At 38.2% G+C, this 144,179-nt stretch overlaps 2 protein-coding genes across 2 annotated transcripts; both read right to left on the bottom strand.

The window, feature by feature from the left end:
* Positions 1–10,562: 10,562 nt before the first annotated feature.
* On the bottom strand, positions 10,563–21,257 carry LOC134616610 (noelin-3-like). Its single transcript, XM_063461512.1, has 6 exons — positions 20,650–21,257; positions 17,808–17,951; positions 16,340–16,495; positions 15,243–15,462; positions 14,197–14,303; positions 10,563–12,707 (listed from the first exon to the last, which is right to left on the bottom strand). Exons 1-6 carry the CDS (start codon positions 20,716–20,718, stop codon positions 12,030–12,032), a joined length of 1,374 nt encoding a protein of 457 aa, XP_063317582.1. The 5' UTR covers positions 20,719–21,257; the 3' UTR covers positions 10,563–12,029.
* Positions 21,258–28,542: 7,285 nt separating this feature from the next.
* LOC134616671 (collagen alpha-1(XI) chain-like) lies at positions 28,543–109,333 on the bottom strand. The gene is made up of 67 exons (XM_063461610.1): positions 108,962–109,333; positions 102,648–102,812; positions 99,117–99,330; positions 97,017–97,179; positions 87,886–88,014; positions 84,677–84,766; positions 84,184–84,282; positions 82,069–82,371; positions 80,890–80,955; positions 80,011–80,052; positions 79,591–79,653; positions 77,195–77,269; positions 76,736–76,819; positions 74,733–74,789; positions 74,250–74,303; positions 74,113–74,166; positions 73,686–73,739; positions 73,519–73,572; positions 72,751–72,804; positions 72,600–72,644; positions 71,808–71,861; positions 71,673–71,717; positions 70,642–70,695; positions 69,525–69,569; positions 69,281–69,334; positions 69,141–69,185; positions 68,441–68,494; positions 68,303–68,347; positions 67,336–67,389; positions 67,130–67,237; positions 66,059–66,112; positions 63,727–63,780; positions 62,538–62,582; positions 62,224–62,277; positions 61,761–61,805; positions 61,331–61,384; positions 61,141–61,194; positions 60,272–60,325; positions 59,886–59,993; positions 59,248–59,337; positions 55,191–55,244; positions 51,682–51,789; positions 51,485–51,592; positions 50,334–50,387; positions 49,775–49,828; positions 45,930–46,037; positions 41,990–42,043; positions 41,098–41,151; positions 40,909–40,962; positions 40,592–40,645; positions 39,337–39,444; positions 39,102–39,155; positions 38,775–38,828; positions 38,351–38,404; positions 36,169–36,222; positions 34,408–34,515; positions 34,210–34,263; positions 33,881–33,934; positions 33,200–33,307; positions 32,896–32,949; positions 32,773–32,808; positions 32,633–32,686; positions 31,615–31,870; positions 31,360–31,472; positions 31,051–31,119; positions 30,437–30,670; positions 28,543–29,180 (listed from the first exon to the last, which is right to left on the bottom strand). The coding sequence occupies exons 1-67, from the start codon at positions 109,074–109,076 to the stop codon at positions 29,034–29,036; spliced, it is 5,463 nt and encodes a 1,820-aa protein (XP_063317680.1). The 5' UTR covers positions 109,077–109,333; the 3' UTR covers positions 28,543–29,033.
* Positions 109,334–144,179: the final 34,846 nt, after the last annotated feature.

Raw genomic sequence — 144,179 nt, 5'->3', positions numbered from 1 at the left:
TAGCGACACATCTATGTTAGCATAACATAAACACAGTGAAGCTGGAGGATGAATGCTAATTTTTTTCCACTTGATAAAAGTTAACGGGAGAGTTCCTGATGGTTAGGGAAAAATGCAATCGCATGGCAGGATGCTGTAAACGGACCAAACTTCAGTCAGGAGAACAACGAGATAATCCATCCACACTACGAGGTTAGTCATTAATATACTGCAACAACATGGGAATAGAGCAGCTGCGAGAGAATTCAACATTAATGAATCAATGGTACGGAAGTGGAGGATGCAAGAAGAAGCGGCCAGACCATGGCTTATAGTTTTCGACTATGTTTTTTTAAACATTTATGTTTTTATAAAAAGATATCTTAACTCTCTTTTGAGAAAGTTTCCTGAGACTGACCTAAAAGTTTTCTTAGATAACTTGGAGCTCCCAGAGAGATGGGATAATATGCAAAATGTACACAGAATGGCCCTTTCCAGGTTCAGGATCATGCAGCACCAACCACGGAGCCGCCATGCTGTTAAAAATTAAAAAATGAAATGAAAGGAGTAAAAGGACTTTTATTAAGAAGAAATCAGCAATTTTTTTCACCAAGTTATAGGCAAAATCATTTGTGATGGACATATTGATTATGGAAACCTATGCTTTACACAATGTATGAAAGACACATTCCTTGTTTTCATGTGTAGGAGTACGGTGCACATATTCTGCATATTGTACACACAAATGCCTTAAAATAACTTCACAGGCCTCAGGCATCACTGACTATGCCATACATCATAAGAATCACTTCTATATTAAAAGTGATATGCATTTATAGAGTATATAGTTATGTTTATCTTAAACACAGTGAAAGCAACAAAACCAAGGGAACATCAGCTTGTATCAAGCGACTTTGTGTTTTAATACCATTGTCATGTGTGGGCAGAACATCATAGTGCAAATCTGTAGCCAAACGGAGGCTAATCAAAAGGATGGATTCCTTTAACCTGGTAGGTACAGAGTCAACAAGTCTGGGTTGTGACAGTTTTATTGAGCTTATTCATTCAGAAAGACAAACTCTTAGCTGCTGTGCACACAGATAAGGAGTGATTGCAAAGGGGTGCAGCAGAACACACAAATGCAAACCTAAAAACAAGTGACAACTAAAATGAGCATTCTTATGAAGCAACAGTGTGAAGGACAAAAAAATTTAACTTTGTCTCCATCTCTCTCTCTTTATCTGCATCTCTTTCCATCTATCGCTACAAAGCAACAACTCATTAAAGTTGCTATACAAAAACGTGACAAAGTAGCTTCCTCCCATTTCCTCTACCTTATCTCCAGCCGTGAAATGTCTTAAACTCTCATATGACAATTGCTGCCTCTGGGTTCAGTAACTTGGTTTGGTGGATAGACAAACCAGACTTCATAGTAGCTTTGATCATTCATAACAGCTTGAGGGGATGTGACATTTATGCTGCTCACGCGTACATCTTTTTTGTCAATAATTGCCATTGGGGGAATCAGAGAGCTATGTTTTGAAGAAATAAGGGGAGGTGCTGGCAGATTACACAGCAATGTTGCTGATGGTGTTTCGCTTTTCATATTTGTTCCTTATATCTCCAAAAAGTGTTTTTTTTCCTTGTACTATTTATATTTGAAGACCAAGGGCTAGCAAACTGATTCCCATTGTGGTGAATCATGCATAATACATTATAAACAATTTTGTCTCAGAGGATATACCTGTCTCTAACTATTACAAGCCCATTAAAATGAGGTCAATTAAGAATTTAGTGCTGACATTTTTAATCTACATTAATCATTGTTTATACAAAGAGGACTGGCCTGAGGTCCAGATACATACAAAGCATTTCTATTTTAAAGCAGTATTTTTTGAAGGTTGTTGACAAGCATGCTCAAAACTGACTGCCTGAATTTGGATTAGGACTGTACCAGTGATGAACAGTACTCGTGCTGTGTGTAGAAAATTTAGGACATAAAACTAAAATAAAAATATTAAAAGGCAGATGGGTAATAACATTAAAACCAAACTGTGCATCTTTTGGAAGATGAGAAATTATGTAGTCCTCTGCTTACTAATAAAAATGTATTATTTGATCTGCAGTGACTGAAAACTTTATGATGACTAATGTTAAGTGGAAATACAGCTGTGCACCTACACACTCAGTAAGTAAACTGAATTAATGATATGACTCTTCTTGTTATGCAGAATTTTTGCATTTGCGTTGCACAGGCAAGACTTGCGTAAGTGCTCATATTCTTATTGCTCCCAGTCAGCTCAGGGAGTCTAATTCACATCTTTATGTGAATCTGGGGAAATGAAGAGAGCTGGGGCTCTTTGCAAAGAAAATGCAGTCCAGATGCAGCTTTGCAGACCCCACAGTTGGTGTGTCATGTTGCAAAATCTGTGTGTCACCAGCACACTTTTCCTTCTTCCTCTGCCCTCCCACAGTCAGATGTCGAGGGCGTTTTTAATTATCCGTCAGGGTATAAATACACCTACCCCCTTTTCTCCCCAAAAATAATATTAGAAAAGGTTCTAAGGGGCGGTTTCTGCAGTGGAAACATCCACGGTGTAAAAATACCTTATTTGGGAAACTGTGCATCTGTTTCAAGAACTTTTATCATCTTTTAATTTTTTGTGTAAAAGTACATTCACTTTTTATTAAAAAAAAAAAAATTATGTGAAAAGACACCGGAAATTCAAGCTCTTTAGGTTTCCTTCATCTCAGATGTAGAGTTAGAAGATACCACACACTGTATTTTATAACCCATTCCCACTTCATGCTAATTGCTTCTGAATGGCACATTATGTAGGGGGGCCTCCATGCATGAATGTGTCTCTCCTAGTATCCACACATGCACTCATGAGCGCTTCCATGCAACAGGTTGTAGGCGAGAAAAAATTCCTCCACAGTGCACTTGATAAACTCTTTTCTTGATTGTGCTTTGAAGCAGTACAGTATTCAGAGCTGAATCCATCTCATATTCAATACAGTCTACTGCACCCCACTTGTCTCATCTCTCGGGTTAGCCAGAAGGAGGTTTAACTTCATGACATGTTGAATCTAACCAAAATATATCACCTATTACAAAGTTATGGTAGACTCAGCCAAGATAGATCGTATAAAAATCTTTTTTTTCCCCTTGGATTGACCTATAAAAATAAGTATAACCCATCCATTTATGCAACTTATCCTAGGAGTAAAAGGGGACTGGAGACTATCTCAGCTGGATGAAACTCCTACAAGCATGGGGAGAACATGCAAACTAGACATAGAAAGGTCCCAGTGAACCAGCAGGTTCAAACCCAGAGTCTTCAATCTGTGAGGTAATAGTGCTAAACATTCTAGGTAATGCTTCAAATAAGACCAATTTTAAATATAATATTAATAATGTTGATGTATATCTTGCATCCTGAAAACTCTTTGCAAAAGGAACAATTTACAATATCCTTTATATGGAGTAGACAAAAAATGCCTCTGGCTGTTGTCAAGACCTGTTGTGAAGTCTCTTTGTCTCTAGTGTATTCTGGTTCATTTTATTCTCTTGTCTTGTTTCCCTTATTTAGTTTAGGTATATTTAGTTCCCTAGGTGTGTCTCGTTTTCCATTAGACCTCAGTGTGTTTGTTTGTATTTAAAGCCTCAGTTTGGCGCATTTCTTTGCTGTGTACTGTTTTTGTTTACTGTTGCCTTCTGTTGTCCTATCTTTGGATGTGGTGTGGCAGGCAGAGAGAGGTCCCAAAATGCAGGACTTGGCAGACTGGCTTAACTGAAAAGTGCTTTACTGTAGGTAGAAGACTGACGGAAAAAATATCCAGCAGAACTAAGCTGGAGCAAACTGCTGAAATGCAAATACTGACTAACAGACAGGCGCACACGCAAAACATAAGGAGATAATGACATGACAAAGAACAGAGGGAAACTGAGAACTTAAATAGACATGAGGTAATCAGGGAAAGAGACACAGCTGGGGAAAACAAGGCGCAGGTGAACAGAATCAATTAACAAGCAAGAGAGAAGCAAAACACACACACACACACGGGACGATCAAAATAAAACAGGGAACTAACAGTAAGATTAAGACTAAAATCCATAAACTTGAAAGACCAAAGTAAACACAAAGACAAAACTGACTAAACACGAAAGATATAACAGAAACATAGACTAGGCATGGGGAACATAAGAGTGCTTGAGAATAACAAAGAAAATAATGAATACAAAATCAGAATGAAAACCTAACCAAGGGAAAAGTAATATTAAAACTGAAAACTACAACAAAGTCAAATGAAAAAAAAAATCAAACACAAAAGTGAATCTCAAAAAGAAAACGCTGGGTACAAAACCCAGAATTATGACGATCTTTGCTGTTTTCTGATCGGATTCTGTTTATTTTTGGAATTTCACTGGCTTTTTGGACCGGCCTATTCCACCATTAAAAGTCAGCTTTTAATTAATCCTCCTCGTGAGTAAGCATTTGGGGCCTCATTCCCCTTCACATGAAAACTATTTTCTACAAATGGAAGAGCGGTGCAAAGATGGGTTGCAAAATGGCTTGCCGAGGCAGCAGCAGCTGTGTACAGGCTAAAGCACCAGATACAGGGCTATTCTCAATTTATATCACGCACGAAACCATTACTAACAAAGTTTTTACCAGTTGTAAGATTATTAACATCTTGTAGTGTTAACAGGCGCATGAGCACTGTGGTGATGTTCTGCTCGTATGTCTGTGTTCCTGCCTGTTACGCTTATTTTGAGGAAGATCAATCAACTGCTCCTGACCAATTAGTGGTGCATGAACAAGCCTTGATCTTTTTCCCAGCTACTCCTTCTCTCCCAGGAATCAGGCTTTCCAGGATTAGTACACAACTGTATAAAAAACAATTACTGGAGACATGGCACATGTATACTTAACATATTTTTCACCAACAGTGCAAAAAAAGCTTGTAAATCCTTATTACTGAGGGATAGAGAAGTTTGCATCTTGAAGACTGTAAAGAGTCAAGAAAAAATATCAACTTGGCTGTAATGTGCTCTGTTTACACCTTTTGAGGTATTCTATAGTATTCTATATCTACACCATATGTCCCTACAAAAGTAGGGACTTATGGTGCAAACTACACAGTAGCATGTGTGGTTTGCATCTTGCAGTTTATTAACTTGCATCTGAAAGTGTATTCAGCTCACAGGTTCTTTTGATAGTGTCTTAAGGTGACAGCTAAAGTACTCTATAACTGGAGACAACTGAGCTGTGAATATGTGGAATGGTATTCAACTGCTGTTTCATTCTGAGGTTTCCATATGGCACAGCAATATGTGTATATAGAAAAGAAGTCAACAAATGTAGGAATTACTTCCATCACGTATTCATATATATATGTATATATATATATATATATATATGACTTTATTTATGTTTTAAAAATATTTTTGTTAATCATTAATAATAAAAATGCATCACACTAAAGTAGAGAGTTGTATCTTTTGCAACCAGAAAACAGCAATGTAATTTGTAAAGCATCACAGCAACAAAGCACAATTTCCAAAGTTACCCATCTGGAAACAAATGTAATTATAAGGTGTTATATACAAAAAGAGGCCTTTAACGGAGGCAAAATCTTGTCTTGTTATAGCTCTACTTTAAATGTGAAATCTAAGTGTTCTCTGCCACCAATAGCTGTTAACTTTAATGGCTTCAATCATCACAGCTGACTTGTTTTAGACACATTAATCTGCAGCTCTATCTTGAACTCAAACGGTTTTCCGTTGCCCTCAAACACACCTTGAATGTAAGTGAGAACACCCGATGCAATGAAAACTGATGTTTTATAGAAGCAGCTTCTTCACTCATTTAGGTGGGGAACGAGGATGGGAACTGAAAAAAAAAAAAACTATCTGAAACACAGATTCTTTGTTTTGTGTAGTCTTTTTTTTGTTTTTCTAAAATATGCCATATCCATCTTAAAATGGAAAAATCTCTTTCCATGCTTTTTATTATTGTCTCTCCTGATTCCACGCCTATAACTACAGCACTGAACAGTTGCATTTTCAGACACAGTGATAAGGTGACGCAGCAATGATTTCCTCTCTAACTATTTGCCCACAGCTGTCAGAATGATTTGCTACACCATATGCTATCATTTTCTCAATCACACAAACAGTTTTTATTTCTGCTTAAAGGATATTTCACACTTCCTATAGAGATAAACATGTGATTTGTCTCAGATCCTTTGTGTTGGCAAAGCTGAGCTGACAGCTAAAGTAATTCACACTGTTGATCAGCAGATGCTAATGTCTACACTGTCATAATTGTAAACACAGGCTCCCACTGGAATCTCATCAAATAGGATTGGTTGGACCACAGAAGTTACATTTCTCATTCGGCTGATGGTAATGGCTTTCAGTATATAAAAAAAAAGTTGGACTGTTTGTTAATTCATATCTACAGACTACTTCACATTATGTCTCATAAATTGGTCTGGTTGGGGTTCATTTCCTGTTAACTGTGTGTTGAAATCAATCACTGACAGGAAGCTGTTACCTAGCAACACATTCACAATAAAGGAAGAGGATAATCCTCAGTGTTCACACTGTATTCGTGCCTTTTTTAGTGTTTTTGTGTTGTTTGCTTTGAACTGGAGGTATTAAGTCACTAACGTCCCACATAAATGTTCAATTTAATTTCATTTGAGGTGACAAGTAAAAACAAAAGCGTGGAAAAAATACATGAGAAATGAAAGAAGATCAATACCACTCTCACTTCGCCAAATACGAAGGTACAACAAGCAGCTGCTAGCTTAGCTTAGCAAAACAACCGGAATCAGGAGGAAACAGCTTGCCTGCCTCTGACTTATGGTAATATAATCAGCCTACATGGTCTTCCAGAGTTATATTTCATGTTCTTAATTCATGAAAAGCTAAAATGTTGGTTTAAAAGCTGGGTTACATGGAAGAATAAATAAAGTTACTTCAGGAACAGAACAACTGCAGACTGTAGCTCTTTAAACGTCATTCAAAAATCAAAATATGAAAGCGAAAAGGGACATTTCTCATAAATTCAAGCTATCACTTTAAATCACAGAAAAACATATTTTGCTTGGTATGAAAGTGTAGTATAAATATAATATATATAGTAACTATTGTAATATTCAGCTTTTAGAGCTGTAGTCTAGTTCAAGGTCGTTGATTGTTAGTTGGTGAAGTTGTAAGGTGGAGCACGGGACACGTTGCACTAAACTTAAAAAAAAAGAAGAACTAATAAAAAATCAAAACCTGAGTAAGTGAGTATGCTTCACTAAACTGAGCACACTAATAATAGAAAGAAAAGAACTTTAGCCAGTGGCAAAGTTGGCAGAGTTTATAGTTTATTGAGCACTTGCCAGAAGGAGTCCCTTCACAGACGGTACATAGCTGTACCAGACCCTGACTTAAGGTTAGTTATAATAATTCAGAATTCAGTGCTTCGAGATACCGACAGAACCATAAGCTGACACACAGGAACTTGCTTGACATTGCACTCAAGGGATCGATAACTCAAGAGAACATGAACTCAATGTGGATGCTTCCTTCTTTGTGGCTGACCTGCATTAATCTGACCTGGGGGAGAGTTTTGGCACTCAGAATCTCAGCTGTGGGTGGTCAGTATTCTCACAGTGTATGCTACTGTGTGTCCTGTAATTGTGTGTGTTATGTGTATGTAGTGTAGGGATGTTACCCTGGCAGCAGAAGACAAACAGGGCATGCAATCATATCTCCTGACTGCATAAAGGATCCCTAATGAGCCCATGTTTGTGCTGTATGAGTGAAAAGAGCAGTACACGAGAAGTGAATGTTCTCACTTGTGTTACATTATTTGTATGATATGACGCACATCAAAACAAGATTGTGATGTGAAAACAATTATTTACTTTGAAACTTCTTTAAACTTGTGGAAATGCACTTTCCCCCGTCATTAACCTTACAAGATTTGATGAAGATTGTGTTTGCTTCATAATTATCTTCTATTCTTGATTTATTGTTTTATTTCCTCTACAAAATGCCATTTGAGATTGTTTACCACCCAATATTTATCCGGTCCCCATCTTACTAATCTCTTCATCTTACATTCATTATCTTTATTTTGGAACAAATTAATTCTGATAAGAAATCACTTGTCTCAGTAGTACACCAGCTTGATTGGTTTGGCTGGTCAACTTGAATTTCTGGAATCCTGAAAAACTGTGTCCTCGAGTTACGAACTTTTCAGTCTTTATCCATGTCAGCTGAGAGATTGCTCCATTCTTGAAAGGTTGGCCATTAAAAATGTAGCCCGGGTTCCTGTGTTTAATGGTCTTATGAGCAGTGGGTGGGTTTTTCCTGTCTTATGAGTTTGCACCAGCAACGTTCCATCAGGGCAAGCAAGGCAACCAGTGCTTGCCCAGTGAAATCTAAAAACAGTCAACAGTTAAAATAACCATGAAAGTAAGTAAAGTCTCTCTTTATTTTAATCTCATACAACAGTGTCATGAAGCTTCTCATCTGTTTGCATCCATCATTTAAATTACTACCATCGTGCGGTCACAGGTGTCCCTGGAAGCAGGCTCGACCCTGGTTGACTTTGCTCACATTGCAATCGTTAATACCTTTCATGTCTGGTTTAATAAAACAGGCAAATTGAACAGCTGAAGGCTCCAATACTTTTAGTTTAACATTACTGAGAAATCTCTTGGTTGACTGAATGCACTTTTTAACATCAATTTTTAATGATTTTTTATTTTTATTTCATTGTTTATATTTACTGTTAATGTCACATTACACTCAGGCATTTTAATTCAGCTGTGATTTTTTTTTTTTTTTTTTTGGTGGTTGGTTTTTTTATATATATATATATATATATATCTTTATTTTTAAATCGATGTGTGGCCCTGTTTTTCTGATATGATTAACAGCCTTTTAGAGCTACATGGTCCACACAGGACAGCTGCACTACAAACATGATTTTATAGAAGACAATGCGTCACTGGAGATTGAACATTGAGTATAAAGTTATAAGTACAAGCACGAGTGGTCGATCTGCAGTAGTAATATCAATCCATATAGTACTGATGGGAAGTATTTTTCTGCAGATTAAGTACTTTTACTTTTAATACTTTGTTTAATTTACCAGTAATGCAGTTTTGTGTAATAAGGTGTTTTTCATTGTGTTTTATTGCTAATTTTACTTAATTCAAGGACATTGACGTCATTGTCAGCAAATGGTCAGCATTTTGATAACTATGGAATAGATTTCAGAATTTAGCCAGGAATGACTGCAAGTGAAGATGTCCAGGAAGAATGTAGCAAGAGGCACGAGACTCATATAAAAGAATACAAGATAAGCCGTACAAAGGGGGGGGGGGGGGGGGGGGGGGGTACAGCATCTCTGCTTGGCTTTCTGTAAAAGTCACTGCATATAACTTGTTTGCGCTAATTATGCTCCCTTTTGTCTTTTTCATATATACATCATGAACTGCATGAGGCATTAATACCAAAGCAATCTCACAATGTCCATCCATCCATTATCTTCCACTTAGCCAGTTCAAGGTCACAGGGGGGCTGGAGCCTATCCCAACTACCATAGAGTGAGAGGCATTAACACAGAGACACAGACAACCATTTGTGCGCATGTACACATCTTATGGGTACTTTAAAAACACCAATTAACCTAACCTGATTAACTGCATGTCTTTTGGGTTGTTGGAGACACAGGGAGAACATGCAAACTCAAGTCTTGCTTTGAGGCAACAGTGTTAACCACTATGCTGCCCCATTATTTGGCAAGGTATGTCAGTAAAAAGAATATCCTGCATTTTAGGGAGAAAACAACAGCTTCTATCATAATCAGTACTCTTATCAATTTAAGACTAGTCCAGCCTAAAAAAACAACACAAGAAGCATTCACACTCAAAGTTTGATTGCCGATCTGTATATTTAACACAAACACGTAGTGAGGTGTGAAAGTGTTGGCTAGCAGTAATGCATGTTATATAAGATGGTAAGCATTCTTCTGCTTTTTCTTCTTTTTCTCCCCCTGGGAGGCCTCACAGCAGATCATTTTCCTACATCTCATCCTATCCCTACCATCCTCTTCTTACATCCACAAACCTTTACTGTGTTTTTTCTCTTTTTCTCCTATCACACAGCTGAATCTTCAACAGGCTGCAAGAACAAAACAAAAAACAAACCACAAGGAAGGGGAAGCTGCCTACTGACAGAGGAGCTGAAAGAGCAGGCTTTATACCCTTAGCCTCTCACACCTCTCAGGTGCAGCCAGTTCTCTGATGACCCGCACGACTGTTGCTAAAAGCAAATGGGGAGGAGCAAAAATCATGGGCCAATTCAAGTGTTATGCATACTCTCTGCTTTTTAGATGTCTGTACTTTCCTTGTTTGAATCTTCTTAGTTAATAGAACACAGCAAATGCTCATTAAATAAATCTCAATATCTTTTTGAAGATGAAAATAGCTCTGAAAAGCCACAGATATTTGTATTTATTTAGTTTTATTTCTTCTTTATTACCTCCCAAGAAAGTCCACTGTCACTATATTCTTTATAGACACAGACATACCATACTAGGATTTTGTTGACAGCTAAAGTGATCAGACATATAGTATTGCACACAGGTCTAACAAACATAGTATACAACACATGGATGTCACTCATGAAAAATGGGAGTTTAAATCAATTTATAGAACCACTAAAGTCCGGATACAATTCAGACCGTGAAGCTTTTGCAAGCTGTTGCCACCAAGTACAAAGTGATATTTACAGCTCAAACATGTTGCCCTGTTGCTTATGAAGTAACAGTAAAGTAACAAAGCTCTTATCAAGAATTACAGTGATTTTAAATGAGTACAGTGGTGTAGGGAATAAAGAAGAAACAATCAAACCCTTACAGCAGAAAAGGAAATGCACAGAACTATGACTTAATGAAAACAATACTTTATTTGGGTTATGTATAACTTCCTATTTACACACATGAATCCTTGTTAAAGTTTTCTACTTCTGTATAAATGGTTCTTTACCATTAACATAGTGAGAGAGGAGAATGGAGCGTTTTGCAAATGCAAAATACACAAACAGTTACAGTAAGAATGCTTTTACGACAACCAGCATTCATGCATGAGAGCTGTTACCATCGGGCTCACAGAATATACTGCACTGAATAAGGCATACAAACTGTTGCTGAAGTTACAAAAAAGCTGCTGTCTCAGAGTACTAAGTTAAAGGCAACTAGACTTTGGGTTGCGTTAAGTACTTTGACTTAGTACTTCAAGATGTCATAAGACCTGAATGTCTAAGGATTTTCATAGACACAAAAAAGCCAGTATTAGCTAAAAAAAAAAAAAGCCAACATTAACTGTACAGGTGCATTATGGTTCACCACATTTCTCATTGTCTTGAATGAGGTCAAGTGCAAAAGTTTTAAAGTAAAAGTACAAAGACCAACTGAAAGCGAAATGCAGGCAGTGAAAAGCAGGAATAAATTAGCAGATCATGATGAATAAATGGCAAAGAAAGAATGGAAACAAAACGAACAATTAACGAACATAGTCAAAAATGAATAAATTAGAGGGCCTGAATAAATGTAATACTGAACGGAGAAAACCATTATAAATATGAAGACTTCATTTTGGAAAAGCTTTCATTTCGGAGTGAAAAGGGCATGAGAAATTACTTTAAGTTCATTGTTAAGTGTTTCAGAGTTTCAAGTGCCATTATTAAATCCACAATGTTTTCAGGATGCTTCATAATGCACTGAATTTGTTCATTTTGTGCTGTCATTTATTTTATAGGCAGTGTGACATTTTCAATTAGACAATATCTTACTCAATTAACTCTGAAAAAACAGGTAAACAGCTTCATGTCAGTAAATAAATGCAAGAAAAAGGCAAAGCTTATTAGGAGAATTTAATAAATTAATAAATAAATAACATTTATTTTGACATTCAGGCACAACCTTTAAATTTCCATATTTTAATCTTTTATGAGTACAGTACACTCCACGCCTCTAAGAGTCGTCCTCAGTTTTAATGATGTGGAAAAGCGTAACGTTAAACAGGACCTGGTGGCCATTGTTCCAGCCGTAGAGAGCACGGTCCCTGGCATTGTAGTCCAACATAGACATGTGGAAATACTGGTTATGAAAGGGTATGTCTGTATACTCATAAGTGGAGGTTTTAGTGGAGTAGGCATAGTACACCTTTGCTCCGGTCAGGTGGGAATTAGTGATGTATAGAGTCCCACAGATCATAAAAGACTCTCCCGCATTCCTCTTTGAATATTCTGTGTTCCACGTGTTGATGATCTGGAGCGTGTCCGGATTCAGCTGGCTGATGACAATGTTGCCAGCATTTTGGTTGGTTGCATACACGGCCCACAGTCCCAGCTCGTCTGCCATCAGGTCGATGTCTGAGAAGCCTCCCCAGGTGTATGGGTACACATTGTGGAAGCCTGCCGACTCCAAAGCCCTCTGCGTGACCACGCGACCTGTCTCAAAGCTGTACCTCACGATGATGTTACTCTGCATCTTGTTGTAGTACAAAGAGCCGTTGTATACTACGTGGTTTGTTCCAGCCCATTTGAAAGGCAGATTGTAGGTTCTGGATTCAACTCCTGCGACAAAATCAGTGATGGACTTAAACTCTTTTACTATCTTGTTGTTGGTGTAGCTGTCCATGTACCACACCTGGGGGACAAAAACATAGAGATGATAATGAATTGTAATTGGTCAGTGGTTTGTATTTAAAATTGTGATGGAAATAAATTTTTAGCAAAATAAAGAAATCACAGAACACAGGAACTCTATGAAAGGAAAGATAGAAAGCAGACATGGCCAATAATTTTTTATTAGCCAGATGGTCGATGATACACCTACTAATAAGGTCAAACCAGAACCAAGGAAGAGTGACTGCAAGCACCCTCTGAAAATTTTGTAAGACTAGTCACATGAGCAGTGCTTTGTTGAATAGGCCAGTCTGTATCTGTAGCTGTTCAAACGTGCTTCATGCTGTTGTCTTAGTAGATATGCTAAATAGGAAAATGTATGACAAGTGTCAGAAAAAGGCAAAGAAGAAGGCAGCTAGCTAGAAAAATGATGAAGACTCTTTAGTCGATGTATATAGTATTTTATTTTATTCTATTCTGTACAGTTGTATACTGTATTTGTTCTTATTTTATTTTATTCTAATTTTTGCTTCATAACTTTTGCACTGTCCACTTCCTGCTGTGACAAAACAAATTTCCCACGTGTGGGACTAATAAAGGTTATCTTATCTTATCTTATCTTATCTAGCTTGTCCTTGCTGACTTCTTAAAAATATTTTTATTAACTTACAAATTTTCTTTATTTTTTGAGCCATATCGCCCTACACCTGTTTAGGATATTTGTAAGAGCCTTGCAGCACTTCCACTTTTTAATCTTTTTTCAGTATGAAAAGTGTATTTCTAAACGACTTTTTTTTTTTGCTTCACTTTTTTAGTGATACTAAAAAGCTGGTTTGTGATGTTATGGATGAATGAAATGACGTTTTATTTTATTTTGCATGCATTTACACTATGGGAAACTGTCCACCTCTGCAGTTTTTTTGTATGTTCAAAACTGACTTTGCTAAGTTTTTACACTTCAACACATTTGACAAGGATGCACAAAATGCATTTTGGGACAAACACTGATTGTTAAGTATGGGAATTCCAAAAGTCTGTCCTCCCCTTTTCTCAGTAACTCTAATCTGTGTCTTTTAGTGTCAGTGTTAAAACACTGACATGCAGTGTTTTGTGTACTTTTGTTTTGAATATTTCTGTCTTTTAATGTGTAAGATTAGCAATTAATGTGTCTAGTCATGACAGTCTCTGCAGTCTTGAACAGCAGTAGTGAACAAAGTGCAACATTTTCCACTTCTGCTGGAATAAAGCAACCATCTAAACAGCTTCAGGTACTGTATATCTCCTGTTTGATATACAGTACGTGAATCTGTTTAGATGGTTGGCGCAAGCAACATTAAGTTTAATGTCTGAACTCAGCAGTCAAGTGTGCAGAAAGCTTTTAGTAGGTGCGATGCTGTATTTCAACATCTCTCCCCTTTGAACAAAAGGAGGGAAGCCACCACATATAAATTATTAAACTGCTCAGTGTTGCTTCAAAGACTTAGAACCCAAAGAGATGCACATAAACTCACCCTGTTGTTTTTGGGAGACGCCTGTGGGTCGGTCATCCAGGCTCCGAATCTGGTGCCCGAAGTTTTCACTGTCAGTGGTCCAGTGATCTTCATAAGCTTGCCACATGCTGAAAACACATCATACAGCTGTGGTCACATATGTTATATGACTGGAATTTATCTCCAAGTGCTGGACTGCTAAGTGGGTTCTGGACAGCTTGTGTGCAGCATCTGGACACAGCTGTACTTTTGTCAGCTATTAAAGATATAAAGTAGACTGAATAAGAAGAAATGTGCCACAGAACAACAACTTCCCATGTGTCTAAGCTGGGAGAACACTTACCCATATGTTTTAATGCTCGGAGTACTTGGATTACACTTAAATGATCTTGCCAGGCTTTAATGGTGCCAAATGACAGTAGGCTATCACTTGCACACAAGCTTTGAAGTTCCCTGTTAAGTATTGAAGTGCTATTTTACCCAATCAATCAAAGCTCACGCACAATGAATGCTTAAGCAATCATCTCCGGCTCCGACAGATTTCCAGCCACGTCCTATTAGCATTCCCATGTTAGCTATTTATGTTGACACTTTGACAGGAGCCATCACTGTTGATAACCTGGCAGTTGGCAAATTGGAGCTTTAGTTATTCAAACCTTTATCAAAGACAAAGCTGCTCCGGGTGCAGAATTGATCTTATTAGATGAATCAAACCTTAATGGGTGGAGCAGTGTAACCACAAATTTTGTATAAGTGCGAATGGCAAACAAGACACAAGAAGGAATTTCTAAGTTAAAATGATCGATCATCACTTTAAGTGAGCCTGAGTTGAATTTTTTCACTTAAAATCAGAGTACAAAGCTTCACATTCATCTTTAGCTTGGGAGAATGTTCTTTCACTTTGGGGTTTGTTAGCCTCCAGTAGCAGTTCTTGTCTGTCCACTGCTTTGGATCTAAAATGCCAGCCTCCTAGTAGCTGCAAGAAATGTGCCAATGATCCCTTTGCCACTGTATAATCCAGTCTCACCGCGCACGATTGCCTTTTTTTCCCCCATCACTGGACTTACTGAGTTTACTCATACAGTTCCGAAGCCTATTTTCCAGGTTTAGGACCCTTTGTTGCAACTCCTCATAGTCATAGGCCCCCATCTCCTCCTGAATGCCCATCAACACACCAGACAGGTTTCTGATCTCCTCTTTGAACTGTGAGATGAGCTTGGCATCTGTCTTGTACTGCTCCAGGACTGGAATCAGCGGCTGCAAGGATTCCATCTTTCCCTTTAGCTCCTGCAACAGATAAGTAACAGAACAGGTATTTGGACTTTAGAAATACAAGTCTCAACAAATCTCTCAGTTTGGCAGCACATAAGTACAGCAATACCTGCATCTTCTTATTGTTTTGTATCAATACTTGCCGTTTTGTTTTACACAAAATGCAGATTCACTTCTTATTGTTGAGTCCAGGAAAAACAGCATAATAATAATTTAAAAAACACAACAATGAGGAATACAAATCTAATATTTGCAAGAATGTTTGCCCATATCAAACTTTCTGTTGTGAGGGAACTTAAACAAATATAGAAGGAGGGACACGCTCTAGCCGGAACCAAACAAATTCCACTAATGGATATCGCTACTACTAATAATTTAATGGAAATCCTGTCACTGTGAAAACTTTTGTACTCTTCACAATCAGTTTTTTAATCAATATCTGAGAGTTAGAATCTTTATCTTTATGGAAACAAAATCCTGGTATGGTATGTATCCTGGTATGTATTAACAACAGGTGGGTGCAAACTTTTGAATTATAGTGGTGGCAAGGAAGACATTAACTCACCACAGTTCTGCTCATTCCAACTGTTTTTCTCAGTCAAGGCTCCAAAAAGAGCTGTTTTACGTGCCAAACAAATGGATAAATGTTTATTTATAATGCTGCCGTTAAGATATTTGTTATCTTTCTGTATCCATCCTGGGAGCCGCCTTCAGATTCTGTCTTGCTTTTATGACAGCGTTGCCCTTGGCTGGTCAGTGGTGGACCTGTATTGATCTTATCAGGAATGAAAGTTGATTAATTCAGATGCAACTCAGGTATCCTTGGAAGAGGTCCCTTCCCAGGCTTTCCTGTGATGTTTCTCACAAAGTTAAACATCAAACAAAAATATACCTGAAAGTTTTTGTTGACGAGCGTCTTCCTATCCGCTTCGATCTGCCGGAACTTTGACCGCAGTCCTTTGATCTGGCTCTCCATTCTCATGATATACTGAAAGTCCCTCTGCGTCCGTAGGTTCAGCACCTCGATTGACTGTGACATGTTCTGCACCTTTTGAAAAGAATGAAACAGCGCTGCATTGATTTTTCCGTCCACCACAAGATTAAAATGTCCCCCATGTTCAGCCTTTCGGTAGGATGCCATGCTCTAACTTCCCAAAGAACAAATCAACATTTTGACCTCCAAAGTGATCGTCTTTTAACAATTCAGCTGAGTAGAGCTTCATGTGATTTTTTTCAGAGGCATAGTACTATCACATAGCAGTTTTTCCTCAGTTTTTAAATTTAGATTCCATTTTGACAGATTTAATTCAAGTGTTTTTCAAATGTCATAGACAAACTACTGAATCTGATGGATTTTAATGACATATTAGGAGCAAACACTTAATGTAGAAACCTTACAGTTTGTCTTTGTGGTTGAACAAAAGCTACATTTATGGGGAATGTGAAGGAGGAAGAGATAGCTTCCCTTCTTTCTTCTCTTTAACTCAACTTATAATGAACCAACAGTACTGGTGCACAACCCCAGTAAAGCGGCACGGGGCTCATACATTGTGTTCTGCATACTTGTCTGGCTCTGGCAGAGGAATCCTGAAATGGCCTCACTGATGGCCTGAGGCAGCTTAGTACATTAGTGTCAGAGGGCCCAGTGAATGACAGAGAACACCCTTTGGCATACAACATTAAAATGTAGGCTACAGCCATGTTTCCTCATATGACATACTCATTGAGGAAAGTGATTCTAGGGCTGTGCTATTTTTTTGCTTGTAGATAATGCATTTAAATTGTGACAGGCATGGGGCAAAAAGAACATTTGGAATTACATTCGAGATTTCCACTTCAATTCACAACGATGGCTGTCGTGTTCCAAAATCATTTCAGGTAATCAAGACGAAATCCACACTTTTACAAAAAACGTCTATGGTGGCAGATGTAAAGGAAAAAATAAGTGATAACAATTTAATTTTACTTTTTTTTTTTACAGATAACAATCCCGGTCAAATACTTAAAGCCTTCTGAAATCTGAAACCTTAAAAATGTCCTTGATTGATTTGATGCACAATAAAGGGGTGCTTGAGTTCTATTAAGGTGGGATGGAATGTGTTCTCATCTTCCCAAGTAGTCATTCAACTGATGTCATCCATGTTATATATGCAGAAGTGGAAAACAGGGTTATGGACCTGGCTGGTGCAATCTCTCAAAGGATTAGGGCAGCAAAGAAGCATGAATAATGATTGAAGTTGATGCCATATGTCTTTGAATTCAAGTGTGCTCTTTTGTTATAGTAAACACATACGGTGGAGAATGAGCATGTGCGTGCATTGTCACTTATACAGAAGCGTGTGTGTCTGTGTGGAATGCACCTTCTCCAGGAGCTGGCGGAGCTGCCTGCCTTTGGCATCTCTGGAGCAGAGATTCTGTTCAGGAGCCACCACTGTGCAGATGCAACGCCCATCTGCATCCTGAGCCGAGCTGTACACCTGCCACCCTTCCTTTGGCCTGATGGTCTGCACAGAGAGACACACGCAGCCATAAATACACAGCACACATTTCTGCAGACGTGCAGATGATGTCACGACTCTGACATTGCAGCACACAGCTGTTATGTTTTGTTATTTTGTTTATTATAGGTCATCCATTCTTCTGCCTTCTGCCCCCAAAGCTTCGACACCAACCAATTCCACTGACTTAGAAAAAGTCGCTGCTTTGAAAGAACAAAGTGCTTTTGCTGTAAGATATTCCTCTACCCACTGTGTATGGTCTCCGGTGAATTTCCTCTTCAACAATAAATAGTGTTTCCTGGCCTTGATGAATAACCCGAGAGCTGAAATTCCTCCATTTCTCCTTACTAGGCCTTCCAGTGCTCTAACTGAAAGTCCTGCTGTACGACACAGATAAACCTGATTTGTGGGAGCTCGTCCTGCTCTTTATTACAGTCAATATGTTCCACAGCGCTGGCATATAAGGCTCAAAGAACATAATGTTATGCATCATAAGCCAAAGCAGAAATTTAAAACCGTCAACTAAAGTTGGAGTGTGCACAGTAAAAAAAAGTAGCTTTTACTCCAAACTTTGATCAAACTCTTCTGAAGTGCTGGAAAAGTTGATAGTTATCAGACACAAAAAAGGGATCGGTATTTGCTGTTTATTCTCTGCATGGGAAATTAACACAGGACTGGCAGCCAAATACTGGCAACCCTCGATTGTGTAAGGGAAATTTGTCTGCCTCTTTGGCAGACGGCCAATTGTTATTTGGATTTTGTTTTTACATTCAAAAACTACAGCTGGATGGAGAACAACATGTGAAACATGTGAACTCCACCAGACTCTGAAGTGTATGGCTAAAAGGTGAAGTGCCCTGTTTTTAAAGTGCAGGCATCCATTCCTTTTCCCATTTATCCCTGCCTGTCATCCTAAGCAGTTTAAAGAGCATTTTGAATCATCCATGAAAGATCATGTCCCCTCTGAGCAGGCGAAAACGTCACACTAAGGAGAAAGCTCAGACTTTGACTCATCATTTTCACCTACAGAGAGGCCGCTTTTTGTCAGTTTGTAATCTGTTACTACCATGCAAAGTCATGCTGTTTAAGAAATAATCGATAAGGCCGTCTATTATCTGCCTTTGCAGTTTACATTCCATCACAATTTCTGTTTGTAAAATTTGCATCCTCACTCCTCAGCAAAATCTTTCCCTTTAACATTTTTTTTAATAATGTTTCCCTTTAACATTTGCTACTGGTTATTTGTAAAGTTTGTGATTTAGGAATTAAACCCTGTGAATTGTGCCTGTGTTCTGATGCTACGTTGGCCCTGATATGATCTCATAACCCACAATATTTTCTTCTTCCTGTTATGGTCAGTGTGCATTTCATGAAAAAACAAAACCACGGTGAAAAGCATCAGTAGGAACATGAAACAAGCGCAATGGAATATCTTGAGTTCATGTGAGATACATTGCCACAGCCTGCAAATTATTAGAGATTCCAAATAGCATAGTAAACCATGACTGTCTCTCTCTCTGTATATCATAGCTGAATGGGATAAAAGAGTCAGAAAAAAAACACCCTCAACTCTTCTTCTCCTTATTTTGCTTTGAAAGGCCCCTGAAAAGAAGCTAGTTTGACTAATCTGTTAAAATGGTCTTCCTCCTATCTCTTGAGTGACGCACATCCTTTCCACTCTTCTCACTCTCACATTTCCTCATATTAAAATGATTCTGTTGCTCAGCCAAGCCAGATGCACTCTCCAATTAGGCTTTTTTTTATGAGGAACTCTGCACAAAGAATTTTTTCTTTCATTAAATAATTCAGACAGCTGCTTCCGCTTTTGTTTGGGGCATTTAGACTTTTCTTTTTCATTATTACTGATAAGAAGGTAATTTTGAGTATTTCCTGTGCAACAAAATTTCCTGTTTTTTTTTTTAAGCATCATTATTTCTGTACACCACTCTCAATCGTGGCAAGGTGTTATGTGAGGGCACTGCTTTGCAATCAAGACTTTGGCAAGGGGACTGTACTCTGCATGGGTGGGATGAACCTAATCGACCATTGTTCTTGTCCAACTGGCTTGCTGGTCTGCAAGCTGCTCCTCCTAATTTGTTACAATACTCCCAAACCCGGCCCTATTTAAAAAGCTTAAACGACTATGTCCTTAAATGACTGCATGACCATTTGATGAATACATTTAGATTAATTGTGATTGTTACAGAAAAAAGCTAGCAGCAAAATAGGGGTTTAGACACAATTCGCAGCATCATTTTTTTTCAACAAAGACGAAACTCTCCCTTAAAAGTGAGTTATAAGCCTGGCAATATTCCAGGATCGATATCAGTACTCTATGGTTGATGTAAGCAATAAATAAAGTGCTATGAGGGTGGTTCTACTTCTGCCACCACTTAAAATATGGTTTTTTTTTAATAAAATAGTATTTTGTCCACACATTAGGTGTGTATGTAAATGTTAATCCCCTGCCAGTGCTGGAGCGTGTATGGTATGCATGTGTATGCTAACAATAGCAAAGAACCAGCCAAACACGCAATAATGGCAGAAAACTGACAATTTGTTTATGTTATTGTGTTTTCAACACACACGTTAAATACACCTCTAATCACTTGAACTCAGCATTACATGACAGTACAAGCTCATGCCCAAGTTTATTGTGCTGTTCCTGGCAGAAATACGAGAGGCAGTTGTGTTGGAAACTCACCACCGTAGGGCAGTATCCGAACAGCAGCAGAAACAGCAGCGGATTCAGGACCACGGACAGCGACCACATTCTGTCGGCTGCTACAACGTTTCCCTCCTCCACCTCCTCCGCGCCCACAAGAAGAAGAAGAAAAAATATCACGCAAGTTTTTGTTTGAGTGCTCAGGCCACCACGTCCACTACGCTCTGGTAACAACCGCGGCTTCCCGTAGAAGAGGGGGGCACATCCATCCACTGCTCCCCGTTACGCATGCCATATGGACAGCGGGGAGAAACCTCGTCACTGCAAGGACGAAAAAAGTTTGTGGGCACGCAAGCTGCGAAAAGCCGAGCTGCGGTTTGGTCAAAGAGATCCTTGTTCACGGATATGACATCATCCAAACGTCTCTCTTGACTTTTAATGAGCTTGTGTGTGAGAAGGAACCACCGGCAGCTGTGAGGTGACAAAAGTTGCAGCTGGCAGTATTTAACAGAAAATAAGAAGGCAGAGATCAGAGCTGCTACTGCTGCTGCGTTTTTGTCACTGCAGAGAGAAGGCGCGCCAGACGGTACTATGAGAGCAGCAGAGAAACATACTGAAGGCTAGACCCTGTTTACTAAAAAAAATCACGGAGCAAACAAGATCTGAAAAAGCAATGATAGCTGCTTTAAGCGTCAGATCGATATAGAATAAAGCGATTTTTTTACTACCCAATTTGATCATCAATTTGAGGCCGTTTGTATGGAAGCCCATTTACGCCCATTTACTAGCACTATATATATATATATATATATATATATATATATATATATTATAATTCAATTCAATTCAATTTTATTTATATAGCGCCAAATCACAACAACAGTCGTCTCAAGGCGCTTTATATTGTACAGTAGATCCTACAATAATAGATACAGAGAAAAACCCAACAATCATATGACCCCCTATGAGCAAGCACTTTGGCATCAGTGGGAAGGAAAATCTCCCTTTTAACAGGAAGAAGCCTCCGGCAGAACCAGGCTCAGGGAGGGGCGGCCATCTGCTGGGGTGAGAGAAGGAAAACAGGATAAAGACATGCTGTGGAAGAGAGACAAAGATTAATAACAGGTACGATTCAATGCAGAGAGGTCTATTGACACATAGTGAAAGAGAAAGGTGACTGGAAAGGAAAAACTCAATGCATCATGGGAATCCCCCGGCAGCCTATGCCTATTGCAGCATAGCTAAGGGAGGATTCAGGGTCACCTGATCCAGCCCTAACTATATGCTTTAGCGAAAAGGAGAGTTTTAAGTTTTAATCTTAAAAGTAGAGATAGTGTCTGTCTCCCGAATCCAAACTGGAAGCTGGTTCCACAGAAGAGGGGGCTGAAAACTGAAGGCTCTCCCTCCCATTCTACTTTTAAATACTCTAGGAACAACAAGTAAGCCTGCAGTGCGAGAGCGAAGTGCTCTAATAGGGTGATATGGTACTATCTATCTATCTATCTATCTATCTATCTATCTATCTATATATATATGTGTGTGTGTGTGTGTGTGTGTGTGTGTGTGTGTGTGTGTGTGTGTGTGTGTGTGTGTGTGTGTATAATATTAACTATTATGTAATATTACTATTTTATTTTGACACAGTGCTATTATGACATCTCTCTCTCTTTGTCTCTCACATGCCTTCACATGACACATTGTTTTTCAATTAATCCATTAAATAATGCTTTGGGCATCCTTTATGCACACAAATAGAGTTCACAGGCATGACTAGTTCACACAGTTGGGGTGTTTTTTCCTTTGGCTTCTGTGCTCAAGCTGATTCCCCTAAATTGAGAAGTGGAAGAGCGCATTGGTGTAAATAAACCTTCAGACATTTGCTGTTTTGAAGTTAGACTTAAATAGGCTATGTTTATATTTTCTTTTATAGGCCTTCAGGCTGCTTTCATTTATCATTTATCATCTTGCCTGTTCTTTCTCCATATTTGCTGCAGCATTTAAAGAAATTAGTTTGTGACTGCTACACAACTATATGGGTTCATCAATTTCATGACAATCAGACAACTAATGAGAGTTTGCTAGATATTGCTTAGCAGTAGAAGAGTTCTCCTAACACTATTTGTAGAGTTTCCATCATGCTTTGGTGAAACTGAGCCCTACACTTCCAGTCTATATCTGACCGCATTAATCTTAATGGCACTGTACAGAAAAAGTATGCTAAGTTTGTGATTACCGCTTCCTGTTTGCAAAGCAACAATTCAGAAAGATGATTCTTCTTCTTCTTGTTTTTTTCCCTGTGACCTTTAGGTGGATATATGGGTCCATGAACACTGAACACTGAATAAAATGTACGTTTCAGTGACTTTGCTTGTGTAAATAAAAGCTACATTCAAAAGCTCTGCATGTTTGATTTGGCAGGATGTACTTCCTGATGCAACCCCAAACAGGATTAGCATCTCTAGCTGGAATCAAACAAGCAACCTTTTCCTTGTTGTACATGTGTTAACCAGTTCCCCATTTCTTGGGTATATGTTTAAACTAATTAAATGACTTTATATATTCAAAGTGCTATATGTTACAGTTGTGTTGCAACTGTAACAGCCTGACTATGTACGTTAGAGTGACAAATTCATGATCAACATACGATAAGAACACAGTAGCTTTAACTCACGAGCTTCTCCCTCATACAGTATCTTTGCCTCATGCATTTCTTTCAACACTCCCACCACCATCAGGAGGCCCACCTTTAATTTGAAAACATCTAGACATATAATAGCAATTATTTTGCATCTAGTATACTGAAAACATTTCCCTCAGATAATATTTGACTTGTGCCATATCTTCTGTTCTTTGAATGCCGCTCAAGACTTCCCTCAGAAGCCGTTCACAGTCTGCAACAAGCGCATGTCCTTGACAGCAGGAGTCACCTTCAACCTTCTGAGAAGACTTCAACTTTTGCATGCCAACTGGTGTTTTCTCCTTTTTAAGGAATATAGACAGTTTGAAAGAGACACGAGATCTCAAATGGAAATTTATGCCAGTACCAAGTTATCTTATGCTAGACGTGTTGAGACACACTTTTGGTTTCACAAAAGGGTGCGGTGGCTGGCTTTACAGTTTTTTTTCCTGGGTGCTCTAGGAAATACTGATGTAAGAGCGGCCACTATAAACTGCAGACGTGAGGAGTAGGGGAGTCTCCAGGCCCTTTTCAGATCACCAGTCAGCAGGAGGTTGGAATGAGTTGATGGGTTGGGCAATGAAGCACAGTATTGTTGGAGTGTTTCCTAGTCAAACTGTTTGAACAGGGAATACTCAAGTGTCTCTGACAGGAGAAAGAGACAGAAGTTTCTTGGCACACTTGAACAAAGGGGTTTTGTAAGTCCTGACCTGCATTTCTGATGAGTTTCTCTCCAGCATTAACAGTGGCTGCTGCTTACTTTGTGGCTCAATTCAGTTCAAATTGCTTTTGACATTTGATGAGCCCAGGGTATCTTTTTCACTTCAAATAGACTTTCAGAATTGTCTCAGAGTATATACAGAAGTAGGAGGGGGAAATCCATAGACTACTGAAAATGCTAATGCTATTACCACAGCAGATTTATTTTCTTTAGGAATTCTGCCTTTCAAGAAAATATCAACAGAGAAAACAAGCAATTATCTTGCTATAAAAGAGACACCAGTCGATACAGGCTTTTCTAGTGTTCCTGCTCCAAAAAGCTGAAAATTACACAGAGTGAGCTACTTTAAACAAGTCAGCTTTATCTCCCTTTATTCAGTGAAGTCCACACTTGTTATTTTTTTCTGTTTTTCCCTTTTCCTTCTAAACTTTTACACAGAGTATCTTTTTAGTACAACTTAGTTTTTCTGCTAAAGCAGTTGGATCTTAAATGCTTTGGTGAGGAGTTGCAGCAGCATGATATGTAGCTACTTTTGTCTGTCACTGATAGCTGTCTTGAGTGTTTATTTGTGATATTTATCATTCAAATACAGTACTTATACTAGTAGCACTGTTGCTGCCTCACAGTCTGAAGGAAGTTTTAACCTTAGTTAAACTATGATTTAGTTGGAGAGAAATCAACTCCTCCTGTAACTAACCTAATACTTAGACAGCTGTCTTCTAGCTAGAGTAGTTTCAGATGTATCCTATCTTAGATGATTTCTTGAAATAGTATCAAACTCATTAATTAAAGTAAGTGATTTTAAGTGATTTTGGATATAAACATTCAGTATTTTAGGAAATGAAAGTGTTGGGGGAAAACTAAATCTATACACTAGAATAAACTACTTAAACTACTGAATTACTGAAGAACACTAAGGTTACCATCACTGCTGTATACTGTGTTAGTAAATATACCAGCAACAATAATAAGTGTGTTGATGTGGCTCAGAGTGTACTCTTTTGTTTTTTGGGTCTGTGTCTGTTGGAGCTGTTCTCTCTCTTTTTAAACCAGGCAATTAAGGTGAATCCGAGATTCTGACTTGTCAATTGCCTCAAATGTGACTGCGTGTCTCACTGTGTTAGTCCTCAGACAGAGCAGAATTTTTCTTGTCCTCAGGCTTAATTCATGCTGTGATAAGGTCCAGCTGTTCATGACCCTGGAAAGGATTAAATGGGCTGAGAGGATGTGCAAGAATAGTGGGTGGAAAATTTAACACTTCCTCAGAATAGACAACACATCCCTTCCCTTATTCACTTCCATCATTCTCCCTCCTCAAATATGACCGTAGGGCCACAGCAGCTCTGGAGTTTGGACAGAATGTTTTCAGCATGTTGACCATTACACTGTAGGTATCCTAACATATTGGCTGTGACTAGCTGGCTTTGGCAGGGGGATTAAGTAGCCCACATACCCCAGCAACAGCCTACAGTTTTCTGATTGGACATTTGAAGTTCACAGGAAAATATGTTTAAAAATGAAAAATAGGTGACCCTATATTGTTTTAAAAAAAAAAGTGATATCATCAGCCTAAGTGAAATTGTCAGGAAAACAAACTTGGTGATTACTCATCACCATATGTCCTCCACTGGCCATTCAGATTTGAGAAGTGCACAGAAAGCTCTGTAAACAGATTTGATGATTCACCCAGCAGAACGAAAACAGGCCTCTAAAAAGTGTTGTAGCTTTTCTGTATGGTTAAAAACAATACTTTGAAATGTGGGATGACAACGTTGTGGGGCAGCAAAGATAAGTGGATTTTAGATTCTTTATTCTCCACATGACTGATTAAAGAGTAAAATCTCAACCAGCTGATCAACTAAGTATTTTTTCCCTAACCCTAACCCCTTTCCCTTTTCTTGTTTTCATACTTTTGTCTCTGTGAATTAACTTGGAATGAAGCAGTCAAGACGTGACTGAAGTGCAGAAATTACTGCCACTTTTTACAAGGTCCCTTCATTTTCACATGCTCAAAGGTAATTGGAAAACTGACTGATAAGCAGCTTCAGTTCCAGGTGTAGCTGGTTCCCTCATTATTTCATGACAAATTACAGAGGCGAATGGTTCCGAGTTGATTTCAATTGTTGCATTTGGTAGCTGTTCATTAGAACTCTCAATATGAGGTTCAAAAAGGTGACAATGAGAGGGAAGGAGGTTGTGATTAGGCTGAACCCCCCCAATGATTCTACAGAGAGAAATAGCTACGTCAACAATACATGGTGGAGTTCATAGTATATTTTCTGTTCAATCAAATGCTGCAGAACAGGACAGATGGGCACTGGCAGAAAACAGTGAAAGCAATCAAAGAGGAAAAGAAAGACAAGGAAAAGAAATGAAATGGCAAACCCCACTGACTTTAACCCAGTTGAGTATATTTTTTTTCCTTACTGAAGATAAAGTTGAAGGCAGAAATGTCTACAAACAAGCAGTAATTGAAGGCAGCTGCTGTAAAGGCCTGGCAAAGCTTCTTAAAAGAAGAAACTCAGCATTTGGCAATATTCATCAGTCCCAGACTTCAGGCTGTCACTGACTACAAAGGAATTTTAATCACACTTAAAAATAAAAATGTCTTTTGTTAGTGTGTCCAATTACTTTAGAGGGAAAATGGCTGATATGGCTTGCATATACTTTAGCAGAAGCAACATTTAGACGCCGTTTAAATAAATAGGGACATGTGTTGTGCCAGAGTTGTTGTCAGTCTGTCATAAAGTGAATAATAAAAAAAAAAAACCCAAAACAGCCCAATGCAAACAATTGAAATCACAAATGAGATCATTCTGTTTTTGCCTCTTTACAGTGCTGTAACTTCACAACCTTAACCTGTACCGCTTTTAGTAATGAACCCTTCCACTTGGGAAGCTGCACAACATACCACATTTGTTTTGTTGTTCCTGTTTTCTGTGAGATAGGAAGTCATATTTGGTCTGTCACATTGGTTTTGTGAAACGTATTCAGTGGTTTAGGTGCTTCATTATCATAAATGTAATCTGTTCTTTCATACTCACCACTGCTAAAATGACAAACTCCCTGGGAAGAAAAGATAATTATCGCCAATTTGCATTTGTTGTAGGCACTTTAGCAGCACGCAGTCCTGAGCTATTATTATGTCGACATTATGCGGGTTGTGCTGTAAATTGCAGTCTTGTGATCTCTGTGAGCATTTATTTTACAGTAAAAATAAGAAATGAAAATATAAAACTCTCAAAACATATCTGCTGCCCGTTTTAAGAGGTTAAAGGTATGACTCAGCATGTTGTTGGACAAAACATGTAGCTTTGGTCGTAGATGTGCTTTCTCTTTTTCCCGTTTTTGGATAATGCATGTTGTTTTTTAGGTAGGTATTGTAACGTTTTGGTGTTTAATATTTCCTCAGTGTTTACTATAGATGCCAGTGGTACAATTAGGAAACTACTGTCATTCAATGTTGACAAGATCTCCGATTTTATGCACTGCAAAATCGTGGATTTTAGCAACACACACTGGTTGGATTAATTAATAAATTCATTTTTCTATAAATGACGTTTTATCTGTAAGTGGATCCAAATGATTGCAACATGAATTTGGCAAAGCACCAGACATTTATTTCAGTTGTACATAGGTTGTAAACATACTGCTATTACACAGGTTTCAAAGCGGTTCTGAAGTCTTTGCTATCATAGCTTTAAGCTAACGACGTGGAGAGGCAAACAGATCTTGATCAAAGTCAAATCTGAGTCAGAGAGAAAAGCTGGAAGAGATCACAGCGCCTGGGCTCGGCAGAATCAATCACATGAACCCAAACACTTGGAACCACTAATCTTCACTAATCTTAAATTATAATGGCCAAGTTAAGGTAGTATGTAGAAGGCAGCGCAGAATCACAACAAGATCGCTACTTATTTCTTCACCCAAATAGCAACACAGACATTTTTGAGAATCCAGTTTTAATATTTTTAAATGAACAATTCAAGGCACATGAAAACATTTTGTCAATTGTTACAAAGAAAACATGAACAAGGCTTTTCTTGGAATTATTCCTTTGTAAAAGTTAGAAACCACAATCAATGTTCAAACTTGATTATAAACAAGGCTGAAGAGCCAAATGTGTCCACATTTGTAACAGAGGCATCTAACTGAATAAATTCTGTCTTAAAGAATAAGCCATTTTTTGTAATATTTATATCCCCGTTTAATTTTTTTTAATGGCTTGGTTTCCAAACTGAGTTTTAATAAACAAAAAAATAAAAAATGGTGTTTGTGTTGGGTGTTCCAGTTTCTTTTTAATCTCATAAAAGTCCCGAAAGTTGTGTTATTTACAAAAAGATTACGTCATACTTACAAATTGGAGTTCTTGTCAAATATAAAATAAAAATAATTCTCATCAAATTTGTTCTTAACAGACATTAAATATGTTTTATTCTAACGCTGTTTATCAAATATTTATTGAAAATTTCAGAGGTGGGGCACATGCAGGTTTTTAGAGTGGATTCATAAAGGAACAGTATTGTACAAATAATAATAATAATAATTACAGTTTAATCAAAAAAAAATTTTGTAGCACCTTGAGTGTTTTGTGATTCTGCACAAAAGCACATCTGTGGTTGTATTCAGAGCAGCACCGGGAGCATCGAGAGAGGGAGGCGTGGTTGTAGGGGAAGGACGAGGGAGGATTGGGCTTAGGGGGAGTGGATCCTCTCTCTGCTGCTGTAAGTGTGCCACCGTCCACCATGGCATCAAATGTCCTTTTCCTGATGTCATTCCCATTAGTAAGTTAAAGTCATGTGATTCTGGCCCTACAAGGGCGAGGAGCAGTTTCCCCTGGTCAGCGCTTTCATGACAGGGCCTGGGGGACTCTTCTTCTCCTTGCTGGAGTGGATCTTCTTGGCAACAAAAGAAAAGACAGGCTTTCGCTTCGCGGGGAGAGAAGATGAAGGTTGTCAGATCTCAGCATGTGGGTGTTAATATATACCCTCTGACCCTGTCCTTCAGCGGGGAGCAGGGGTGTGTCTAGCCAAGGAAACACACAGGTCCGACCTCAAAGCCAAACCTCTGGTTGGATTTCCCAAAGTCATTCAGCATGACGTCAATGATGGGCAACTGGTCGATGCGGGGAGTGTTGATCTCCAACACCGTCTTTGAATAGCCCTGCTTCGCCTACAAGCACAAAAGGGCACACAGGGAGGCAGATATTTTGTTAAGGTGGTTCAAGTAAAGTTCTAACCATGTTAACCCAATTTCCTTCGGGGTCAACCTTCAGGATCAATAAAGTTTTATTGAATTGAATTGAATGTTAGCACAAGGTACTAAATAATATAACATTATTTAAAATATAGATATGTTTTAATTTTTTGGAAATGGAAAAACAAGGCAAGAGAGAGTAGAGATGGATAGATGGACAGGGATAATACTATACAATATCTTGGCTGTCTGAAAAGAGCACTCTTTGTTTTTGGCACACAATACTCCTGAAACAACTGACTGATTAAATAACAAACAATGAATAATAATTTCATAGCTAATTAGTCTATTAGTCAAACATTGCGAAAAAACAAACAACAACAAAAAACAACATCAACAAACTAGTATTCAAACTACCTGATAAAAACCTTATTAAATTAATGCAACTCCAAATTAGTGGAAAAAATATAGTTTAAATTGTAATAGCTAACACATTACATGTAATATTACAAAAATTCGTACCCACGTACTGAAATCTATAATTATAGTATCGATTACATCCAGTGAAACCTAAATTTACATTTGCCTTTTAGTGTAATACATATTTATACAGTGCTTACCAAATTTAACCCAATGTAAGGTTTATGTCCTAAATTAACAATATCAGTAATTACAGAAATCAATTTTTACGCTTACGTTTTGATCAAGATGCCGAGTTAAAGTTTATTGATCTGTTTTGGTGGTTGAATGTTATGCTATAAAAACGGTACGCTGTGAACTCTCTGATCTTTAGTTTTTGACAGATTTGTAAAATAGTTGTGTTTTCCTGTTTCTGTGACAGTGGTCTAATAAATTTGTTAAGCAATGTATGCTGTAGCCTCTGACACTCCATAGACCTCCTATACACACAGCAAAATGTGTTTCACTAAGAAAAAAAAGGGCCAGGTCTTAATTCATTGGATCCAGTTAAGCTGATCACCATTTTTAAACAGGCTCTCGTTTTAGTTAAAGATCAGTGCTAACTGATCCAGTTATAGCATGTATCTACTTTTAAATGCCCTCATTGAGTCTATTAACCTTGCACTTGATCTCACTCTTGCTATTCTCTCCGGGATAAACATTACTTACGATTTCTCTACAACAGTCTACATATTTGTGAGGATTAATAGGATTTCATGGGATTTAGAAAAAAAGTTTAATTACAAACTGAAAGTTAGAAAATTAGTGTTTACCGAGCAGCCGTCCATCAGCGGCCTGATGAAGGGATTATTGTCATAAGACATTTCCTCGTCGTTGGAGCCCAGGAAGCGCAGTGCCTTGTCATAGTCGTCAGCATCTATATCGTGCCAGGCCACAGACTGATGGCAAATGTAGGTGAAGTTCTGCCGAGCTGAGGAGCTTAGCAGCTTCAGGAAGGTCATCTGCACTGGGTTGATGGCGTTGTCTGCTGCATCAACATAGCTTAACTGGGGAAACATGGAGAGAATGAAAAAAACTGAGAGAGGGAGAAAGGACGTGGTAAAAGTGGGAAAGAAGAAACATAATTATGGTAATGAGAGATGGAGTGAGGTGAGTGAAGCTGAAAAATAGTATGAGACAGGGATGAAAAAATGAAGTAACAGGAAACAAGTGGAGGAACAAAAGGAAATTGAGGAAAGGTAAAATGCAAAGCATATGAGAGGGAGATGTATAACAGGGGAAGAAAGGAGAGATATTGGTGGGAAAGAGTAACTGTAAGCAGGACAAAATGATAAAGGAGCAAAATTGAAAAACTTATCTGAAAAGGATGTGAATGTCTACTGGGAGGTAATAGAAAAGAAAATAAGAGCTGTGCGGGTTGACTCACGATTTTGCCACGCTTAAATTCACTGAACCATGAACCTGGAGACTCCTTAGGCCAGTTAGATATCCTAGCCTGCAATAAATATCACACATTAATTAAATGAATTACCAAACTAATAAAGTGCTAGCATTGCCACTGCTGTAAACAGACTTTTAACAAATAAATACCCTATTGAACAGGGCTATGTAATTATAATGTGTTATTATTATGACTATTACTATTATAATAAAGCAGATCAATTGTTGATTGACTGCGACAAAAGGACAATATGTTGGCTTCAACTGTATATAATCAGGTGTCAATGTCACTTGCCCCCGTGGACTTCTTGTCTGGGTAGATGCAGGTTTCTCCACCTGCTGTGAAGTTACAGAACACTTTGATGGTGTCTCCTATACAGCCCTGGTTTGGATCAATCCAGTATTCACCTAAGAGAGAAACAGAGACATACATAAGGAGGTGGTACGATGAACAGCTTGATAGAGACTGCTTAACTATGTAGAAATACAATTTTTTTTCTACTATAAGTCACTTCTAACATATAACTAAATGTTAAAATCTCAATTTTACCATCTGGGAAATCAGGTTGGCTAAGATGCAGGTCATTGCAGGTCCTGGCTGGGTTATCTTGGGTGCCCATTGGGAACTTCATGTGCTCAATGTCCTGTTTGAGGTTGTTGAGCGATCCAAAAACATCCTCCATTCCCTCCACGCCATCAACGCCATAGTCTGCCAGTGCCTCATCTTCCTGCATCTCAGCTTGCCTTCTGGTCTTTCGGGCAGACTGCTGGATAGGCAGGGGCTGGATGATATCAGCGGGTGGACCCTGCAGCACAGAGGTTAAAGGTCAAGTGGAATTTTTGTAAACTACACTTTTCTGTCTAACAGTTGTTGTGGAAGTTTTTCCACTTAAATAAAGCCTGCAGACGAGCGGTGAGCGGTAGCTAACATTCTTTAATCCGGACACACAAAGACAACGGACAACCAAGCTTGTGGAGAGCCTGCATGTCCGCGGGACAGACGGTCAGCAGAGTTCTCACTGAGCCTAGCATGGCTCTCAGTTTAAATACCTTCTTCAGGAACAAAAGGCAGTACACAGCTGTTTCACACCTTAAGGTTCACACTCCCTTGCTACCTCCCAGAGTCCTTGAAGAGACAAAAGACTCTTCCTGTGGAGTGGTCTGCTCCCCCCCAACTTCCCTCTTACAGTATGGGTGTCAGACATGGCATTATACAATAAAATAATGTGATTAGTACATAAGTGAAAGAAATTCCATTACAATCTACAAAAGTCTAAAAAGTTCACAAATCACAAGGTGAAGAAATGACCTATGGGCAACTGTTCAAAACCAAAGTACTTCATTCACAATAATAATTACAATTAAGGAGCTGGAACCATCCCATCATGTTTTATTTAGAAATTACCAGTAATTAATAGATTGGAAAATATTTGCTGATTAATCCCCAGCAACTCACTAATTTTAGTTTGTGAAAAACTGTTTAGTAACAGTCGTATTGTTAATGTAATGCAATGCTAATGAGCATTATGTATAATGTATAATTTAATGACAATAAAATGGTAACTCACAGGTGGTCCGGGTGGCCCAATCAATCCAGGGTCTCCCTTCTGACCAGTTGAACCCTGAAAACAAAAGTTATCATTGATTTATTTTATTTAAAGGAAGCCTCTTCTTTTAAAAACAATGCAGAAGAAAGATTATAACTTACAGTTGATCCTTTTGCGCCCTTTTGTCCTTGAGGACCCTGAAGGGAATTAAGGCAATATTAAGAGGTGAACAACACTGAATCGAACATGGAAAACATGTTTGTTCAACAAGATTTGCAACTTACAGAAATTCCAGGAGGACCAGGAGGGCCAAGAGGACCTGATTGACCATTAATGCCCTTATAATTCAAAATAAATTATGTTAATCAACATGCAGTAAATAGATGTGTAAAATAAGATATGAAATCGTGTCTATTCAACTCAAAATGTCTTGCAGTAAAGTCTGGGAGTGACAGATTATTGATTATTTGTCACAAAGTGGCAGTGCAAGAATAATTATTAGAACACAAACAAACTGATGTTCAGTGTAACTTAACAGGATTCACATTTACTGTATAAGCTAATTTAATGACTCTATGGGATACTTACAGGCTCTCCCTTGCCACCTGCAGTTCCCTGGGGTCCAGGAAGACCTCTGTCTCCCTTCTCTCCAGGTTCACCAGGAGGTCCAATTAGACCAATTAGACCTGGGTGACCCTACAGCCAGCAGAAGAAGCCAAATCAAAATATATTAAAGGGGCACGAAATCAATTCAAAAAGAAATTATTTTTACTAATTATGTTACATCATTTTCATATCGGCAATATTTTAATGTCTGTACATTTACGACCAACAAGAAAAGTAAATATGCGAATTCATATGTGAGTTTATTCACAATGACTGGCAAGATGACCTTAGCGCTGTCTTATTTCTGCATATAAATAATTAGTGTGTTTATTGCAGTCATCATATTTAACAATGGTGGTCTGTCTCAGCACCTGCTGGTGAGCAAAGTTATGACCATCTGCTTCTGACTACTGCATGCTGGCATTAAACCAATGACCATTACGAAGATGATATTATTGGGCTTATACATATTCATTCACTACATTAAATCACTGTGTGAAAGACTCCTCACAAAACAGAGCCTTTCTTCTTCTCACTGGGAGTGTGAACAAAGAGACAGGCCGAGATATTTGCTTACTTCGGAAGCTTCAGATAAGGTGCATAAGCAGACACGAGAAATACAAAATAAAGCAATTTGAGATTAGCATCGTAATAATGTCTTGCCTTCTCTCCCTTGTATCCAGAGTCACCTTTCATACCAGGAAGTCCAGGGGGTCCCTGTGGAGAGAGAATCAGGTTGTGAAGTCTAACTGTCAGTGTGAAATGAATTCACACTGTCTTACAATGACAGCCGGCACTGATATCTGCATTTGTGTTTACTATTCAGTATCTTCTTTGCAGAGCTACAAAACCAACAATCACACCAAAAACTTTATTGTGTCATAACAATCCTGTTGAAAATGGCTGATTTATAAATACGCTTATGACTAGAAAGCAGTTCATATTCCAGATTTTAAAGTATTATATGGGGGCGGTGCAAGGAAATGTCTTACAATAGGACCAGGAGGGCCATCTTGACCGGAAGCACCAGCGAGTCCTTGCTCACCCTGAAAATAAGAAAAAATAGTAAAAATAGTATTTTTTGCCTGATAATATAATTAAATAAAACAATTATTAGGAGATTTGCCAGTAATACTTGCTTATAAAATGTATAATGGTGCAGAAAATGTGATTATCAAAGATCCACTCACAACAGGGCCAGGGATTCCACGAAGACCCTCAGCACCAGACTTTCCAGGGGGACCTTGGGGTCCCACAGGTCCAGTTTTCCCAACAGGTCCTTCTGCTCCAGCTTCTCCCTGTAAAACAAAGTAGCATTAGTCCTTATCATCATCTTCATAAGTCATTCACAAGTAGTGTTCTGTTTGAAAAACAAACTTCTGCAGGCAAAAAAAAAAAAAAGAAAACAAACAAATCCATGTTAACTGTATTTAACTTTCTCATCAAATGTATAAAACAGATGGTCTTTGGATATTATGCACACTTATATACAGCCATGGGTAGCAGATCCAAACAAAACAAGAACCCACATATTTATTCTGGCAATTGTCAAAACTTTGCAGGGACCTTTGCTTTGCAATACAGGCAAAATCCTGTGGTACCAACACTATATGACCTCTATCCAACTTGATAATTAAACTAATCCTGTATCTCAAAGTCATACATTTCGATATTCTGAATGTTTTCTGCTGCAAAAGCTTAGAGTGGAGGGATTTGAGGATTTGCGACGTCGAAACAGATCAAATGTTACCAGGTCACATCTGCTGTCTCTGAGCAGGAACGACAGGTTTTTATGTATTGAAGTTCCAGAGATGTCATATTGACTAGGATGATAGGAGGAGCGGATTAGATTGTCCTGACAACTAATTAGGCCTGGATTTGACACTCAAGGATCACCACGCAGGCTTTGTCTTGTCTCCGTCAAATCAAATGTAATCCTTTACCTCAGTGTGGATAGAATGTGCACTTTGTCTATATGTCTGTCTGTAAGTGTGTGCGTGCGTGTGCTGAAAATAAGTCAGAGCTGGAGACTGACAAAAATACAAAAGAAATGATATTTGTCATGTTTTCTGTTTGTGCAATTCTTTAAACCGTGTGATTTGTGTACAAAAAACCCAACACAATTTAAAACTTTCAATGATTTTTAAACTCTTTCAATCATTATCTTTGATTGTGCAGAAAATTGTGTACTTTAACAAAACAATCAAATCTTTTGACAGCCTCAGAAATAAGTTGCTATTAATTTGTCTATTTCTACAAGTGTGCAATTCAGCTGAAGAAAATGTTAGCGCAAAAGCTTTGAATGGATGTAGCTTGTTCTTTCCAGACTTTCTAGACATTTCTTTTCGCTGGAAAACATTTTTGCAAATATTTAAAAAATTTGGCATTTTATTTCAACATGCATAGAAAGACATTAAGAAGTTATGACAATCTTGTTGGCTCACAGTTGCTTATGACACATCCAGCAGTTTTGGAGCAGCCTTATTACTCATGTGGAGTCCTTTTTTTACTAGCAAATCCCTTGGCTGTTTTTGGTCTCTGCCAAATTCTGACTGAAATATCTTACTCTTTAAATGGTCCACTATGTTCAGTAGCTTTGTCTATCTGCCATGTGGTCGTGAACATTGGATTTTTTTTTAGCCTTTTTTAGTGAAATCAACTGAAATCATGCTAACATTTTGACATATTAACATAATCAAATTACTGTACTCAAAAAAGTTGAAAATCACTATATAAGCTGAAGCTGAAGATTCAGATGACAAATCTTTGTTCATCAATAAGATAAATAGCTTTCATACTTCATAGGATCAACACGTTTATTATATTCATAAGTTTGGATAATTATAACTATATAGCAGCATTTAACCTAACTTTAAAAAAAAATAAACAGTATATATTAACACCATTCAAAACACGATTATAATTACAAAATCCTAGTTTCTCTAACTTACCTTAGATCCCTTTTCTCCTTGTCTGCCTGCCTGACCTGCTGGTCCAGCGGGTCCCTGGGAAAAACAAAGTTTAAACAATATGAGGATTTTGTAAGCACATACTTGGAAAACAAATCATTGTAAAACCTGCTAAAAAGCACACACCAACTGATTTTGTCCCTAAAAGTAAAATGATCCAACATTTGCAAAACACACAGCAGTTTAATATACATACTAATTATTTAGCTGAAGCATGCTCTGACCTTGAGTTACGCAGGACCAGGCAACATCAATGCAAGCAAATTGTCCTACATTCCAAACATACTGAGATAAAAATGCATCAGCATTTTCACCAAACAGCCTCTGGTCAAAACCTTGTAAGTGGGCTGTCATTTGCCATTACAACCCATAATCAAATAGACCAAACAAAAGCCACCAGTCCTCAATGTAGGTTACAAGCACTGGCAACTGCGTATGTGCATTAGTGAATGTGTGTCTGACTGTGTGTGTGTGTGTGTGTGTGTGTGTGTGTGTGTGCAGCCGTGCGTATGTGTGCTAATGTAGGCAAGCAGCCACATGCATCAATGAGCACCGAACCTGAGTCAATTTCGAGGAGATATTGGGCAAGAAACTAACGCAGAATTACCTTGGAGAAGGATGAAAAATCATATCGCAAAGTCTATTAATATGGACATGCAACTGGGGTCTAATTTGTTCTCCAGCCTCTGCCACCACCAAACTACCCCTTTGAATACAAATTCTCTGGATAAAAAATGCTTACCAGGCCAACGTTTTTAAAATGCATGCGCAACCATCTGAGCCTGCATTTTATCCCAAGAAACAGAATTGCATCTAAAACATCCAAACTACTGCGCCCGATGCCTAACGAATAACATTTCTAGCGGTAAAGCACCACCACCACAGGTAGATATAGTTTTTGGAACCCTCAATCTCAGATAATGCTGCAATATCTATCCAGTGATCATTTTTCTGTCCAAGAACCCACAGGGCTGTACAATATCTCCACACAAGCACTTTGTTGCTGATAGGACTGAGAAATGAACACGTTTAAGCCATATCAGACCTTTTTAATCACAATTCCTGTAGTCAAAATACTGCTCAAAGAAGAGTACAGAAAAATGGCACTGAGATATGTTTCTCCCCTGTGACAATATCAGGCTGCTCATTTTAAAGCAAAAGTTATTCCTCGAGGTCCGTAGATGTATATCTAAATATACTTTTTTCTGCCACTAATCTGTGCCAGTGGTGATGCTGGCATTCAATTAGTCCTGACTTGGTGCCTTTTTCAGAACCACCTAACAAATATTATGTAACATTACTATGAAACATTTTGGAAATTTCCATAAAAACAAGTGCTATCTCCTAATCATCGGTATATTTTGTCCTACAGCCCATCTCGTAGGCACTGAGGTCAGTTGCTACAGCTTTGAGGGAGTCAATTTTGTGGTGCCACAATATTTTTATGCCAAATGCTCTATCATATGAGTTTTGCCATTTTCTCTGTATCGTTATAGGGTCTGTACCTCACAGTATAAAGTGCCTTGTGATTTGGTGGTTTATAAATAAAATTGAATTGGAAATGTGTGGAATCGGTGCTTGATTGGGCATATTCACTGGCACCACACTGCTGGAAAAAAACCAAACAAAAAAACCCAAAGAACTTGAAATATGAAAGTGTCCTTCTCTCTTGTCACACTGTGGCAGCTTTTAATATGGTACATTAAAAACATGCTTTATTGATAATTGTAAAACATTATTACTGTAATTGAAAGTCATCATAAAAAAAGCAGCCCAAGTGAAATGAAATAATCTCAGCTGAAGTCTGGTGTGAATGAAAGGGTGCAGAGTGCCTGAAATTATAGTGACAAGTTCATTTCCTGACATTAGCAGCAGCAGCAGCAGTCCTACTCTTTCACTTTTGCTGCCAGTCAAATTCACAATACGCCAATACTGTCCTGCAGTATGACTGCTCATGGAAATTACTGGTTATTCTAGGATTTAACTAACGGAACAAATTTCCTGTGAAACCATGGATCAATTAAAGACCTGAGTATGTGATCATAAATATGTATCACCGTGCCGTGGATAGTAAAGTAGCACTAAGCATGTTAAGAATGTTGTGAATCTAAAAATGTCTCGAATCAAAGTATCATCGCATGCATCATTTTTGAAATGTACTCACCCTTTTGCCAGGAGGTCCTGGTACTCCAGCTTCACCAGATGGACCTGAAGGGCCCTAAAGTAGAATAGACAGAACACTTAACTCCACTTCATAAAAATGGAGGATGATGTTACATAATGAGATATCTCTACATCTGTAAAAAGAGATACCCAATTTTAAAGGATGGATATGAAACAGTTTTTTGGTCTCTTTTACACTCACTTCACTGTGTTATTACTAGAGCTTCCTCATTGTAAACGGTATATATTACAGCAGTAGTAAATTGAAATTGTTTGTAATAGGCACTATTAGAAATTTTATCTTCATTTTTCCATTAGTGTTATTTTTAATGTTAAATTCTAAGAAAGACTGCGACTAACTAATGAAAGAGTAAATCCTGGTCCGTTCTCTCACATTTACAGTAATATGATAATGTTGGACTTACTGGCTGCCCAGCCTCTCCATCATCTCCTCTGTCTCCAGGTAAACCATCCAGACCCTTAAAAAAATACACAAATGAGCCAGACAAAACACCATTAATCAATTATAGTCCTGAGACACAGCATTATAATATGAAAAAGAATTTTCACAGATAAAAGAAAAGGTAAAGTTATAATACTGAAATACTGATGATATTTTCTTTGTTTTCGAGTTAACTGACTATCATTAAAATCCACTAACTCATAACCATAATTATTATGATACATATACATTAAATTCTGTGATACTGCAAACATGAAGCCACTGATTGAGGGATAAATGCAGCACTTACAGCAGCACCAGGCTCACCAGGGGGGCCAGGGTCTCCTGGGAAGCCGACAGGACCCTGCAGACAGATCGAGGCATTGAAAAAAGTGAGCTTGCTTCACATATTTGACATTGTGTCAACAACAGCTGTGGCAGAAGAAAGCTCGACTGAGAAATATGACACAATGACGCTGTCGCTGGCAGCTCTAATAGTGCATCAGTCATGGATGCGCGTGTGTGTTTTTGTGCAGCTGACATACAGGGTTACCCTTGGGACCATCATCTCCAGGGGGTCCGCGTGCACCGGCGGGTCCAGCAGCTCCCGGGGGCCCAGTTTCTCCCTTCTCACCCGTCTCTCCTTTCGGGCCCTAAGGAAATATAAATCAATGTCTTGTCACCATGAAGACCACATAAGAGCCATCCATACTACTTTGACAATAGGATACTAAATATGGAACAAGTCAAATATGTTATTAAAACTGTCACTCCAACTACCATCAAAACTTTCACAAAACTGCCCAGAAGAGGAGAAAACTGAAAAAAAGCCCAACTGACTGAACTTTGAGCATCTATTTCAAATGAAAATTTCTATTTTATCCAGCAGATGATAAAGCAAATTAGTCCAGCATAGTCTCTGACTCTAGTAATAGCAATCTTTAAGCATTGGCTATGACTCAGAGCAGCAGTTGAAGCATAATTACAAGCCCAGAATCATTAACTGGTCCACTAGAGCTGAGCAATGCTAGAGCGAATGCCAGCATGGTATCTTTAAAGTTGACCTCATTGTGACGTGCAGCGCTGGAGTCTATCTGTCACTGTACACAGAAGCGAGGCAGCAACCGGATACGTCAATACATCCTGACAGACTCAAGGTGAGGTGTCCCTTGCTTTACAGAAGCAGTGGCTTAGTCTGGATTGATGGCAAAGCTCTGATCTAAGATGTTCAGGATGACTACTGTGAAAACTTTTCCTTTTTTATACCGTAAGAAAGGAAAGCTGAGACCTTGTTTGCAGGCAAACACAAGGTGCTGCATCATAGAACACATTATGCATATTATGTAAATGAAATCACCATAAAAATGTCATCAACAAATGTCATACTTTTGTCACAGAACATAAGCTATTCAGAATTTTACCCTTATTGCAGCCTAGCACGTGATGGTAGATGAATGACACAATCAAGGGTGGAGTGTAGCAAATATGGCTGAGCTAATTATCTGCTTAAAAGCCCTCAGGTTGCTAGCATATCTACACATTGAACTAGATTAATCAGAGGTAAAAAAATACTTAGAGGCACCGTACAACAGCTGACAGCTGAAGTGTCATCTAATTACACAACTTAATTAGCTGTGCTAAGCAATCTTTATAGGTTGATTGTTAAAACAGTCTCAGTTGCACAAGAACGCAGACTGCTAGACTGTGTGGCAATCTCTGTTTAGATGTGTATAAGTAGTCAGTTCTCATGGCTTTGATGTTAAAAACGCTGTCTAGATTGAAACAAGAAAGAGCACTTACTCCGATACCAGGCTCTCCAGGTGGTCCTGGGTTGCCAGACTCGCCGGTTTCTCCCTGTGATGTTACAGTGATATGTGAATTAGTTTGTGAAAAGTTTATTATCACACTGACATCAAACAGTCCAGCTTTATCAGCTAATTAGCGTATCAACTGACAACTCAGTGTTTTCAGTTTGTGTTTTAATAGCAGTGTCCTTGAGAAGTGGAAAGAGAAACAGCAAATATAACGAACATATTTTGAGGCAAAACTTACCAAAGAAAAAGACAGAATTTTATTTCTAGGAGCTGAAAAAGATATGAGCAATATTTGGTTCTTACCTTTTCACCCACACCTCCCATTGTACCAATACTCCCAGGAGGACCTTGTGCACCCTGCAGATAAATCACAGAGACAGCAGTGAGTACAAGAATCTTATAACAAGAAATTGTTTAACAAGGTGTAATTTTTAAAAAAGCTAACTGTAACTGAAGCCTAATAGAGGACAAAGTAAACAAATATCAACTTACACTGGCTCCACCGGGACCCTGAGGACCTCTGGGGCCAGGAGGACCAGGTGGACCCTGTCAAAAGGCGGGGAGAGAGCGTATGTCCTTTATTAGGTAAACTTGGGGCATACGACTGCTGTTCAAACCTTTTGTTGGTGAGAGGCAACCAATCAGAAGAAAGAAAGAGTGTCTCAAGGGAAGGGCATTAAAACACGTCGTTTCAAAAACAGTATGAAGTGAGAGGCTGCACTGAGGTAAAAGCTACTCTCGGAGAATAAACATAGAAAAATATGGAGTTCAAAATAAGGATAAACAGCCCCCTTCAGCGATCACTTCTTCACTCTAAGACATTGTTTTCTTCTTTTATAGTATGTAACTTTAATAATAGCATTGTCATAGTTGCTGTCTTACTTGTAGATGCAGTAGCAACAACATCAACAGACATGTCAGACCCACTGTTGTAGTTTACCACATTTTTTATTGTGCCTTTCATCTGAAATGATGTCATATCAAAACACAGAAGCTAAACAGGGAGGAGCAGCCTGCTGAACAGTGTCAGACACAGACAGGGAGAGAAAAAACTAAGCTGCTCCGCATCTGTGTTTATCGTGTGTAAGTGCTGGTGTGAGATTATGCCATTAAAACAACCCTTCATGCAAAAGCTTGTTTGTTCTGACTCTTAAAAGAGTGAACAAATAATACGTGATAAAACACGACGCAAAACACAGTGCACAGAAACAGACCACACGCAAATTTAAATATTTGGAATGCTTATGTTCGGTTCTTTTACATCTGCTATACAGCTGGTGGAGCCGCCAGACTCAGCTACAAGCCAAAACTTCTAAACAATCAGCACAATTTCTCACTTCACTGGCTTATACGTGAAAACAATACGAAAGAGAACTGCACTCACCATTGGGCCAACGTCTCCATTCTCTCCCTTCTCACCAGGAGGGCCGGGCAAACCCTGGAAAGCAGACAAATTTTTCAAAACTCAGAGAAAAGGTCATGCGAGGCAGCACTCGAGACAAAACTGCACATTAGAAAATCCACTAACATAAAGACACATACAATTTTGCTGCTCATTAACAGGTACTTTCAGATGATGTGTATTGAATAGTGGGGTTGTAATGTGCAACGCAATGGAGAATGCATTAATACAAGCAGAACCCCAGCGAGTAAACACACAATTAGTCAAAAAGGACACCTATTGTAATTAAAGGGTATTGGAGGCTTGGGTATAATCAGCCTGTGTAAATTGCAGGGTGGAAACGCCATCCATCTACGTCCACAGGAAAGTGGAAACAAAGGGGACAGCCGAGGCGATGCGTATTACCCAGTTCTGGGATTCAATCATGCTTGACTGAAACAGTATGAATACACCTTGGGAAGGTGGATCTATAACAGAAATGAAGAAGCTCTCACTTGCTGTTGTAGCTTATTGTGTATTGGCATAATTATGGATATTATGTGTTGTGTTGGTTTAACTCCGGTGATGGAGCATGCATAATCATAAGGTGGGTGGAAAGCAGCGGTAATGATAAGTTACTCTAAAATGAAAATGACATGCATATCGATCACTGCAAAAACATACGTGTAGTTTCAGTCCATTTTGTTGATTTACTGTACCTTTGTAATGACAAGAAAGGCTTATTTATTACAGAGCGTGACTGGGATTTAGACATGGTAATAAAGCATAAGGGTTGTACAAATGGGAAAATAAATCAAGCATCAAACAATTTCATGTCTAATGCTTTGAAGTGACAGGCGTTGATCAATATCGGACTTTCAGGCTTGTTTCTAAACTGTATATTCGAACGGATATAAAAATAGGTGCACGGATTGAATTAACAAGCATCATTCAAACACATGTAATCAATAAATATTTACTTATGACTGCCATTTCCTTTTATTTTCCACACTAGCCCTGAGCTATGAGCACACTCTGGTGTAATCAAATCTGATATTTACTCTCCTCTGTGTTCCCATCTTAACCTCTTAATCTGAAGATTTCTTCCGCTCAGTGAGGACTCCAATATTCCACGGCAAACATGGCCCCAAATGATGGAGGGCTTTCAGACTGGAGCCATTCATTCCCCATAGTCAAAAATCATTAATGCTACAGATAATTGCATTGAAGAGCTGAGCTCGCAGCAGCTGCTGCCATCTATTGAAGGGCAGCTTAGCCAAACATAATTAAAAGAGTTGAGATCGAGTGCATTATGCCCAATTAAAAGCCAATTGCACTTAATAACAACGTTATCTGGCCCTATTGACCAGCAGGGTTTTGCTCTAATTTCATCCTTCGTGAGTCCTTGGATAATTGACTTTGAGATATTCTGAAGTGTGCAGTTTCTTTATTCATTGCCACCAAAGCAAGTTTCCAAAACTTCGGTTCACTGGGTTAAATGAGCGAACGCTTGACCCCTTCGCTCTTCCTTTGACCCTGTGGAGTTCTGAGTAAGGGAGAACTGAATAGAGCAGTGCAACAGTAACATGAACACTCTTGATCTTACAAACTCTCAGTTATGTATGGGGCAAACTTCTTCACTTTTAAGTTTACTTGTTATGGTAAAATGTAATTAGGGCTCTTGCGCCTCAGCCACAAACTGTCACGTCCGCAGTGGCAGACGAGTGGAGGTTGGAAGTAGGACCCAAGATAGAAGCACTGACTTTGATGAGAGTGAGCTTTATTGAGGTGGTGATAGAACAAACAACAAAAGAGGTGGCAAGTGCTGAACCTGAGATAAACTAGACTGGGCCTGACATGGAGACGCAGGGAGACTCGGGGAGCCAACATGGGATGACGCAGGGAAAAACCGCACACCAGAGAACAAAACACCATATAACGCAGACGAACCAGCAACAGGCAGGAGAACACACAGGGCTTAAATACACACAGCAGTAATCAAGGGATGGGAAACAGGAGGGGAACGGACCTGGGAGAAATCACAGCTGACAAGACAGGGGAAACGTAAACTGAACACACTCATATAAGACAAGGACCTTCAGAATAAAACAGGAAACTAACAGACACAGAGGACCAGACAAGACACTGAACTTAACAGACAGACTCGCGAGCAGACACAGTGACACCATGGACAGACAGAGGGAACATAGGCAGGCAGGCATAAAACAAAACTCTAATACATAGCAAACCTAAACAAAAGACATAACAGAATAAACAAGAACACCGAATAATATAAAGAAACACAAAACGCTGAGTCGTCAGACTCAGGACCATGACACAAACAGCGTTGGCTTCATCTACAGTTACAACACTAACAAGACCAAGTTTTTTTAAAACAGAATTTAATGCACAGCAACCAATAATGAAGGATTACTATATCCTTGATTACTATACTATTTCAGGTATATTTGTATGATGTTTTATAGGTGATATGCTTAAATTTTTACCTGCTATTTTGCTATAAGGGCTTATAACCGTGGTGCTGTTTGTGAGACTTGCTGTTTGTAATTTAATAAATAAGAAGTGCATGCTCGGAGACGAATGCCTTCAAAATGCTCAGGTTTGTTATGTTTTTCTCACAGTGTTTAGTTATAACTAGCTTGATGGTTCCCTTAAAGTTTTCCACTAAGAAGATAAGGTAACCTTAATGCTAACCTTCTGAATAAACCAAATTAGCCTAAACTAAACTATCCTCATGTGCAATATCCAAATAGATTGAGCTAACATTAATCACTTCTGATCATATCAAACCAAATAATGGTGCAAATTATTGGTTGTGCTTTAAAATTTAAAATAGAAGTAGACATAGGTAAATGTGCAAGGAGGTGGAACCAAAAACTGGAGGTATTGACAAAAGCCCTAAAATATTACTATCATGTATAAGCATATTTAATATGTAAGTCCAGTTTTATAAAGCAATTTTCAGACACACCAGTAATTTATAAGGTCACTTGTTATATATCCAAAACAAGAAGTGTGTCAATTCAAACTCATTTTACATTGTGGGCCACATATTGGCTACCAGTGACACTACATAAGTTCTGGTAGTTCATTGCCCACGGTGTCCCATAATTATAAAATATAAAGTTTACACAAAATCAGAGAAAACTGCCTTTTCTTATCTATGAACCCACTGCAAAAAACATACATACTGTCCAATGAGCTGGACTGGTCTTTGCTGGGCTGCATCTGTCCCCGGGCCTTATGTTTAACCCCCTGGTCTAAGTCTTGGTTTGTACAACACCCCCGACATTCTGCTGCCCTTTTTTTCCTGAATCTTCTAAGGACTGAATATTTTATCTTTACTGTAATATGCCCATTAAAAGACATCTGCAAAAGATAAATGGATTTACCGTACATTGATTTAAATACTTGGTCAAATACCACAGCAGCTGGTCTCTTACTTAGACCTGAGAGTACTAGAGGGGAGCGGTTTACTGCATGATAATAATGTAGCCTGAGTGGAAAAACCAATGGCAGTCTCTCCTCCACCACTAATGTTGCGGCAAAATGCCAAATGCAAAAATGTTCACAATGGTGATGGATTTTTTAGCACAGTCTATGCTAAGAAAAGTCCTTGAAGGGGAAAAAGCATTATTTGCCCAGGAGCAATACAAAGTGCTATTAGGAGTCAAGGCTGCATTAATAAATTATGCTTTGTTTTGATGTAATGTAAATGATGTAAGGAGAGATGAAATGTTGTCGGTTTTAGGGGTGTGGAGGAATTCATTCTGCTCTGGATGGCTTTGACAAGGGAAAGAAATGAACATACCTATGAGGCACTGTTCAACGTGACCTGGTCGTCATGCGTTTAGAGAACGAGAATTAGACAGTCAAAATATAAATATAAAAGTTTCAGATTTCCTCAGATTTTGGGAATTACCTGCAGTCCAATGGGTCCAGGTAAACCTGGGAATCCTCTTGGTCCTTCATCTCCTTTCTGGCCAAACATACCCTGCTGTCCTCTCGGTCCAGATTCACCATCACTGCCCTGTGAGAGGTTAAAGTGCAAGACATGCAAACACCTTTACTCTCACTCCCACTGACCAAGTGCAATTCTACAATCACTAACTGGGATTTTTTTCTCATTCTTCTAATCAATTTCATGGTTACAGAGTATATCCAAGCTCAGACGGGAGATGGTGGGTCGATGCGCACATTCGATCACAGATTAGGATGGACAGTTACAGTACTTGAATGGTTTTCTGAAGGACATTTTACTGCAGTTTTATCAATCCATCAATGCTGAGAACCAACATATTGTTCCCCAGGGTTCTTGGAGTGGCTAGAATGCACACATGACAGGTCAACAGTCCAGCTCACTTCACTCACAGGCTATTTAAAATGCACAGTCAACCAACATGTGGAAGTTTGATTGTTTGATTTTTCAGAGGACTATGTGAGGAGGAAAATTAAACTTGCGACAGGAATGGACCAGAGAGAGACAACAGTTCTAAACACTGATACATTGTGCTGCTGGTCTACCAGGGGAGCAGCCATCCTACCAAAGCTTCTCATCAGGGAATGCAGGATGGAGTACAGTATAGCCAAAGGGTTATGGTAAACAGTGTATGTGAAAGATGCTGACTTCATCTGTGAAGCCAGAGGTGCACGGAGCTACGGAGGATGGAAATAGGAGACTGTGGGGAAAGAGTGAAGTGCTGACAGACTGGGAGTTTTCAGTTCAAACGCATGTCAGCACTTGAAAGTGCTTGAGGAGCTCTTACTGAGCCCTGGGACATGTAGGCAGCTTCAGGCTATGGTACTGAATGCAGAACAGTTTAGAAGGAAATGTTAGGTGATTACAAGGAGGTGGACTAAAGTTAAAGCGACTTCAAGAAAAAAAAGTCACAAATCTGTCTGAACATCTCCTCGGGGAGACTAGAAAAGAATTGTGTCTCTATGTCGAGTGCTTGACCTCAACTGCTACATAATTTGTTATTCATTGTAACACTGCATGCACAGCCTGCAACCTCCGTATATGTGTTGGCACCATCCTTGCCCTTGAAACAGAGCAATAGAAGCTTTTGCTGGAAGAAACTATCCGGACCTGCCAAAACAGATAGAAAACGCAATAACAGCTCACCATCTAAGTATGAAGCTTACTTCTTGTGTCACGTGAAAACAGTCCAACACTGGTGAATTTCTTATGTCAATTCATCATGAGCAATGAAACAAATGGCAATTTTGGGGTATAATTGTAATTAATACAAGTATAAAAACAAGTATAAACCTTTACTGAACACTATATTATGTTGAAACTCTGAACTTTTCCTTCCAGTTAAACAGAAAAACTGGGCTGTAAAAAAAAAAGGTCAGTAGATATAAGTTCTGCAGAGACACATTAAGTACTGTCCATCATTTACCTTGGATTGACCTTAATCTAGTATTAATTAATTAGTATATAAGTAAAGTTTTATTTGAAGTGTAATTTATGAAAAGAAATGCAAAAGCTAACTATGAACTGTAACAGTATGTTTAGCACAACTTACATACTGCTCTCTGAATTAAAGATCTCAGTCAGAAACAACTTGAAATTTTCAGTTCACACTGAAGTCCTAATTAGAAAAATGCTTTGGTAGGACTTTAATCAGCACAAGTCGGTGCATAATTACGTGCTCTAAAACTGCTAGCTGAGAGCATTTATATTTTTAAGACTCCATACTAGTTTTTGCATAGATCTATTTAAATGTAAAAAGTGTAGCTGGTGTAATTGAATGAGATATGATTCAGCATAGTTACTTGAATTGTGGATGTGCTTAGATCTGCGGGCACCAAACGCATGCTCGGGGAGGTATAATTTATGACATACCTGAAATGGATCTCGCAAAATTTATGTTTAGATTGTTCATGAAATAAATCTAAGTGGCTCTTGTGGGGTTTTTGTTTGCCTTACATTATGTTAGAAATAAGCTTTTTCATATCTTAAAAATGCGTTGTCCTCTCAAAAGTGACATTTCCAAGATTGCTCTTGTCAACTTCATTTTTTTGTCTTTTTATAAACCGCTGCTAAACAAGAGCACATTTGTAGGACAGGATGTTCACCACATCCTGATGAAGATCAATACTGCCTTGCCATAGACTGTTTCATTACGAATGCTTGACCTCAGTTGCATCTTGAAGACAACAGCACCGATGACTGAGCTGCTGTAAATCTTGTTAAGCCTTAGCAGAGAAGGAAATTGGATCGTTCATTTTCCCGACATACACAAGCATTTTTCCAGGATTGAGAAGTGGGGTACATAGTGTAGCCACAAGTGATAACAGCATTCAGACATGCAATAATAAAAACAGAGCAGATGATGTTAAAACTACACAGCACGAGTCAGGACTCAGTTATGAAGATATGAATACACATGAGCAGACTGACTCACCAGGACAAACAACTGTTAAATAATTTGTTATGCAGCTCGGGAGCACTACCTGCTCACGGCAATCCGTCTCACCAGGTCTATTCTAGCCCCCACAGAGCCCTGCAGATGCTGGATTTGTGCTAGAATGGTTGTTAAGGCCTGATAATTTACAGCAATGAGCTGTTAGTTGCCCTCAGGCCATCAGCTATTGTAGAAACAGGACTTTCCCTGTTGTGTTAATGAGATGGAAGAGTAGAGGATGTTCTGCACCATACAAGGCAGTATTTTCAGCTAGTCCTGGTGCCATAGAACCTAATGTAGGGAAATGACTGGTGCACTGACTGGTACATTATTGCTGTGTGTAAGCCTGTTTTGTAAGCGCAAGGTCACAAGTGTAAAGCTTTGCATGAGTTTCCAGGATAACAAATACCAAATTTGTAATTGCATTTTAATTGATGGGGGATAAAAGCTGTCTTTTATGAAAAAGTCTTTTTGGTACCCCGATACTAATACAGTACCACAAATAAAAGTTGTAATTAAAAGGAAATTTGTGCAGCATTACAATGATAAAAGGATGGGGAATTTTAAAATGAACAGGGACTGCAGCCAAAGGTTTTTGGACTGCAGAGGCAAGAGTAAAAAAGCAATAGTGCTTGCATAATATGGCCCTGACCTGCCTGAACAGTTGTTAATTTCTGTCCATCTGGGAAATGAAATATTGTTTATTTAAACCAAGGGTCTCCAAGCAAGCACAATTATGACTCAAGAGTCCAGTTTTTAAATATATCTAAACACTTAAACAACCCATTTAACTGATTATCATTAAATCAGCAAGAAATGGCTAAGTAAAAACCTGCATAGAGTAACTTTTGCTCATATCAGAGTGTGGCTGATGATGAATCAATAAAAAGGTGTCGTCCTTCAAAACGAGACACGATTCAATGGCACGTCATTATTGGACTGCAGGTCTGGAGATAACAAGTTTCAGCCGGCAGCCTTTTGGTCTTATTACACCCTCCCCGTCTTCATGGGGCCTTGTTTTGGAAAAAAAATGTTTTTAAAATCTGATTTCCCATTTCACTGTTCTTACCCAGAAGCCAGTATGGTAATGAAGAGATGACATTAAGAAGACAGCACTTACTTTTGTAGGCATCACAAATGATGGAAAGAAAGTCTTTAAAAATTCAGGAAAGGTGAAATAAAGGTTGGAAAGTTTTGTGAAAACAGAAAGCAATATTCGGAGTGGATTTTAGTACAGTATAAACGGGTATTCATGTAACTCTTTTAATGTTTTAGGATTACATTCTTATCGGTGTATGAAAATACTTCAGAGAATAAACTTTGACATTAGATAGTCAGAGGATGAGATACTCACAGCTGGACCAGGAGCTCCAATTACACCCTGGAGACCAGTTGGGCCTGGTGGACCCTACAAACAAGAGGAAGCTGATTATTAAGATGTACATGATAGACACGTCATCTCAATTGAGCAATGAAATATAGGGCAGTTGCATGCTAAACCTGATCTCCATCACACACTGTCTACCTGGAAGAATGACATTTGTACCGGCAAGAAAAATCTAACTCAATCTGGAATGTATTTGATGTGATGCGTGTGAGGACAAACAAAAGTCAACTGAAAAAATATAGGCGTTTAAGATGAGGACAGAACACGCTGCAATTCTTATTACAAACTAAGTAACCATTTTGTAAACATAGCAGCACTTCAGCTAGTATTTTATATGCTGCAGACTTTTAAGGGCAAAAAAAGAAACTTTTTCTAGCAATCTATTCCTTTTGTTCTACTCAATTCAGTGGTGAAATCAGCATCTTTGGTTATTTAACATGAATTGTAATAAAACTCACTGATTTGAATGAATCTGTGACATAAAACTTCATTAAAAGAGAGCGAGAGGGGGGGAAAAAAGACTCACAAGTTCACCCTTGTCTCCTTTACTTCCCTTCTGTCCAGGTCCACCAACTTCTCCCTGCAGTGTAACAAGCACATACAGACAAAGCAGAGCTCAAATCTCTCTCCTCCATGTTTAGTCAAAGTCTAATATCTTAAAGTGTCACCTTTACCATGATTAGGCAGTAAATATTTCTCAAGAGATTCTAATTTGATTGGCCCACAAAGACCTTGGGTGAGTGTTTGTAATTAATTGATTGGCTCCCTGTCTAACCCCATTGGCTCTATGATTGACAAAATGCTGTGGCAGAAGACGTGACTGGGTTTGAAGAGGGTGTCATGGTTACAAATGTAAAAATGCAAATTTCTGGTTCAGTGTATCAAGTGTGGATGTGGGATTTGCTGGCCTCAGGGTACACAGGATGTGTAAACAACTGGCTATTTCAGTACATGGATTTGTTTGTCTATTTGCATTTAAGAAGATTTCTAAAGCCGTTAGTGTGTGCTTATTTTGTTTACTTAATGTAAGATTCTATCGGGAGTAATTGCTGTCATAACAAGCTTGCGGTTAAGTATAGTTAAAAAAATTTAAAAAATAAATATAGTCCTGTGAAAAGATTTAATAGCTTGTAGTAGCACCTTTAGCAGGAATAACTTCAAATATTCATTTTCTGTATGACTTTATCAGTCTCTCACATTGTTTTGGAGGAACTGTGTCTCTCTTTTCTTTACAAACTTGCTTCAGTTCACTGATTTTTGTGAGCATTCATTTATGCACAGTTTTCTTAAGGTTACATTTCAGGCTGAGGTCTGGACTTTGACTGTGCCACTGTAACAATTTGATTTTTTTCCCTTTTTCAGCCATTCTGTGGAGATTTTCTGCTGTGCTTGGGATCATTGCCCTGCTGCATGACCCACTTTTGGCCAAGTTGTAGCTGTTGGACAGATGGCCTCACATTGACACTAGAATACTTTAGAATAAAGAGGAGTTCATAGTTGAAGCTGACAGCTTTCTTTGAGGTTATAAAATAATGTTTTTTTTTTCATTTCTCTGTTTTTATCTTTAACCAAGAACTTAAAAGCTTTTGTTTTTAACAAATAAAACATTATAACTCCCTGTAGCAAATATAAAAATCAATCAACTCTAGGTTTTAAGGTATTAAAACTTTGCTCCACCTTGTCACCATCTTCACCAGGGGGACCCTGTGGACCAGCTGGACCAGGAAGACCAATAGGACCTTGAATGCCATCACGGCCAGCAGGACCCATGGGACCTTTCTCTCCCTAAAACATCATTAGCACAATATTGTAAAATCTTGACATATTGAACTTAAATAGGTATTTCACCAAGTAAAAGTTAGAAAAAAACTCACAGGACCCCCTTTTTCTCCAGCAGGGCCAGGTGGTCCTTGAGGACCATTGCGTCCTGTGGGACCAATGGGACCTCCGGAGCCAGCAGGACCTCTCTCTCCAGGAGAACCCTGTAAACAAACACTCATCAGTCACTGCTGTCTTACTCAAAAATGCAATTTGCTACAGTAAAGCTAAGAAACAGTTAAGCAAAAAGCAAGTGTGCTTTGTCCAGACTTAAGCTTAAAAAGGGTAAATTGATTTGAAAGTCTGCCTAGAAAGTATATTCTGGTATTTTAAACTTCAAGGCACATTTTTATGTCTAAAGTATCAAAGAGAGCAATACTTGAAATATGTCTCTTATTGAGCAAAAAACACAATACTTTTGACTGGATTGGCTCCATATAAGACATGTTTAGACTGTTCTCTAAAAGCAGAATGTAAGGGACTCCTTCAGAGTCAGGCATCAGAAATATTGTAAGAGGCTAATTGCTACAGGAAGACAATGGTGTAAACCCAAATGATAGTTTGAGAGAGCTGTCTAAATAAGATGGACTTCTGTTATAGAGTTGGAGAGCAAAAAGAAATCTTATGTGTGTTATGTGAGATAGATAGATAGATATTAAAAATGTTATAAAAATCACAGTTCATGTTTGTGCGTGGTTGGCAATATACTGATTCCCAATATATTTTAAGGTTTTCACTTGTGTCTACTTGTGGATGGACAAATGGATGGAAACATTCCTATCTGACAACCCTGGGACGAGTAGACTACTATGACCATTTTGACTGAAATGATTACTACCTGTCAAACAGGGGAAAAAAAGTAAAATAAAAAAACTCCAACAAAAACACATTTGGTTCTAAGAATAAAGAGACCCTTTGTAGACAGAGTAGAGATAATATTATTAGCTAAAGCTATTTTGTTGACCTGCCATCAGTATATGTGACATGCATGACATGCATGACAGGATAATGTCAAAAAGCAATCTCAGACACTTAGAATAACAATCTCAGCCTGCTGGACTCCTCTGTCAGATTACGTTACAGCCATTTCACAGTTGCCGGTTATATTATTTTCGCTTTCTGTCCCTATTACGAGACCCACAAATGACAAAAAAGAGTCAAGACATTTAAACGCCATGTTTTTTTTAACTGGATTAGCTCTAGCCTGTCAGTTTACTTTAAAGAAATTTTGAAGGAATAGGATTCCCGGAGAATATTGTCACAATAATGTGAAGTAGTTTTGAATGAAAAACATCATTCACAAACATAAAAGCCTATTATCTGTGCACATACAACAACTAAGTTTTCCCTCAAGACGATGGTAGCATTTGCAGTCTGGTGCAAATATTTAAGTTTTTATTTCATTGTTAGAAGTACTAACCACAGTAACTAACCGCAGCATTACTATAAGCTGTGACATACTAGAAATATAGCCATTAACTGATAACCATTCTAAAATTACACTGACCCTGCTGACAGCCTCAAAGCTTACCTATGAAGGGAGCCATTCTGATGAACGCGCTTATCTATTTAATAGGCCGGAGCTGCTTTCCCCAGCCAAGGCCTTTTGGAAGGTCTCACCATTTTCCCCACATCAGCATGCCTTATTACCCTGCTCTTCACTATTCCCAGGTGGGTGCTCATCACTGTGTAGGTACCCCAAATCACATGAACTGCAACTACATTGTTGATCACAAGGTCTTTTTGGCATTCCCTTACCCAGGGAAGGTCTGGGTAGAGCTGCTTTCAAATAAAATGAAATGTGCATGTGTACAGGCCAAAGCTTCGGACTGATTCACACGAAAAACACACACTCTGATTCAGCTGCTGATGTGAGATGCCACCTGGCACTCATATGCCTGGCCCGTTTCATGACAGACATTGCTGGTGACACACACCAAGCTCCAAACTGTCATCCACAGCTTGCCAACTTGGCCACCACGACACACATGCGCAAACAAGCACACACACATTCCTTTGAAACAAATAACTTTTTCAGTCCGTTTCCCGCCCTTTCATTTCACCCATGTTTTTCTCGTAAAGTTTGTGACTTGTCGCAATTATTCTTTCTTTTTTTCCTGTGCTATTCTTTCCTGATCAGTCTTTTTCAAACACACAGACGAGAAAAGAAATGCACACACAGAACTCACACACTTTCCCACAGAACAACAGCAGCTCAAACTCTGGCAGGAAATCGATGAAGGAAAATATCACATCTCTTGTGTGCGTGGGCATTGCACACTGGACTCCTTTTAAGGAGTTTTTTTTGAAATCTACCAAAACAGTCTATCACATGTTTCCATCCAATGGCTTACTTTCAAGCCAATTTAAGAAAACTATCTCATTTCGCTGTGGAAATGGTTTCACTCCTTCAGAGAACGCCCCTCTTCTCACTTTCATCATCTTTTCATCAGTGCTCTGCATATCCGCTGTCATCTAATCTGGTGTTGCTCTGTCGCTGGTGAGCAGGGGCAATTATCGGGAGCCCACGTTTAACGCTTGAACAAAATGTCAGCCAGTTCAAAGCAGCCTGTCAGTCAGCTTTCTGTACAAAATCACCGCTGGAGCTCCTGAGGCTTTTCATTGCATATATCGCGAACTGAGGGGCTTAGAGACAAAGGCAGAGTAAAAGTGCCCTACTTATTTTATAGATTACCCACCCAATTTTGCTTCTTTTCAGGGCCACAAAGTATGTATGAGCAAGTGCGATCACATTCCTGCTATAGTGTATATGAAGACATTCGTTACTGTGATTGATGCTGAATGAAACAATGACTTCATTACAGAAAGATAAACTTTGTTTCTTTTCCTGGAATTGTCATTTGAGTGAAAACTGTGCAACAGCAGTTGCTATAGTAACTCCTAAGTATTAGAGGGAGACATTTGTGACCAATCGAGTAACAGAGATGAACCTACTTGCTGTTCGATTAAGCAATTAGGCAATGGTTAGATCATTATTCAAGCAAAGGTGTTGGACAAAACACTATAAATCAAGCAGATTTTTTTTACTCAAACTGTGGTACAGACATTTATATGCTACATAAATTTAACAGCTGAAAATTATTATTTTTATACTGAACAAAAAACACCAGTCTGAGGCGTGAAATGCAGTGAGAAGAAAGAACAGCATTAGCAAAGACATGCATACTCTATAGCGTAACTTAGGGCAGAGGCTTTTTACCATCCAGTTTATGACAAAAGAAGTAGCTTTACTTCTTTCTTAGCCATAAAATAAACTAAACAAAGAAAACAGAAATTAAAAATGCCATTTGGCCCTGAATATTGAAGTACATATTCATATTGAACGCCATGATTTAAGCAATGATGTCACAGAATTCAATCGTACCACCCCACTTGGTTCTACCACCCTCCACACTGCAGCTTATATAGCACACGTGCTGCTGAATGACCAAAGTACGGAGCTGTGCACAGCATGTGTGACTCCATTCTCCAGTAGCACCAGCTACTTTTCGCTGCAATCTCTGTGGCAAGAGAGATGAGGTAACCATAGTAACAGGCTACTTACGATGGGGCCAGGGGGACCCTGAGGCCCTTCTCCTCCCTTTAAGCCACCTGGACCCTGAAAGCAGAGGACAGGAGAGGGTTAGATCTCACTCACTGCAGGCTGCCACTCAATGCTATTCAAAGAGCAGTAATCACAGCTGTCAAATGGGCCTCTGAACATTACTGTGTGGATGTATGCATGTAAGTAGATACGCATGCTTCAACTGTGTATGAGCACGCACATAAGGAGGGCTTGGCTCTAGAAAATCATAGCGTAACTGGCAATTAGGAGAAAAATTGAATCATAAATAATCAAGTAAGGATGAAACAACTATTTACTAATTTAGTATCTGTTTGTACATTTTAGTTATGGGATGCTTTGATTGAACTGACTACCAAATAGTAGCCAGTTTTGGCTATTTGTGCATGTTTTAAATCCTCAATTTTAAAGTCTTTTAAAGGTTTTCTTTTAAAAAGCTTTAATAAAGCAAATGAATACCCGTGAAAAAACAAAACTTAATGACACTCAGTAAAAGTGGTATGAAACTTCAATCAGAAAGGGCCGTTTCAGCCTGGTGGTAATTTACATTCTGTTAATGATTATTTGGAAGGAGTAACAGTTAGTGAGGAGATTTGCCTGAAATCCATGCTAAAAAAAGGAACTGATTAAATTAATTCATTATAGCACATTTTCAAAACTTTTACTTAAGCTGCAGTTCAGTTCTCCACCAGAGAAAATGTATCTCTTAGTTAATAATTCGTGATACAGCTTCTTCTGTAGGCATATTTACATTATTAATACAACAGGAATAATTTCAAGAAGCGTCAGAGAAAATGAAAAAGAGAAAAAAAAAACGAAGCCCAAGGTGGGCTACAAGTTCAGGTATAGTCCATTTATCTCTGGCATTTTGTCATCTCTTCAAGATCTTGGTCCTTGAATGTCAAATCCTGTGCTGAATCACAGCGCCAGGAGGCTGAGACTGCTTATGGAAAACACAGTTCACCAGAGGCTGTAAAGACTTTCATTATAATAACTAATTTACAAGCTTCAACAGAGCCAGGGGGTGCAGAGGCTGCCAAGCAGGCTCTCCACTTCCACATTTCACCACGGTGCATTAGAAGACTGGAAGGATCTTTCTTTGCTGGACAGACAAAAAGTTATTTATTGGCTCATATATCGTCACTATGCCTTTCTTTAAGACTGAGCGATGTGATGAAGAGTGTGTGTGTGTGTGTGTATGTGTGTCTCTCTATGCCCATAAAAAAAGAAAAATAAACTGTGTGTGCTCAGTGGCAATATGTATATTTGTTTGTGTGTGCGTGTGTGTGGGTGTGGTGTGTGTCTGTCTACACTTACTCTGCGAAAGGAAAAAGATTTAAACTCTTTTTCTCAAACTGATCTTTCTGAGTTAACTTCAGTCATTTCAAAGAGGTCCTACCAATAACGAATGTTTCAGTCTTAAAAATGATCAACCTATCTCTAATAATCGGCTATGTACCAGAGGCCTTCAAGCTGGCAATACTTAAACCGTTACTTAAAAAGCTATCGCTTCACCCAGCTGTCTTAGCTAATTATAGGCCACTCTCCAACCTTCCTTTTATCTCAAAAATTCTTGAAAGAGTAGCTGTAAAACAGTATGTGAAGGTTACATATGGCCTCTGACAGTGGACACATCTCAGTGCTTGTCCTGCTAGATCTCAGTGCACCGTTCAATATTGTTGACCATAACATTTTAGTACATTAGAGCATCCTGTAGGTATTAAAGGTACTGCGCTGCAGTGGTTTGAATCATATCTATCTAATAGGCTCCAATTTATTCATATAAATGGAGAGTCCTCTTTACACGCTGAGGTTAATTTTTTGAGTTCCACAGGGTTATGTGCTAGGACCAATTGTGTTTACATTATACATGCTTCTCTTAGGCAGTATCATCAGAAGGTATAGCATAATTTTTCCCTACTATGCAGATGACACACAACTTTATCTACCTATTAAGCCAGATAACACATACCAATTAGGTAAACTTGGAATTTCTTAAAGACATAAAGACCTGGATTACCTCTAATTTTGTGTTTCTAAATTGAGATAAAATTGAGGTTATTGTACTCGGTCCCAAAAGTCTTACAAATATGGTATCTAACTTGATGCTTACTCTGGATGGCACTATCTTTGCCTCTTGTAACATTGTGAGGAACCTTGGAGTCATTTTTGACAAGAATATGTCCTTCAATGTGCATATTAAATAAACATGTAGGATTGCTTTTTTCCATATTGTACAATATTTCAAACATTAGAAATGTCATGTCTCAGAATGACGCTGAAAACTAGTTCATGCATTTATTACTTCTAGGCTGGACTACTGTAATTCATTATGTCCTAAAAACTTCCTGAAAAGCCTGCAGTTTATCCCACATGCTGTGGCAAGAGTACTGACAGGGACTAGAAAGAGAGAGCATATTTCTCCTATATTGGCTTCCTTTCATTGGCTCCCTGTTAAATCCAGAATCAAATTTAAAATCCTGCTCCTCACATACAAGGTTTTGAATAATCAGGCCCCATCTTATCTTAATGACTTTATAGTACCGCATCACCCCATTAGAGCACTACGCTCTCAGACTGCAGGCTTACTTGTGGTTCCTAGAGTATTTAAAAGTATAATGGGAGGCAAAGCTTTCAGCTTTCAGGCCCCTCTTCTGTGGAACCAGCTTCCAGTTAGGATTCAGGAGACAGACACCCTCTCTACTTTTAATATTAGGCTTAAAACTTTCCTTTTTGATAAATCATATAGTTAGCATTGGATCAGGTGACCCTGAATCCTTCCTTAGTTGTGCTGCAATAGGTGTGGGCTGCTGGGGGATTCCCATGATGCACTGAGTGTTTCTTCTTCAGTCACCTTTTTTACTCACTATGCATTTATACACCTCTCTGCATGTAATTATTAGTTATTATTAATTTCTGGCTCTCTTCCACAGCATACCTTTCTCCTGTCTTCCTCCCCTCACTTCCAACCAGTGGCGGAAGTGAGGGGCTCAGGCTCAGGCCCTCCCTGAGCCTGGTTCTGCCGGAGGTTTCTTCCTGTTAAAAGGGAGTTTTTCCTTCCCACTGATGCCAAAAGCGCTTGCTCATAGAGGGTCATATGATTGCTGGGGTTTTCTCTGTTTTCTGTGTATTATTGTAGGATCTTTACCTTACAATAAAGAGTGCCTTGAGGGAACTGTTGTTGTGACTTAACACTATATAAATAAAACTGAATTGAATTGAAGATTTATGCTTTTATTTTCACTTATACAAGTAGTGCACATGTCCATGTGTGTCTGTTTCTGTGTGTGGATGAAATCACTTTGACAGAGTGGGAGGATGTGTGAGTTTTTTTTCACACAGTATATGTGTACTCCCGTTATAAAAGGAAAGCCATTCCTTAGCACACATGGGACAAACATAACGGCTGCAATAAGTCTGAGCAGTGCTGTCATGTGCTCTCTTAATGGTCAGCCTTGAAATGAGCTTCAGCCACAGTTCCCCAAGTTGATCCTCAGTCAGCATCCTCTCTCACCTTGAACTTTTTCTCACTCACACCCACTCTTATTGAGAAGTAATTCAGGTTATGCAGAAGGCTAGAGTGCATGAGATGCAGTCAGTAAGTTGTGGGTTTGAATCAGAATCAAAGGGATCTGACTCATTCTTCGATAGAAAACTAAACACGAATTCCTTATAGGAAAGGCTCCACTAGTGCAATTCTAAATGAGGAAATTAATGCCTACGACATGCAGCATAGCCACATTGTAAAAAAAGAAAACAAAACAAATTTTTAAAATTGCTGACGCCAGTAATGATGAAATATATCAATCTGTGTATTACTGAATCCTCTCAGTTCTATGAAAGCCCATTCTGTAACGTTCAGTCAGGTCCACTGCCAAGTGTGACATTTGGTTTAACAGCAGGTTGTTAGCCTGGTAATTGGAGTTTGGAGCTAAATTCAGCTGGGTGGATGCTCAGGATGTGGGATGGCACAGTTTCATGTGGACATGTTACGTATGTTTGCATTAGTGTATTAATCTGTGGGAGGTCTCTGTGTTACCATGGCCCCTGGAAGACCTCTTGCACCTTGGAAACCTCTCAGGCCAGCAGGTCCTGGCTTGCCACTAGGACCCTGAAGACCTGGATCACCCTACAGAGGGAAAGAGAATAATTCAGTTAACTGACATTGGGTAATCATGAAAGGCAGAGTTCCTTTATGTGAAAACAAAGAAGAGCTCAATCTGTGAGAATGACAGAAAAAAAAAATTGATCTCTTTGATAACAGCTAAAATTATACGTAATTATGCGGGAACAATAGTGAATAATTAAAATGTAATGGCAAAAAAAGAAAATGTAGGCCAGTAAACACAGAGCTATCCAACAAAACATGTGGTTGTTAAATATTTTTATCAGTGTATTTCAGTGTATTTCAGTGTATCAGGGAGCTCCTGCTCACTAGCAAAAAAAGCAATAATTTGAACCTATTCATTTTTCAATAGTTAGTGCCATTTTGTAACAAAAGAAATAGAAAGGCTGAAAAAAGCATGTTAAGAACAAGAATAAATTCTGTAAGTTGTTAAAAGAACAATAATTTAAAATAACACTTCAGTAGACAGATGCACTGTTTAACAAGGCTTTCTGTATAATCAAAGAAGTTTTGACCTATATTTATCTGAATTTGAATGCATGGTCATTTACCTTTCCACCCTCTTTTCCAGCAGCTCCAGGTAGACCTTGTTCACCAGGTGGACCAGGGGAGCCAGGGTGTCCTCGCTCTCCACTTGGTCCTGTCTCTCCAGTTGGTCCCTTTCAAGGACAAACACGACACATTAAGGTTAATCGACTATAAAATGTATGTAAAATATAATTCCTAGCTTGACCAGGGTCTTCATAGTAACTCCAAATTGATGATCAGCGACACTGATTATTTGAAAAGCATCTAATGCATTATAATTACAGTTTTTAGGATAAGATATTATTACTGATATATACCTAGATTTCTGTACTACATAACTCCTAAACTAGAGACACAGAATATATGTGCACAACAGAGGAGGTAATGGTGACATTTGCTGAATATCTACCTGTGGTCCAACCACTCCTCCAGGCCCCGGAGGTCCAGTCTTCCCTTGGAAGCCCTGAGGAAGATGTCAGAGATATCAAAGATATTACTGGACCGAGTTTGATATTTGATTTACTGACATCTTAGGTCATAAAGAAAGTCAGTTTAACTACACTACACTGTAATATATCGTTAAGCTGACAAAATATTTCTCACACCCTAAATCTGGTACCTGCAGGTATAAGCAAGTTAAATCTTGACTTTTTCAAACCTTTTTAATACCACTGTAAAAGCGCTTGCATAGTAATACTTGAAGTACTATTCAGTGAAGTCCAATACTAGAATAATTCCTTTACCACTGTTTCAAGGCTAAAACCCCCCCCACATAGGCAGTCGCTTGCTTTTTCAGTATGAAGTGCCTGTAAACCTGTGCAGTAAACAAGATCCAAGTTTGGTTGTTCTTTCTTCAGAAGCAGAAGAAGCCCTTATGCATACAAAATGTAATGCTTAAAAATATCAGAGGTGCTGACTCTCATAATACAGCAAATTATGGAGATGTAAACACAAAACCAATTAGACAATATAGGACTGTATACCACTAAAGAAGCAAGAACAGATAATGAGTGGATTTCAGCATTACAGATGACGCACTTAATCAGCTCGTTGTCATGCCCATATTCTATTTCTTCTACTCCTAACGATGTTACTTCTTTACCTTTTGTAAAAAAAAACATTTAAAAAAGTATTCATTAAAAGTAAAAAAAACCCCCGATCTTTACTTCAACATCATTGAAATACACTAACTGTAGCTATTTGAGAGGCTGAAAGACGCAATACGTGACTTCACAATATCACAACACAAGGTGCTAATGTACAAAACTACCCACTAACCGTTTCTCCCCGCTGTCCAGGATGACCGGGTAGCCCGTCTTTCCCTGGTGGGCCCTGGAGGTGAACAGGTGGATAGTTCATAAGAATCAAGATATCAGGTGTGTATTAATATTTGAAAAGCTTGCATGAAAAGCATCAACATGGTTGTGGATGGTGCCAGCTCACTGACAGTTTGACAGCAGCTACTTACATTAGGTCCTTTGGGTCCAGGGAAACCGACAGGTCCCTGTGGTCCTTGAGGTCCCTGAAATGAAAAGAAAATAAATCAAGCAGTCAGAATGGCGGATGACAACCACAACATGTAAATGGAATATAATTAGATTCACACTGAGAAACCTAGCTGTTTCACTGTGGTAGTTAAGAAATAAATAGCATTGCCTCGTTCATTATAAATTTGCTGGCTTTTTGTGACACAAATTAGGTTACACAAATAAGTGTAAGGTTGCTCATTTAAAATTAACTAGCCGAAGGATTTAGAATCAAAGTGCTTCACTGAAATTACAAAAAGCTACAATTCACTTTGAGTTCAAGTTTAAGTTCAATCCACCTGATATACTTTTGGTGTCACAGAGTCTGTGTGCAAAACAAGAGTGGCTGATCAAACAAAATCCAATACTAACCCGCTCCCCTGGCAGGCCGGGAGGTCCATCATTGCCTGAGTTGCCCTGAGGAGATAGACAGGATACAGAGCAATTTTGTGAACTTCTTCAAAACAGGTAGTGTGAAATATGAATAAAATTCATGCAAATCATTGATACTGAGGTTACACATCAAGTCAAGGTGTGCATGCATGCACATTTATTTCCCTGCATGATTTACCAAAGGGGAACTATGTTTTATAATATTGATACACTATAATTTTATATTTAGATAGCTCTATATATATGTAAGACTTTCAACAGACACACAGATACAGTACTATGTATAATAACTTATGTATAATACGTGAGCACAGTAACATGTATTTCACATAGCAGCTGTACCAAACTACTGATTTTAATCATGCTCCATACAAAAACATAAACATAAAGATATATTAGATATCAGTGAAACTGCCATTAAAAACCTGAAATGGGCACTTACCTTAGCACCCGGCTTTCCTGTTGGTCCTCTAGCACCACGGCCACCGCGTGGACCCTAAATTCATTAAATATATTTACAGAAATAATAAGTTCAGTTTTAGAAAGCGTAAAACAATAAGAAGCAAATCCTGAGAATAATTTTATTTAAGGGCAATTGCCATCCCTGCCCCTCTCTAAAATTCTCTACCCACTCCATATCTTTTTCAGAAAACAAAAAACACATAAACCCTTTAAAGGATGAGATTTTCATTTAAACACAATAAATCATTTATGTGGAGAGCTCGGGCTGAGCTGGCAGACAGATGAATTGCCTACCGTTGGGCCACGTTGCCCTCTAGGGCCAGATTTGCCAGCAATTCCCTGAAAACGGAAAAACAAAAGTTTTGATTTAGGACAAAAATCACGCATCACCTAATGTAATACTTCTTAATATCCTTTTTGGGAAGTTTTAGCTGAGCCATCATCAGACAGAAGCAATTGTTCCAGGAGTTTGAGTCAGGGATGAAACAGCATTTTAGGACAAAAATAAATAATCAAATTGATGCTGTAAGTGGTTACCTATAGGCACTCGACAGTTTGAACTACCTGTCAGTTCTAGCATGCTGGGGCCAAGCATGTCTGCTTCTCAATGTCTGTATGAGCGCACAGGCGAGTTTGTCTTGTCAATAATAACCAGCATCATTCTGAAACCCTCACTCTCATCCCTTTGGCTCAAACACTCACTAGTTTCATTCACACAGCTGAATATAGTTGTCAATCCTCCATGAAGACCTACAGTACATCTTTACAGCAGCCTTCTGAGTACGGCCTTTGTAGCGCGACAGAGTTAGTGTTGAAAGCCTGCACTGAGCCTTGACCTCAAACACATTCCAACAGCTTTGTTATAAAATAGGATGACAGTCCTCACTGATCCTGTGGCTAAAAGAAAGTAAATCCCTATAAGGGTCAAAATCAGACCCTTTGGTAGGCTAGGTTCAGTTATTGTGCAAATGTACTGTTTATAAGGTTGGGGAAACCTGCAGTCACCTGAGACTGAAGAAGTCAATTGGATGTCCAGATGTCCAGTTGAACAGAATAAACCTTTTGGGATTTACTCACCTGGATGATTGAGCATGCATCAAGTCAAAATCAGAAGGCTCTTACAGCAGCAGATTGATTGTTTTGGAAGCTGATGCTCATGTACATATTTTTGCCGTGTAGTTCAAACAGACATTAATAGGTCACATCAGCATTCAACAACAAGTGGCCTTTTTGGTACTTTGAACAAGTTGCAGAGTTAATTTGAGTGTATGCAATCACAGTATACTGTTTGGAATCAAGTTGGGATTTTTTTAAACACACACAGTAGAGTAGGCAGATCTATTTATTTGTTTTCTACCAGATCCAAGCTTGCAGTGTCAAAGTTTAATCGTATGTGTCTCCTTTTAAGATGTAACATGTCCCTTTATCACTAGGAAAGCTGAGTGACTCTGTATGCATGTATTTAATGATTTTTTTTCCTCACCCTTGCTCCTTTCTCGCCGTTTGCCCCAGTGAATCCAGGAAAGCCATTGGAGCCCTGCAGGGCAAGTAGAGAAAAAAAGTCAGAGAGAGGGACTGAGTGAGCAAAAGGAGAAATACATTCACATATTCGAGAGCATAAAATAACACTCTGCCCTGTAACAATGTCAGTGAGACTATAGAAGAAGTAGCAGCAGTCCTTTTGCACTTTACTGAACAGGGCTAATTAATAAGAAACTGTACAGTCCTTCCACGTAAAAGACTAACTTGCCAGCCGATTCATATCACCGGGTGTGCAGTTTATAGTTTGTCATCCCCTTAGAAAAATGAACACCTTCTTTTTAAGGCATCAAAAGAACTCAGTCACTTTGACACTTTCTGACACACAGACAGACAGACAAAGGTGTTGTTAGGTTGTTAGCAAAGTGTCTAGTGAGGAGGAAGATAAAACTGGCAGAGTGAGTAAATAAAGACAAAGAAAACGGAAACGGTGGATTCCCTTTGTTACCCATCAGCAATTTAGTTAGTGGACTTTTGCAGGCTGTGCTGTCTGATAATGAGAATGGTGCCAGTCAAACAAATACTAGGAGGGTAATCACTGTTGGATGAATTAACAGGAGTACCAAGCAGCTTACCAATATAGCTTCCCTTCATGCAGAATTAGGCAGCATAATTATATGTTCAACCGATTTAAGTTAAACATTTCTCTGACCCAGCTGTGCACCAAGGTCACGGGCATATATGGGTGTGTTGAGTTTAAAACGCTCTCTGATGCACAATATGATGCACTATGCGGTATCCATAGTGCTCATTATTGCACACATGCATATGTATACAAGGAATAATTCTGTGCAGTATAGGCAAGGGCGCCACAACAGGGCAGCGTGGGCAGAAACGCAAGAAGTAAACAGCTCAACATTGTGGAGACAGCAGGAAAGGTACATCTATGCTGCTTAATTTGTTTTTCACAGAGGTGCAGTTATGGTAAACTGAAAGGAGAGCTAATACTGGACAAGCACGACTTGCACCATGGAGATAAGACAGCCTACTGAAGCTCTTGCAAATGGCATCCAGAATTAACAGTGTGGGAAAGCTGTTAACAGAGAGTGATGGGGTGCAGCAGCCAAAAACACAGCCATTGGAGGGATTCATGCACAGGCTGATTGAGGGGGATAAAGGCTGTTAATGGGCCAAGACTTTGACCCTGAACATACTCCTGAGGACAATTTGACATTTTATAACACTGTTGATACTCTGCAATGGAAACATGGGACGAGCAGGTTCTGTCTCATACACCACATGATCTATTTTGGGAAAAGAATTTACTTTTTGGGAACTATGGAAGTCCAAAAAGGTCTGTTGGGTTCCTGATAGATATATATTTAAAAAAATCTTTAGAAAATATTTAGTCTATGTATTTGAAAAGTCAGGATGTCTTTATCATCCCTTCAAAAAATTATGTTTGATTACAGTGAAAGAGATTAGTGTTTACAAATATTTGTTGGTTTTGCTATGATTACTAGCACTGATTAACCTTTACTGTACTCTGTCTATTACACAATTGTAAAGTGGCAAATCTTGAAAAGCTCCATTCTAGTTAGCATAGGCAGTAAATGATTTAAAAAAGTAAATATAAATTACTGAAATATACAGTTTAGAAATGTAACCCTCTCAAATTTTTTTGTAGCTTATTCAATTTGAGGAATATCCACAGCTCACATTTTGCTGACATTAACAGAGCAGTTCCTAAATGGATGCTCTAAGACAAGTTGTATCTGACCCATCGTATCAGTGCGAGGGTGTCAGTGCTGACAGCAGCAGAGAGGAACCAGCTGCAGCAGCACATTGTGATAGTGGTGCCGTGGCACAATGGTCAGCTGTTGGAGTATTCCTGGATTTTAAGGAGGGAGGACAGCTGATGACTACAGCAGGTGACCGTGCCAGTTACGGCTTCTAAAAGAGGCCTGGAGAGTGTACAGTAGGTGTCTGCTTGGATTTGTGTTTATGAATGTGTTAGTCATCAGGTTTTTGAAAGGCACGTGGTAAGAGGTTTAGATATGGGTCAGTGCTGATCAGCCAACAAAATGTTGTGAAGTCATAGAGAAAATCAATATAGATTTCTGTACATTCATATATGTAAACACATGGAGTTTGTGCACAGACACACAAATACAAATAGCTTGATACTGAAGCAGAATAGTGAGTAAACACAGTGACAGTCATGCTGTGTTGTCAACCATCTACACTGCCCTTGACCAAGACACTGAACACCTACAGCTGGAAATTATCTTCAGTATTGGATAAAAAGGGAAAATATATGTATTCTAGTCACACACCTTTGGCCCTTGTCTTCCAGGGTAACCAGGCAATCCAGGAACTCCAAGTTTTCCCTAAAAAAAGAAGAAAAAACAACATAAAGGGAATCAATTGACATTTACAGACACTGGCAGTCAGACCTGTAAACGTGATTGAAATTCACAGAAGCATTGTAAAATATAAAATTTTATTTCTGGCGTGTGAAGGTTTTCAACCCCACATTTATGAAACTGACATCATCCATGCAGAGGCTTTTCTGCTAATTGTGAATTCACTTTGGTCCAATTTGGCCATCTCGGATGGCGTATGGTCATTAAGAATTACACAGAATCTGATGCAACTATCCCACATGCTTTTAAAATAAGGTCAACTCTTGTATGTGTACACTAATTTGAGTATGAATCCAATATATCTGATTTTGATGCTGGTAATATGTACTAATCTTGAGCAATTTAGGAAGAAGATGTCAGTTAAAATGAAATGTGTTGTTATGCAGAACCAAAAGGAGCACTAATAGGATAATTAATAAAAAGATTTTTTGTACCTAATCAAATTAAACTTCCAAATTTAAAATAAATGACTGAAATATCTTTAAGATAACTTTATAATATTTACAGATAAGCTCTTGATCACGTTTATTACTGTATTTTTCATTAGAATATGGCTAGAATAAAAGAGTGATCACTGCCCACCTACTTTAGGATACACAACTGTGATGTAGATCTTGTTATAGTTATAGTCTAGTTATAGTGTTATTTACCTGTTATGTCAATAACAGTGTGTTAGACTAAAGTATGACGTAAGAAACTGTGACAAGATGACAGCTCCATGAAGAAAGTTAGCTACACGTGGAAATAAAAATAGGACTGTTCTAGTGCTGAAGACAGGTGGCTGCAAAGTAATTTTAAAAGTCTGAAGACTGGATAATAAAGTATTTATGTATTATGTGTTATAATGAAAAGTTATAAAATTGCACTCGCACAACTTTATCTTACACAGTTATAGATGAACTTCAACTTCAGCACAACAAAAAACATTAAACAGGAATCTGAGATTTTATATTTCAGTTCCTGTAGGTATCGGCTCTTTACCTTCTCTCCAGCTGACCCCATAGGGCCAGACTCCCCAGTGGGTCCTGACTTTCCCTTAGGACCCTCAGGGCCATCCTCTCCTCTGGACCCTACTACGCCATTTTCACCCTAAAGACAGCCAAAACAAAAGTAAAAAATGTTTTTAATTGTCCTGTCAGACTCTGTAACTGCAAACCTCAGCTGTCATTTTGGAGATGATGGTTTACCTTGTCACCTTTGAGCCCCATGTCACCTTTAAATCCTGGAAATCCATCTTCTCCCTAAAGACAAACGACGCCAAGCACTCATGTTTAAAACTAAGAGTTTAAGAGACAAAATTGATCAAATATAATATATCATATGACAGCTAAGCTATGTTAGCCATAAGTAGCTAAGATATGTATAGTGAAAAAACCCCACTTAGCTTTGTTTGCTATTTAAGTGACAAAATCACAGTGATAGTTTACCACAAAAGGCTTTGTGTACTGTGAAAGTTACATATTCAAGACTGTCAGGGCTCTATAAGAAAGATTTATAGTGACATCTAGTGGTCATTTAAATGAAGCATTCACACAGGGAGTTTTGAAGTTCTTTTGCTGACACCTGGTGGTTCAAGTTGAGAAAGCAGTTTTCAACATTTTGTCGTTTTTATTCTTTGCTTCCGCTACTGATGTCAGTATTCACAGATATCACGATGCATGAAACCACTAAACCAAATACTAATAAATCACAACTAAGTCAAATCGTAACTTTGCATGGGTAAAAAGAGCTATGCCACTGGATTTTATTAAGGCAGAAGCATGAAAGTAGATGATGTTCTAAGAACATGCTATGAATTTTAAAGTGATGGGAAAATGGGATTTAATAATCTGACAAAAGACCCTAAAACTTACACAGAGCGAGCAATGGGATAAGTTCAACCAATGCAATCTCAGGAAAGAATGGAAACAGATCCATCTGCACTGAGACCGCTCTACAAAGCAGCCTCATTCTAGTTTAATGTTCCACACTCCATTACAGCTCAGTGGCACGAGGGTTTAACTGCCAGTGTGATGGGCCTTTAAGAGTTTTTCCACTTGCTGGATTCAAAGAAAGCCTCATTTGGGAAGAAATTACTACTCTGATGGGTCCATTTTCAACAGAATGACATCTGTCAACAAGGGTGGGTAAAAAGGAGGCTGGAGCAGTGTTTACCTTTTCTCCTTTGTCACCTTTAAGGCCTCTAATTCCCTCAGCACCCTGAAAAAAGTGAAAAAAAAAAAGAAGTTTAGGGAAAATTTTAGGGAAACTTTTCATGGCAGAGTGGTATTGTATGTCTGCAATGGCACGTACTTTCACACCGCGAGGCCCAGGGTAGCCGATGGATCCCATAGGACCTGGATGACCCTAAAGATTTAAAAAGATAAAACAGGAATAAAATGAGAAAATTCTGTAACTCTGTAGATATTTAGGTTAATAAATAAAAGCTAACAATGCTAATTTGACAGGATAGGAAAGAAAAGACATTTCACAAGCTAAACTGCAAATTGCATATAATAGCACAATTTCAATATTAACACTGATAATGCCGTTTTATTAACATATTACACTATTATTAATACTAATAAAGAATAGTAATACTGTATCTTTTATTCAGTCTTTTATTCAGTTTTTATCATACTATCTAAAATGAGAGTATTTAGTGTTTAAAAATCCATGAAATAATACTGTAAAACCTCTTTACTCACTCAAAAAAAACTCTGTGTATGTTAATGCCAGCTTACTGTGGTTTGTAACACAGGACACAGTGACTAATCACAAGCCACTATGTGTGGGTCTGGTATTTTCAGAGGCAATTTACCTGATAGCATCTGAATTGCCTGCCTACATTTAACCTTGAGGCGCACTATGCAGACTAAACTGCATCTGACAAGACTGCCAGACCTCCCCCCACCCCTTCCTTTGTTGTGCTACTTTTGATACATTTTAGGAACAGCTGTAATGAGACACTTCTCTGTAACACCAAATTAGCACCAACTTGCATCATACTTACAGCTGCTCCTTTCTCGCCTGGAGGACCCTCTTTGCCTGGGTGACCCTACGGAAGGAAGTTTAGAGATTTACAACAGTTGGTCTTTAGGATTTTGTCAAGATGACAGAAAAAATGAAAAAGCAATCAGATGTGTTACTCACAGGAGGACCATCGGCACCAGCTAGGCCATGCAGACCTTGCTTCCCTTGAGGTCCCTACAAAGAGAAAGGAAACAGATAGAAAGAGAAACAGATCGAGGGGGAGATACAGACACACAGATAGCTACTTTCAGAGAGGCGAGTAAGGCCTATAGCTCAGCAGTATGTCTGCAAAATCACTTAAGAGGTCCTGACTGAAACATTTGCAGTTGTGGGGGAGGACTAAGAGGGAACTGGCTTTACTTACTTTTTCACCAGGAGGCCCGATTGGACCTTGAGGACCAATAAGACCCTGAAAGGTAATGCAGATCATATTTAAGAAGGCTTAAATGATGTGGGAAAAGAAATGATTCATTTTGAATAAAAACAAACGCCTAATATGTCCATTTGGGGAAACATATACCCTATTTTATGGTGTGCTATGCGTCACTTGCTTGGTTGTAACAGATTTGCTTTTTTCCCTTTCATTATTCCAATCATTTTACCTTTTCCAACAAGTTCAGACCTATTCATTCAGCTCTACAAATGGTTTATTATTTTCTGCAGTGATTTTAAGCCACACTTCTTGGAGACTTCTTCACAATTCAACCAGCAAAGAATAAAATGTTAATAGCAGTTTTTCTTAGAAGCAAGCTGTGTTATTTTTCAAGGGGCCAATGCTTTCGCTGGAAGGCATCAGTTTGACTTTAGCCAGGTATTAACTAAAAAGAAAGAGTTATTTATTCAACCTGTACACCATCAGGACAGGTTCCTACTAATACTTTCCAAGAGAATGACGTCATCCTGTTCAGGCTGCAAGTGTCAGCAGGACTGAAAATCTTACCTGGCAATGGCCATTTAGCCCTGGATAAAATATCGGGAGCACTGTTTTGTATTAAATATGACTCAATAATGGAATATTTTTCACCAACTGGACATTGTAATTAGGTTAAGTTCTGTCAAATGAGTACAACATGTCCAATCTCAACTGGACACAAGAGATGCTCTTTTTTGTGGAAGTAACAAAACAGTGTTATTGGAAATCCTTCACTCTTCCTCAGTGTGAGTTTTCTGACAGAATTACAGCAGCTAAAGAAATGAACGTCATATAGGGGGAAGCGAGAGGAAGGAAAAGAAAAAAACACATCTATGGACTTTTGATTGAAAAAGCAGAGGTGCAACTGATCATTTGAGGTCATCGGGTTCCCTGCTGCACAGTGGATATGGCAGAGAGAGGACAGAGCATTAAAAGGAAGGGAGCAAAAGGAGGATGAGAGAGAAAAAAAGGAGACAGTTGGAGAAGCAGTCAGAGAGACTGACTGATCAGTAAGGTTTTAAATAAAGAGACAGATATAGAAAACAAGAGAGCAAAGAAAAAAACTTACATTTGGACCAGGCATACCCTGTTGCCCAGGAGGCCCTGCCTCTCCTTGTGGACCCTGCATTTAAGAAAGAAAACAAAAATGAAGTTGCAAATATCTCCAGTGATCTCAATTAATGCATTTTTTTTCCAACTGTGTGCTTTGTTACGCACGACTATCAATGGAAGAATAACATTACTCCAGGGGAAATTGGATACTTCAGACTGAAAACAGTCAAACAACAATCTGATTCACTCAAAGTACGAGATGGAGAAAGTGATGAGGTATAAGACTAATCGGAATGGTGATGAGTTGTTTGGCATTTCTGTTGGGATTCAGTGTGTCACAACGCAAACACATAAAAAACAAAAGAAGAGACCCATGTGAAATTTACTCCAGCTGTTACAACAAACAAAATAAAGAGGCTCTATTCACAGTGTTCCAGGTTCCCTGACAGTGCATTTAAATAGATTCACTCACTGTTCTTATGTTCCTCCGGTAAAAGGTGCTCTAAAAACACCCATATGGTGGAGAATTTTGTGTGTGCCATAATTGTTTAGAAACCCTCATGGAAGTCCTATCGTAGTGGTAATTTCAGGTTTCTTGTTTTTTGGAATGTTGAGCTCAACACCAACTTTCAAGACGTTAATGAGAAACACACTGAATGGCTATTGTTCTATACTCCTCTTCAGCTGGTTGTTTCTTTGCCTTGCTGACTCAGTGACCACAGACAGTATGTGGGCTTGTTTCACTGTCTTGACCATTGATCTGCAAACCTCACTCACACATCCCACTGAGACCCTACAGGAAGATAAATCCATGATGGGACCATTGACATACAGACTTTTCCATTTAAACCCTAAAGTATGGCAGAAAATCTGAGGAGCATGATTTGACTATTATCTGATGACTAAAAGGGCCTGATTCCTGTTAGAGTAAACAGGGGTTAAAAGCCAATGACATGTTATACAGCAGAAAAAGAAAAAAAAACTTAAACTGCTTAGTTGGTCCTGTACATATTCATTGATCTTTAATATGAAGAAAACATTTCTTACCATATTTCCTTTAGGACCAGGTTGCCCATCAAGACCAGGAAGACCCTAAAGAGATCAGTTTTTGATGTTGTTTAAGAAGAAACAGGACACGATAAACAGTTTGAAGATTAAGTGATGAGGATTTACTATACTTACACGCTGTCCTGCGGGGCCAGAAGACCCTCTGGGGCCAAGCAAACCTCTAGGACCCTGTATTTTAAGACAAATATAAGCTGAAGAAAACTGTATAAACTAATGCATAAACACAAAGTTCTTATACTGATTGTTTATTTGTTTGCTTTTGCATTTCCGGTGTATCTGTGCAGATTAAATGCTTAAATTATGGCATCAATGTTCTACGACTTCCCACACATGTGAAATGCTGACCTCATGTGGTCATCTATGAAAACTGCTGCACAGAATACGCATGAGAGCAATTTCTCATGTCAAAAGCCTAAAATTATACACTTAGAATCAGCGCACTTAGTCTTTCATCTTATTGACAGTGGATGATGAAATTCTGCACAACTGGCCCTTTAAAAAGATTGTGCTATTTTTGGGTATACCAGGGAGCAAACTATTTCTATTGCAACTCTATGCTCCATTTGAAGAGCACTGGGCAGAATATGTCAGTTTCTGGAAAGTAATGACTGAAAAACACATTCATGGTCCTATTTTCTGATCTGTTATGCAAAGCCTTTCTGCCTTGGCAAGGTCGAGAATGCAATGGTAATGGTCCTTCCCAGAGAGGAATGTCATTATAGCTAAAGTACAGAGAGGAGTGCAGAGCTATAGGTTTATATCAGTTAAAAAAGAAAAGAAAAGAAGAAAGTTGATGAATGAGGCCTGTGGTAGTATGAAAATTGAGCACATGGTTATATTTTCAGCAAATTCTGATGTTTGACATGGTGGTTTAATCTTGTTTTAACAGCTAATAAATGCACTTACCATCTCTCCAGCCACACCTCTCTGTCCAACCTGGCCATCTTCACCCTTTTGTCAAAAAAGAAAATAGTAGATTACTAACAGATGTTATGAAATTTTGAAGAAAAATGTCAACATGACTAGCTAGATTTTGGATAAAGTGCTAGAGTCTTACTCTTGGGCCATCTTCTCCTGGGGGTCCTGGAGGACCTGTCGAGCCCTGTTCTCCCTGGGGAAAACAATCACAGAAGAGCGATATCAAAAACATTAGGATGTTAAGGTCAAGAAAGAATCTCTGTAACTAAGAAAAAAAAAAAGAAATAATCCTTTAATTAAAAAGGCGTAACACGAGCCAAAAATTGAGAAAACACAGAAAATGCTGTAAAAAAAAATCAGCAACAAAACTGCCTTTAATCTACAGTAAGCACGGTTACCACAACTGGCATGGACCTATATGGTTTGCACTATTTATATACTGTTAAGGGATTGGCCTTGTAATTACTTAGTATAGGATAAGACATGAAACCCTGTCTAGAAATACCTCTCTGTGATCTTTGTCCTTTCTTTCTGGGCTCTCCATATAGCCCACGTTACACAAACACTAAAATCAGCAGTCTTCATCTACCACCAGGCCGGGTTAAAGTCAGCCCAAGTGGTTTTTGAGTTAACCCCGTCTTTCATAACTGGGTCAAACGCCCTAATGAGTTCCACTGGTTCAGAAGTTATGTCTGTCAGCACTGGGGTGCACATGACTTGGATGGAGTGGCCTTTAAATGACAAATCAGCACTGATGTGTCGTTCAAGGGCAATAAGTGTTTGGGCCTAAAGATGACTTTGGGACTCTGGGATTTTTATTTTTGGAGCCAGATATAAGTCTTCTGTGATGTCTGTCCTCTGACTTTATGCATTTAACAAGAGACAGATTTGCTCCTTTGATACTTACTCTATGTCCCTTCTCTCCGGGAAGACCAGGGAGACCATCAAAACCTCGATCGCCCTGAAAAAGCACGGCAAGAATTGGTAAGGCGTATCAGTCAGCATGGCAGGTATCACTTTGAAGACACAGCGAACCCCAAACAATGCTTCAAACGTAGCCCGTATCCAGTTTACCTTGGCTCCCGCTTCTCCTGGCATTCCTCTTGCACCGTCAGCTCCATTTCGACCCTGGAGAACATGCAGATATCACGTAAAGTTCTACAGAAATCTTATTCGAAAAATATTCAGTTACTGCGGATATTTGCTGAAAATAAAAAAAGTGATGATGCTTTAAAATTTTTAACTACTTCATGCTTAAATAAACACAACTTTGAGTTTAAACACAGACAATTATTGGGTGCAGCTGAATTATTTGAAATGGAGCCATGCCTGAAACGAAACAGACTGTTCTCTCTGGAAACTGTATGTGCTGTTCATATTTTATTAAATATGAGGAATTTAAACATAGTCTTCTATTGTAATGCAACATTGTTCTGGAGAAGATTAACCATTAAAAACTTGACAGTATAGAGACCTAAGACCTTAGGGAAAGTACTCTTACCCTTTTTCCTGATTTTCCTGGTGAACCAGTTGAGCCTTGTAGACCTCTGGGTCCCTATGGAAAAGATATATAAATATTTCAATCAAGCAATAACAAAATTAAAGAAAAGATAATATAACAAAGCATTTTCATCCTACCTGTGGCCCAGTATCACCACTGTCACCTTTAAGTCCAGGAGCACCAGGTCCTCCCTATTTAGAATGAAAAATAAAAAATACAGATACAAAAACACACACCAAGATTGTTTTAGTGAATGAACACATCTTCAATGATGCCAGACATTTTGTCATTTCATTATTTCACTGGGAAATCAGTATAATCCAGGTTGGAATGGAAACTAATGTGGATGTAAACACACAAAATGTAACATCTGGATGACAGCACTGGTCGTATCCAAGACACAACCAAGACATAAAAAAATCACAAGCAAGTCATTTGCAATAATTTAAAATGGATAAAGATGGTGGTAGTGTGTGGGTATGAGTGAGTGGATACATTATCGGCGAGTGTGGAAGGAAGCAATAAAGGATTTAAGGAGAATGGTAGACAATAAGAAGTTCAAATTATTGATTGTATTTCTCAAGCTTAAAATGTGCAAATGTGTGTTAAACAGCACTTACCACAGGCCCAGATCTTCCTGCCATGCCCACTGGCCCTGGAGGACCTCTCATTGTCAGCTGTGGATCAGACAGAAGCAACCTATAAACAGCTTGTCACCAACTGCAGAGGCACTCTTGCATCCACATCTGTCTATTTATCTATCTAGAAGAGCTTGAAGTGCTTTTTTTCAAATATTTATATTGAATCGGCTTTGCATGCAAAAAAATACCTGTACTAAAACGTGAATTTATCTTGGCACCATAACAGTTCTGCAACTATTAAAGAAAACGCTAATAAGAACTCTTTCTTTTAGCCTCTGTCGGACATGGAACCTTACAGAGTGCAAACTTTACTTTGTTCTTGTTCATGGTTTGCCACTCGGCTCATGGTTGACCACAGGATTGTACTGCCAAAAATGATGTCTGGAGTTTATTTGCAGTGTGACTACTGAATGAAATAAATTGCTAATTTAAAGAATGCTAACTATACTAGTATGCTATACCAAGACTGAATCATCGAAATTTGTTAACTTATGTGTATTTTCAGGAAAACAACTAAATACAGAAGCACTGAAGAGCACTTCACGTTTAAGAATCGGCCCTGAATAATTACAGTTTGTGAAAATAATTCACGCTCAGAACAGCCTTTTTGTTTATTTCCTCCATCAGACCAAACCTTTGGCATAATAGACAAATATAGAAAGGTGACAAGTGCTTTCTAGACATTACTAAACTCCAGTGTTGGTAGCCCTCCAACTCCACAGAATGTGTTAATATATACTATTTGTGCAATACTTAATGAACTCCATGTGTTCAACCTGTTTTTCAACAGTGTTATGGTTGTCTGGATCCCTGAGTGGGTGTGAACATCTGTGCTGGATTTATATACTACCAAACATGACACAGCTCCATATCTTGGAGTTCAGGTGACGATGAATAGGATTTATGAATAATGATTCCTTCTGGTATTATTTACTATAATTTCTGTTATTTAATGGTCATTTTCAGGTTAGTGATTTCATATTAGGGATTCTACTAGAATAGGTCTAAAGGCTTAAAATCAGATGAGATCAGGTTAAGCCTGACCCAAACTCCCAACGCTCCAAACTACATCTGCCTTATGTCAAAGCTCATCCCCATAAACAGATACATAACTATAAAAATATGATGGTCTACATGATGTGACTGTATCAGTTCTATGTAACCTACTTCTGTCATCCTTGAAAACATACCGTTTGCCACAACAGTCAGTGCCCTTCCAGTTGACCCGTACATGCGCCTATAAGCTACTTCATTCACAATATCAACCAATCAAGGTGTGATTGGAGAACAGACTTTCACATTTAACAAAATTATTGGACTAACTGTTTAGCTATTACAGCAATTTTTATACATAGTACCCTATTTTCAGATGCTCAAAAATAACTAAAAATAATAAAATGATTATAAATACAAGGAATGTTTTTAATTTTTGAATGAAAATCCTTCATTCAATTCCAAAGTCTAGAATCAGTGAAGTAAGTTAGTAAAGTCTAGACGGCATGGACATCACTAAATACTTCACCCTTGAGACACTCTGCAACTCTGCTAGGTCTTCACTGCAGCTGCTCCTTGTTTATGGGTCTTTCTGCCTCCAATTCTCTTTTTAGTAACTACGAATGATGCTCTATTGTGCTGAGATCAGGTGACTGACTTAGTAAATGAAGAATATTTCATTTCTTTGCTTAGAGAAACTCTTGGACTGCTTTTGCAGGATACTTTGGGTCATATTTGGTCTGTGCAGAGGCTTTAGCCCTGTACATTTCAGTATTCATCTTACTACTTCTATCAGCAGTGACATCATCAAAAATCACTACTAGCCAAGAAGCAGTGGCAGCCGCGGCAAAGTTTGCTATAACTTTGTCTCCATCATGTTGGCTAGATGGTGCAGTATGTCAAAGATCATAAGCTTTTCCTTTCCTTCTAAATATTTTTTTCAAGTTAATTTTAGTAACTCTGGGCTCATATTTACCAATGATACTCACCCTAGCCTGAGACAGAATGGCTTGAGCCTGAGCTTCCTGGGCTGTAATCACAGGTCCTTTGTGTGCTTCACCACCTGCGCGGAACTGTTAGCCACAAAAGGAAGAAATCGACATGATTAAAAACAAACTGACTTATGTTGTTTTTACAGTGTGACACGTCCAATGGTCATCCCCGGTGAGTGTGTTCAAATCTGCACTGTGTTCTGGTAAAACTTCTTACACACACCACAGTCAAATATCTGTCGCCTAGCCTTTATGGCCTCAGTCACTGGTTCTACTCCATTGCACTGGCTGACATTTACAAGGTAAGTGATTTGTAACCCAAAGAAAATAAGGCTGCAATCCTTTGGCCTACTGGTGATGCAATGAGGTAAACTTACTAAATGGAGCAAGTTCACAGGCTAGTGCCTGAGATGAAAGGAGTGCAATATGACCAGCTCTGAAAGCAGTAAGACTTACTGGAAGCATCAGAATTGTCCCTGAAGGCCCAGGAACACCATCTGAACCAGGAATACCAGGACGCCCAGGAGAGCCCTGGAGAACCACAGGAGAAAGGAGAAATCAACAATCAAGCTAAAGTAACAGAATAACAATTAACTGCAAAACTGTAATTCAAAAGATTTTAATATACAGGAGTCCAGTTAACTAACACCCCCCAAATTATTGAATTCAAATCAGCCAGTGCTTCAGTTAACGTGTAAGCAAGCATGTAACATTGTTATGAATAATTAATATGTGGTTAAGATAAGATATGCAGTACTTTACTTATCCCAAAGTTAATCCCATATACCGAAGGGGCTGAAGCGAAGTCCAAATAATAATAAGAAAAAACTCCTAATAAATAACATCTGCAATAATTACAAGGCAGAAACTAAAGAAATCTCTGTTCACAGTAAACCCCTGTTTATCTCCAACAATCACTTCAAAGTCTTTTTTCTGCATTGTTGTTCTTTATTCTGAAAACGAAAACTGACTAATCCTACTAAGATTAATTCAACCACAACTAAAGTATTTATTTATTATTATCACTGACTTTACCAAGACTAAATATCCACAGTCGTGGCCTTGAGAGGAAATAAGGCTCATTAAATTAGAGGGATTTAAAATTTCTTCATTGAATGAAAAATGGAGAGTGTTTTGCTAATCTTAAAGTTCACCCCAAGAGAGAAAGAATATTTGTGGCCAATGGGTAGGATCTGAGGAAATACATAATTCGAAAGGGATAGATTATTTTATTGCCATTGGCCAAACTGACATTGTTAATTTAAGACTGAGTTTTTCTCTCTCTCTTTTCATATCCACATACTGTCTGGTTCAGCTTAGGCACCAGCATGTACACTTCAGCTTTGCATTGTAGTACGCCTACCTTGCTATATTCAGATGCCATCGACAAGCATGGAAAGTTATGGTGTAAGCTTGCAAAATCACTACCATTGTCACTACAAATTTGATTAAGATTTGTCAGCATCTGTGCCAAATTTTTCTGTATTGCAAACACAATATGTAAAAATAAAAATATCGGCATAAAAGATAACAGTATGAACAGAAATGTAAATTTTGTACATATTTTTGATTTTAAAAAAAAAAAACGAAAACAAAGAAATAATCTAAAATAAGATCAAGCCCAAATAGTATCTCCTGCTTCTGAGGAAACCAGCATCGACTTTGCAGTCTAGTCATGCACGGCAATCTCAGACTACTTAAATTAATGCCATGTGTTCCCCGTGCTCTGATCTGCATTTTCTCAGTTGCTGTGAATATGCTTCAGCCATTACCGTTATTGTAAGCATAGTGGCCTCTAGTGTTAATGAAAGTCCTATATGGCTGGGAAAATGTTTCAGTGGAAAGCAGGGAGGTGGTGATCATGAAAAAAATGAGCAGATCAAACGCTGAGTGCAGGCAGATCCTACGCAACGGAAAACCACCAGACTTAAGAAACAAGTCACTTTTAATGCCCCTGTCAATCTTAAGCAAGACTGTTTCTCATGGGGTTGTTAAGGGAGGGGGACAGGACTTCTGGACTAACAAAATATTTTTGATCACTGTTAGTCAATGGAACAAAAGGCCTTTTTGTACTGGCCATACAGACGGAGGCGTGTTGGTATATTTTTATGTTGACAATTATATGGTTAATCTCTAGTGAGAGAGTAGATGTGCTAAAAGGCAGATGAAAGGGGGGCTGCAGAGCAATCATCACATTTGGAAAAATGCAAGCTGAGCTCCAGCTTTCTGGAGGGGACAGACACTTATTATGTTGCAACCAATCAATCAAATAAATGAGTTGAATCCCACATGGCTGAGAAAAGAAATGTTTGGGGACAATTTATGCTTCTACATATTTTACAGCCAATTCCTTGCATTTCTCACCAACCCTTAAGCATACCAGGCCTACTTCTCAGAACCTTTCTTTGTTGCTATATTGACAGTTTATGGGCATCTCATTTCCCTGCACCACTCCTCACTAATCCCTCCTACTGCCGCAGTAGCAAGCTGTGTCCAATTGTATTATTCATTCCATGGCACTGAAACTATGCTCCACAGCTTTCCAGTAGAGAAGAACAGAGAAGGATAACAAACACAGGGACATTTTTTATTTTACTGAACCCAATTATCCCGCATGAAGAATTAATGGCTATCTAGAGCTTATATTACCATATTTTCACAATTTAACATAAATAAAGTAATAAATGTAAATATTTTTATAACAACGTCTCTGTAAATAACTAGTCAAAGGTGCAGATATGTTATCTTTAATTTAACAACAAGTGTATTTTAAGCTTTTATAACGAGGAGAAAACAAAAGCTTTTTAAATACATCTTTAATCAGTTGTACAATTATTGCAACCTTCACTCACCCTCTGACCAGGGTCTCCTGGTGGACCTGGGGGACCTTGCAATCCTGGGTTACCAGTAACACCCTGAAACCAGACGTACATACACTTAGCATTTTATCCAAGCTACTGCTAACCAGCATTCCCACCACAGTCAGTCTATCCAACACTTTATATGTATAAGCCAACAAAGACAGAAGCAAAGACACTGGTTTGAAAGACATAAGCCTCAAAATGAAACAGCCTCATACCCCCTTCCTCCCCCATTTCACAGACACAGACATACACACATTCATGCACAAGTACACATTCTGACAGTCTCTCCCAGCTCAAGCTTCACTGGCGATCAGGACTGACGCTCTTTCCATAAAGACATTTTTTCCTTCTTTAGCTGTTCTCCATCTGTGGAAGTCAGACAGGAGTGTGGGAGAACGTGATACTCACTGCTGGGCCAGGGGCTCCTGGGGGTCCTTCTACAAGCATCCCCTGAAAAAGGAAAAAGTGGATGCAGTAGCATTATAGGGCATCCCGTAAGTTGTTGCCCACAGGCAATGGAGAGTGAAGCAAAAAATAAGAGACATGCTTGTTTGATGTTGAGGATCTTACTCATAGCTAAATGACCAGTGCTCTAGTTATCTGATACTTCTAAATGTGTGTGTGGTCAAAATACTTGAATGGGAGCCTGTGGTGGTACAAACAGTATGGGAAGAGAGATGTTAACTACTGCTGCTATTTTGGACACTGTGCCTGTAGTGGCAAATTGTATAGGTTGAGGGACTTCTTTATGTGAAGACTGTGGTTGTATATGCAGCCTATATGTAAAATAAAAGTTGAATCTCTCCAGAAGGCAAGCTACCCATGGCTGCCACTGCCCTAAGTAAAATGAAACAGCTAAAGTTACTTTGCACTGAAATAAATTAAGACACAGACAAGAGTAAATCAAGTCTGAAAGATGTTTGTGATCTGATGAAATTCCTCTAAAACAATTAAAAAAATATGCAAAAGAATTTGATTGTGACATATAAATCACTGCGTGCAAGTAACACAGTGAATAGATATGAAAGTGGGCTGAGAATAATTATGAAAATGTGCTACTTGTCTGAAAAATATGTTGGTTAGAATAACAAAGAAAATATAGTGTACCAGACACAGACCAATGTAGAGAATTAGAGTATTAGGATCTCTACAATTAAATTATTCTTAGCAATATGTTTGCTTCTTAAATATTTTACTCAGTTAGTATGTACCTATTTATTTAACTTGAACCTTTAATGGAAATGTTTATTCTCAATAAGAGAAAGATGAGAAAGACTTTTCACTTACGGGCTCTATGACAGCAGGTTCGCCCTTCTCTCCTTTTTCTCCCAGGTACCTTTGACCTCCATGCACCTAAAGATATAGGACATACCAGGTGAATTTATTTACAAAATAGAAACAAAAGCTTGACTTTTTGTTTCTAAAGACAGACCATCAGTGGTTTAAAGAACAAAAATGCAAATTGTGATATCAATGAACAGCAGATGTCTTGCCTGAAGCCTCCTATACTTATACAAAATTGCCCACAAAAAGTAAAACTTTACCAAAATGATGACTAGTGTCCTGCATACTTTTTCAAGGCAAAAAAAGGTGTTTTTTTCTACTGGAAAAAAAAATATCAAATGTCATTTTGCAAGAAGCTGTAATTTAGGATATGGTCTGACTACTACTTATTAGTTATCCCAAAAGCCAGGAACTGCCAAAAAAGACCCTACTGAGCATGAATGTAGAGGTCGTTAACTGACACTATCCATACAATGACTTAACATGAGAAGAATTCACAAAGCAACAACCACAGTGTTTCCAAAACCCACAAGATTGTACAGTTTAACCTAAAGAGGAAACCAGTACTTAATGAGAAAGTCATAGAGAAAGGCTGAGACTGTGCAGTGGAAAGCACAAACTGAGCAGTTAAGACTGAACCTAAGGAGACAGATCTCAAGCCAAGATCCAGACAGAGCCTGTGTCACTTCCTGATACTGAGAATCCTGAGGCAAAGTAGAGGGCTGGAAACAAGTAACAATAGACACTAGGTCAGCAATTTCTGTCTGGCTTTATAGTTTGATCTAGACGGATTTAATGAAGAAAAGACGTATTTGTAGATTTTGACTGACTACATAGTATGATCCAAAATCAAAATAGGTGTGACAACTAGTGTAAAGCATCTTTGGTAAACATTCAAGGTCACTGAGTTCAAGAGGTCATAGAGGGTCAACATCTGCTTATGTGTAGAAGACAAGGTGTGTGTTTGTGCTCTACTTGTGTATTTGAGTTTTGTCCCTGAGCAGGCAGAACGATCCAAGCTAACATTAGAAACAACAAACACAAAGGGCACCGAGAACACCCCATCAAACAAATGCCATCAACATGTTCTCCATCTTTCCACATTCCTGAACACCACCTCTACCCCCTGCATGCCCGACCCCCATCCCTCTCAGCGTGACTCCTAAGCAGTCCAGCACTTACACTGCTCTCTTTGATATCTGTTTCAGCTGGAGCACCAGGGCCAACATGTTCCTCATGTGGTACAGATGTAGGCTTGGCGTTGTAGTCGAATTCATCATAGCTTTCATAATTATATTGCTTCTCTGTAAACTCTTTGTCGCCATATGCATTCAGGTCGTATTCCTTAAACTCATACACGTCAGTCCCTGGATCCACCTTCTCCTGGGTGTCCACTGGGGCAGCAGTTTCCACACCAGTAGTGGGATCCACCCCGACCTGTTCCACACCAGTGATGTAATCATCCACTATTTCCTCTACGTACGCCTGGGATCATTCAAGGCAATGCAAACAGAAGGAACAACAAGGTTTGGTTAGTGAAATGAAACCATGGGACCAGTGATAATGATTCATGTGTTTTACACAGTCAAAACAGTAGTAATAAGCACTGTTTATGCAAAAGTACTATATGGCAACTAATTTTCTAGTTAGTTCTACACACATCCACATGTCTAATTTGGTACAGCTAAATGTACAAATCCACATGTGTATTGTTAGTAAGCAATGTTACTAAGATTAACATCTGTAATCACATCAATATACCAATATTTTATATTATATATCATCAATATAGCAATTATTTATTCCTTGCAAAACAGCTGGAGTAATTTCAAACTGATATATTTTTTTAAAAAAACAATCACTTAAAATAGGCACCATATGATTCAAACTAAAAGCTGAAACATCGTGAAGAAAAAGGGGGGTAATTTAGACAACAACAACAATAATTTAATCCAATAATAATAATGCAAATGCGTATATACAAATATTTTGAAGAACTTTGGTCCGATGAAGAATAAATCAGGACTAAAACAGAAAAAAGTAATGTAAGCGCAGAAACTGAAGCACTGCACTGATGTCAGTCACAGTCAAACGCAATGGGAAAATATCCAAGCATCTCATAAGCACAGGAGTTTCCACCAATACTCTTTTGTACTTTAGCATTGTCTGTCGACTACACCACTGTCCTCAGTATTTAGACATGCATTCCTACAAAATATATATTTTTTCCCTCTGATACTCCACTATCCCGTCATTTTAAATTAACCTGAGTCCTGAGCTAATTGAAGCTGCATTATCTACCTTAAGGTACACACAAAGCAATCAGCAATCATTTGGCTGCCAGAGAACGTATCATATTGTTTTGGTTGAACCCCCAAATGTTCCTCATTATCTTGTGTTTTGTGTGATGGTTTAGCACAAATTAAAACAGGATCTGCCAAATTCAGACTATGGAAGAAATATAGGGGATGTGCCTGTGTAGTGATTTTCCATTGGTTACGGTTCATTAAATGACAAACTTTTCCTGCTTTTGTCTTTATTCAAACTCTGTTTGATGGAGGCTGTTTCTCATGGAAATCAAGTAGTGGAGTAGGCTGTTTGATGTTAATGATGCCGTGTTGGATCGTGACCTCCAAAGATGATCATAAAAATCTGTCTTGTTGCCAGTGATGCCTTACGGTTTTACTGACGTTTCATTTTAAACCCATTTACCAGGACTTGAAACAAAACTGGAATCCAGATGTTAAATTTCAAATCAATGACACACAGATAATTTTCTACATTCAGAGGAAGTTTATCCTGCAGGGCTTATTTTAACAAATACTTTCATGGTTATGAAATTGATCTAATTTAATAAAACCAAAATTTAAGGTAATACTAAATTTAATATCCTAATGAGATTATCAACCAACCACTAATTATGTACAGCCACAAACAAGTTTACCTAGAAATCTGTGATAGTTCCCAGAAGTTTCTAATAGCTCTTCACCACAATCTATGGTAATCTTTCCAAGGTTCCTCATTAAAACCTGCTGATTGCTCTTAAAAGCAAAAAGTACAGCACAATAAACATTTTGCATAACTAGTATCATATTGTGTGGAATGACCATATTTGACATGTGTGTAACCAGAAATAACTTTCACTGTGCCTGTACCTCCTGATGGTGATCAAACATGGTTATAGAATTAAAGTAATTTTATAAGATATAGACCTTAGGACTTTTCCCCATAGCTTAGTTATCAAACATTATTTTTAAAATCTCAGGATTTTAAAAATAAGCAGTTTTAAAAAGTTACCTCGCCTTGTCCTGCAGTATCAGTGGGATTTTCAGGTTGACTTCCATCCACTACGGTGTAGTCATACTCACCTGTATAAAAGTCTCCACCCACATTTGTCTGAAATTGGAGCAAGAACAACACAGGAAAGGTTTGTAACGGGTAAAATACAGTAATTATCGCGAATCCTGGTGATGTAGATGTCTTCATCTGCCTCTAGCACATCCTTTCTCAAACAAAGAAACACAAAGAGAGCTAATTTTATAATTATGATTGTAATAGACTCGTGGAAATTATTGTTACACAATTAAGTATATCCAGAATATGCATCATAATGAGCAATAAAAGCAACTAACAATTGCTCCAATAAAAGAAATGTAGCCAAGAAATAAGACCAACAGAGACAGACAGGGCAAAAATGAGACGATGAAAAACTGAAAATGAGGGAAAAAAGGAAACCATACATATATGCCGTTCTTGGTGACACCCATAATAACTGCTCGTCAAGTTTTACCTCAGTTTTGGCTGCTTCAGTTGGGGAAGGGTCAGTGGTTATCGCTCCCTCACTGTAGTCATAGACATCACCGTACTCATAGTTAGTGTACTGTTAAAAAAAAAAAAAGGAGGCATCCACAATCAATTAGTTGGTGCGATCATGTAAATAAAGCAGCACGATGTCTTCATTTACAGACAATGTACTTCATTTACATGGCAAGTAAGCGTTCATGCTTCTCAAAACTGGTTAAAATCCAAACTTAAACCACACAAAACATTAAATATATTGCTTCTTGCTATTTTAAAAATAGCAATGGCTGGTTGATGTTAGGGGAGATTTTACATCCATATGAGGAAATGAAATCCTTTAGCACATGGATGAATGGAACATTCCTTTATCCTTCCCCTTCCTCTGAGAGACCCTCCTGCACATAACCAAGCAAACAACAATTAAAATTCCTGTTTGCTGCTGACAGGAGGTTAATGGGTTAATGCAATGCCAGTGAAAACGTATCTGCTTCTGCTGCTTAATTTGAATGCCAACAATTGCTGGCGGCTTTCATTAGTGGCTCTTTAAAAGACAAAACTCAAGCTGTACAGAATCACCGCATGACGGTAAATTATGGGGAGCATACAGGATAGAGCAGCAGGGGATAAAACCATTGTTCCTCTATTGTAAAACCTGACTCCTATAAAAAGAAAAACACACACACACCCACTGGGGTATTGGAATAGTCCACGTTAAAACAATGCATTTATCTGAACAATGTGTACTCATCAACTTCAGATGGTGATAATGGTGATGTGTGCATTATGTTGCTGTTTATATACATTTTAAACATTAATTCAACCTGCCCTTACCTGAACCTGAGGAAATATCATAATATACACTCTGCAAGACTGAGTCAAATTTATCTTATTCTCCTTAAAATGAGGTGGAGGAGCAGATGAGCGCCACTCTTAAAGCTTGTCATTAAATATCAAGCTGCAGCCTGGAGAAAATTGCCCTAGCTTAGGAGAAACACTAAAGGAACAAGGAAACATTTTATCTTGGCCGACTTAAGACAAATCAATAAATCATATGGTCTAAATTATCTTTAAAATGTATTATGCTCATCATCTTTTGGCTTTAACTTCATATTTACAGTAAAAACAGCAGACTTCTATCTACTTCTAGCTTCTTCTCATCTAACCCTAGACAAAAGAAAGCAGATGTGTATTATATGTTTAAATACTTAAAATCACCATTTAATGGGCATTTATTGTGATACTGCCCATAACCAACAAAGTGCTATGCAAATTAGTCACTGCAGTCCTTTAAAAGAAAAAAAAAAGAAAACTTTTAGTTGTCCTAACACTGTCAAAACAGAGGCAAGGTAGATTAAGTTACCAGACCAGCCCCTAATGCTACACTCTATGCGCAGGAATAAATATTAGTCCCTGGACAACTGCTAAGCTCATAAAAACAATAAAAGAGCCACGGCCTGCTGCAAGGCTGGCCTGGCGTCCGTTCAGCGGCCCAGAGAGGGAGAGGTCACAGAAGAGAGAAGTTCTGGCCAGACTGACTGAAATGACTGAGAGAGAGAGAGAGAGAGAGAGAGGGGACAGGGTTAGATGGAAATAGGGAGGGAGAGAAAGAGAGAGAGAGAGAGAGAGAGAGAGAATGAAGAAATAATTTATAAAGATTTATGGTGTTGAAGTGCTTGGCTGAGCTGAAGGCCTTCACCACAGGCATGGATGAAAGACGTAAATACTAAGGGGTGCTCATAAAAAAGAGCACTCCCCCCAGCTTCCTTCTCCATCACTCCGCTTGCTCCTTTAACCAAGCTGGTAACATGTGGTTCATGACCACTTGCTTCAGGACAAAATCATTTCACCTAACAAAGGTAAATGTAACAGTTTGGGCTAAAAGATCACAAAAATATCCTTTTCAACAGTGATTTGTCATTTTCAGGAAATGTTTTTCAGTTGTGCATGAGTACATAACTTTTTTTAAATACTGATCTGGAATGAAGGAAGAACATTCTTGTTATAACTGTACAGAAACCAACAATGAATAAACCAGATTTACAAGGTTCTTAAAGCCAAACCATTCCCTGCTGTCTATTTGAATTGACAAGCTCCTTGTGTTGCTGCTGAGAACTAACCTGATGATGAAGCAACATTTTCCAAGACCCATACCCACTCTACAGCCAATATTTCTGAATAGAGAACCAGCTCCTGATTTTTTTTTCTTAAAAACCAAGAATCTAAAGTTGACTTTTCCAGGTACTGGAAGTCTAGCTGGGGAAGGGATAGCTTAAATTTCCCTGGGAGTTTGGGCAGAGCCTGCAGAACTCGTTAGTGATATAAATCACGGGGCCACTCCAAAGTGGGCTCAGACTTTGTGGCAGAGAAAAAAGAAAGGTTTCCAGTGTGAGCTCATCAGTTATTTAGTGAAATACTGAAGGAAAATGTCAGCCGGCAGAACGGCTTGAACTAGCAAAATAACAAAAAAATGAATATGGAAAAAAAAAAAAAGAAGTCCTGACACAAAGCACTGTATTTCAATTAAGAAATCTGGCTAAAGAAACAACAAGTGGTATTTGGGAGCCAGTGGTAATAAAACTTGCATTTCAAACTAAACCATGTATTTTGATATGTCAGCATGTTTCCACTAGTAAAACACAAAGTGGAGAAAATGACAGATTTAGAGTTGACACAGAAACCCGCGCACGTACGTTCTTATTCATGGAGGACTGTTTGTAAAAAGTTTCCACACAAATTGCTGAAATTATTATTTATTTTTTTGGTTTATTTCTCAGAGACTGAAACTGAGCTACATTAAACCAGGGCAAGTATACAAAACTGCACTGAGGAAGCACAGACCCCTGGTATGTAATTACACCTTACACCCAGCCTTTCAGTTCTTCCCATTTTACAAATTTAAATGTCATTTATCCCAGTCTCCTTTACTGTCCTTTTAACTCATCTTTGACTCTCTTATTAAAAACATCAAAGAATAAAACCCTGTTTCTAAATTCCTGCTACTAGTAACATATTTGCTCCCTTCCTGTTTCCTTAATTCTTTCACTTACCACAAATATTTCTCTCTGCCTGCCTCTTCTCTATAAAATCCTCCCTACTTCCCCCTCCTCTCTCCCAGCTTTCTTTTTCTTTTTTGCTTCAGTTAAGCAAGAGATATTGCTCCCACCTGACCTCTGTTTCTAAAGCTACCCCAGTACTGACCTCATACTCAGGTTCCTGAGCCTGTGGGGTGTCATGATGGTTGGGGGTTTCACAGTCGGGGCTGTAGTGTTCACAGTAGTCATAGGCTGCCCTGGGGTCTGCCACTATCAGCAGCTGCTGGATGTCACCCTGGAAATAGAGGAGAAGAAGACAAGTCAACAAAGTTTTAAGACGACAGAGTCACGAATTAGGATGCACATTTCCCTGCTGCAAATTCAGTTACCAGACTTTTGTTTTATTCTGGGTGTCCCTCAACATAAACGTTCTGTTGAATAATTCACAATACTATATGAGTTGGCCATTAGTGCTATTTAGTTCAGTGTAGTTTCTGCGAAAGTAGCTTTTTTCCAGTTTGGTTTGGCAAATAGCTCCAATACCAGGAAGCCTCAGACACTGCTGAGTAGAAGCTAGTCAGGGGCATGAAAAAGAGCTGAACAGACCACTTCCCAACTGCAGCTGGAAACAAAAAGCCCTAGCACAGTAGTCTAATCTATCTTCATTTAATCCAGAATCCAGCCCACTAAGTTTAACTGTATTGTCCAGGTCTCTAAACAGTACAGAAGAGAATTTAAATAAAGTAATGTTCCATGGGTTTGCATTTAAGATTTTGCTTTTCACATGTTTCCCATTGCAGGATTACATCTTGGACCTTTCAATCAATAATCCCTTATCTTTCAATCATTTGTTTCTGTCAATCACATAAAGCTTATTGAAAAAAAGGAAAAAAAAACAAATTTAATGTCAAATCTTTCAGAGAGTCTTCTTTGCAGACACCACTAATGTTTCTTTCTCTTGTCTTTTTTTTTCCACAATTACAAATAGAAACCAAATGTTAACGCCCATGTAGCATACACCTATTTCTTCTTGCTTGATTGTTCAGCTTTACACCAGCACAGTGATAATAAAATGTGACAATAAAACAACAAGGCAGATGTTGTGCAGTACCAGAGGCAGTAGTCTCTTGACTATTAATTAACTGCAACTTTATGGAATGAATCAAAGCTTTAGGGGAGTCTGTAAGCTTTTAAAAAGAGCTATTGTACAGTTCCCCCCCAACTCAGCCGTGAGGGACGGCAAGTCCCCTTACACAGCAGATAAATAACCAAGGTCTGTACTTATCTAAGGCTGTCTGTTTTTCATGAGCTTTTGGAAAAGGAAATTAGATCCCCGCTCCCAACTGTTTCATCAGCCAAAGGCTCTTTTTCCATGATCGTCTCCGAAGGAATTTCTAAACCAGGAACTGCTATACTACTGATATGAAGCATTCTATCTATACCCATCTACCATATGGGCACCTCAGCTGACTTTTTCAGAATCCACCTGGACTAAGAAAAACAAACAAGGAACATAACCTGAGTGCTGCATGAAGGTGAAGTGAGGCCACAAACAGGGTGGCCCCTAAAGAGGAAGCACATACATGCACATTGCATTAAATTACAAGAGACAACATCTGTATAAGTTTAGATCTCTGGAACACATTAGAGACTAACCGCCCTGTGCTCCCATCATATGTGACCAGTATATTTCAACAGTCTATTAAACAACCAAAACAACAACTAACATATGCAAATAAATTTGACATATGGCTTAATGAAAGGATGTTAATGGCATATGTGCCATTAATTCTACAATTATCATAATTATGTTTGCCTATGACTCATTTGAAAATCCATCTTTCCGTTAGTGTATGCATACATAGATTTTCCATGTAAAGACTGATAACCTGTCTAGAGAAAGAAGGTATTGGTGGTAAATGTTGGTAAAGCAATAGGAAAGAAAGAGTGTACCTGCACTAGGGCTGGGCGATATGGCCTAAAATTCATATCACGATATAATTTGAAGCATGTGCGATAACGATATATATCACGATATATTCTTTTCTTCTGTATAACATACTTTCTACACTATAAGGCACACTTAAAATCCTTTAATTTTCTCAAAAATTGAGAGTGTGCCTTATGTATGAATTCTGGTTGTGCTCACTGACCTTGAACCGATTTTGGCGTGTAGAAATCTGTTAAAAAAATGTTTTAGTACAACTTTGGTAAGCCTGCTGATGGACTGCTTGATGGAATGTCAGAGCATTACGGCTGCCGTAGTGAGGAGTAATCTGGGTCCAAAAACTCAGTCCCCTTCAGGTCCCAAAGTCAAACGAACACTGAGAGTTAAACAGTCTAAATTCTTTCATCTTTAATAAAATCATCAGCGTTGCTGCTTTATCGGGGGTAACAATTAAGTTTAACATCCATGCATCCATGAAAACAGAATTTATTAAATTTAACGGAGTTAGAAGTTAACAGGAAGTTAGCTCGCTAGTTTATACCTAAACATTTCATACCATGTTCTGAATGAGAGATTTTTGAAACTAATTCAAACGTACAGCACTGCTACCACTCCCAACATAAATGAAGACAGAAAACTAAACAGCAGTGGCGTTTGCAGGGTTACCGAAGTTGGACTACCTGGTATATAATGTTGTGCTACGTGATTGCTAGCGACACAGCTATGTTAGCATAACATTAGCACAGTGAAGCTGGAGGATGAACGGCAACTTTTTTTCCACTCGATAAAAGTTAACATGAAGGATTCTGGTTGTCAGGGACAAATGCAATCGCATAGCAGGATGCTATACACGGGCCAAACTTCAGTCAGGAGAACATAATTTACAGATGATAATGGTTGTAGCCGCTGCAATACTTTCGACTAAAACAGGCGCAGCTTGATGACATCATCAACATGCGCTATCGCGATAGCGCGATATAGTCAAAATCTCTATCGTTGGCCAAATCTATATCGTTTCTATCGTATATCGTTAATATCGCCCACCCCTAACCTGCACCTGCTGTAACACTGACTGAAAGGAACAACAAAAGCTACAATGACAAAGCCCCCCATAAACTAATACTCGAGCTCTAGCTGCTCACTTATTCTTTTTATAATTTACTACAAATGTATCCAAACTCAATGGTAGAAGATAGAACAGTTAATAACATAGACACACTGATTTTAGCAGAACTTCTTTCTGTTTCCTCTTTCTGCTATGAGTAGGCAGTAACTTTTCAATTTCATGCTTTCCCAGTTCCTTCACTTAAGCATAGTTTGTATGTGTAATCACAAGGAAAATAAATGGCACTGGACAAGGCAACAATATATTTACTATAACAAGAAAATATGCAGGAGTCCAAAAATGTCACCCAGGGATTTTCAAAAGACCACACACACTTGGCCCATTTATGAAGCCTGACAGTGATTCAGTCACCCCCCAAATTCCGCAATCAGCTTCTCATTCCTTGCCCTCCTCCTGCTCTACTCCACCCTGGATTTATTCCTTGTCTTCATTTTGGTGCATTTGTTGATGTTAGTGTCTGTATTACATTGAACAGCTCTCTGGCATTTTTTAGTTCTTCCTCAGAATTATAGGAATGATCCACAGCAACAGCGTGGATCTCCTCAGAGTTGGCATGGACATAATGGGATGAATCATCTGTCTAAGCCACACTAGAATAAATCAATTAATGGATCTGCGGACAATGTGCATGTGTGTGTAATACAACAGCCTCGACACATGTTAACTGTCATCTCCTGCTTTCACAGCAAACTTTAACCAAAGAGCAGGACATAAAAAGACACTAAGAAAACTAAAAAAGGATGAGCCACTAATGAAAGAAAAGGTCTGCCAATTTATCTTTAATGCACAGGAAAACCATTTAATTCACTAAATATTTACACAAAAGTAAGGAAAATAAATGTGGGCTGTTTTGTTTCTTAAATGTGCACATTTCACATTTGATTTTAAGCAAAGAGTGATAAAACAGCAGACAGACACTCTTAGATGTCCTTGGGTCTATGACCAGGGAAATCTAACATCTGCTTCAAGTAGTCGCCCTTGATAACAAGGAAAAAGAACTGCACATGGAAAATTACAGGCAGGCGGACGGTTTGTTTCTTATCTATAAAACCCATCCTTATTTTTTTTGTTATGAAATAATTACTTTTCCTAGAAATGTTAGCCCTTAAAACTGATTTTCTTTGCTATGCAGATGACACCCACCTATATTTCCCCATAAAGTTTGGTGCTACAGATACATCTTGAATTATGTCCTGCTAAGATTGGCCTCTTTCCAGTCCCTTTTAAACCTCAGATTTATTGTATGGGTTTGTATCAATTAGTTGTAATATTAGCTGTATTATTTAAAATGTTTTTAATCAGTGTGCCCCTTTTACGTTGCCTCAGAAATCTTGTTTTTTTTTTTTAAATTGTTTATGTTAATGTTTTACCCTGCTTTGAAGTTTTAAACTGTTACTCTTTTGTATAATATCTTCTCTTTTTTCATAAAGCAAGTTGTTTTTAACACAGGTATGGTGTTGACTGTGATGATATTTGATAATGAGCACACATTTCTTCATCCATAAGTCTCAACATTCATTATTTATTTAATTTCATTGTGCATCCTTTTCGACATTATTCATTCTCATTTCACATATATTTTTAAGACTGTGAAGACTTTTACTCTTATCATTAATATTGCCTTGATTTGTGTTCCTGCAGACTGTGTATATCCGCCATTGGTTAAATAAAATGACATTGAGTCAGGCTGTGCAGGACATTAAATTCAAGGTGGATGTCCACAGTTTCTAAGAGAAATCTGTTTGTATTTAAAGTATTTCAAAATATGAAAACTAGAATGAACTGCAATCCTAAAACATAGACTTAATTCAACTTAATTTATGAGTTATTGCCAGAGAAAAAGACCTGTCCTATAAAGATGTGAATGTAGTGTGATGTAGTCTGGTATCTGTTCTGATTAGTCAATATAACGACAGGTTATTTTTCTTTGTCTTTGGGATTGAGAATGACTGCCCAAGAAAACTGAATTTACCACCATATGCTCAATCACTTACACAAAAAGACTTGACCTTGTAAGCATGCTAAGACATGATCCATAGTTTCCTCTAACACAGCAACTAAGTAGGTAAATATGACACTAATGTTACTGCCTGTGGACATGTACCAGGTAGTTTTGACTTGTGGAGGAAAAATTAATACACAGAGAACACATAGTTATGAAAACACTATGTAAGCTAACAACTAGCCTTACTTAACATAACATTTGGGGTGCTACAAATATTTCACTGAACCAATAAAACCTTTCACTGGAATTACTTTGTAGAATAAAATAAATAAAACTTCAATAAAACAGCAGCTGCTATGACCCATCTGTGACACTAAACCGCTGAGGGCAGCATGTCCATCGTTCATAGGTGTTATTGCAGATGTTTTAGTGTTTTACATTAAAAAAAGCTTTTTAAATAGACACTGCATATAATTACTTTATTTTTTCTCACAGTAATTCACTCGAGTATTTTCTTTACTTAACTTCTCACACATACCTCTGAACAAGCTTGACATACTGATTATTTGCAACGCCTATTTTTCCAAACTCTGGGGATGGAATACATCTTGAAAGAGCAAATACACAAATGGAATTTCAAAACTGTACAAGTACAACAATTAACCAAGTAGCACAAAGGAGGAAAAGTGTATAATACTCTCCAGATTTCTTCCAGTATTTCATCAAACGCAGCCACTGTGGTCAGCGCAGGGATAACGTTTCTTTTCAAGCACTGGGGGCATACAAATGTCTTGCACCCTTCAAATATTAAAACATTTTGCCTGCCAGTAGCTCACAAAACTGTTGAACTATTTGAACCATCTGTTTGCCTGTCTGCCCACACTTTCCTCACTTCTTTCTCTGTCACTTTTTCCTTGATCTGCTCTTTTCTATCAGGCAGTTCTTTTTTATTACTTTGCTCAAAATACAAAGGTAACAAATGGTGGGACTGAACTATATCCAATTATATATATAACTAGGGCTAATTTATAGGGAAAATGCTACAGAACAAAAATGTTCTCATTTACAAATCACAGTGATCAAAAAACATAAGCAGTGACTCATGACATTCTCATCAACCCTGACATTAAATATGAACATTCCTATTACACAATCTTTACCAAAACATTTTGTGACAGATATCAGAGGGTGAAAATGACTGAGGCAGATGAGAAACAGTCACAGCGCTCAACTTCTCTCAAGCCAGTCATAAACAATGATTCACTTTAAGGCTAAGAGCACATCAGACTCTTGTTATATCCCCTTGCCAAGGACTGTCCTGCTTGAGGGACAGTGTTTTGGAATGAAACACTGTCCCTGTGCAGCAATGACAGACACATAAACAAACCATCTCCACCTCTCTCCGCCTCTCTCTCTCCGACATACACACATGGACGCTCACACTTTTTTGCACAAAACAACACAAATGTAAACACAGAGACAGACATCTGGCACAAACAAAGAATCTTTTAAAGTCTGAAAAGTCGATTCGCGTAAAAACAAGAAGAGGAGATGATTTTACTTTGAATATCTTGTGGCTTTTATTTCAAAGAAGAAAGAGGGGAAAAGGCATTTGGAGACCCGGTCAGTGAGCATATCTCTTAAACAGCTGTGCAGTCCTAGCCAAGACTAAGCACACACTGATCATATTTTCCCCTAGCGTTCACTCTTCGGTGCGCTTCCAGCTTTGACACCTGCTTATGCAATCTACTGCAGTAAGGTAACCTACTCACAGCAACTGGAATGAGAAAGCATCACCAGTGTAATTACACATAAACACAAGCTTTTTTTGCTCAACAGCCACAATTACTATTTTAGATTGAAGAAGACTGTTCAGTCTAAGAAGATTGTTTCTTAGAATTGCACATTATCAAATCTGTTAACTTATCTGAAGGTTTGCTGCAGGTAAACTAAGTGTGAGTGTATGACCCAATAGTGGACACCCTAGCTTAGCAGAATTTTAAATAAATGGAAACAAATTACATTCTGTTTCTTTATGAACAAATTATCTATTTAAAACACGTGGAGCAACTTCGAGAAAGTTAATTAATGAATGTATCTATATCTGAAGCTTTAGAGGATTTGGTAGGCATCCTTTAAAACTTCAAAGCAAGTCAGGCGTAACTCTTACTCGCAGCCTTCACGCTAAACTAAGCTGAATGACTCATAGCTCTGTATTCAGTATACAGGCATGGATGTTATCAGGCACCTCTTAGACTGAAAGCATTTTTAAAAAACACAATGTCTTCTCCACCAGCTATGTAATCAAGTCAGATAGAAATCCAACTGAAATGAATTCAACATTTTAGAGTGAAAACATCATTTTTGGTGTACCTCCACAAATTTTTAACATGAATACATTTTATATATAAAAGACTATGAAAGAACTGGTCTGCTGATTGCAAAGCTGTTTCAAATTTTCACAATACATTTATCGAAATAGTCCAGAAAGTCTTCTAAAAGTTTCCACAGCCTACAAGGTATTCTGTGATATGCCTATAACAGCTGTAAATTTACAAAGAATCCCAATGCATAACTTAATGAGCAAACTCTAAACATAGCACATGGCTTTCATATTCTTTCAAACACGCTTTTATCTATAGGAATATACTAACAAACATCTTTGTGGCCAGTAAGAATTTTTTCCAAAAACAGTGCAGCTTGCCCACAAGTAGCAATTTTAAAATCAACATGTCTTATGTTATTACACTTGAAGTGGAAATAATTACAGCTTAAGATACAATTCTAGCTGGAGCTTACTGTGTGATGCACTGATTAAAAACACCTTGCAAATCATAAAAAACGTCTTGGAACACAAGGAATCATTTTCTTTTTTCTAGGTTTTACAAAGAGAGCATCCTAAATTGCTCTGTAATTTAATATCATTTAGTTTATTGTATTTTGAAACAAAGAACACTCACACAAGCCAAATGAGAACTATTAAATCAGACTTAAAAACAGAAAAGAATGACTGTGGTAAATTTTCACTTTATCCCCTTTAATCTTATTCACCTTAATTATATTAACCAGAAATCACTTTGGAATTCATTCATTCATTATGACCTAAAACTAATTTATTTCATTATAGTTAATGACATATGCATAAAAATAAAGCTATAAATCGAAATAGTAAAAAAATATAAGTGAAGAGAAGCAACATCCCAATTTCAAGTGGTTTCACTATGGAAAGGCATCTCTGACCTTGAAGCAAACTTTTTGCTGACTGCCCAACTTAGCAAGCATTTCACATTCAGCTAGCCTTCAAGCAAGCCTAATGCATTTCATGCCATCATTTATTTCACATCTTCTGCTGAGCACAAAGTTACCAGTTCCCAGAACCATTTTATCACTGTCCTCTTAATTTTGATTCTGCTTCTCACAGTTACTGATCAGTTGTGACACAATTAATTCATAAAAAAACACAATATAGTTTAGGCAGTCGAAATCGAACAGACCCCTTTATGTCTTTGTAGTTAAATATTCAAATCAAATTAGTGCTGAGAGAAAAAAAAAACACACTGAGTAGCACACTGTGCGAGTAGCCTTCACAATAACATTGCCTATGGCTCTTGCCAAGTATACAAAGCCAATATTGTTGTTCTGGCCAATAAAATTCCCTATTATATATATGCACACACAATGAAAGGCCAATAAAATGTCTGGCCTTAAAGCTTTTGGACTCTAAGTATTACAAACTAAAATTGTCACAGCGTTAAATGGAAATCATTGAGAATAATACTCACAATGTGTGTTCAATTAAGCTTAAACAGAAAAGAGAAATTGTTGGCATCTAGGTTAGTTTTCTGTAATAGTTTCAAGGCATAATGAATGCAATTTATTGGTGAATGTCTGCATTACACATATGTAAGATATTCCTGTTGGAATTATGTGTAAGCAGGTTTTTACCTGTATAGCACTGAATCTTTGCAAACTTTGTACACCCATAACTCGATAAAAATGATCATACTCTATAAAAAAAACTGTACTCAAGTCTTCTGCCCAGATCCAGCCTATGAAAGCATTAAAGCAACAATATGACTGTAACAGGCTTGCAGCTATTCACACACCACATGGTATAAGTTTCTCTTGTCTTATCGTCTAGCTTGCTGTAAAACAAATTTCTTTAAAAAATAGTCCCAAATTTGACAACAGTCTTTTAAATCATTTCACAACATAAACACCACCAACCACACAGAGAAAATACTTTAGGTGAGAAGATATTCAATATGGCCGTCATACCTCAAAGACCTCTTCATCTAGGATTCGGGTGCCAAAGACTGTGATGCCCTCTGTGCTGATAATGGCATGGTCACTTCTGGCGAGTGGTCTTGTCACCTTTTTCTTACAGTCCACAATGATGGTAACGCTCTTCTTCTCCACACTGATAGCTACGCGATGCCATCTGTGTAACATAGAAGAACACTTTAGAAATACAACAATGACCCTCTGAGTTTTAGGAAAACTGCTTCAGTCCACAGCTAAGGGAATAGTTAACATTTAGTGTAGGAAGTGGAAACACTTACCAGTATTTGCTATCACATCTGGAGTTGGATATGAAGCTCTATATGATTATACTGGTAAATACGGTCACAGGACTTATTAGCTAGATCGAGCTAGTACTGGTTTAGACCTCCGTTTGCCTTCAAAACTGCCTTAATTCTTTTGAGGCACAAAATTGACAAGGTGCTGAAAACAGAGATTTTGGTCCATATTGATAGGACAGCATCCATCATATGTATCTCACATTTCACTACATCCCCAAGATGCTCTATCGGACTCAGATCTGGAGGTCAGTACAGTGAACTTATTCACTTGTTCAAGAAACTCATTTGAGATTATTTGAACTTTGTGACATGACACACTATCCTGCTAGAAGCAGCCATCAAAAGATGCATACACATTGATCATAAAGGGATACTCATGGTCAGCAACAACACTTGTAAATGATGCTACTGCTTCCAATCAGATCAAAGCAGGCCATTCTCTGTAAACCCTATAGATTATTGTATATAGGGAAATACCACTAGATCAACAGTTGCTAAAATATTCAAACCAGCCCATCTGGTACCTACAACCACACTCAAAGTCACTTAAATTGCCTTTCTTCTCCATTCTCATGCTTATTTTAAACTTCAACAGCTTATCAGGATTAGCTGAAGTTCAAAAGCAGTTGAGCTGGTCTACTGAACAAAGTGGCGGATGAACGTATGTAGCTTAGCTTAACTTAGTCTAATGTGTAGAAGGATAAAACAGCTAGCCTGGCATCAATGTACCAGTTTGCACTGGCACAGTGCTACTTGCCTTGTGGCATCTGGAGAGCTATGCATAAATTTCCAAATGTCACATGATTACCCAGAAGTACACATGCAAAAGTTGTTTTTGGTTAACTATGAAAGTATTCTTCAGTTTTTGCCAGAAAAGCATGTGAGTATTTTCAAACTAGTTGGACTAGTCCTATGAATGGATCCACATGTTCCACACATCAACATAATTTCCTCAGGGATTATTAAAGTATTCTGATTCTGATGACGCTGACATTTTGAGTATTCAAGGAAATATACCTATAGTTGGTGATAAGGTATGTCAAAAAGTGTGTGCAAAAGCCTTGGTCTAAATATTGTCAGTGTTTTAGTTGTGGTTTATTCAAAAATACAAAGTTAGCTTTGACAAAACGTGTAAACCATAGTGCTCTACTAGCCACACATTTTGTAAAATTGTAATTAAAAGCACTGATTGAGCTGTGTATTTTCACTATTTATCACCAACAAAGAACAACTCATGAAATCGCTGCAAGGCATTTCTGTTGGCATTTATATGAAAGATTGCTGGCAACTTTTAACAATGATTTGTTTCAGCTTCATTGGACAGCTATGAGAATCCTGTCCTTTACTGCATATCAGTATAGCAGTGCTGTAAATAATTTAGAAAGGCTGTCATTAAATTGTTGCCAGCAATTTATTTGCCATTACTGTCTGAGTTGTTCCATATGGTGTTAATGACTGAACAACATATGATGATAATAAATGTGCAGAGCTGCGTGTCAGTTTACCAGGCTGGAAGAGTTAAGTATGCTCTGAGTGCCTGAGAAAATAGTTTTAACAGACCGGTTCTGCTTAGCACAAAATATAACCTGAATCTTTTAAAATAGAAAAAATTACCCTAAATGAACTGCTTGTGAGCTAACCTCACAATTTCCATAACAAACAAACTCCAGATTTTGAGATATCGCTGAGATAATGGGATAACTGCACGTGGCATAGAAAAGGTACTATTTAGGGGACACAAAAGCCATTCATCTACATTTTGCCTTCTAGTGTGTTAAAGCGCTCCGTCACTTACTTGCCATCAGAAAGTTTGACGGAACGGAACAAAGGGTACTCGTCTGGGACAGGCTTGCCATGCTGGTCCTCATATTGGAAGATAGGGGAACGGCCCACCTCTACTCCAAGCTGCTGCACGCCTTGCTGGTTGTACACAGAAAGCAGGAAGGACTGGAGGCCAGCCTTGGGCTTGATGGTAAACACTATAGAGAAATCCTCTGGGAATACCCCCCCTAAAGGTGGAACACGCAACAGACATAGTGGGCTGTCACATTAGTAAAGATGAATATAGAGTTTATATAGTCCTAAAATTGCTGAAATGAACAAGTTTTACACCAATATTCTGATTAAGAGCAATGTAAAGATACACAGCAGACATGAAAGCTACATAGCAGAACCAAGATAGTTTTAATAGTTTAATAAAAATATCTCTTATGGGACCTTTTGCCCAGGAGGGTTTTCTTCATTTCTGAATCAAATGAAGTGTAGTGAGTAGCTGGCAAAGAAGAACAATATATGTCTTTAATATTTCATTTGTTTGGTGTTTATCAACACTTCTTTTTGCCATCTCACTGTATACAATGATATAATGAACATAAACAGAATGCCATGATAAATTAACAAACATGTCAGTGTTTTTACTTGCTCATGGGCAAAGAGTGTGTATTTTGCTAGTAATAATTAAAAACTTTCAAACAGTCCTCCCTTAAGAAGCATTTGTGCTACTGGAGACTTCCTTTTACCTTGTGCCCTGTCTTACAAACCTTCTTCTGATGTTATAACTAGGGCAATTGTATTGTAATGAGTAGAGAGAACTGCTTTTGCTCCAACTTTCTCTCCTCAGATTAACCCACAGAGTCTAGACCACTGGACGCGAGTCCGTTTTACTGGGGAAGCTAAACGAAACCTTGGCATGTCCTGAAAGGCCTTGGTAGTGGTGATGCAGCCATATTAACTTTACAAGGGCTATAAATACAGCAACTCAAACAAATGTCATATTTTTTGTGAACATAATAGTTTGGTTCAATGAAAAAATAACTAATACTAGCCAAATAAAAGTCCAATTATTCTGACTGAGGACATTTTGACACTTCACTTCATGACACCTCCAACACCTCACCTCTCAGGCTCACTTATATTACTCAAGTTTCCATTAGTGAACATGAGCATGCTGTCCAGTTAAGCCAAAAATTACACAGGCTTATTTTCTAATTCCTTCAATTACTGCATTTTAGTCTTTCTTTTTGCTCTTTGAAATGTAGCCAGATTCAAAAAGAGTAACACACACTGCACTGACTGGGACATTTCATTTCACAGCAATGAATCCCTAATAAATTTCTCTCACTTTGCTGGAAGTCCATTTTGAGTAAGTAAGCAACTGGGGACCATTTCTAAACTTTGCCCTAGTAGTAAATGAATAACAGGCCGCAAAGGGAGGCATGGTTTGTTTGAGCAGCCATGCAAGCAGCAGTGGTATATTATAATTGGGGGGACTAGAAAGAGATCTCATATTTTTTTCCAGATTAGCTTCTCCTCACTGTCTCCCTGTTAAATCCAGAGGTCTCAGTGTGCAGCTCTACTTGTGGTTCCTCAAGCTTGCAAAGGTAGATTGGGAGATAGATGCTTCAACATATGGTTCTCCTGCACCAAGCTTCCAGTTTGGGTTTGAAAAACAGACTTCCTTTCTACTTCTGAAAGTCGGTTTAAATTTTGCTTTTTGATACAGGATATAGTTAGGTCTAAATCAGGTGAACGATCCCTTCATTGGAGATACTCTATTGTGGAAACAGACACTATGGCCCTAGCCCAGATTCATTCCTATTTGACTCCTTTCGCTTTCCTGTGACAGGGTGTAGGTTGGTGCATTGTAAAGTCTCTTTGAACAAGTCCACATGGTTACAAAAAAGTGACAGGCACATGGATGTCTGCTTAGAGCTTCCTGTTCACCAACTGATGACAAAATTTATGCCACTCAGACCCAAGAGAGGCCTAGTAAACCTGCAGATGGGGAAACTAGAACACACCTATTAGTTTTGCCGCTATAAGCTCAGGCTGCTGGGGAACTTCCTTTGATACACTGAGCATTTCCGCTTCCCCTTATCACTCTCCATACTTTTATAAGTCACTCCTGCATGTGAATACATTTTGTCTTCTCTCTCCCATAGGTTGTCCTATGTTTTAAAGGAACACCATGATTTTCTAATATTTCAGACTTAAAAAATCAACTAAAAATTTGACATTTGGCAAATTTGCTTCTGTCAGTAGACAAAAGGTTTTGTTCTCTGCAATTGATTACTGAAATTGGGATTTGCCGAGTTTTGTTTAAAATCTACTTCCTAATAAAATAAATATGGATTAAGTTCTCAAAAACAGCCTAATAAAATAAATGTGGCCTCTCAAAAACAGAAGGGCAACACACTCCAAATGCACATACAATATGAAAAACCCTTCTAAATTTCACTACCTTAACCACAGACTGAGCATCCGCATCTGCCAGCAATCAAACTTGAGGAAAGACACTTTGTTGGACAAGATCAGTGTACAAAACAATAGACATGCTTTCGTTGTTTTTTCTGTAACAGATTTGTCGGTTTTACCAAAATATCAAATAACAAAAATCTGGTGCTGCTCCGCTTTCTTTAGCCATGTGTTTACATGCACCATTGTAGATTACCATCCCCTATGGGTTCTTGGAGCAAACTGAAATTCATTGGCATCCTCTAGAAAATGATTCTGGAAAGTCTGCACTGGATTTTAAAAGACAGACTTTAACACTGAAGGATTTTATGAGTCATTTATCAAATCATTCTTTGTTATTTCTTTGTGAAATACAATCATCTTTAACTCTTTTTTTAAACTTTGTTATTCAGTGGTTCAAGAAAACAAAACTTAATCATCATACTTTAATCCAAACAACAATTGGCTTGAGCAGCCATGCAAGCACCATAGCTTCACAGATATCTGCCACTCTAACACTTTTTTCTCGGCTAAAATCTCTATGCCAGCATTGGGTGAAGTTCCATGATACATTCATTTATTTTCCACGTTGGATGAATTCTAAAAACTTACTCAACCTTACTTACTTAACATTACACTTTACATCACCTGACGCCTTCAATTGCAATAATTTAACAATGCAAATATTAGCAGTTGTCTAGAAAGCCTCACAAAGTTTCTAGTATTGTTTTGCAATGTTAGTTGTAGCTTATCTTACAGGAAGGCTATTTTAAGTGCCTCTCTGTACAAGTTTCTGTTAAAAGGTTTTATGCAATATGATGGCAATTTCCATTACTAATATCTGAAATAAACTGGTCAAATTATGTAAAAACAGTCCAATTAAAGTGCATATTCCACACTACCACAAACATATATGATCAATAAAATAAAGCTCTCAACAACTTGTGTAATCCTCAAGATTCATTTTATAATCATTCTATAGTCTCTAGCATTTAAAATTGGGAGTGTTTGTTTGTTTATCTGCTTTATGAAAGACCTACTATTGTACTACTGTTTCAGTTTCAGTGTAAATGCTGAGAAGTGAAGAGTTTACCTGGGAAAAGCTGCTTAGTCGGAGCACTGAGCTGAGCCCTTTTTCCCACTCGATAAGCTACGTCGGGTTTGGATCCTCTCCGCGCTGTGCAGAAGCCTGCTGTTTTCCTTATTCCTTCAGGAGAGCTCTGAAAGTCCAGCACCTTCAGTACATCCACTGGTTCAGCTGTAGAGAGAGAGAACAATGAATTGATAAAAATCATCAACAATTTTTCTTATACAGCAATTATTAATGCACTAAAACACAATTTTTGTCACCACAAAAAATAAAATGATTACTTTATTAAGACTCTAAAATGTCAATGTGAAAATAAAACTCAAAATCTATGTCAGATTTTCATGTGTAGTTGTAAATTTTAGTAGTTGTAAATAAAACTACTTCCATGATGAGAAGCTACCCTGTAAATGAGATACTGTTACAAAGTTGCAACTCTTAAAAGTTGAGTGAATAAGTGAGTCCTCAGTCTGAATGACCATATCGCCAATTGCTAAACCTATACTAAGTGCTGCTGCTATGTAAATATAGGTAGTTAAATATAATACCAGTTGAACAAAATGAAAGTTGAGCTGATTGACTGATTAATTGAATTTTTATTTTATTACGTTTTAGTGTCTATGTTGCATGTAACTTTACAGTACACTATAAGCATAGTTAACAGAAAGTCTAATCCAACTTGGCATTTTGATGATAAATCAGCATTTACACCCATTACACCCTTGCTTTTTCAAGTACTCTTGGCCAAACCTGTCAGTTCAACCAGTTGTTGCTTTATGAGCTGCCTTGGCAGAGGAGCAATAAAAATGTTAGGAACCAGCAGACATAATTGCCCCCCTCCTTACCTCCCCGGTTACCCCCACAGCTAAAAGCCACAGCATCTATGGGATGATAAAAATCATTGCTGCTGATCACAGGGTCTTTGGAATAAGGAGAACACAGCAAGGGGTAGCTTTACAAGCTTCTTAACACTACTAAGCTCTTTTCTATCAATGGATCTGAAAGTCAGAGGTGAAACTGCACAGAACAGCTATAAAAACTATTTCCCATTTGCTCTCTCTCCTCCAATTATCAAACGCTTACTCCAGCCTAGTCTTTTTTTCACATGTCTCCTTCTCAAACTGTTTTTCTTCTTAAAACCCTATCTTGAGGCACATCATTAGTTACACTGTAATTACAGGGGATTTTGGTAGCCTAATAGTCTATCTTTAAGGTTTGTGTATAAACTGAAGGGTTGATGTCCAGAAGAACGTAATTTGTGGATTAATGCATATCTGCCTGAGGCTGCATTTGCTGAAAAATATACAGTAAGAATAAGTCATCATTCAAAGATAATTATGAGTTCTGTCTTGCATGGGAAAGTAAATGGAAGAAATGTGTAGGCCTATCAGCAATCACCAATGCAGTCTATTCATTTTACAGACATTCAATACTGCAACATTACTTTCTGACCGTATTAAAACAACGATATGTGTTTTTAAGGCTGGCTGACATAGTGTATTTTAGACTGACACACAAAACTTAAGATGTATCTACAAAAAGCTAATATTACCCTTACCATCACACCCTGACTTCATCAATCTTGTGCTAGTAATGGGCAGCTCAAATTTCAAATGCAGGCGCCAACCAGTTACACAGAAGCTATTTGAAGGTAATATTAGCTAACATAAATATGAGCTACCATACCAGCAACAACAAAACTCCTGAAAGTAGTGGAACAGCTTTAATGTTTCAGTCCTAAATATGTTGTTTTCTTTCAAAAGTTACATAGCCTGGCTTTATATAAGAAGTCAGTAATAAAGCTATGATTGATTTTTTTAACATATGTTTGTTAGCGCTACGTTTGAAGTTTTAGTTACTAATAGTATGCAAGCATTTCACAAAAATTTAAATATCAAACACTTCCCATAATTTAGCTTTTTTAATGACACACACCAAATGTTATATAATCTCTGCATAGTAAATGTTAGTATACTGAGTAAAATTAAAACTTGAGCGCTACAAATGTTCTGCAGTATTGGCGAGAAACATGTTTTTCCCCAAATCTTAATGAAACATTAAAAGTGGATATTTAATTTTCAAAGGGGACTATTGTGCTTTTGCTTATTTTCTGTCTTGTATGTGCTGTTATAGTGGGTGTTACAATGAGGTATTTGCAAGTAATCCCTATGAGCCAAAAGCACAACCTTCCAGGGGCTCCATTTCATACAGTTTTCTTTCTACTCTGGGCAGATTTGCCTTATATGGTCATTTCAGGTGCACAGTTTTTTGCTGTAAGCACAGACGCCCCAAACCTCTGCTGAACACACCTTGGAAGGGCCAACCAATCAGAAGAAGAAGAGCTGGTCTAAGGAAGTATAAGGGAGCTCAAACAGATTATTTCAGATACTGAATAAACTAAGCAAATTGTGAATCATGCAATGATAGTTGGTAGACTCTATGAATAAAAGCGCATAGGTTGAAATAAGCAAAATAGGTCTCCTTTAAACTTAGGTTCAGCGCAGTTGAATCGCCATTACAAACCAAGTATATACTTTTATTTAAGAGCTACAGAAACCACAGAAATAAAAACCAGGATAACTGTGTCCAGATATCGCACAACACATTTGTCTTTTGAATGAGTCAAGGAGCCGGATGTGTCCTCTTCAAAGGCCCAGCAATGATAAACAATATCTGAATGGTCAGCTTAAAATCTCACAGGGACCAGAAGGACTTTAAAGAAAGGGAGATAATAGGCTTAAAGGGAACTCTCCCTTGCCAGGAAAAAAGCCTAGATTAATGTGTTTGATACTGGCAAGAAAACTTTGTGGGAAAATTATTAAAGGGGATCAGACAAAAGCCTTTCCTGAAGTTTACATTGCAGAAAGTCTCCTCATTGAACTTACAATACTCAGCTAAACTCTATGACATGGGAGGGAAATTTGGTTAAAACATATGAAGTAAAGATCAAAATAGCACATACATCATATTTCAATAACTTTAATGTAAAGTTTCATAAAAACAACCATTTGTTGTTGTTGTTTTTTTTTATTTGTTAGGCAAACGACAGAACCTAATTTGAATTGGCCTTTCACCATACCTTTAGGTTGTGGCTTTTCTCAAAACATAAAAACGTAATGCTGAAGGAATTATTATATAAATATTCAGCTGTACATTTTCCATTTTTTTTAGTCATATGGCACAAAAAGACAGGAAGTGCTGATGTAGCAGCTCCTGTTCACTTTTAGGAACCAAGAAAAGGTCTAATGGGTGGTGCTATAAGTCGACATGTTGAAACCATTATGGCTTTTTATACTGGCACCACTCCCTGTAGCCCCCCCCTAACTAAAACATACACGAGACTAAAGTGAGAAGGCCCCATCCCTGTAGCTACTTCTCCCGTGACCAGAAAAATAACAACTTGAGTGGAGAATCAACCCGCTCATGCTCAGGGGTCGGGTCTGAAATTTTAGATCACGCGAAGCTTTCCAGATCTGCTCCTCGAGGCATTTATGCTGATATTGCTCCAGATAATCTGGTGCCATAGTGCACAATTCTTGAATTTCATTTGTTGAGCATGTGTTAGGCAAGCTGCTCTACTGAAAATCTATTTTTTTAAGGCTTTTTCTTTTTTGCTGACACTGCACAAAAAGCAGTTTAACAGACAGAGCGACTTCTGACTCAAACACAGACATACTTTAAAAAAAAAAAAAAAAGAGGAACTGACTGCCAGGTTTTAAACCTCACAAAAAATGCCTCATAAAAAGCAATACAGTCTGTGGCTCTTCTGAGTATTGTCCCAAGTACAGAGCTACTGGTTCTTGAAAAAAGTAAAGCTTGGACTAAAGGTCTCTTTGTGAGTTTCAGAATGCCTTTCTGCATTACTGCATACCTCAAGGCCTCATATATTCCAGATGTGCTGAATTGGCCAGGAACCCCCCACAGACCCACCCACCAGCATCCCATCACCCCCCTGTCCTCCCCCAAACTTTTCAGCTCCTTTCCTTCCACAACCATTCTTTCACAGAAGCCCTGAAAAACGGGCAATATCCCAAAACCATTAAAGATCCCAAATGAGTGGGCACAGCTTCATCCTACCAAGGAGGTCGAGCCAACGTAGCGTATACTGAAAAAAGATTCCCATCTTTCCACCCTAAAAAGAAATAAACCATATTCTAATGATAAGGATGTAAAACCACAAGAGAGAGAAGACAGTTCTCTCGTGCTAAAGGTACCAACGCAGTTTCAGACTCTCCACAGTCTAGTCTGAGGGGTAATTTGTTGGTCTCTATGATTTTTAATGACAGATCTTCTTATTTGCTGTCTGGGACCTGTGATATACTATCTGCCATGTTAACGATCTACTAACATGACAAACTTTGGTGATTTTTCCTCAGGCAATGAAGCGTGCAGTAACATGAAAAACCTCTGTTACATTCATTAAAGCATTTTAACCAGCAGACTAACACTATGAAATACATTTTTTTGGCAAAATGTCCAACTCTCCTCATCCCAAAACTTCTCAGAGCAATACATTTTGATGTTTAAGTTTAGACTTGTGATTAACTTAATCTGTGACATTCTGACTTAATGTCTTTTGTGGCTCTGTGGTCATGCAGCGGCATCTTGGGATGACTTGTCGGTCTTTTTCGTGTCACTGCCATCTACTGAGAGTTGGCAGCATAGGCAGCAATTAGTGTACACTGGAAACCCTGTAAATGTTTGCTAGCACATCATGCAATTATGGTGAGTTTAAATATCTGTCAGAATGAAGGAAGATGGGCAGTGCGAAAGCTGTGCCACTTAGATATTTGCTTTCATAATCTTTTCATTTTGCTTCTCTGCAATTTTCCCTCTGCTGAATCACTTTGTTGTGTATCACAGTACACAAAAAACAATGATGAATGATGATGGATTTAGACAGTGGTGGGCTTGTCCAGTTAGCATAAATTAGCCAAAATTACGTGTTACAATATATCATCTTCTGATTAGCATTTTTATATAGCCACCTAAGACACATTTTTATTTTCTGTCGCCATCTGAAAGGATCAATAATCACATATCTGGTATCAAAATAATACAAGTGTTTAAATAAGTCTACCCAAACAGATGCATAGTTCTGAAACACACACAAAATTATCTTGGCAAAAGCCACAGTTCGCTATGAATACCTACGTGATTTCATTTGATCTTCAATTTCATCGTTTTTATGACCCACATATGTATTTTCAAAACAAAGAAAAATACTCCTTTCTTTTTTCCACCTCCCTCCCCTCCCTCTTCTTTTCCCCCCTCCTTGGACTAGGAGCCCAGATAATGTGGAAAGATGGTGATCCTTCAGGCCAGAATATGAGTCTCCCTCCCAGATTTCCACAATCTTGTGCCCAGTTATTATATAAACTTACAAAACCCATCACAAAACCTATATGTTTAAAATTATACTGTGCTACTGTAAACTCCGTTGACAGCTGTCAGACTGTGAAATAAACATGGTAGGCTACAGCTTATCAATCAAAAGAACCAAAGTTTTCCGCCACATTTAAACCATTTTGTGGATTTGATTAAAGCGTTGGACTCTTGCTACATATTCATGCTGTAAAAATTTAAGGCATTATCCGTGGGCTCCTGGTCATTACTACTAAGTCGAGCGTAAAATTTCTGCGTAAAACCTGCAGTTTATTTTGTCTGAAGAAGGATTTAAGAGCCCTCTCTGACCACACCTGAATGGCATCCATCACCCACTCACATACTCAGAGGAAAGGGACATCTTCGCCTATTTGTGCCAAGAATCCACTCTATAGCACTTGCGCTCTTGAATGATATATAGCTTTGTTGATGACTTTAAAGTCGTTTCACTAAAACTATATAACTGTCTATATGTAGCTTTAGATAATTATACAAAGTTCAGACACATGTGACCGGGAAGACCACCTTAAAGATTCTGAAATCTTGAATATGTTGGAAAGTCACATGATACAGCTTCATTTTGGTGTCAGCATGCTTATGAAAAGAAGAATCTTTGGAATTCTTATGATACTTCTGATAAATGTATTTACGTTTTTTAAATAATATCTTTGACAAAAACAAACAAATAACAAAACAGGCAACGAGATGGAAAATGTTTACTTGGCAACTGAAAATGTATATAAACTGAGTTAAGGTGAGTTTAAGTGATGGCGACCGGGACACCGGCAATAATTGAAATGAAAGCTGAGACCGCTTATAGCGACCGACTAAGCCTACTGGCATCTGGGCTGCCTGCCAGCATGAGGCGCTTTCAAACTGTCAGGGATGCCCTAGACCCGGCACAGTGACTGAGGTGTATAGGAACAGCATCTTACCTGCTCTAACATTGGCAGCTTGGAGAATTAAAATAACTGTGACCGTAACGATTAGCGTTGAATCCCATAGCCACCTTTTCGTTTTCCACCTGGTGGTCCATCTTTGCATCTCCATGGTGAGCGCCCCCAGCTATACGGAAAACGGGCGACTTTCTTTACAATTTGATCCCGTCGACAGTCCACAAAAATGTGCTTATACTACAGCGCCATGTGGGAAAGTACAAGGATGCTTCTTACAGCCAGACTGGGCCCTTCAGATCCGATTCCCCTTTAGCCCAGCTCTCGCACTGGTGGCAAAGGGCTTTCATGAAAAAAGCGCAAGCCACTCCGTTCCCTGAGAGTTGTGCACCGTGAGGAGGCTGGACTAACGCCGCAACACTGAACCTGAACCGGCTCTGAGATACTGACACTGGAAAATCCTTCCTTCATCAAATCACCAGTTGGGAAAGTTGTCTCGGGGCCCGCCCCTTGTGCTTTGGATGAGGTCTAAACAGCAGCACGTAGAGCATCACTACATCCCAGTGCAAACTAATTATAGGAGACAGTACATGCCCTAGAGATACTACAGCCCGACAGTCTTAGTAGCATCCATCCTTAAACACTGTACTTTATGGAGTTATGGAAAAAAAGAAAAAAAATGCGGCAAATAAGGAGAATTCCTTCATTTCCTAAATTTTAACCTGAAAGAAAAGAGTTTATATTAATGATAGAGGAGTAGGAGATACAGAAGTGGAGGCACTAAATGCAAATGAAGCTGTGGGGTGGAGCTGTTATTTTAGACGTTTCCTGAAAGCAAAAGAATGTGAAAAGAGTATGAATAGCTCCAGCATGGGCCAGTGGTTAATATAAAAGCTTCAGTGGCCAAAATGGAATATTTTCCAGACTCCAGGAGTTTCCTCGCGGAGCACTTAGATTTTTTTTCTGTTTTTCTTTTTTTTTTCTTTTTTTTCCTGCTGCCTGATAATTAATGGCAAACGATGACTGGAACAAGGAATGGGAGCACAGGTGGAAACTATAGTTCTCCTCCTGATTTGTTTTTTCTTGTGTGCGAGACAGATTTAACAGTACAATGGAAACCATTCTTGAAGAAACCACATTTTATAACATTTGTCAGCACAAATATTTATTTATCACAATGCAGGAAGTAGAGCTATCAACTGATAATGTTCAGTGTTCTGGGAAGAGATGACTTTGCACAGGATTTGCAGTTGTGACCAAACTTAGTTAATGTATTTCTGAAATTAGGATTAAAACTGCAGAAAGCAATTGCAGCACAACTAAAATTCCTTTCAAAATGAGGTCACATACCATTTTTGCATGTTCGTGTTTTTGCTTGTTTTTTAACCTCTAGGTTACAGGAATAGTGGTCTGATTTAACACAAACATGGAATTTAAAAAAAATTATCTACACAAGGTAATTAGCTGACTATTTGTTGTCTTTCACGACTGGTTGCTTTTTTTAAACCTTGTTCAACCTTGTTTTAACCTCGATCAAGGCAAAGAGCCCTCTCTGCTCATATACTTGATCTTTCCTTTCCTCTCAGGTGGGAGTGGGCAGGCTCCACCCTGGATTATGCCTGCTGTTGGATCCACCTGTTTTTCTGCTCTTTAGCTGATGCACCTGTTTTTCATCTAATCATAACTCAACAGCACTTAAAGACCATCTCAAACAACTATTCTCTGCTAGTTTGTTGTCTGTGGTTGCACTAATCAGGCTCTCTAATGCGCTTGTCTGTGTTATTTTGCAAGCTGCCTGTGCCAACATCATCTGTTTCTGTTCCAAGTAGTTTCATCCTATCAGCCAAAGAGCTCTCCCTCTGGATCAGACTCATCTGCCTTTTTTGTTCCTGCAAAAAAGGAATTGTGGGTTACTCACATACCTGTCCACTCTCCACTGACCCCTGTCTTCTGGATCCTAAAAAAGTATTCATCTATCCATACATGGAATGGCCTTCTGGATCCTGTGTTTGAATGTGCATTGCATATAAGATGTTCCATAAGCCAACACTACCACCATTGTAGTTTTTTTTAAAAGGCACAATTAAAAACTGGGAAGGTTAGTAACATCATTCTAGTTCTTCCTCAAGTTCCCAGGAATTACTGTGCCAAATTCCATGGCAATCCTTCAATTACCAAAACAATAAACTGGGATAAAAAACATCAAATCCATGGAGGTACCTAAAGGTTCAGTTAAATTTGCATGCCTGCCTAGTTGATGCTGAAATATTTTATGAAAAAAGAAAAAAGCCTTGCTGACTTCTCTGAAAGTCGAAAAATCAACAGTGTCATTAAGCTCTGGGAAATATGAGACAGAAGTTAATATTAAAAGTATGTATCAAACATGCACCTGATGTAGTTCTGAACAGTAATAACAAACTTCATGATAAATCACTCTGCCATATCTTAGTCAAGCCTAAAGTCAGAAGCACATTGCAACAAAGTGCCAATGCACAATGTACAAGAAAGTATACATTTAGAAAATAAACCATTAATTAAAGAATGATAAAATAAGAAAACTCTTAGAAATAGCCTTCACAAAATGTAAATCTTATCCTACAAGAATGAAATATAAGCAGTAAAGAAATATAAACAGCCACAGACCTAATTCAGTCACACTTGACCGAATTAGGTTTGTGGCTAATTTTGTGATGAGATGCTGTCTGAATTGTTTGTGGTAGGTACAGATAAGTAAATAAACATTTGGACAGAGACAACTTTTTTATATTTTGGTTTTGTACCACAATGAATTTTAAATGATACTACTCAAATGCAGTTGAAGTGCAGACTTTCTGTCACGGTTCTGGGTCATTTTGACCCAGCTTTCTGTTTCTCATGTTTTGGTGTTTTTCTAGATTATGATTTATGTTCTGATTAATCAGTGATATTGTTTTGATTATGATTATTATTTAGTAGGTTTTAGTTAGTCTCTCTTTGTCTAGTCCGTGCCTTAGTAAAGTGTGTTTTGTTTCCTGTTTTACTTTGAAGGATCATGGTCTTGTGTGATGTCAGTGTGTTCAGTTTTACTGCTCCCCTGTCTCGTTAGTCCAATTTCTTCCAGCTGTGTCTCCCTCCTGTTGCCCATTCCCTGATTACCACTCTGTGTGTATATAAGCCCTGTGTCTCTCTGTGTCAGTGTCACGTCATACCTTCAACTTGCTGTGTGTTTGTGATTTCCAGTCCTCCAGCACCTCGGTTTAGAGTTTTGTTTTGCTTTTGTGAGTTTTATTTTATGTAGAAGTTTGTCCAGCAATAAAGCTGCGTTTTCAGTTTAAAATCTCATCTCCAAAGAGTCCTGCATTTTGGGTCCACCACTCCTGCCTGCCTGCCACACAGCCTACCATGACACTTTCATTTTAATTTAGTGGGTTGACCAAAAAGATTGCATAAAATGGATTGGACAAATTAAATAACTGAAAATAAAATGTTCATTTCTAATACTTGAAAATCCTTTGAGGGCAATGACATCTTGCCTGAAGTCTTGAACTCATGGACATCGCCAGATAATGTGTTTTTACTTTTTTAGGCCTTTACTGCAGCAGCTTTCAGCTGCTGTATGTTTGTGGGCCTTTCACTCCAAAGTTTAGTCTTCAACAAGTGAAATGCATCATCAGTTGGATTAATACTTGACCATTCAAGAATATTCAACTTCTTTGCTTTAATAAACTTATGGATTGCTTTGTATGTTTTGGGTCAGTGTCCATCTAGATTATGAAATCCCACCCAATCAATTTGGCAGCATTTAGCTGGATTTGAGCAGACAGTATGTCTCAGAACACCTCAGAATTAATTCGACCTCTTCTGTGCTGTGCCATATCATCAACAAACACTAGTGCTTGTAAAACACAGCAGAGGCCATATATGAAGTGATATGCTTTGGATCATGAGCTGTTCCACATCTTCACTTTTTTTTTCTTGCCATCATTTTGGTAGAAGTTGATCTTGGTTTCATCTGTCCAAAGCATGTTTTTCCAGACCTGTGCTGGCTTTATTACTTTTTTATTTTATTGATTTATTTACTTTTTACCAAAGTCAAATGTAGCCTTTCTATTCTCAAAGCTTATGAGTAGACTGCACCTTGCAGTGAACGCTCTGTATTTACGTTCATGCAGTCTTCTCTTTATGGTAGACGTGGATATTGATATGGAGAGTGTTGTTCACTGGGCTGGCAGTGTTGAAGGGGGGTCACCATTGAAATTATTCTGCGATCATCCACCATTGTTGTCTTCCATTGACATCTAGTTTTTTTGTGTTGCTGAGTTCACCAGTGCTTTCTTTCTTTCTCAGGATGTACCAATCTGTAAATTTTGCCATTCTTACTATTGTAGAAATTTCTCGGTTGGGCTTTTTCTGTTTTTACAGCTTAAGGATGGCTTGTTTCACCTGCAAGGGGAGCCTTTTTGACTGCATGTTGTCTGTTAATGGCAAATTAATCCAAATGCAAGTACCAAACCCCAAATTAACTACAGGCCTTTTATCTGCTTAATTGATAATGACGTAATGGAGGAATTGCCCACACCTGCCCAGGAAATAGCCTCTGAGTCATTTACTTTTGGTCCCTTTAAAAAGAGGGTGGCACATGTTGAGGAGGTGAAACTGCTAAACCCTTCATCCAGTTTGAATGTGGATACTGTAGAAAATGAAAGCTGGGAGACTACACATAATCTCCATGTCCTTTATATAACTATAATTGAAATATGTTTAAGTAAGCAGATAAAAAAACAAAAACACTTGCTTCAGTGTCCAGATATATGTGGACCTAACGGTATTTTAATATAACCCAGCTTGATAGCCTTGTGACCTTGTGCTTGCTCAGCAGTGGAAAACTTATTTGAAAGCAGCCTGGCTATGCATATTTGTTTCAGGCAGATGGCTGGCCCTTTTTTTCCTCTTGCTTTTTTCTTTCAACTTGTTTGGCGGAGAATGTTATAACCTCTTGTTCATGTTGCTTCCTGGGACTCTAGCCCAAAATGTTTGGTTTAATTTGTGTAGCCCTCCACTGGAACTGAAAACATGTACAACCAAAACTAATGTCTTCAGCTTTGCTTTTCAAACAGACTGGCTCGGCCAGCCGACAAAATGTACTGAGAGACGTCCAGTTGCTCCTTATATGTTCTAGTTTCTGGGGCAGTCTACAATTTTCAGAAAGGCCTAGCCTTAGAGCTGCCTCTTTGTAGCTGGAACCATATTATTACAACTGATGCATTTGCTACCAGTGTGTACCAAGATGACATTGTATAATTATTCTATAATAAGTCTCTACTCTATGCATGGTTCAGCCCAACGCAGCTATAAAAACAAAAATGTCTTGAAAATGTTCCCCTGTGGCTTTGTTTTTCTATCAAAAGCAGCTTTTAATCAGAGTACTTTCAAGTTTCAAACTCAAATTATTCTTTCTGCTTTCCAGAAACAGATTGGATTGGAAAGACGCCACTCTCAGCAGATATTCAGCCAGTGAGTTCTAGTCTAATAATCAAAGCTATTTCAAATACACAGTGTGTTCATTTTAGATGTTTTTGAAGAAATGGACATTTCAGTGACTGCAAAATACACTGCAAAAAAAATCAACATCACTTTTATTAGAGATGTTTGGAATATTAGAGACACAGATCAAACCATCTCTGTAATGTTGGAAAAATCGGTGAACCAACACTGGCAGTGAGCACTGGAGGGAAATCTCTAACATACACTAAAGATGGAAAATGTTATTTCCACAAAACTGGTTTGCAGATAAAGAAGACAACAAAAACAGTCATATGAGATGTGCTTTTTAAATGTTGCAAAATGGGGTGGTACCAGTTATGGTAACACAAAGTTTGTCAACACCTTCACTAATAAAGTATAAAACTTTAGACCCACAGACTGAAGGATCAGGACACATGATTTGCAAAGGCTCCTGCACTGCTGAAAAATAGCTCCTTTTTCATGGGCTCTCAGCCTGAAGAAAATACCCAGAGTGAGAAAACCAAGGCGTGGGCCAAAGTTCTCTCCATGACACACTGCAATAAAATGACCATTAGCAGTTTGATATGGCATACATTTTCTCCAAATTCAACTCAAACATTTCTACATTCCACATGCTGCTCTATGTGCATCACAGTGTGTTCTGACATGCCATTGTGATTTTATGTATAATTTTTAGCCTAAATCAGAGCACTTTATTTTTATTGTTACCTCTACAGAATCACATTAAGTTGCATGTCAAATACAGTAGATTATTAGATGTAATTTCACAATTTTGTTAACTAATCACAAAAAATATTTGCAGCCACTAGGTTGATGGAACTTACAAGGTAATTTGGGTCAATAAAAAATTAGACAAGATGTAAGACATCATATAGAGCCTATAAGTTACTGGAATTATTGTAAAGCTACATGTAGATTTAATAGAAGATATATAACTGAAATTTTACCAAACCATGGCTGTGAAAGGAATTTAGTTTGTAGCACAGCACACAAATTCACACATTGCAGTGTTTATAGTTTTCTCGGGAACTATTTTCTTATGAAAGCTCTCTGTGGTCTAGTCTGTGACTTCTAGCCGAAATGGCCAAGGAATCCTTCTCACAAATACTACTACTTTTTTCTTACTGTTCATTACTGTTCATTTCATTATAAACATACAGATATCTAATGACAAAGCAATTTAAATAGGGCCTAACATACAGTCTTACACTCAAATTTTGCTTTGGAGGCCCATGAAACATCTTGTGCTGTCCTGGAAACGTCTGAATGAAAAATACATCTACATTTTCTAATGAAATCTCTTCTTATTTTCTTCTGCAGTCAGCAACCCTGGTTCATGGAGAACTTCAGTGAGTACCCAGAGTTACTTCACCTGGAGTGACAAGGAGGCTTTGAACCACAGTTCCCTTCATAAGTATGCCAAAACCTGCAATAAGAACAAAGCTATCTTAGATTTTCTCTACCAGACTAAGTCGATGTAACGTCAAGCCTCTCATTGCTACAAATTATCCAGCTAGAAAGCCCTCTGTGGCTGGATGGGGGTGGAGAGGGACGCATGGTAGACGCTGAAAACCACATAACCACTCAGTGGAATGTATGTTTGTCTGAGCATGTTTGTTATAATTTCATGTGGCATTCAGATGGCTTCACCTAGTGGGAGATTGTCAAGCTGTGGGAAGGTGTACTTTCAGTTTCCAATGTTGTAAAGTTACCTATTTTAAACTGCAAAGTCATTACAGGCTAATAATGTCTCTTACTGCAAACCTTTTAAAAAGGAGAGCAGCAAATACTGATCAGAACATCTGTAAAAATCGAAAATAATATTTTAAAAGTCTACTGCAGAAACGCTGAGGTTGCAATTTTATGCTGTAGTTGCATGGTGATAATGTACAGCAGCACTGTGAGAAGAAAGATGATGTTTAAAAATAAATCTGCAGATTTCTGGATGATTACCAGACAGAAGAACGGCTAAAATAACAGTTTCTCTGATAGCAAAGGGGAATTCTCTGGGGGACACCAGTGTCATTTACATATTTGCTTTTGTGTGTGTGAGTGCATTTTTGTACCAATCTAGTGAATGTAGGAAATTTTACTACATAAGACAATGCTGGTTGTGTTATGCAAAAAATCAAACCACCCACCGGGCACCACAAACAGACTGTGCAAAATATCAGTCATAGTTGCTGAGACGGTAAAACTGACCCTTTTGCTGCTCATATTAAATGTGCATCATAATCTACTGTATAAAGGGAAAAACCATGATAAAAGGGTTGAACTCTAGACTTATCCAGTTATTGCAGGAGTCAACCTACAAGTTTACTCGATATTTACAGAGGCCATCCTATTTTCATGTTTCTTGTCAACTAAATGTGATGAATGCTTTTGCTGCTTTCAGCAGTCAACAGAGTGTTATGGCTAGTTAAGTGGAGAGGTCTGCAATAATCTAAACATGCCTGAAGTGGCTCACATTTCATGAGTAAAAGTCTCCTGCAGCCCTTTCTCTGGCTGACAGCAGTAAAAAGTGATAGAGGAGAGGAACTGGCTGACACTGAATGTAGAGGCTGACAATCGTAGCTTGGCAATGGAAAAAAAAAAAACCTACTGTACTGCTAAGTCATGTCTTTTTATTATACTTCAAGGGAAAAAAAAAAAATGAACGCTTAGTTTATTTAGCTACAACTGACTTTTGGCTTTTTAAACTTCTAAGTCATTACAAGAAATAACACACTCAAAAATTACTGAAACGATGCTGCAAAAGATGAGAAAAGACAAGAGAAATAAAGTAAAAGAAATAAGAAGAGCCAAAATAATGACAATGCTGGGAACTTGGCACATGTGCATACATGGCTTGTGCAACGAAGACGCTTGAAATCATAAATCTCTTTGGATTTAGAGCACTTAGAGTCGCTGTTTTCATAGGCCATGAATGTTTCTCATTACTTTTGTTTGTTGTGGTCAAACATAAATCTCCGTGTCATCTTTGATCCTTTGCTTAAAACTTTTATTTACAGAATTCAGTTTCACTCTGACATTTCTACAATAGCAGCTGTTTTGATTGAGACTATTCTCATAAACAGTCTGCAATTGTAGATCAGTCTTTAGAGAGGGATGGGGTCTGGGAATACACTATAAATCTTTCAAAGCATCGCATATAACAGCAGATCAGCAACATTCAGCATTCTTTAAAGTTATACTAGTAAGTATTTGGTACATTTATAAAAAACAGCGTCAATGCACTGTAACGTTTTTGTTTACAGTTTTCAGTTTATTTGTGCTCTCTTTATAATTCATTACAAATCTGTTGTACATATCACATGTGTATATATATTTATTTTTGCATTAAGGTGATTACTGTAGCATAATTGCTAATATTAAACATCACAGTTATTCCTACACCTAGAAAGATAAAGATTGGTCCAACCCTGAAAATATAAGTGGCCAATTCCAAACAGCACCAAAAGAAAATGCAAAAGTGTCCAGAAATATCAATTCTTTTCTGTTATGCACTTGACCCTACCCTTCAAAAAACAACAACAAAAAAAACAGCATGATAGCCCAAAGCAAGTGTTAGAGGTCTACTCTATCTATTGTTTGGCTGAAGGCTGCCCTTATACTACTTAATGCTGGAGTTAGAGTTTGTTTCTCACAGATTAGTGACTAAGCTTGCCTGCTGGCTTTTTATTGCAGCAGGTATATCCCCTTTGACATCTTAATGAGTGAGTACATACGTAGGTTTCCAGTCATAAAATCAGACGCTAGGGAAACTCCTTTTCCAACCAGCCATCAACTTTTTAAGATAAAACTTGCACTCAAATACATATAGGCATTTACTGAACCCAGCTGTGTGCTGAACTGCATCTTGATGATTAATTCTAACTTGGTTTTTAGCAGTCGCAGGTTTTTGGATGCATGCTCATAAGTTATTAGAAAAGAATTTGACATTACAGGACTCAACGCTGGGAATGAAACCAGTAACAACTGGGGTTCCAGCTGTGTTCTCAAATAAAGCTGAACACTTTCCTTAGCTTCGTATGTTTTTTCTTATGACTGAATAATTTTTATTGTCTAAATAAATAAGAAGAAAACACAGAAATAAGTTATAGAGCTTTGTCTGCTAAATTAACATCATTTAAACTGTCTCAAAATATGGTCCATTTATCAAACAACTTCAGGATTTGATCAAGGTTCCAGGTGCTTAGATTATTCACTAAATGGAGAGTAACATAAAAGGAAATACAATAAACTTGTAATTGAATGACTCTTAAGGAGCTTTGTGTTGTAATTACGTATTTGCAGCTCCGGCTGGCATTCTCACTAGTCTCTTTAATTATCTTTTATGAAACTTTAAACACTGCCTAATTATTATTGTCATGACTAATAAATGTAATTGTTACATGCTGTTTTATTTATTTTTACATGTAACTCATGTTGATATCTTTGCCAGTACACACTTGAGCGACCCAAAATACAAGTACATGTGAAAAAGAAGTTGAATATGAATAAAACAGTACAAAAAATGTGGATTACAGCAGAAGTCAAGACTTGAATCTGACCTCTAAACGAGCAATTTAAGTGTCAAGAATTTAAATTGGGATTTTGGCTTCCAAGTTGCACACATTGGACCGCATTTCTTTCTGCTTAGTCACATTTTGAAGGGTTGTCCAGCTATAATTGTGTTAGGAAAATGTTGCAAATTAAGGATTAAATTGCTGAAATAATGCTCCCATTTTTTTTGCGGGGTTCTTTTACTAATCTTACTGTTTCTGGAATCAGTTGACTGGTGTTCTTTTATTCTTGGCCTTTTTGATGAAAAAAGCTTGTCATACACATAGATAGCTAATAAAAAATATCAAATGCCAAAATGCTGCACCATGAAGCCAAAAAAATTCAAATTTGAAACACTGAATGAATTTGTGGCCAAGATACAATGTCACTGTACCTCAAAGCAAGAAGTGGCTAAAGTGTAAACCACACTGGCCTAAGCCCTTGCCTTCACCAGTGTATACTTCCACTGAGGGCCGAAGAGACAACTGTGGTTACAATTATGGAAAAACAAATGAAGTAGATTACAGAGTAGAGCACTCATATCATCCACAATGCTGAAAATATGAATGGGCCATTTTTTTCCACTGACTACATCTTCCACTGATGGCACTATAACAATACATGGCTGGAGGAAAATACCATAAAATTTGGTCGATGAGTAATTTTGGAAGATAGCCTTCATCAAAGTCATCCATCTTTACAGCAATATTTTTTTTATTTATATATTTCCTCCATCCTGATTGTTAATTATATTTAGAGAGACAGTTATAGTGGAAAAGGTAAAAGCAGTAGCGGCAGTAGCTTTCTACTTTCCACGGTCACCTCCCACAGTGTATTCATTGGGTGATTTCCAGCATAGTGGTTTTGGGTTAAAGAACTTGCCAGCTGGATGTAGCTCTGTTTCCACAGTGCCTGTAATCTGCTGAATATTTTGTGTCCATCCACAAGCTTCTTTAACAAGCCAATCAAAATTCTGTATTCTCAAAGACTGGAGTGGAAGAGTGGGGAGCAGAGGAACCATACGAGTTTTCCATCAGTTTATTAAAAGTTTATTTTTTATTTCACTTGAGCATAACTCTATATTGCTGATACAGTATTTATTTTATACATATTATTTAAACATCATTGCAGTCACAAAAAGATATCTGAACTTAAGTAATTAACATTTACTCCTTTTTATACCCATTTATTGCTAAATGTTTCCAATAAGGGGATGTTGCCAATATGTGAGTAAATGCTGGCATCACTTTTACAAGTAAAGCAGTGAACTAGTTAACAAAAAGCAGTCTCCTTACACACGTAGACCCAGCATTCATTTGGATTATGTTTTGGACATAAGGTCTAAGCCTTAACCTCTGTTAGTATTTAAATGTAGTTTTTCTTTGTTGTAATGTAGGCTATTTATGTTCTAAGTTTCTTTAAACCACACAAAGTAGAGGCTGACTGGCTCAAAGAATGCGGGCAAGAAGATGATTGGAGTAGAGTAATGATGTCGGCATGAAGACTGACAGCATGGGAAGATGGTTTCACACACCCTAACACCCAGGAAAGCAGGGAGGTCAGTATTTATACATCTTGCTTCTTGAACTTGTCCATTAGCTTCATTTCTCATAATTCAGAAATTGAACAACTGTTATTTCAAATTTTTTACAAAGCAGCTCAAATAAAACTACATTGTACTATAGTTTGGTATTGTCATGTAAGCAGGTTTTTGGCAAAAAGGGTGTGGACTGCAGGGTTCAGCAAAATGGAACTAAATTCACAACTGAAGGAAGGCATAAAAAACTAGAAGGTAAATACAAAACTAAACAATAACAGGACATAATACAAACTGAATAACTAAATAATAACACACGTACTTTTTTATTGCACTGTGTCTGCACTGCCTTGCGTCTGCATTGTTCTGTTCTGTTGCTTTTGTTGTTCTTGCACTTTATGTAGTCCTGTGTTGATTGTCTGTTATATGTAGCATCATGGTCTTGGAGGAACGCTGTCTTGCTTCACTGTGTAGTGTACCACTGCACATGGTTGAAATGACAATAAAATGGTAAATGGCCTGTATTTGTATAGCGCTTTACTAGTCCCTAAGGACCCCAAAGCGCTTTACACATCCAGTCATCCACCCATTCACACACTGGTGATGGCAAGCTACATTGTAGCCACAGCCACCCTGGGGCGCACTGACAGAGGCGAGGCTGCCGGACACTGGCGCCACCGGGCCCTCTGACCACTACTAGTAGGCAACGGGTGAAGTGTCTTGCCCAAGGACACAACGACCCAGACTGTCCAAGCCGGGGCTCGAACCGGCAACCTTCTGATTACAAGGCAAACTCCCAACTCTTGAGCCACGATCACCCGAAGCCACTTGACTTGGCTTGAGACAGGAGACTATCAAAATAAAACAGGAAGTAACATGCACACACACTGAGCAACTTAGACACAAGAACTTGAAAAACACAGGGATGATCTCTGATGACAAGACATAGAGACGAGACTAGGAACATACTGGAAATGAAAGGGAACCAACATAAGAACCAGTAATAACAAACTCAGATGCACTAGAGAATACAAAACCTGAAACTAATTAATGCAAAACTTGAATATAAGTATTTTATAAGTTTATGAAAATGAGTAAATAGTACAGAGCAAACTCAAACCATGATAGTGGATGTACAGTACAGATAGCTACTCTAATACAGAAACTCTTAAAACCATATGGTTCTGTATACGTACACTCTAAACCAGTTCTAATTTAACTACTAAATGCTTTAGTAACTTTGTCTACCTCCTATTTGGTGCTTGGAAATTAGCTAGTGGAAATACCAGAATGAGCACAAAAATGCTAAAATGTCCCAGAGCTAAGGCAAACTGCAGGTTTTAGACATAATTCTCAGTGGATTTGTTGCTACCACTGACCCCTGTCATGTACTCAGTTATATACAAAAACTCTGTTTGACTTTAAGCCACTTCAAATAAGATTTTTCATGTTTTTATTCAACACATCAACAACATCTGGCTGTCTAAGAATGCCAACTCATTGGTTTAAGAGCAGAAGGCTGCTGGGTGGACATACAATGACATAAAAGACCATTATGAAGATATTTGAGTGATGCTGATCCAGCGCTTTTCCAGAGGAGGTACTTATACTTTGAGCAGAAGGGACAGAACAGCTGGGTGTTTGTTTGATTATTCTTATGCTATATCTGATGTATTTCTCTGTGTAGAGGGTGGGTGAGATGGGAGCATTCATGCTTCTGTATATTTTTTGATATACTCCTGCACGTGCTTGCTTGCTCCCTCTGCATCCAAGTCAATCTGATAAGAAAAGCAACATGTCTGGAATCATTTAACCAGAGCGAGAACTCACTCCCACATGTGGAATCACTCCTCCCAACAGGACTGTCATTGTTTCCAAAGCCTTCTTCCACTATGATTCAGGTAGCATTTTTCCACTGTTTTCATACTTCCTATCAGTTATGCAGGCCACAAAAATGCAAGGATGGGATCCAAGTTGAAGAAATAACTATTGTGATGACCCAGTTTGGTGAAACTGAGAAAGAAAAACATAATGCAAAGTTTTGTAGGTTAATAGAAATTTTGATGACATGACACAGTTTAATAAGCAGATAAAACTTAAGCAACAGCTCTGCAACTGATCAACACAACAATGAATGTTGGCATTTTCTGAATTATTAGATCACTTTTTATTTTGTTACTCATAAAAAACATCCCATGACAGAACCTCTGAACATCTTATCAACCAATGCTAGATTTCCTTTGACGATCTTTTTTTTTTAGTCCTAAAAAGTTCTGCAATAATGTGTGAATTTGTCTAACAGTACTTTTAGTCATGGATTTGATGTTCTAGTGAGCATTTACAACTTCAGGATATATATGAGTATCTGACTTGAAGTAAACCGCATGTGTTTATTGTAACAAATCTGTCATTCAGTACAGCATTGTACTCTCTCTGTACCTACCTGAACTCTGCACATCACCCTTCCTAAAAATTGGGACCAGTACACTTCTTCATTCCTCAGGCCTCCTCTCACTCTGGTTCACTGGGAACTGCCAATAACTGTCAGCAGAAATGATCCATGTTGGTATTTCATGTCATAGTTAGTATATTTCTCTTATTTATAAAAAGACTAATACCATGTTCAATATTCTAATATCAGGACTACTTTCAATCTATCTTCAGACAGTCAAAGCTCAGTAACATGCATGTACATACAAATGAATCCTCTGCTTTTATATATAGGACATATCGAAGAAATAATGTTCTGTTTTTCAGCAAGGAAAAAATCGTTTCATAGAAAGCTCAGTAACATACTTGGTTCATCTTATTCTTTTGGCTGGTCCCTTTAATGGGTTGCCACAACAAATCATCAGCCTCTATCTCACCCTACACCCAGCATCTTCCCCTGTCACACCAGCCCTCTGCACGTTCCCTTTCACTCCAGGAATCATCTCTGTGATCGTATACATTTCCTCCTGCCTGGCAGCTGCATATTCAACATCTTTTGTCCAGTGTATCCACTATCTCTACTCTGCACATGTTCAAACTATCTTAGCCTTGGCTCTTCAACATTGTCTCCAAAACGCCAACCTGAGCTGTCCCTCTGATGTACTCATTTCTAATCCTGTCCATTCTGGCTACTCCAAGTAAAAAAAACCTTAACATCTTCAGCTCTGCCACCTCCACTTCTGCCTCCGATATTTTTTCAGCATCACCATCTCCAAACCACACATCATATTCGATATTACTACTATCTTATAAACCTTCTATTTTGACTCTTGTTCCTATCCTTCAGTCACAAATCACCCCTGACACTCATCTCCACCCACTCTACCCTGACTACACTCTCTTTTTCATCTCTTTTGTGCATCTGTAGTGCTCTTTCTCTCCATGAAATCATACTGCTGCTCATTGATTATCACCTCTTTTCCTAATATAGTTTCAACAGCTATTTTCCATATCTTTGTGGTATGGCTCATCAACTTTATCTCCCAGTAGTTACTTCAACTCTGCACATCACCCTTGTTCTTAAAAATCGGTACCACTACACTTCTTCATTTTTCAGGCCTCCTCTCACTCTCCAAGACTGTATTAAACAATACCTTTAAAACATCCACTGCCCTCTTATAGACATTTCCATACCTCCACAGGTCATCTGAACCAATTGCGTCCTCTTGACAGTTCCCCATCTTCCTCTTATTAGTTCTCTGCACTTCCTGACTCACTAACTGTCATCTCTCTCATTTTCTTTATTTATTAGCTCCTCAAAGTACTCTTTCCACCTTCTCAACGCACTTTCTTCACTCATTAGCACATTTCCATCTCAATTCTTAATCACTCTAACTTGCTGCACAAATGTTCAAGCTCAATCTCTCTCCCTAGCCAATAGATACAAGTTTTTAACATGTCCAGCCTCACATACGACTCACTATAACCCTTTGTCTCTGACACCTCTCTCTTTGCCATATGCATAGCCTCCCAATACTCCTATCTACATTACTTATCTTTCTGGCTATGTTTTTTCTTTTCTTAGGAGTTTCCTCACCACTTCAGCACACTTAAATATATTACTTACTCTAAAGAAGCTTTGAAAAACAAAATCTAAATTCCTAACTTATTCAGTATCTGATCTAATCCAGGACGATATTACACTAGACTTGCCCTCTATGAACCCCATGGATCTCTGTTCAGCAACATCATATTATATTATTAAGGTTTGTGAAAGATATGGCTTTAACTTAAAACCACCTCCACTTACAACCCAAATTTGCTTTGAAGCTTGACAACCTGATGCACCCCTTTGTGGCCCTGTGTCTGAGAGTTGTAGTTGACTCATACCAGTCAAATCCATGGCTCCCCTTGTGGTGCCATGGGCGGCTAGCCACATAGTTGCCTGTGGTGAACACCACTGCACAGGCAGCACGGGAATAGAAGCTTATTACTGGCCACCAAGTCAAGCCCTGCTCACCAAATTGATACTTTGGAACAAATATAACATAGAAAATCACATATACGCGTAAACTATGAAGCAAATGCACACCCATGTGCAACTACGTTTGCGGAGGGAGATGCACACGTGACACACATACATATACACACAAAGTTACAGGCTATACTTTCAAAGTTCCTGTTTAGGTGTAAGTGGGTGAGAAATGTGGGCACTTTGTTCAGTCTCTAAGAAAAGTTTGTGAGGAGAAAAAGCTAAAATAAGATTCGAAGATTGAGGGCTTTCTAAAAGATTGAAATGAATAAGGAAAAGGGCACTTGCACACACAAAAAAAGTGATGTACATACAAAGAATCCTCTGCTTTTATATATAGGACATATCAAAGAAATAATGTTCTGTTTGTCAGCAAGGAAAAAATTGTTTCATAGAAAGCTCTTACTGCTTTGAAAAATGTGACAAGTGGACTCTTCAGCCCCTCATATTCTCAGTAAAATTGAAAACTTGATGTCACATCAGTGTCTTATAGCTGCAGCTGTTTAACAGAAGTTGCTGTCACTCACATTTCCTTATATTGGGTGGTTTTGTTTGACAAGCTCTAGATGTGTGCTACACATACACTTAATAATCGTCCGGACTTAAGTTTGGCTCCAGACATTTGGCTGAAGCTTGATCACACTCAATAAAGCAGCAAATACAACTAACTGACAGACCGCTTTTATTGCAATGTTTTATTGCGCTTCTAACAACACGGAAGTTATGATGAGTTGAAAATTGATAAGTGACTGTGAAGTTTTGCACAACAACCTCAGCCCGAAATGAGCTCTCTCATAAAAAGGTTCTGTAAAGTTTTGTGTTTTGGCTTGACCTATTGAAGTATTCATGAGGCTTTGATTGTGCCAGCATTAATTCTGGTGCTTTTAATCTTTGACACGAGAATTGCTGTGGTGGAAGAAGTATCCTATGTAGGTTTAAAGCAAAGCAGTGTGAAATTCAGCATTTTGGGCCAGCAGTGTTCGCAATTTACCACCACACAAAACTTAGTTATAACTCCATTTATCTTCTCTACAGTATCAAAAGGTTGGATTTAAATTTTTTGGGTGAAGTGTTTCGTTAAATATTGGTTCGTAGTCATGAAATTAGGTACAGCTATAAATGTGCAGTCTTCAAATTCAGTTTCCATAATAGTGTCAGCAGGTCAAAATGTCACTTATACTCTCTATATCCTGGATGCTCTAATAAGACTAAAAGTCTACAGCTGTTAGCTTTGAGCAGCTACATATTTGCCAATGTCAAGTCAGGCTGCTGGTGTTAAGGCCTAGTTTAGCCTGATATCATTTGCTTTTAGCACCAAGCAACAATGTACAGCTGATGATGATGGAATTGATTTATCTGGTTGGGTCATAAACCAAATCATTGAAAATAATGAAAATTTGACCTGCAGAATTCCAAAGCCTTTACTCACATAATTTATAGTACATATTTAATCTTTTGGATGGGAAATATTAAAGTGAATTGTAAATTACAAAGTAAATATAGTTCAGTATTTCATTTTGAAACAAAGTGAAGTGTAGCTGAAAAGTGTATATAGATCAGGTGTGAGTCCTGATCAAATACATTCCCACTAATCTTTAGAATTTTTCTTGTTATTTATTTTCTTTTTTTAGTAGCCTTTATATTTCCTTAATACATGTTTGCACCATTTTTCAAAATATAAGCTGGCCAAAAAAAACCCAAACAACAGAAACAGAGCAAGGAGAAAGAAGAGAGAAAAGGAATAATCTCAATGTAAGTCTCCATTGTAAGTTTAAAGAGTCATTAAATCTGCTTCCCACTTCCAAGCTGCACTGATGGAGTCATGGGTGCTAGATTAGCTACTTGCCCTGCCAGTGCTTGATGAGGTGAGCTTAATTTGGAACCAAGGGGTTTTCTAATTGTGGGTTTGTTTACTGAGCAATTTCGCTCTCATTCAGCAAATCCTAAGAGAGACCCCTAGTGTTAGAAACTTCTAAGTACACTCACAGGACTAAGTGATGATCTCCTTTTACTGAAACTGTTCTAAGTTGAGAAAAGACTGTAAATGCACACCAAGAGACAAGTCATACAGGGTGAATCTCATTCAGCTGCAAACACTCACAAATCTGGAGCTTCTAATTTGATTTGACTGGTGGTGAATCTTTCCAGAACGCCTCATGGAAGTTCTCCAAAATTAACTTCCTGAATGATCTACACAACCTCTGTGTCTATAGCTATTCTCATACCAGAATAGTATCTGAGCCAACTTTATGATGGCTCTGTGTGGAAAGATATTTGTCCCAGTTTTTAGAAAAAAGAGAAAGAGAAATCCATGTTGAAAACAGAAAAGGGGGATTAGAAAGCATGTATTAAAAATAAGGTAGCAACCAGGTAACATGTTAGAAGTAACAAAAACTGTGGGAGTTGCAAGATAGTGAAATATGCACAAAAGTATGTAAAAAGCACATTTCTGAGACTCAAAGTTAAACTTGTGGTTTTTTGGGATTTCTCTGAACTGTAGTTTATCTTGTAAAGTACTTCTCCATGACTCCAAACGTGTATGAAGATAAAAGCAAGAAAAGCAAATCAGTATAAGCAAACCATGACAAGTGGTCCTAAGTACAAACTTATACTTTTTAGAAATTCATAAGCCCAAACTCTTGTGAACCAGTACATGCACACACTGTTAGTGCCTAAACTGTTAACTTTCTGCAAACTTGTTTGAGAAAAATAGCCTTGTTTTCAGCCTTGTAATTATGTTTTTGTTTTTTTTACAAAGTCCAACGGGTTTTATAATACTCTGTGTGGCAGAAGAAAAAACTATAGTATTTCCTTAGTTTATAATGAATTTACCAGACGCATCAAATGATCCTCAAATTTGAAAAGCTGTATATGTGGCTAACACTGAATGATAGGAAATTTAGGATAGAGCGTATTTAAATGCATACCTTAATACATTTAAATGATTGAAAACTGGTCCACAAGCAGTTTTAAACAAGTAGTTGCTTTAGAATTACCTTTCTTTAACTTAACGAACTCCACTTAAACACCCAAGAGAAAATCATTGGGTTTTTACTTTAAAATACACGCAGGATGATAAATTAAAGATATAATGTACGAAAATGAAAAAGCTAAATTTAGTATCTTAAAAAACAGAACAGCTTCAATTTTTCTTGTCATAAATTCTCATTGCTCTGCAGTTCTTCACCATTCTTCTAAGATACATTCCCATATTTTTAAGGTTTTGATTATGGTGGTGGAGAGAGCTGACATCCTTCCAAAACTTCCCGCTGGTGTTCAGTTGAGTTGAGAGTTAGTGATTGCCAAGGCCATGAAAAGATGTTCATTGAATTTTCATACTGATTAAACTTTGTTCTTTGTGGAAGCGTATACATTTATTCACTTGCAGTTTTAAGTGTACCATACTCATTCAAACAGTGTTTGACGACATTACAATATGAAGCAACGATGTGCTTTATCACTTTAATACTCCACCCTCTTTCTATCAACCTCCTCTCTCTGAAAAGAAGGGCATTATTTGATTAATACACCATGTGTTCAGAGCACAGACGACTAAAGGAGGTGCAGTGTAGGGAAGATTAATATCTGAAGATATCCCCCACATAGGCCATTAATTATGAGTTACAAGTATTTACACTTTGAAAATATCCGGGGGTGTTCTGTGTGAAGTAGATGGTTATATAGTCACTTTTGAAGCTGAATACTCAGTTAACACATGGGTTAATATGGATTTAAGAGGGGGAATAATGAAAATGCTATCTACCTATCTCTCTGTTCCTGTGTGATGTTTGAAAGCGATACCTTTGTGAAATATCAGACCCACACCATCTATCTGCAATCTCCCACTCCACAGTCAGTCTATCTATGCCAGACCCTTGCACAGAGGTAATACTTTGCTACTGTTATGGCAGTGCGTACAAAAGCAGCCAGGTGAAGACAGGAACTTGGACAGATCTTGTAAACCCGGATCCAAAGTTTACAACTGAAAACAATTAAAGACTGTACATAACAAATAACCGGTGCTTGGTGTCTTTATACAAAAGCTCATTAGCATTAGATCGGGTTGAGATTTACAGCCAGCTTCATGCCAGCAACACAGCCTGTGATTATTCCTCTGTAAATATGTGCCTGAGACCTACAGCACAGCATCTATTCCTTTTAAGACTTGTTGCTATTTTTTCTTGAGGGAAAGGATTGAAGTGTTTAAAAAAGATCGTTGCGGTGCTCTAATCCGCGTCCCGTGCCACAGACAGACATCTGTCCCACACATTGTTGCAAGAGCGTTCATCATGTGGTGAGCATTTAGAGGTGCTTCCTAGTTGCCAGCACCTTTTATTTCCATTCACCTAAATGTTTGCAAATATCACAGCAGTGGCACTTTACTCTGACCTAATTTAAATCAATTCTGCTGCCTGATAAAATTAAACTGGCAAAAAAACAAATAACCAGATAACCAACAGTGAAAGAATGAAGAGATATTTGAGGATTTATTCAGTTTGATATGGCCAGTGAATTACGACAGAGTTCCAGCACATGCCTTTTAAAAAAAAAAGAAAAAAAAATGAAAGTGTGATACTATGTTCTTTGATAGATGCTTGCCTTTTCTACTCCCCCACTAAGCCTCCTCACATATTTTTCTCTTCTTGCTTTAGGAGAGCAGATCTTTAGAAAACAAAGGATCCTCTCTATATCTTAAAGCCTGCAGTGACATCATGGAAAAGCTTGAACGTTAGCCAAGAGTGGAAAACACTCAAAGGGATTCCTGCAGCTCTTAGAATTCCTGGAGTTTTACCAATACTGATATATCTTAAGGGTGAATTCATATAAGATTCTCTCTGTATCTTTCCCTGATAAATTGTTCATAAAATCAATAACCTTGTTTCATCACAGTGTTGTATTGCCCAGGTATTGCATTTCTTAAGATGTCATTAAATACCAGACGAAAAAAATAAAAATCACAGAAATGAAAGCAAAAGAGCATTCAAGTGTTTCCCAAAAACCATGGAGCTGAAAGTTTGCACACCTAAATTCCCTGTTATTGTAGTATAAAAGGTAACAAATGTCTATTGAGGGTAAACTACAAACATTTCAACAAAGTGACTACAGGGAAGCTCAGGAATTTTCTTCTCAGTAAAACTGTTGCTCAGCTTATGAGCATGAAAGCAAAGCTCTGATTTCCCGCTGACTACTGCAAAAGAGGATCCTAAAATTGACTCCATCTGTAATTTTTATGGTGAACTTTCCAGTCACCGGCAGCTCGAGAGGATTAAGTTCTATTAAAATTCACTTAAAGCCATGCATTGCATAGCATACCACTGCAAAGCTTTTCATGAATAGCTGTCTCATATATGCGAATTTTTTGAAATTTTAAAGGAGTCAGTTTGGCCACATTGGACAAAGGTGGAGGGATATATGCAAAACCATGGCATACGTGAGATCTGAACTCACTTCACCATGATTGCTGAGTTTAACCAATCTTCCTAATCTATGCATAAAAACAAATAAGTGTTAATTAATTGTATATGAAGAAGAGCACTACTCACTGTGTGAAAACAGCTTGTCCTTTATGCATCTAGACTAAAATAACATTTCCTCTCTAATATAAAATGTACATTATATACTAACTGAAACCCTAATACAGTTACGTAAGAGTTAACTGGCAGCATGGAGACACATTGGATACACATTGGAGGTGTTGTGTTTAAAGGACATGAACATACAGGCCCCCCTGCCTGTATGTTCATGTCCTTTAAGATCCTCCCAGATCCTCCCTGACCCCCTGCAGGGAGGATCTGAAGACAGGATGCTGGTGGTTGTGTTATGGGAAATGTAAGACCCAACATGTGGCTCACATTGCTAAAAAGTCAGTCACTGCTCACTGTTTCAATTTGATGAACTCTTTGCTAAATTTGTAAAACTTGGTCTGAAGCATTGTCCCTATTGTTTTTTTCCACAACAACAGCTAAAGAATGCTTTAAAAGAATCATTAGTTCAACCTTGAAATCTTGTTATGTTGGCACAATGTTCTGAAACATAAAGAAATAAGTTTTGTGCTTGTATGCACACTCACATTAAGGTGCTGGTGTGTTTGGGCGTCTGTGTATTTTAGCAAGTTTTAGAGCGTGAATCTCTCCTGGGGGACTTCCGTCGCTGCTGTTATTCTTTGATGGAAAGAGGTTTTCTCAACATCTGCACAACATATCATCATGGGGAAAAAGGATACTAGACTGAAAGTTTCCATTGGAAGAACATGTGGATTTTTAATTTATAGGACTTTTTCCTCTATGGAGTGTGCACTTCTAGTTGAGGACACCGACATTTCATTTACTGAAAAAATTTAAGCGATAAAGGGACAATGTGGTGACATATATCTTGTCAGAGCAGAAACGCTTGTTGTAACACATGATGGCATTGGTGGATAATTAAGAAACCATGTACAGTAAGGCATGGCCCGTAGATGCTTTCCATCAGAATACTTTTCTATTTTAGTGATGTGTCCGGATCTTTGACGTGAACGACGCGAGCCGGCTCCTTATCGCGAGCAGTGGGTTTTTTTTTTCTTTCTCTCACCCTCTCTCTCTCGCACTTTTTTTCCGCTTCACTCCGCATGTGAGCCTTGTGCTTTGCGCTGGGAAGAAGGGGGGAGGGGCGGTAGTTACACTCGCAGTAGCACAGGAACAGAGCGGGAGGGAGAGAGAGAGAAAGAGAGCCAGGGACAACAACGTCACATTAGAAAGGTATAGTAATCATCCACAACTATTTTCAGTTGCGGATGATAAAGGATTCAGAAAGTTTATTCATGCAGGCCCATATGACAGAGAATATGCATGTTCTTTTTGTTTTCATATTTTAATTTATATTTAATTGTGTTGTGGTTTGCAGTGTTTTGTGTTGTTTCATTTTAAATTTGTTTAAAAGAAAAAAATCGGAAAATTTAAATAGTTAAAAGTTGAACTGTGACTAGTTGGTTTTTGTATTATATGATTTATTTATTACATATTATGTGGAGTGAATAAATAAAAGTATTGTATTTAGTGCTTTGCCCCTAGAGACAAAGCACGTACAAACTCACAAAACACGTACGAACTCTGAAGCACGTACAAACCCTGAAGAACGTAAAAACTCCAAAACACGTACAAAACACAACAGAAGTGCTCCAGGATGCTAGGCGCAGTGTTGAGCTTTTGTTACCTAGTGGCTACACAAGCCAGCAAGTAACAACGACCGGATTTGGTGTGTGGTAGTAACAGGTAAATGAACATTTTTTTAAATTATTTGAATATATATGAGTGCTTGTGTATAAATACACAAACCATACACATATGCTTTCAATTGTGTAATTTAAGTGATCTAGGTAGCTCTGTTTTGTAAGTTCAGTTAACTCTAGGAATGTGCTTTGGAGTTTGTATGTGCTTTGGAATTTGTACGTGCTTTTTGGAGTTTGTACGTGCTTTGTCTCAGGGGGCCACCACATATATTTATATATAAACATATATAAATAAAACCACTTTTTTTTTTACATTAGTAATTCCTTTTGTGCATAATTTTATATTATTGTTAATAATAAATTAATTAAAGCAACAAAACAACCTGAAGAGCCGGTTCGGAGCCGAAAGAGCTCGGCTCACTAAAAAGAGCCGGAAATCCCATCACTAATCTATTCGTACATATGTTACGGCCCTAGCAGGGCCTCTTCTTGAAATTGCCCTTGTGGGGGTGTGGTCTCTCTCCGCCTCCTCCTCTCTTGCTCCACCCCTCTGTCTCTCTCACGCTTCTCTCTCCCCAGGACACAGGGGACACAATGCTGTTCATTCGCCTCATTTACCACCTGGGCCCAGTCAGCAATGACCTCTCTGAGGTCATATAAGCTAGGGATGAACTGGATGAGAGAGGGTGGTTTTCTCTGGTGTTTCCAGATTGTGTCCTAGATGTCGGAAGAGGTCCTATGGTGTGGAGTTGTGGAAGCAGTGGGGAGCTGCTTCATGTGAATAGTGTGGGCACTAGGGGCACAGGGTGGGCCTGTGTGCCCCTGGAAGTGCCTCCTCGTGGTGTGGAGTTTTTTGTTTGGTTGTTGTGTTCTTTGTTGTTGCGACCTTTTTCTTTTTCTAGTGTTATTGGAAAAACGCCGTTGCCGGCTCTTTATGTTAAGATTATCTATAACTAAATACCTCTGTCTGTTTTCCTTTCATTCCGTTCTGGACCCATTTGTTACCAGTCCCCACACCCTGGACCTTCATCGTGGGGACGTAACAACATATTAACCGGCATTTGCGAGTGGACATCAGAGAAAGAATTTCATTGTAAAGAGAAATATTTTTCTTTGTACACATGGCAATAAACGCTTTGAATCTTGAATCTTGAATCAGAATACTGTGCTATAAATGTGGTTAAAATTTCATCTGACACCTCTTCATCCGGCATGGTGGAGTTTTTTATGGTTCTAACATCAGCAAATGCTGCCCACAAGTTTTGTTTTAAATGTAATCTCGCAGAATTATTTGAATCAGTGGACTGGACTATTTCAACCAATAAGCTCTGTGGTATGCATTTACCCACGCCATGGCTGTTAAACTGAGCTGTCTAGCTAAAAGAGAAACTTGAAGTGTAAGAAGATGAGGCAAATACATCTTACCCTTTCCTCAACTTTTTTATTTTTGTAGTTATTTTTAATGTTTCTCTGTAGATGCAATGTAACATTCATTCCAACATCATTTCTGTAAATATGCCCTTTTCTACAGAAAAGAAATGAAGAGTTCTGGACATTTGAATGACACTTTTGTGATGCTGACATGTCCAGATGATACACTGGTATTTATGTTAATTCATCTTTTTTGATATAACTCTTTTTTTTTTATTTTTTTATTTTTTTAACCTGTCCCGTTTGGTTCTTTTGCCATCAGAATTATTGTCTAAAGGCGAAGAAAGATGCCCAACGGATTTACTTTACCAAATGGACCATCCCAGCCTTGCCGTAATGGTCCATTTGATTCAACTTTTTATTGTTTATTTTATTTTCACTTGCTGAATACGGGACAGACTTGACTGGAGGAGAGAATGTGGAGAAAGAAAGAGGGAAAGAAAAAAACCTGAGAAGAGGGACGGGGAAAAAGGGCAAAAAACAAAAACCAACAGAATAAGCAGACAAAAAATACATATATCGATCACCTGGATCACCTGTTGAGAAAGAAAAAAGAAAACAAGCAGAAGAAAACGAGAGTAATAAACAAGATCACAATGATATATGAGAATATGACAGTAAATACTAAATATTAAACATTATTGTGCAGCACGTGAGATCGACAGCGCACAGTGTGCTTTGAGGTAGGAGCCAAAAAGGGTGTAATTTGTGTGTGTGATCACCCGTGTGTACACCTGTGAGCATGAACGCGCTTGTTTTTAAAAGGTTCCTTCATGTAATGATCTGCTAGAGGGTGTGGGGGGCCACTGCCCCGACCTCCAGGGCATGAAGCAGGTATGGAGGAGATCAAGACTCCAGACATCCAGAGGCCCCCAGAACACAAGAGACCAAGGAAGACCAACAGAGGGGCAGCCGCACCACTATCCCAGAAAGAGCTGAGGAGAGTCCCAGATGAGGGGTCACTCAGCAGCCGCGGAGCAGAAGCCAGGGGGGGTTGCAGTGACGTGCCCGTGAGCTCCGCCGGCAGCCGGAGCTCATCAACTTTTTTGTGCTTTATGCTTCCCTTCTCTTTTTCCACTCACCCCCTCTGCATTTTTCCTCATTTGCCCCGAACTGCAGCGGCAGCCCCTTCACTGTCTCATACACTCTCACTCCTCTTTCTTTGTTCATTTATCGTTGATTTCAAGACCACGCAGCCACCTTTCACTTATCGCTCTCTTTTTCCCTTTCTCACGTAACCTGTTGACACCATTCCCTCCCTCTTTCTTTGTCTAAGTCTTGGCAACACCGCTCATTTCTTCCACTTTCCCATGACAAAACCAAGGGTGGGAATCAAATGACCAACTTCTCTCCCTTCACCTGGTTTCTCAGCTTGAGCACTGAAAGAAAGCTTTGTCCACCAAACCCTTCATCCTCTCCAGAGGTATGTCCTGTGTTGTCTATACAGGAAAAGTATTTTGGTCTTGCTGGAATTTTGGGGGCTCATGGGAAAATGTGAGTGATTTTGGGCCTTAACCGGCCCTCTGAAATCTCCTCCCTCTGAGTATAAGGTATTACAACCACATGGTAGTAATTCAAAGAAAATGTGGCTTTAATCGTTATTTTTATGATAACATATCCAACAACAAAAGGATGAAGATTACTGGTACAGTAAACCCATGTTTTTATAGAACCTGAAGCCTAAAGCTGAAGCTAAAGAGCTACAATACTAAACAAGAGACATAGAAGGGGACTGTCAAGCCTGTGAAAATATTTTAAAAATTAGAAACTAAACAGTCAAACCCAGGAGCTGGTTAAGACTGGTGTTTCATCTGGTCATACATCTGTTTTCAAACTGTTTCATGACAAGTTCTGACGATGTTGTGTGACATTTTTCTTTTTACTGCCCTCAAGTGGCTGGTTTTAATTTTGACCCCAACAGCTGAAAATAAATAAATCAATAAACAAACTAATTTGAAAGGTATTAAATTAATTAATTAAGAGAAACAAAGAGCTCTTATTTTGGCTATAAACAAACAGCTTTACCTCACCACACATATAAAGACATTCCTATATTTTATATTTAATGATTCACAGAGGTGCAGCTCAATAAGATTAATAGTATAACAAATCCATTCAATTTCTCTGAGTGTTTGGCAATTACTGCAGTTTTGGCTAATACCAGAAAAACACAAACAGAGGTCATCACAGTATGAGAACTAAAATATGCACTGAAAAATTTGATCTTCATACTCAAGTCCTTATGTGTCAACAAAATGAGTTATTAGGGTGCGTTTTCACCACACACATGCCAGGGCCCTTTCATTTTTGCATGCCTGTGACCCACAGTCTCGTCGGGAGGAGTGACCCAGAACGAAACTCAGATGTCTGTTTGACACACTCTCTGCAGGTGGGGGCAGAAAGGCCAGGAGCTGGGTCAGACAGTAAGCAGGTGCGATGAGGAAAAGAGAAGCATGCCTTATTTACAAAAGCTTTAACACACAATAATGCCTAACTTCCTTTTTTTTTTTTTAATGAAAAGCACCTGCTGTGTAATAGGTACACACATTTTATTTGGATTTAGGGGCTAAACTTTATGGATACACACTCACTGCTCTCTTCTGCAGCTGAAATGCCCATATTTAGCAGAAATACAATCTAATACAGTCACTAGATGTGCAAATGTGTACAAAACGTGTGTTTTTGATGATGATTCTCTTCCTTCTATGATACTTTAACCTTAAATCAGTTGATGTTAGTATATATGTATAACAAAAGTTATGTCTTTGTACTAATATGTCATGTCTTTTATTTGCTAGGTTATCTATGAGAATATGATGATGATTATAACTGATGCTGTAGTGTGTTAGTGCTTTGGGGGACAGTTAATGTGATTCCATATTTATGTATGATTAGAAAATGTAGAATGTGTAATACTGTCGTACATATATAACAGCCAATCACTTATTTTAATTTAAACACGATTTTCCTTGATTATGACATCATTAAGACCCAATGTGTTTAAAAGTCTTCAAGCAATATGTAAATATGTCATGTTTTAGTTGATATATGGCCTGTGCATAAATGTACAAATTTGTGGAAGCACCATAATACAGTTCATTAATAACATGAACATTAGTCATTTACTGTCAGACATGTATTTGTAATTGTCTTGATGTTAAACCTCTTACAAAGCAGTCAGCTTCCTATGTTACTTCCTTTTCATAATAATATACAGTTGTCTTTCTTCTTCCCACTATTCTGTTTCCAGGGCTTTTTGGGGCTGAAGTTACTATCCCACATGTCCCACACAATATATTCTTTGGAAAAGGATTTTATTGTAATAAAGAACCTTCAAAAATATGGGAAAGACTTAATTATGTCATAGTAAGGTCTTCCTTTATTTGTCCTGCAGAAGGTCTCCTAAGTAGGTTAATGAAATCTGTTAAAGCTGTCTGTAAAGACACAGTGTTGGTCAAGTTACTTGTAATCAGTAACTAATTACTGATTACTTCCCCCCAAAAGTAATCCTGTTACTTTACTGATTACTTATTTTCAAAAGTAATTAGTTACTTAGTTACTTTTTTAAAACATGATTTACAACCTGAATAGGTGATAATAGCTAGATGAATAGCCAGCTACTGTATTCTGCACATTCCCGTACATAAAATAATAATTGTGTTTACACTCAGTCTTTCAAATAGATGCAAGTAAAACACAGCAGAAAATAAATAAAATCAAAGACTAGCGGTCCTGTTGCTCTATTTTACCTGTATAGCAGGAGTGGGGTAGGCGGAGGTTTGCCCTGGTGCAGGTGTGCCGCAGCGGTCAGTGGAAGAATCCGCGAGTTTGTCTGTGAATTTCCCATTCCGTGGTAGCGCACTCGGTGCTTGCTCGGAAGTTACAGGGTTTTTCTTCTTTTTACAGCGCTAATGTTTTTGTCACTTTTTACGGAATTAAACTCAAAGTAAGGTCAGTACTTCCATGCTTTAAACACTGCACGGTCTGGCACTCGATATATTATCCATTCTAGATCTGCACACAGCTGTTGCCACGAACGTCGCACTCGCTTACGTCGTTGTCATGAGACACTCACAGTAGAATCACGGTTTTAGTAACACAGTAACGCACCGTGCTTACGGGAACGTAACAGTAATCTAATGACCTTTTTTGCAATAGTAATCCCTTACTTTACTTGTTACTTGAAAAAAGTAATCGGATTACTGCCCATCTCTGTAAAGACATAATGGACATTGGTAGGATGATTATGAGGGTCATATATTACCTGTCAGGGTAGTTCTAGGTTTTCTGTTTTTTTCTTTTGGTTTTTGAGAATCATTTATTTTGAGTTTTGTATTTTTCTTTCCTGGTTGGTTTCTTTATATTTTCTGATTCATGTTATGGTTATACTTTGATTCATATTCAGCTTATTGAATTTCTACTTATTAGTGACCCACTGTGTTAAGGGTCTTTAGTTTCTGTGCTTGGTTATTTTACATTTTTGTTGGGCAGACTTTCTGCTCTTTATTTGGTTTTTAGTTTTACTTTTTTATGTTAAATAGCTGTGTTCCCATCTGCTGCCTTTCCCCTCATAATCTTGTGAGTGCATATCGTCTCCCCTTGTACTTTGACACAGTGTCTCTCATGGTTGTGTATCCCCTTGTTGTATGTTTCCCTATAGTTTGCTAGTATTTGGATTTGTGCCTTATGACTGTGCAGCATTTAAAAACATTGTATAGATAACTTTAGTTTTGGATTTTATCTTTTCGGAGCTATTTTTTTTTTTCTTTGGTTCTTTCCTGTTTCCCATGTCTTTCATTTGGGTCCACAACCTGCCAGCCACACAGCAGTCATATGACATTACCTTTCTTATACAAAGGTCTCATGGGAAAATACTAGTGTTTTGTCAGAGGTAGTTTGGTTACCTTGAATTACATAACATGTTTGACCTTCCATGCCAGCGCAGCTTATCACAATACCTAGAGAGAAGCAGATAGCCAGCTACTGTATTTATGAATACTGGTCTTTATCTGACCACTGGAGGTCAAAATAATGAAAAATAATTTTAATATTTGCTAACATAGAAAGCTAACAAAGTAACAGTCATGTTTACGCTAAATAAGAATTATTTTCAAAATGAGTTACACAAATATTCCTGACTTATCTGGTTACAGCAGTCTCCAGTTAATAAAAAATAACACTTCTTTCTAAATAAAGACACTGAAGATTTTTGAAACATTGAAACATAATTTTAATAGAAGCGTTAATATTTACCACAGAAATGTGAAGGCAGTTTTTCCAGCTCCAGAGTCCGAAGTCCACATGAAGCCTGTCAATATAGTAGCTGCCCTCCCTCTTACTTTTACTGCTTTTGGGGTTCTTGCTCCCACAATGCATTGCAATCATTAAGAAATATGGAAAAACAGGATTTTTTTTTTTTTACAGTGTAGCTAATTTCATCAGACTGACCTAAGATTCCATGACTTTGTCCACAAAGAGGATTTAAAACAAATTGTATTAATTTGCATACAATTTTGTGTGTTTTATTCAACATTTGTACACAATCAAAAAAAAGACTGCCCAATAGAGCCTCTTATCCATAGGAACAACTGCAGTGTTGGCAGTTCTCACAGACAGCTGCAACATTGTTTCAGTGAATTTAAACTTTTCTTGTAGCTTTTGTGTATTATGCTTTTTTGAGGCCTTGCTCACAGGCCACTGTGTGGCAGCATAATAGCAGGTCAATATACCCTAAGTGTGCCTCTTGATTATGTATTTGATCACCACTCTGATGAAGAGGAGAGAGGCCAGGAAACAGGCAGTGAGGATGGACTAGATGAGGAAGTGTCAGAAGCTCAAGATGGCACAGAAAATAATCCAGACCAAGATATGACTGATGAAGAGGAATCCAGTGATGAAGAGCATGGCCATGCTGAGGCTACTCTTGAATTCTAGTCAAAGCATGGAAACCTATTCCCACCTGAGAATCTAGGTAGGCTTTCAGCTGAAACTATTATCAGGATGATCATGGGGCCTACAAAATGTTCCCTGTCCTGGACTGATGACATCAAATCCTGCTTTGAACTGTTGTTGACTGAGTCAATCAAAACCATAGTGGTAAACTTGACCCACTTGGAGGGGAGACTTACAAAGACAATTGGAAGGAGCTAACTGAGAAAGACATCAAAGCATACATGAGTCTTTCCAGAAATGGATTTACCATCAGTTCATGGGATGCAGTCTGGTCAGCTGATTTTTTGGGCTGTCGTTTCACTCCAGAAATGTTATATGTTGTTACAGGTGATTCGCTTTAACAACTGTAATACAAGACAATGCCATTGTCAACAAGCCAAATTGGCAGTGATCAGTGGATGAGCACCTGGTTGCCTTAAGAGATGCTGTCCGTTCAGATAGTATATCCCAAGCAAGCAGTCTAAATATAGCATAAAGATATGGGCAACATGTGATCCCAGGACAAGTTCTGCCTGCAACATTCAGGTTTATACTGGGAAATCTGCAGACGGTGTTCCTAAAAAGAACCAAGCAAAGTTTGTGGTTCTGGAGATTGATGGTGAAGTCTCAGGGACATAAGGAGATAAGTTCTTTATCTTCAACACTCTTGGTCAGGAGTTGTGTCAGAAGCAAGAGTAGTTTTGGAATAATTTCCTCTGTACACAGATAAAATATTCCAGGCCAGTTTTGATGAGGAACACAAAAACTTAAGTTATGTGGACTGTCTAAAAATTTTAAATTGCTTGAAAACAAATGTTCATGGCAGGGGCGGATCTAGAGAAATTTTCTTAGGGTGGCATGAGGGTGGCAAAAAAATCAAATGGGGTGGCAAAATCAAAGCCTTTTTTTTTTCAAACACATATGCAGGTGGTTATATGTGGTTAAAATAATTCAAATGCAGTAAGTATACACGTTTTTCATATAAATATAGTCTATAACTTAATTATTGTCTGTAGCCCACATAATTAAACACTTTAGTTACATAAAACATGTGAGTTTTGATTCTATGTACTGTATAGCCTGTATAATAAATAAATATGTAGCCCAATAAGTATAAAATCCAGAAAGCTACACAACATGGGGCGGTTCATTTACAAACGCAAGTCTAACTTAAGTTTCACACTGTTTTTTGTTAGAAAACAATCACATTGTTAGATGCTTAAATTACACAAAATGTCAGAAATCTGCACTGTCATGAACAAAAATTTAAACCTAATTTTTCACGATTTGTTGGATTAACCCACTGAGGTCTGAAATACAACTGGCCATTTTTGACTCCTTTTGAGTTTACGTTTGTATTTCACCCTCAAATTGTTTCATTTTATTTTTTTTCCCCTTGCCTTGTTTGGTATCATTATTTTCAGCTCAACTGAATTTATATGGAATCAGAACGATGCCACCTTGAAACGAAACCGAAAAAAATATTGAAACCGAAAAAATCGCTTACAATTTTTATTTTTCAGTTTCAATCCATTTTTTTTTCGGTTTCAATCCATTTTTTTCAGCTTCAGTCAATTTTTCGGTTTCATCCAGTTTTCGGTTTCAATCCAGTTTTCGGTTTCAATCTGCTGGCACTGTTTTGGCGTCCGGAGGCGCGCTTGAGGGGGCGGGGATTCCGACCCGCATGAATTTGCATACATTATAGAGTCCGTTGCTCGTGCTGACCAAGCTGCCATTTTTCTCTTTTTGCCTCTTTCAATGGCTGCATCAAGTTCAGGTGGACCCTCTAAACCGCAGGTAAGTAATCATTTTCCATAGTCTTTCTTTGCTATTTCACTCGACTGGACATAGGTTTAGTTTTTATTAGCTAAATCTGGTGAAGTTGTGGTAAAATGCCAACATTAGCCTATTCGTTGTAGCAAGCTAGCTGGCAGCTAAAATTTGCTAAATTCAGTGATGCCCCTGTGTCTTTTGTGAATAAACAAACACTTTAACTTTGAAATGGATTCTGCAGTACAGGGATTTGAGGTTCAAACTGCAAAAGTATCTACAAGGATGCCAGAGCCTTACTCCTGATGGCCAGTGGTGATGATAAAATATTAAGCAATGGCAGATTCCAGGCACATAACGGTAAGACAAGTGTAGGTTTGGAAGTAACGTCTTTATGGCAGTGTTGCAGGTCACCTTTTTTTTTATACATCTTTGCTTGCCGTACTCTTTAAAACAAAATAGTTGCCTGTCTGTCAGTGTAAAAAGGGTGCTGTGCCAAGCCATTTGTAACTAAATTAATTTCAAATATGAATATTCTGCTCCAATCTTGACAAAAAGTTTTTACATATTTTGCATTTTTTAGTATTTTTAAATCACAAATGTATTTTAAAATACATTTGTATTTGTATACATTTGTCACCAACATGTAGCCACACATCTGAAAGCATATTGATTTGCTCTCCTGATATTTAGACTGTAGTACTGATATTTTAACATTTCATAAGAAATACATGTATTTCTTATGAAATGGATGTACTTGTTTATGGAAATGATTTAATTTGTTTATCTTCCTGTTGTGTTCATGTACGTATGCATAGATTATTATGTCATTAGTGCACAATTAGCAAATGTATCAATTTCTGTTCCAGGTACCATTAATAAGGAGGCAGTTCTATGAAAGATTGCTAACAAAGCTTCATGGAGCTCTACAACGCAGACCTGTAGATATGGACTATTTGCATTATGTCATCACTCATGAATTGAGACTTATACGGTCATTTGGTAATATTTTAGCAGTACCACAAGATATTCTTAATGCCTTATCCAATCTTTTGAGACTGATAAATTTTCAAGATGGAGCGAGACACCCACATTCTTCTCTTGTTGATGTTGTATACACAGCGAGAGGACAACGTAAACTTAGTATATCAGAAGAATGTTTGCAAAGCCTCATCAACATGAAATTTTCCATTCCCAGTATAGCTCGGCTTCTGGGTGTCAGCAAAAGGACATTATTTCGTCGGATGCAAGGGTATGGACTTTCAGTGCATGCATCATATAGCAGTGTCACAGATGATGAGCTGGACAGCCTTGTTAGATCAGTTAAAATGAGACTGCCACACATCGGCTATCGAATGATGATGGGGGAACTGCAGGCCATGGGATACCGTGTCAGATGGGAGCAAGTGTCTGCATCGATGTATAGGGTAGATGCTGCAGGAATCCTAGAAAGGATGGCATCTGTCGGCTGTGTTGCAAGAAGAGTGTACTCTGTAAAAGGTCCCCTCTCATTGGTTCATGTAGATACAAACCACAAACTCATCAGGTTTGTGTACAGTACGTGTTTGTATGTTCAGTACTCTGGATACCCTGTAACTATTTTCATTTCTGATTTGAGCATAAGGCATTTTACGTTAACAGTTAGAGGATCCAGGTAAATTTCTGTTTCTACAAAGTAAAAAAAATGTTCCTGTTTAGTAAGCAAAGAAACAAACAAGTTGATAATTCAGACTCGTGGACAAATGTTATACTTGGACGTGTGTGTGTTTCATATTTTGCTTCTTTTTTTTTTTTTTTTAGATATGGCATAGTTATATTTGCTGGGATTGATGGCTATTCGCGAAAGGTAAACAATATTCCATTGCAATCACAATTTTTTTCTCAAAATTAACTACCCTATAGAGAGAAAGTGGCGTATTCTTCTTCCACTCCTTTGACAAAAAATTTACGTTCATTAGTGTTGAGTTGTCTTTATTTTACTTTAAGAAAGTATATAACTGTCAGGTGTTTATTAGTTTGTTAGATATTGTGTTTGTTTCTTCAAAACAAAATCATTTATTCATAAATTATGTTCCAGATAATGTACCTTGGTGCTGGAAATAATAACAAGGCATCAACTGCATTAGGCTTCTTTATGAGCTCTGTTGAACAGTTTGGCTTTCCTTTAAGGTAATGTAAAACCTTGATACATGCTATATTATTAGTCAACTTTCTGAAAACTTGTTTGTATTCTATTTCGTCATGCAGAGTTAGAGGAGACCAGGGTGTCGAAAATGTTGGCATTGCTCATTGCATGTTTACTGTTCGTGGTTGCGGCAGAGCAAGCTACATTTCAGGAAAAAGTGTTCACAATCAAAGGTAAGTTATATACAGGGCTTAGCATATATATATATATCTTGTAAGCTCAAATCAATCATCACATTCACCAGCGTCTTATTCAATATTTATTTACTTATTTTTAAATACATGGGTCTTTTATCATTAGTAAATCAAAAATAGGTACAAGCCTGGATTTGTAAACTAATGTGTTCTTTTGATATTTTTTATGTTGTAGAGTTGAGCGCTTGTGGCGTGATGTCTGGATGCTTGACCCCTCCAACAGCCTCCACCTGTTCTGTGCTCAGTACATCTTTGTGGAACGTCTGCAGAAGGACCTTGACACTTTCAAGAACGGGTGGGATAATCATGCCCTGCGAACAGAACAAAGTCTTACGCCTAATCAACTTTGGACTATAGGACTTCTTCAAAATCCTGTGGCTGCACCAGAAAACACTGAGGTACGACTATAAAATGTGCTATTACAGATGTTTTATAACGCTTAGGTTTTTGTACCTTGAAATTCATGACATGCATATATTTAAATGTGCACCTG

The sequence above is a fragment of the Pelmatolapia mariae genome, linkage group LG18, assembly GCF_036321145.2.
Source record: "Pelmatolapia mariae isolate MD_Pm_ZW linkage group LG18, Pm_UMD_F_2, whole genome shotgun sequence".
NCBI classification, from domain to species: Eukaryota; Metazoa; Chordata; class Actinopteri; order Cichliformes; family Cichlidae; genus Pelmatolapia; species Pelmatolapia mariae.
Note: the sequence above shows the minus strand (reverse complement) of the source record. Positions and strands in the feature narration are given on the sequence as shown.

Excerpts from the sequence above, each read along its gene's own strand:
- LOC134616671 (XM_063461610.1), bottom strand. The coding sequence starts at position 109,076 with ATGGAGATGCAAAGATGGACCACCAGGTGGAAAACGAAAAGGTGGCTA. Across the intron at positions 60,326-61,140 it reads CTGGACAGCGGGGAGAAACG|GGCTTCCAAGGGAAGACTGG; the intron begins GTTAGTGGGTAG and ends CATCTTCCTCAG. Across the intron at positions 33,308-33,880 it reads CTGGATACAAGGGAGAGAAG|GGTCACCCAGGTCTAATTGG; the intron begins GCAAGACATTAT and ends TGCTGGCTGTAG.
- LOC134616610 (XM_063461512.1), bottom strand. The coding sequence starts at position 20,718 with ATGTGGTCGCTGTCCGTGGTCCTGAATCCGCTGCTGTTTCTGCTGCTG. Across the intron at positions 17,952-20,649 it reads TCGGATACTGCCCTACGGTG|ACCATCAGGCCAAAGGAAGG; the intron begins GTGAGTTTCCAA and ends CTCTCTGTGCAG. Across the intron at positions 15,463-16,339 it reads TCGTCAACAAAAACTTTCAG|GAGCTAAAGGGAAAGATGGA; the intron begins GTATATTTTTGT and ends TATCTGTTGCAG.